The 144,179-nt window shown below is 35.4% G+C and overlaps 5 protein-coding genes and 1 long non-coding RNA gene across 12 annotated transcripts; 3 read left to right on the top strand and 3 right to left on the bottom strand.

Moving 5' to 3' along the window:
* Positions 1–24,814: 24,814 nt before the first annotated feature.
* Positions 24,815–28,110, bottom strand: LOC118647596. Its single transcript, XM_036292788.1, has 7 exons — positions 27,873–28,110; positions 27,026–27,262; positions 26,722–26,856; positions 26,500–26,640; positions 25,495–25,745; positions 25,190–25,349; positions 24,815–25,096 (listed from the first exon to the last, which is right to left on the bottom strand). The coding sequence occupies exons 1-7, from the start codon at positions 28,075–28,077 to the stop codon at positions 24,978–24,980; spliced, it is 1,248 nt and encodes a 415-aa protein (XP_036148681.1). The 5' UTR covers positions 28,078–28,110; the 3' UTR covers positions 24,815–24,977.
* Positions 28,111–28,547: 437 nt separating this feature from the next.
* LOC118647595 lies at positions 28,548–35,349 on the bottom strand. Of its 3 annotated transcripts, none has more exons than XM_036292786.1 (10): positions 34,751–35,349; positions 34,298–34,656; positions 34,097–34,208; positions 33,896–34,007; positions 33,695–33,806; positions 33,494–33,605; positions 33,293–33,404; positions 33,092–33,203; positions 32,891–33,002; positions 28,548–30,263 (listed from the first exon to the last, which is right to left on the bottom strand). In XM_036292786.1, exon 10 carries the CDS (start codon positions 30,252–30,254, stop codon positions 28,596–28,598), a length of 1,659 nt encoding a protein of 552 aa, XP_036148679.1. In that variant the 5' UTR covers positions 30,255–30,263; positions 32,891–33,002; positions 33,092–33,203; positions 33,293–33,404; positions 33,494–33,605; positions 33,695–33,806; positions 33,896–34,007; positions 34,097–34,208; positions 34,298–34,656; positions 34,751–35,349; the 3' UTR covers positions 28,548–28,595. The 3 variants fall into 3 exon arrangements, with proteins under 3 accessions (XP_036148679.1, XP_036148680.1, XP_036148678.1); XM_036292787.1 differs by having other exon boundaries at positions 34,298–34,653; XM_036292785.1 differs by lacking the exon at positions 34,751–35,349 and having other exon boundaries at positions 34,298–34,728.
* A 1,817-nt stretch (positions 35,350–37,166) lies between these two features.
* On the top strand, positions 37,167–42,608 carry LOC118647594. The gene is made up of 2 exons (XR_004964793.1): positions 37,167–37,748; positions 42,068–42,608. It is a non-coding gene; the product is annotated as an uncharacterized LOC118647594 (long non-coding RNA).
* Positions 41,794–94,116, bottom strand: LOC105833664 (fatty acid synthase). 4 transcript variants are annotated; one of them, XM_036292781.1, is made up of 21 exons: positions 94,044–94,116; positions 92,441–92,633; positions 67,704–67,954; positions 67,368–67,599; positions 66,668–67,086; positions 65,493–65,786; positions 65,191–65,395; positions 64,954–65,114; positions 63,379–63,696; positions 62,743–63,236; positions 62,370–62,671; positions 61,905–62,297; positions 60,748–61,769; positions 55,903–56,147; positions 55,135–55,828; positions 47,871–48,702; positions 47,264–47,742; positions 46,898–47,149; positions 46,472–46,726; positions 46,267–46,378; positions 41,794–44,086 (listed from the first exon to the last, which is right to left on the bottom strand). In XM_036292781.1, the coding sequence occupies exons 2-20, from the start codon at positions 92,610–92,612 to the stop codon at positions 46,268–46,270; spliced, it is 7,131 nt and encodes a 2,376-aa protein (XP_036148674.1). In that variant the 5' UTR covers positions 92,613–92,633; positions 94,044–94,116; the 3' UTR covers positions 41,794–44,086; position 46,267. The 4 variants fall into 4 exon arrangements, with proteins under 4 accessions (XP_036148674.1, XP_036148676.1, XP_036148677.1 ...); XM_036292783.1 differs by lacking the exons at positions 92,441–92,633; positions 94,044–94,116 and adding exons at positions 68,718–68,963; positions 69,037–69,125; XM_036292784.1 differs by lacking the exon at positions 94,044–94,116 and having other exon boundaries at positions 67,704–67,896; positions 92,441–92,514.
* A 13,370-nt stretch (positions 94,117–107,486) lies between these two features.
* LOC118647707 lies at positions 107,487–117,663 on the top strand. The gene is made up of 4 exons (XM_036293099.1): positions 107,487–113,937; positions 117,124–117,392; positions 117,462–117,507; positions 117,597–117,663. Exons 1-4 carry the CDS (start codon positions 113,895–113,897, stop codon positions 117,653–117,655), a joined length of 417 nt encoding a protein of 138 aa, XP_036148992.1. The 5' UTR covers positions 107,487–113,894; the 3' UTR covers positions 117,656–117,663.
* Positions 117,664–119,283: 1,620 nt separating this feature from the next.
* On the top strand, positions 119,284–125,702 carry LOC114254379. 2 transcript variants are annotated; one of them, XM_036293098.1, is made up of 4 exons: positions 119,284–119,347; positions 120,997–121,169; positions 122,534–122,781; positions 123,388–125,702. In XM_036293098.1, exons 1-3 carry the CDS (start codon positions 119,284–119,286, stop codon positions 122,576–122,578), a joined length of 282 nt encoding a protein of 93 aa, XP_036148991.1. In that variant the 3' UTR covers positions 122,579–122,781; positions 123,388–125,702. The 2 variants fall into 2 exon arrangements, with proteins under 2 accessions (XP_036148991.1, XP_028046278.1); XM_028190477.2 differs by lacking the exons at positions 119,284–119,347; positions 120,997–121,169 and having other exon boundaries at positions 122,628–122,781.
* The last annotated feature ends 18,477 nt before the right edge of the window (positions 125,703–144,179 follow it).

Here is a 144,179-nt window from a genome sequence, read left to right as displayed (position 1 = left end):
GTACGATCCTTGAAGTTAAGCAACGTTGACGGTGGCTGACAGTTGGATCGGTGATCGCTTTTCGGGCGCAGAAATTAAACATGTTCTAACAGATACGACTGTAGCTTGAAACATGTAGTCTTAGTAGTATAGGGGCAGCCATGGGGCGTCACAACAAACCCCCACTCCTCGCCCTCACAGCGGGGGGTGTCGCCCTCACAGCGGGGGGTGTCGCCCTCACAGCGGGGGGTGTCTGCCCCCCTTCCCCCTGTCTGGGGCAGCCATGATGCATCAAAACAAACCCGAACTTCTTCTTCCTCGGCCTGATGACAAACCTAACCCCACTCTTCCTCCGAGTGGTGTCAAACCTAACCCCCTTCCCCCGTCTGGGCCTGGTGGGGAAGACTAGACGCTGTGATGTCACGAGTTTGAATGGCGCGTTTTGATTGGATACCCCATGGCTGCCCCGAGCCTTGAATGGGTAGCCTGAGTTTGTGTCGTCACGATTTTGAACGGAGGGTTCTGATTGGATACCCCATGGCTGCCACGAGTCTTGATTGGACCTCCATGGCTGCCCCGAGCCTTGATTGGCTGTCCTGAGTATACTACTGGATTTTGAATAGGAAAAAGCAGATCTTAGTGCCGAGCGTTTTTACCCAGCGGGGGTGCGGCTCGGACAGGTGGGAGTTTTTGTAAAAATGGGTCAATAGGTTTATAGGTCAAGTATGCTTTGTAAGCGCGAGAGAGAGAACTTTTTGCTATTATGTAGTGATACCTAAGGTAAAAACAGGTGCGAGTATAATTTTGACTCGGATATAGGAAAGAGATATATATTATAGAGAGGGTGCGAGAAAGAAATAGACATTACTTAAAATTACAAATAAAATATTTATTAATATAGCTTACTTTCTAGGAATACAAAATTGTACATGACAGCACGCTTGATGTTTTACACATTTTTTTATTTCTTTACACGAAAAAATTTTATTAAATATTTTTACTATTCGTCTGTCGTTGAGCTCACAATCGGAAGAAAATAAATTGAGAAACCGATTAAGATTATAACCACGAGACATAAAATATAGAAAAACACAGCAGTATTGTCCGCAAGTTTGCGAGAGTAATCCTTGTAGAGGCACGGTGTTCCATCGGTACTTCGCTGAGTTTCGTCGCAGTCGTAGGAGGAATCTGGAGTCCAAGGGTGGTAATCCGTAGCTATCGAAATATGTTCCTGTTCCGCGTTCATCGACGTAAAATGCGACCCAGTGTTCGCCAGGTTGATTGTGATTGTCTGTGTTAGCGACGATTGCTGTCGATCTCGTCCACACCCTCGGTAGTCTGTCTGCAGGATAAACGCCGACATACTTGGCATTCAGTTGTCGCAACGCACGTAAAATTTCCAGTGAATTCATACGAAGGCGACGACCGGGAGAGTGGAATCGTTTGCGTAATTTCTGGGTTCTCTTTAGCCGTGCGTTCGTTTTCTTTCTCTTCGTCTGTTGTCGGATCTTCGACTTTTACTTCTACGTTTTGTACGATTTCTCCTTCTTCTTCCTTCTCTTTTTCTTCGTCGACGACGTCGTCGTTAGTCGAGAGACTGGCGTGACTCGAGTTTCGGCTGGATGGCACGTTTAACCAGTGTTTTAATTTGTGAGCGTTACGTAACGCACAATGAAATTTTGCGTTAGCTCGAAGTCCGTGATGAGTACAGCGGTGACCGTACTCGTCGACATCGGGTAAATATTTGTATGCCGGAGAATCTGCTTCCAGATTATATATGTTTCTGGAGAGAAGATCACGCAAGTAACTTGCTTTTTCATGACCTCTGGTAAAGATGCAGCGAGCCCAGCGGGTAATGTCACGTAGTTGGCTTACAAAAAACTTGGGATTAGCTTCACCGTCGAACCACTCGATATCGTGGTAATTCTGTGAAAGCCAATTGTTTTCACGTCTTGAACTTTCGGGTAATTCTTCAAACGAGCAAGGAGGCAGTGTAATCCAATGGCCGATGATTGCTGCGTCGAGTGCGACAACTGCGATCTCTTTAGGAATAAATTTTCCCTCGCTATCCCGAAAGCCTTGGATGTCAATAACTATGTCCATGGTTATAATCAACAGCTTGCTTGCTTCACTCTTTTAAATCGATGTGACTGTCTTCGTGTCTCGTAGAAAACTGATTTCTCTTCGTATGATTTTAAAAATATCAGCAAAAAAGTGCGTTGTTAGCGTTGGTGACGGTGGTGGGGTTAATTGATGTTAGTACTGCTGAAGGTAGTGGTGGTGGTTATAATTTTTTTTCACACGATTTTATCGTCTATCAGACATAAAGTCTAGCCGAAAAAGTCGACGATAATTTGACGAGAAGAGTCGATTTCTAGAACATTATCAAATTCTGCATAAACGATACAGTTAACAGACGTGGATAATGCCCTTGCGAATCGTACTTCTAATCGTAGACTGCCATGTTTCACGAGATTCCAATGTCCGGCACAATTTGCGGATAAATCGGGAGTGAGATCGAAAGCGAAAAGTGTATATCCATCGGCATAATCGTTTCTACTTATAGAATTACCCTCGTTCAAAAAGTGAATGCCAGTTCCGGAAAAGAGCGTATGATATGCTTCGACGTAGAGCGGTTCGTCTTTCGAGAAATTCGGCTGTAGCGGTCTACTAGGAATTTGTACACCGTCGACGTATAGCGAAAAGAAATTTATATCGTAGTTTTTGAAATTAAACGGATTTAATTTTCTATCTCCGTTAAACGCTCTGTTATCAACAAAACCGACAATTACGCGTTTCGGTAGTTGCCCGAGGATCACGTTATCTATCGATTCACGTACGAGCCCGGAGTGTATCGTGAACGTTTTAACCTCTACTCTCGTTAAAGAATACTTGGCAGTTGTCTTACTCAACATTTTAGCGTGAGCGAGTAATACACCGGGGCTTATTTTTGCTCTTCTTACGAGTAGACTAGCGTCTAAAATACGAATTTTTGACGTGGAACTAGATTCCATTAGACAGAAAGAATCTTTCGAGCGTACGAGCCTCATTCTAACTTCTACTCCGTTAATTAAAAATTTATCCTGATTAAAAACGTCGCAGTGAAGATGACCTAAGAGATCTAACTCCTGTCCTGCCTGAATATAACGCGCTCGTCTCACGAGAGCGTTATTTGGTGTCGAGGAATCTACGTGAGTGTCCATGAGACCGGGTGTATCCATGTCCCATAGACACGCTGTCAGATGAGAGGATTTTGCGGGAGAAGCATAGTTTAATAATGCTTCGATGTATGCACGATATGCGTAAGCGTTGTTTGGAGGTGACACGAGTTTCTGATTAAAATATACGTCAATTTGATTGAACATGGAATGTAACAAATGATTTACAGGGCCTACTTTGAGTATAAAGTCACTGGGCGTCGTATCTTTCTCCCCACCGGCGAGAGGAGTGGTTTCTACGCGTAGCCGAATACTTAACATGGTATGCGTGAGATCTAAGTAATCTTTCCCGTGACCGGGTATGACAAATTCTATAGGTGCATCGTCGGCGAGCGATGTCACAGGCTTGTAATAAATCCATTGCGAACTCTCTATGCTGGTTTGAGTGGGAGGTAACGAGAAGAGATCGAGTTCACTCTTTAAGCACTCACTGGAATGAGTGTGAAGAAAAGACATGCTTATTTCTCGCACAGAAACTTTTGACGTGAATTAAGAGAATATATCGGATACTCCACGCTTCTTACTAACACGACGACGACGATTCGTAGTGGAAGTCTTTTTATTTTTGCCTCTTACCGAACGAGACTTTTTCTTCGTCAATCTTTTAACCGTTTTTTTCTTCCGCCTACTGTTTTTTGATGTTTTCTTTTTGCTTGTCCGACGTTTACGCGATGCCGACTTTGTTGCCGCGAAGCGACCAGTGTGACTAACGAAGGGGAACTGAAGCGGCAGCTTTTTCGACGATATTTTATATCCCGATCCCTTCATTAGGTTTTTAATTTTTTCTTCTGCTTTTCTTTTGAGATTTCCTCGAGTTTCTTTGAATCGATTTCTGAGTGCCTCCTTCAAAGGAGTATTATTTTCAACGTCGTCTATCACGTTAATACCTGCACGTAAAGCTTCTTTACCGATCGCACGTACACCTCTACTCAAGTAAGGAAGTGCCTTTCTGAATAATCCACCGAGAAAACTCCCGATTTCGTGTCCGCGCTGATATGGCGAACCGACGAAAACTCGTGGTATCCCTCCCCCACGAGCGTCTGATGAATTATAATATTCTTCCTCATCTGGTATCATATTAATGACTTATTAATTTTTACTTTTATCGTTCAAGCTACTGATAACATCTAAAGTGTAACGTCACCGTTAACGTTCCGGATTGAAATGGTATACTTTTACCAAGTGCGTCTTTTATATCTATTTCGATCGTGCGGAAATTCGTTTTTCGTAAAGGTATGTAATGTGAAGGAGAAAAATATGACGTCTGATTCGCACCGTACGTGTAATTAAACGCGTTCAATGGTATCGGAACTATTCGAAGAAGAGGAGACTTGACATCACCGGTTATGTAAGGTTCGCAAATATCACAATAAACAAACATTTTATCGGGGATTCCTCGTATCAGACTATGAGGTTCTTTACCCCAGAAAGCCAAATCAGGTTTATTAATGATAAGAAATTTTGCTGTATAGAAATCTTTTGTGGAATTAGGTTTCAATGCCGTGAGCTCTGTGTAAAAATATCCTTTCTTGGAAAGCAGCATGTGACCGCAACCGATTATTTTCAAAAGATTGTCGGAAACGTTTAAATAATGATTTTTTCCACATTTGTTTGCACATGTGAGACTGATAAAAGTTTTAAATCCTTCCTCTGTACGAGCTTCAAAATGAAAATGCGAGCCGGCCTTTTTACACGCGGAATTAATTGTGGAATAAAGTTCGTTGATATCTTTGTAAATACCATTTGGTATTACAGCTTCAGTCGATGTTAACTTAATGTCTGTCTTGTCTTTGTCCTTCGAATCGATATCGACGAATTTGAGAGTGTTTTCCCCGTGATTTATGTGGAGGAAAGTATTAGGAAATTGAATCTCACTAAGCCCGACTTCCCATTCGCCGTGCAAAGATAAAGTCTGTGGTAATTGCGTGGTGAAAGATGACGTCTTATTATGCGGAAAATGACGCGTGCTGCTATTGCTCGGAAGAACGATGTAAAATTGGTCCTCACGCATCTTGAAGAGTGATTAAATTCGAAGCGGGTATCCAACTGTCGAACTTACTGGGATAACCACGCCAGTGGACCAGTACCTGTTTATTTTTACCGTAGCCTCTACTTTTTATTACTCGATCGACGATAAACTCGTCCTCCCGCAAATTCTTCTCGACTCGAGCTAATTCCTGTTCATAAAAAATACCGTCTATGACTTCACCCGCTAAATCACTCAGTTCGTATACGCGAGGTTTTCGCCACTCGAGAACACGGTGAATACGAAATATCTCTTCGCTCCAACCTGCCTCGTATCCTTTCTCGAAGGTAGCTTTTGCTCTACTGACGCGAACGAGATCACCAACGCGGTATTTAGCTTTACGACTTTTATTTTTAACGTTCCATCGACGAAATATATTTTCACGTGCGATTCGTGCGTTTTCTCTCGTCACGATCGTCGGTTGCATTTTGGTGGAAGAGTGACGGGTATGATTGTACGCACGAACGATATCTTGCAAAACGTCAATGTAACGTCGTGTATTTTTATGCGTAAAGTACCGCCATATTCTCTCCTTTAACGTCCTATTAAAACGTTCAACGATCGCGGCCTTGATATCGGGATTACGCGTTACTCGAAAACGAATATCGTTTTCTTTCAAAAACTTTTGCGCTGTTTGCGCGACAAATTCTTTGCCTTTGTCCGTTTGCAGGTACACGGGTGAGCGTCCGTCGCTTCTCGAGAGTACACGTTGAAAAGCTTTTATTACGCTATTGCTCGTTTTGTCCCGCAACGGCTCTACCCAGACAAATTTACTGAGCACATCGATAATCACGAGTAGATAAGAATATCCGTCATTGTAACTTTTGAGATTCCGCAGTTCGATCAAATCGGCTTCCCACACTTCGTCGATATTTGTTACATTGTAATGCAAGCGTGGAAACTTTCGCCGTAAAGGTCTGTGTAGCGTGTACGCGTCTTGTGATTGGAGCCAGCGCGTGACTTTGTTACGCGAAAAATCTGGTTTAACAGCATGTGTTAGATTATCTATAGCGGAATATTCCGCGTAATGCGTCGGATCGTAATAGATTTTTTCAAGTTCTGACATTATTGTTTCTTCACCGTACTCCAATTGAGTAAGCGCCTTTTTGGAGGCGAACGCGTTATATTAGGCGTGGAACTCGCCAAAGACTGAGGTCTCGCGTTTATTGAAGATCCGTAGACAGCCTTTAATAATTTTTTATTTCCCACCAGTGCCGTACGTGTATTTAAGCTACGCAGTAATCGGGCGAATTGATCTCTTCCCGTTGCTTTCACGGTTTTTCTTTCACGCACCGCGTCGTTTATCAGTTCGGTTATATCGGAATCTTTCACGACGTTGCCGTCTATAGTCACGATACCCTTCTCGTCCCAATTTAATCTGTCGGGTACCGCTTCGTCTTGCAAATGACGCATTAGCATACGAGCTTGTGAGCGATAAGTTTACGGGACCGTTTCCAATATTTTTTCGACACTTTTTAACTCATGAATATTACGAATTATTTTTCGGGTTTTTTCCTTTACAGTATCTATGTCACTAGTCCGAGGGTGTTTGCCGGAAATTGACGAAGTTTCGTGAAATACGATCGTTGAATCGTCGTCGTCGTCGTCGTCGTAGTCATTGTCGTCGTCGTTGTCGTCAGCGTCTCCTTCTTCAGCTCGCGTATCGTTGCTAGTGGTTTCGTCCGCACTCCGAACGGCTTTTCGCTTGCGCGCTACTCGAATAAGATGAAGATACCGCCAAAGTGCCTCCTTGTACATTTTCCATCTTTCATCCATGTTGCGTGGCCAAGACGAATTAAGCACGCGACTCATCTCCGCATCGAGCCGAGTCAACGGAGTTCCAGGGGTTCGTACAGAATTATTATCTCCGGTGATATTTCCTGAACTTTGCGACAGCGAATTCTCCATTGGTTCCACTGGCAGTTGCTGTTGCTGTTGTCGTTGCATTCTCTCGAGATTTTCCGTAGAAATCAAGACCATTTTTTTGGCTCTTTCCATCGCTCTGTGATTTTACCCTCCGATAAAATGAGATAATAAAGCTGATAATATGGGGACGATAATATAGGGTAAAAATCCTCCTCGTTGTAACAATAGCTTTCTTTTAGACTTCCAGTTACCGCGTTTTTTTGCGATACGTCGTAGGGTCGTTTTATACTTCGACAGTCGTTCTTTTTCGCGTTGTTCGAGTGGGACGTTACCGTTGAGAGTATTAAAAACGCATTCGTGGATACAGTGAATAAATTTTTCGTCCGCGGTTCGAAGAAAAGCTGCCCGTTGGTTTTTGTTCAGATGACACACGGCCTCGAGAAGACAGACGTTTCTCTTTCCGATCGAACGTCTGGCAATTTTCGCTGCACTATCTGTACAATCGTTACGTTTCTCCTTCATCGCGTGCGTGCGTGTGAGTTACGCGACTGACTCGCGCCAGCACCGTTACGCGGTTTTTATACGCTTCCGTTGGAAAACGTTCTACGCGATACGTATACGTATTGTCGCGTATCGTTGGGAAAGATACACGTCCGGAATCGATAACTGTCAGGAGTCGATTGTTTCAAGTCGAACAACAAATATCCATGTAGTTTTGACGTGGCGTCGTAGTATGCCTCTTCAACAAATTTTGGATCGTCGGGATAAACCTGTCGTGCTAAATGTCGAATTTGCGCGCGATCGCGAGGGTTTTTGAAAACCACGATGTAATTAGCGTTGAGAGATATGTCGCGTTGTCCGCGTCCCTGATGGAAGAGATTTTGCGAGATAAGAATGACGCTGAGATTTTTGTGATGACTGCCTTTGGTAAAAAGATCCACGATCACGTCACTCGACGACGATTCTCTCATAAGATCGTCGATTATGATCAGTTTCGGGATAAGCGGATCGTTCGAGTAATCCTCCGGGCGTGGTAATCCCTCGCGAAATTCGATTACATTTTTCTTCCTCGCTGCAACGTTGTTTAGCGTGTTCTCTTCTTCTTTTACACTCGCATCGTATTGTAATTGACGATAAGCCTCTTGCCACTCCGCGTAATAAAACAAAACTCGTTCGAAACGTACGTCGGACATGTGCGACAAATACCGGAGAAAAGTTTTCACAAAAATCGTTTTCCCACAGCCAGTGGGTCCACAAACGATCGATGTCCAAGGATGTTTCCAGCGCACGTCCATTTCGCGTAATGAGCGGTTTGATTTTCTTACGTGACTTTAAAAAGAAGAAAAATGAAATGTAGGAATAATAATTTTTGCTTTTTTTGAAACAAGTAAATTAAATTAAATTTTTTAAAGTTAGAGATAATTTCATCAGCGCGGGGGGCGGCGGCGGCGGCGGCGGCGGCGGCGGCGGCGGCGGCGGCGGCGGCGGCGGCGACACGCTCGTGTCAGCGTACCCCCGCGTATGCTAGCCGAAACAAAGGCACCGCGCCCGACGAAATTAGCTGATTCGGGCCGCGGTGCAGTGCGTACGTACATAAGCTTAACGACGCTAAAGTTCTTACACGTGAGCGGCATCGTGGCTAACAATCTGATTGACGATGACGCTAAAAAGGAACGGGAGATAAAGGTACGAAATTTTTGTTTTCAAGTAAAACTTTTTTCTTTTTCTAAAATTTAACTAAAATGAAAAATTAGAAATGTTTTAATTTCAACTTTTTTTATTTTATAACAAATGAACATTTTTATGTACAAATATAAAATTTTTATTATACAAAAATACTTAAAATCTAACATTGTACACTTTTACAAAAACTTATTTACACTATTTACATACTTGTTAGAAAAATTTTACAAAAATATATTTATTTACAATATTTACATTTTTCTCAAATTTTACAAAAGATATTTTTTGTACAATTTTCTTATAAAAACTTTACAAAAATTTACAAGATTTCTTATACACTAATGAGCGGAAAATTCTCGGATATCTTACATTTTAAAAATTAAAACAAAAAATAGAAGAAGAAGAAGAAGAAAGAAATTATATTTACAGTTAACAAAATCCATACGGGAACGAATAGCGCTTATCGATAAATCTGCGTTTTAGCAATACCGGCGCACAGGATTTTTTCTCGGTTCGTGTCACGATTTCGTGAAACGCTGTACGCCGAATTGCACTAAAATGCAGTTTTACCACGCCATCCCTTCCCGTTGTCTCTTCTTCCTCTTCTTCTTCTATCCCCGATATTAAGTTGCTTATAGTACGGAAATTTAAGAGCTTAGAATTATTGTAATTTAACGTTATACCCTTTACTTTACAGACCTCGTGGGTGTTTCCTTGCGGCGTACGAACCACATACGCATAAAATTTCGGTCCTCCTGATACGAACGATTCGATAAAGCTACCGCTGCCATAGCTTTCGAGTTCGTCCGTCATGTCACCTAAAAAGTTACCCGTACGCGGTTCGTACTCGTTCGGAACACCAGAACTTAAGTAAATACACGAGTCTGTATCGCAATATAAGGCTCTTTTATCTAATTTTTCTAAATAACTATATAATACAAGCCTCGCCTGTGCCGTCGTATAGGCAGCGATAACGACATTTGTTATCGGCGAGGCTACGACCGCTTCCTCGCGTAGCCGCCACGAAACGTACATTACCTCGTCGTTGACGGGTAATATACCGGTTATTTCGTGTTCAGGACTCGTGAGCAAAGTGGCAAAATGATGAAACGTTTTCACGATCTCGGTCTTAGGCAGATTAGCTCGTTGACCGAATTTTCCCCAAAAGGAATTTAAGCACAGCTTAGCGACCGAACGAAGGCCAGAATTTCGTGCAATATTATTTTTTTCAAGAACGATACCTTCGGTTTTCTCGTACTCCCGAAGGTAACGTTCTTTAGCCTCGTTGTCCTGGCATTCGCTCGGCCACCCGCTGGCTTCTTGCTTTAATTGCAGGAAAGTATTTATGTATTCGGCAAACAAGCCACCCTGCCGAGTACCGGGGTCGTACCTCGTGACATTATATTGCCAAATTTCGCTCACTTCTGTCACGAAATAACCCTTCTCGACAGCCTTGCGCAATTCGCAGGACACCCATGTACCCTCGAATTCACGATCGGAGGGAGAATCGTGAGTGCAGGGTAACGTCGAGAAGGTTTCGCAGCAACTACGGCATAGTCCGAATATTAATTTCCCGTTAACGCGATAGGGGAGCACCGGATGATATAGATCGCGCGGTGGGAGTACTTTACAGCGGACAAGACCCTCTACGTTATCAAAATTAAAATTCGGTGCTGTCCCGATTAATCTACCGCATTCTTCACCAATGTAAATATCGGGATGACCAATCGGGAAAGCACCAGTTTTCAATACGTAAGGGTACAAAGAACATACGTCGACGTAACGTATTTTCTCTGTACCCTTAACTTCGTAGTGGGTCGCGATGTTCTCGGTACGTCCGCCTCGCGTGGATTGAGAGGTGCGAGTTTCAATAACGCGTGATTTTCGAAATAAGTATGCATTTCCCGATTTTCTCGCACCTCTCGATCAAAGTCGCACTCCCACTTTTCGGTCACGCGATATCCTAGTCTTTGAAGACGCCATGTCCGCGCGAGAGTTCGCTCGTAACGCGTGTCGATGGTGTCTTCGGGATTCGCGGATAAAAGTGTACGATCACGATTAACGCGAAAGCAACTTGGGCACCCGTGCCAAAAACAACCGTGGAATTGTAAAACGTAACGTCGTGTCTCGTTAGCAGTCTCCGTCTCGTAATATCCGTCAACAGTCGCGCCTGCAATTACGTGCTCGCGTCCTCGGCCCGCGTGAATGACCGGATGACCGAGCTCGCGCTCCATCCACACAAGCCAGCGCAGAGCTTTCTGCGATTGCTTGTCTGCATTTCTGTATCCCTTCGACGGAATCACGCCTATTTCATCACTGCGTAGATAGTTTTTACGAAAAACTTTCATACACGTTGATGCGATAGTCGTGCATTCCTCGAAGGGACACACGTCACCGCGCTCCAGAAAAATTTTTCTGAATTCCATACACGCGCGCCGAAGAATGACGACGTCGTTACGGCAGTAGCGAACAATTTCGCGTTGGAAATCAAAGATGTAACCTTCGTTAGACAACTTTGAGTGCCAAGCTAAAAATTGTTCGCGTTCTTCCGATTTCATTTGATCGGGACAAAAATATCGAATGTCGGTAAAGGTCCGACATACGTCTGGTTTTCGATCGTATTGAAAAGATGAGGAAATACACCTTTATCCGACGTATCCCTCAGCCCGAAAGCCTTGGGTAATTCGGATAAACGCATGGGCATGTAATTTACGCTGTCTATAAAGTTAACATGCCCAAGCGTTATCGCGATTATTTTTGTCCCGTTCAAAATTAACTCGGGTTTTTCTGTCATTTCCGTCTTTTCTACTAAATATTTTAATATGAATTGTGCGTCAAATGCTTTTGCGTTATGCGCGATACAGATGATCTTTTTGAAACATTTCGTCGATCGAGAGTTACGAAATTCAACGATTGTTTCACAGGTTATCTCGAAACCAACTTCGCGTAGTATCCCCAACAAGCAGCGCGTTCGCGTCTTCCTCTAGCGCGGAGCATGACTTCGCAAACTTGATGCGCGACGCAGAGAGTTGGTACGGAAATGATAGGAGTCTGCCTACCCTTGTTTTTTATAGCAGCTCGTCTTGAGTGTTTCAAAGTAATAAAACACAAACGCGACGAGACCCTTGCCTACGGGAGTTCGTCAATTAGTCGTATCTTTGTTAGCCACAACCGTCTACCCGTTTACCCGTACTCTGTCCTCGCCAGGATCTTCGATCCGGTTTTGGCGCGAAGAGGTTGCTAACTATGATTACGGACGGGCATGTCTTGAATACGTCTCGTCGATTTGGCTGTACGGACTGTTCGGGCTAGCGCTAACGCGGGTTATCTCCGGGTTCACCCCATCGTGAATAGCGATTCTTGTACCCCCACAGCTATCATGTGGCCGATGCTTGAGGGATGTTTCCGCTACGCGGACGCAACGGGGTTCCATGTTGTTCCGTTCCCGATTTGACAATCGCCCACATCCGTCGCACCTTTAACATAATCACAACGGATGCGTGCGATTTGCTTTCATATGAGTTGACTTCGCGATGTCGATTATAACACGCTTGCCCGAAAAAGCTGCGTTTACATTTCCCGCATCTGACGAGCATCGCATCGTAATTTTCACAATGCGACGCTGCGTAACACCGCGGACATTTTTTCGCGCAACGGTGCCCCTTATTTGGACGATAGCCTACGTTACACGCGACACAGTACCCTCCGCGTGAACCGGCTGCGGCTTTTAAATTTAAAATCGGATTGTAGTGACGCGAACGCTCATAGTACATGATGTTAAGACAATACGAGGGTTCGCGTCCTAACGATCCTAGTAACGCGGAGCCGTCGTACAACGGTTTCTCACCACGCCCGAAAGTACTAAAGTTATAAACTAATATTGCAATATTTTCGGGTAGGAGAAACCGTTGGAAGCGTTCAATTTGTGGAATTCCGCATCCCTCTTCTGGGATTACGACACCTGCGTTACGCACTAATTCTAACGCTAATTCGCGCTGTAATGCAGATGTCCGACATCTAACTTGGTTCCACGTTCTATGTAATTCTCCCTCGCGCACGTTTCCCCGCTGACTATGTATCCGTGATACCACCAAAGCGCGAGGGAGACACAAATTATCGCTGTTATTAATTTGTAAAATTGAACGCTTCGAGACGTCTTCGCGTGATAATTTATTTGATGAGCGTCCGCGACCTAACGGAATTGCGACGTTGAAGACGCTTACCAAAAAATTTTGCACCACATCCATTCCGCCGGCACTTTGCGCTACTGAACTCACGAGGTGCCAAATGTCCTCGGGAGTTAAGTCTCGCGCCGGACGGAATGATAAGCCGGCCGGTCCATGCGTTAGCTCCGCCGAATAAAAAGTTAATCCGACGTAATCGGACGGAGCGCTCGAGCGTAAAATGTAGGCGTGTAACTCACGGAACGCGTTTTCTATCCATTGTATGGCATTCGCGCCATCAGGAATCGGCCGTATTGAAAATGACGCTTCCCTCCCAAGCGTCCTAAAATTTTTAAAGCGTCGAGAATTTTCCGCTCTTAGTACTATATACTTAAGTTCACTATTCTGCGTTTGTCGACGATGTTGTTGCTGCTGTTCTTGTTGCCGATGTTGCGCTTGCTCAGCATAATTTTCTTCCTCCTCCTCCTCCTCTGTTTCATTGCCACTCAAGGTAGCCTCCTCGTCGTTGACGTTAATAGTTTGCCCAACACCGGCACCGATTTGTACTAAATAATATAATTTTTTAGTGGCAAACGAGAAGGAAAATGTCAAAATTTTTAAATCAGTTACGTAATAAATTTATATAAAAAATTATAAGTTAAATTTGTCAGAATAATAATAATTTATAAAATTATTTTTCAATTTTTATCGTATTTAAAAATTTATTTCAAGTTTTAATGCAACACAATTATTTTAATTTAATATATTTAATAAAGTTTATACATTTTTTGTTCTTTTTTATAAAACTAGTTTATTATTATTTAAAAATTTAGATTTTTTCCCGTGATATTAAAATTGTTAAATCAATCAAATATAAATTTTTTAATGTAAAAAAGGGTTCTTACTTAGACTTTTTTATTTATATAAATTTACTTATTCCGTAAAATTAAATTTTATTTTAAGGTAAATAAAACATTTTCAAATAAATACATGTGCTGAATATAATATTTAATAAAATTTATAAAATACATTTTTTTAATTTTTTATTTTTTTTTATTAATTGTATAATATTATTAAATGAATTTTTATGTAATGGAAATAATCTCTACAATGTGAGTGAGTGTGTGTGTTTGTGTGTGTGTGTGTGTGTGTGTGAGTGCGTGTGTGATGTCGTAGTCCCCTGAACCTAATATTAAATAAGGATCTCCGGTACCTCCATTCCGTGTTCCCAAATAAATTCACGGATTTGGGAGAGAGTGATTTCTATTAAAATTAAAATTATATTTCTAAAATTATATTTAATTCTATATTTTAAAATAATATATTATACTAAAATATTACCTATAGCTTCTACGCCGACGGCGCCTCCTTCCTCTTCTCTCTCTATCACTTCTTCCTCCTCTTCTAACATATTTTCTCCCTCCTCTTCATTTGCCCCTTCTTCTTCTATACTTGACATGTTCACTGCCTTGATTTCTCCTACTAACAAATAACATAATATTATATTTTTCTGAAATTTATTATATTTTACCTACAATTTTATCTTAATTGTAAAAAACTTATTACAAAAACTTACTTTGTGAAAATAACACTTCTGAATCAAGTGTGGTCGGTATTTCTATTTCTTCCTCCTCTCTCTCCTCTTCATTTCCTTCTCTCTCTTCCTCTTCTTCGTTTTCTCCTTCCTCCGTCTCTTCATTTTCCTCGTTCTCGTCCTCTTCCTCCTCCTCCTCCTCCTCCTGCTGTTCCTCCTCCTCTTCCTCCTCTTCCTCCTCCTCAGACTCATCGCCATTATCATCATCCTCGTTATCATCATTCACGTTATCATCATCCTCATTATCATCATCCTCGTTATCTTCTTCCTCCTCCTCCTCCTCCTCCTCACCCCCATCTTCATCTTCCACTTCTTCTTCCTCCATCTCCCGTTCTTCTCTCTCTTCAAAATATCTCCGCATTGCCTGTTCCTCCCGCTCTGCCACCATTCTTTCGAAAGGGTCCTCTTCCACCGCTTCGTTTTCCCTTTCTTCTTCTCGTACTGAAAAATAACATTATTTTATTATTATTATTATTCTTATGAATTAATCTGAATTAAGTAGGAAATTTTAAAAAAATACTTACTCGGTGTAAATATCGCTGCTGAGTCCAACGAGCTCGGTATCACCTCATTCTGTGAGTCGTCATCTAAAATCATAATTTATTTATTTATTATTATTATTATTAAACCTATCATGGTAATATTAATTAATTTTTTGAGTAATATCTTGTATTTTGTTTTTAAATTATTGCTTACCAGAGTCCAATACCACAACGGGGATGACGCGAGGGGGTGCTGCTGCTGCTGGTACTGCTACCGCGTTTATATCGGCTTCGGGAACTTCGTCAATTCGTCGTCTTCCTAAAAATTAAAACTTTTAATATGAACTAAACTTTTAACTAAAATTTTAAGAAATATATTTTATTTTCAACTTACGCACTGGTACAGCTTCCTCATCTACCTCAGCCTCACGCCGTCGTCTCAAGCTGAGACGTCCGTATTGCGTACGGAAAGGGCTTACGCGCGCTACAGGTCTCTCTCCTACAAAAAAGTCGTAATTAAAATAAAAATATTAACTTTTTTCATGCCAACTTTATCGGAATTTAATATTTTTTCTTACCTGATTCTCTTCGACGATGTACAAAAGACTCGATGCACCCACTCGCGTCATTTTCGTAATAGCGCTTGGCAGTCATTCGCGCTTCGACGATACGAGCTATTATTTTTTCTATTCGGGCGTTTTCGCAAAAATAGCCGTGCTTGTATAGCATGCACAACAGAGTGTTGGAACACTCTTTTTTTGCGAAACGCTCGAATAGTGAATAATTGATCTCGTCGTCGACATGCGATAAATGTTTAAAATAATCCCCCTTTTTTATTTCTTTACACTGATTACATACTATGATAAAAAATCGCACTATAATGGCGCGCAGATCCATTTTCGACTTTTTTTAGGGGTCTTTTCTCGCACAAGCAAAAACTCACACTCACACAATTGTCTCTAGGAATATGCTAACTCGCACGAAAGCATAAGAACTAGCACTTGTACGTAACGAAACACGAAATTTATACCCTGTAAGTCCATCTTAGGCTGAAAATATTGGGTATAGTGGGTGTGATTTTCTACTTACCCTATTGGTAAACTAGTTTCCCACTTTTCTTCCTGTGCCTGTATCTTTTTCGAAAAATTCATTATTTTTTCTCATGAAAGAGAATTCTCATGCAACACGAAATTTTTACCCAATAAACTCATCTTGCGCTGAAAATATTGGAATAGTGGGCGTGATTTTCTACTTACCTTATTGGTAAACTAGTTTCCAACTTTTCTTCGTATACCTGAATCTTCTTGAAAAATTCGTTATTTTTCTCATAAAAGAGAAATCGCGCAAAAATTAGTTATTTCCATAGTATAACATTTATGTATATTTATATTTTTTTTTAAATAAAACCAAATGTGTAATATATTTTCTATAATTTTTGTTTCAGAAGTAATTTATTTATCTGAAAGATAAATCATACACAAACTACTTATCTGTAGCATGTAATTCACCTTCTAAATTTTGACTTTTTACTTAAATTTTTTAACCAACCATGCTTTAATTAATGTTAATTATTTTTTCTTAAATTTTATATCTAGAATTTTAAAAATTTTAGCTAAGTCGATGAAGAATCGCATTCTCATTTTTTTTATATTCTACGACCAACAGCAAACAATTAGATTCGAGAAGAAAGAATACATGTTCGTGCAAGTTTGATCTTGTCTCGTCTCTAACGGTTACTTCACATTCCGAATTCAAATTTTTACTCGTTACTTTTACATAAATTTTTAGTTCAAAATGTTTTATAAATAATACTTAATTTTTATAAATTTTACATTCAATCTTTGTGATTTGAATTTTTGTGTAGCTATCGTAGCGTAATTATTTAAAACTAAAAAATTTAAATAAAATTTTAGTTTATAAAAATTTTATTTACGTTTTCCCACCACTGTCTCATTTGCGCGCGCAACTTTTATTACGTCACAAACAGAGGTGAGGGCATTTTCCACGATGTAAACGCGAATTCATTCGATATTCTTCCTTCGAAGCGTCAACCTCGCGAACAAAAAGTTTTCCTCAACCCTCTCGAACTTTTGAATTGCGAGTGTGAGAGTTACGCGGCTTATTTCACTTACTGGTTTCATTCTGTGTCTTTATACAACGCTGAAAAAGAAGAAGAAGAAAGAACAATGGCCAACCAGCAACAAAGTGTTAATTATAACTCCTCGAACCAGGCAATTCACGATAATCTCGGAACGCGTAACTTCGACGAAGGAAGAAACGATAGGCTTCATATGCTGCTTACCACTACGTATGGGCTTAATAACTCGCATACGAAGAGAATACAAGTCGGATTACAATCAACGAAGGAGGGAGTCTTCGTTCCATTAATAAAATTAAGCGGTAACAACGCCGACGGTATTAATTTCGACGTCGACTCCTGGCTGCAATTTCAAGATCATACGGGTCTCACGAGTGAGTACTTGCGCGGTGCTGGCAAATTAAAGCCGAATCCCGTCGGTATAAAAAACATCAACATCAACTTCACCTCGGCCTATGGATCAAGATCCATTCTAATATCGTATAAGGAAACTGAAGAGGAACGCTCTTCGGAGGAAACCGTTGAAGATGCTGCAGATTCTTTACCAGTAACGAAGAAACGGAGACACTACTCCGTTGCAATAGTGATGCAGAAAACTACGTTCCAGGGATTGCTGAATGTAATCAAATGTGTCGACGCACATTTAGAACATTTAAAATCGTTAAGTGAAAGCGTCAATGTGTGTGCGCAACGCTTAATTCAAGAAATTGAACTTAAACTACCACTAAGTTATGTAGATTGCGAAATTATAAAATTAACAATAAAAGGTAATCAGGAGAATATTGAACGCAATGTGCGTACTCAAATTAACGATTTAACTTTCCTCGACGTTTATTTTAATATAATATTTTTGGAACTGATTACACTGACGAAATTACCAATATAATTTTGTCAAAACGTAAAGCATAATTTTTTGTATAATTTTGGTCAGTTACAATGTATTTTTGTACGAAAAGTTTGCGTATTAAAATAAAACTATTTTTTACTCGTAACTCTTCATATTTCTTTTAGTCCCTTCCATAATACATAGTTTTTGATTTTTATAAAACTCTAAACATACTAGTTTCTGTTTGTGTCTAAAGTATCTCTACATAATAGCAAAAAAAATTCTTTTACAAAAGTTAAACTTTCTTATATTTCTTTGTTCAGCTTTCATAGCAAAAAGCGATTGATTTTTATGACTCATGAAAATCACTCACTCCTGTTTGTTCCTTAAGTATCTCTACACAATAGCGAAAGATTTCTCTATCTTACAAAAGCACCTTTGTTCTGTAAGCCTGTTAACCTGTTACAAAACATACATCTGTCCAAAACGCAACCCCCCAGCCGAGCAAGATTCCCAGATCTAAGATCTGACTTCCATCATTTGTTACTTCTGACATTTTTCCGAGTCAAAACATACACGTTTTCTGTTTTTACCTTAGGTAACACTATATAATAGCAAAAAGTTCTCTCTCGCGCTTACAAAGCATACTTGACCTATAAACCTATTGACCCATTTTTACAAAAACTCCCACCTGTCCGAGCCGCACCCCCGCTGGGTAAAAACGCTCGGCACTAAGATCTGCTTTTTCCTATTCAAAATCCAGTAGTATACTCAGGACAGCCAATCAAGGCTCGGGGCAGCCATGGAGGTCCAATCAAGACTCGTGGCAGCCATGGGGTATCCAATCAGAACCCTCCGTTCAAAATCGTGACGACACAAACTCAGGCTACCCATTCAAGGCTCGGGGCAGCCATGGGGTATCCAATCAAAACGCGCCATTCAAACTCGTGACGTCACAGCGTCTAGTCTTCCCCACCAGGCCCAGACGGGGGAAGGGGGTTAGGTTTGACACCACTCGGAGGAAGAGTGGGGTTAGGTTTGTCATCAGGCGGAGGAAGAAGAAGTTCGGGTTTGTTTTAATGCACCATGGCTGCCCCAGACAGGGGGGAAGGGGGGCAGACACCCCCCGCTGTGAGGGCGACACCCCCCGCTGTGAGGGCGAGGAGTAGGGGTTTGTTGTGACGCCCCATGGCTGCCCCTATACTACTAGTCTTCTCTCCCTTACAAAATTATCGTAGAAATTAAATGATGCTAGATTGGTGAGATTACGTTGAATTTATCAAAATTATTTAATAATATAACAAACTTTTTGTTTTTTTGCAATAAAAATTTAATAATAAACTTAATATAAATCTGATAAGAATATTCGGATGAGTCGAAATGAGGATACCTTTACGTGCGCCGCGAATGTTGCGGCACGGCATAAAATTAATAAAGTGTCACAGCGAGAAACCGGAATTATTTGAGATAAATGTTTAAAAAACAGTTTTTTAAACATTAAAAGAGACATTTATTAAATTAAAAAAAGAACATATTTTTAAATTTTAAAGCAAATGTGTATTAAACATTAAAAAATTATTTGTCTAAAAATTAAAAAAACGTTTTTTTAATGGAAAAAAAGGGAACTTATTGCATTACTTTTTTAACGTTTTTAAAAATGTTGTTTTAAATAATTTTTAAATATTATTGCAAATATTTTTTAAATATTATTTTGCTGATTGGGATACAGAAAAAAAGAATTTTGATAATATGTTTCTTGACACATAACTCTTAAAATGAGATTATAGAAAGTTAAACGGATATAATTTACTTGCATAAATAAATTTTTATGTTGTTGTACCAACAAAAATATATTCTCATTATTGAAGAATAATTTTATGAAATAAAGTAAAAGAAAATATAAAATAACAGTACTTTGAAACAATTATTATTTTAAAAAAATAAGATTAAGTTATTTTTATTTGATAATATGTTATCCTTAAAAAGAATAGTTCATATGAATGTTAAATTAAATTATTGTAGGAGTATTTATTTACAATTTCTCTTTCTTGTTTTAAAAATTAAAATATCAATCGATTAATCAATTTAAGATTAATAATGTTTCACTAATCCTATCAAAAACTGTAAAAAAATTATATTTATTTATAAAAATATTATTTAACTGTACACTGAGAAAAAAAGTGGTTAACTTGACTAAATTTATCAATTTAATTAAATTTTTTTAAGTATTTTAAGTATTAATGCATTTAACTTAAATACATGAAATACTTAAATATATAAATACTTGAATTAAAAAAATGTAATCAAAATAAAAAATTTAATTAAATTAACAACTTTTACTTATCAGTGAACATGTGTCATCTTTCTGACAAGATTTATTAAATTGATCTATAACAAACATGTATTCATAAACATCAAATGTTCATGGATCATCACGAAGTGTTAGTTTAATTCGACAATTTTTGAAATCAAGCAATGTCAACGGTAGTTAGATGGATTTTTCTTCTTCGGATAGCACGCAACATTCAATGGATGTTCTATTTTGGTCTTTATTTTGTCCAACTGTTCATGGACGTAATACAAATGTTTTAAGAACATACATTATAGGACATTTAAAATACATTCATATTTGGATGTTTTAAAGATGTTTTTTACATATTTTTGAAAAAATTCTTGCCTAAAAAATTTTTTGTGTATAATAATTGTCAATTATTTTTGACATGTGATAGAAATAATATATATAGTTCAATCTTATATTTATTATATTGAAATTGTCTTAAGTTCTCTTCCATGCAATAAAATAATGCTGCGATTTTTTATTGGTTGAATTGTATCTAAAAATCTCTTAAATATAATATTCAACTAATATTGAATATATAAATACCGTCGAATAAATTTTACTACCCAAATAGCACAAAAATATACAATGTATATACACTATATATATGTTCATGGATATTGAATGTCCATTGGATATCCACATGTACTTAAATTAGCATTCATAGTATATCCATTGTATCAGCAAATGCACTTCATATGAGATCCATTGTTTATCCATAAAACATACAGCTGCACGTTCCATGTATATCATATATATATACCCAGTGAACAATATGTTGTCAAAAAGATCTCTGAAAGATATCCTGTTTCTGAAAATGATAACATAAAGAGACTTTTAAAAGATAACATAATGATGTCAGAATGTTAAGCAATGCGCTGTTTTTTGGGAACAGAAAGATATCATGAAACTGATATCTAAAAGATTTCTTAAATCGGATATCTTTAAACTGCAACTAGAGATTAAAAAATAAAATAAAAATTCCATTTTTTTAATAATTATTTTTATCAACAGTACATATTAAATTTAGGACAAATTTTTATTAATTAATTAAATTTAAATTATTTTATTTTATTCTTACTTGCGCTGGTTTTGAACCCGGGACCTTAGGATGACGAACCTTATACTTTATCTTCTACGCCAATTTGACTCATCGACATGGGTACTTGTTATTGTCTACATATACCTATATGTTATAAACTGACGCAATTATACTATTTTTTATAAAAGCAATTAAATTTTGCAAAACATTAAAAATAAATAGCATTAATTTATTTACTTATTAATTTTATTGTTAAATTTATCTTTTTCCATAACCTTAATAATTTGATGGAAATTGCGATCTATTTAGCACTAATACTTTGAAGCGTTCAAATGGTTAATTAGATGGTTAAGTATATAGATCATATATGTTCAGACTTCAAATGGGGTTTTTTGCAGCGCCAAGTTTCCAAACCCTCCAAACTGGCAGAAAAATAAATGATTGATCCACGAAAGTATATTCATCGAATGTACACAGACAGTACATTTGTATACATTTCGATAAGTACATATATGTGCAATGTACATTCGAAGTGCATCAGAAAATATCTTAGACGGATCCATGAAAGTATATTCATCCAATGTACGTGAAAATACATTTATGTTCATTTCGACCATACATACATGTATATACATACAATAGGTGTTTGATATACATCGGAAAATATCCTAGACAGATCCACAAAAGTATATTTATCCAATGTACATTTATGTTTATTTCGACAGGTACAGGCACGTATATACATACAATAAACATTCGACATGCATCGAAAAACATCCTAAACTGATCCATGAAAATATATTTGTCCGATGTACATGAAAGTACATCTATGTATATTTCAATACGTACCTGCATGTATGTAAATACAATATACATACAATATACATGGGGATGTATAAGTAATTAATCCATCGAAGTATATTTATATTATGTACATATGACGTACATACATTTATATCCATACATAAATATTCATTTTATATATGTATAATGTCCTGTATATACTTTATACTTTATGGATCAAGAATGGATATTCATAGAATATCGTGTGCTATTTGGGTAATAAGTTAACTAATTTGCATTAAAATTGAATAATATTTTATTTATACCTGCCTATTTTAAAACATTCTTTTAATGTTTAAAACAGGCTCAATTTTGGTCTGTTTTTCCTTAAAATGTACATTTTTCGAATGTCCAAAACGGTAACACTGGATGTTTTTAAAATGTGTTAAAAATGTCCACAGCTCTAATTTGAATTATTTAAATACGTCCGTAACGTCCAGTGTATATGTTTTTAGTACGTTTTTTAAACGTCACTGTGCTGTCTGTATTGATATGAAGACAAATATGTGTAAAAATGAATACGTATTGCAATGAAGATTAGAAAGTTCGTTTGAGAAATAAATATTCTGAAATGGATAGCATTAATTGTTGCACTAATTTTAAAGTACATTCTAGATAACCTTTTTATCATATGAACAAATTAATATTATTAAAAAAAGTTCAACATATATTTGGTACAAGAAAAATGCAAGTAATATTCATCTTTTCTTTAAATTTATGAAAAAATCGAAAGCAGATATTATTAAAATTGAAGTAAACATATTGTATCCTTTATATGAATATTATAATATTGAATTAAAATTATAATATGATTGATATATAATATTATACAATTATTCTTCGAAGATTGTATATTATTGCTTACATATGAAATGATCGCAATAATTTAAATACATAAGTTTCAATATGAGAGTAATTTTTTTTCTGTGCGGCAAACAGAGCTTGGGCCCGGTTCATGGGCGGGACGGAGCCGTTCTCATGTGATAATTCGGAAGCGTAGGGCGCGAGCGTACCCTAACGCTTTTGCGTGAAAGAATATTTAAATGAAAAACCGTGTAATTTTAGCTTAGAACATATTCGTCGATGTATAGACATCAAAAGGGAAACTTATTGTTTTCGGCAGAAGGCAACTAGACCTTCTTTCTCACTTCTTCCGGATGCATTTCAGTCCCATGTTCCCCTTTCATATCTATATTCTAAGAATTTTAGAATAGATATGAGGTCGGATGTGTCGGTTTTGAGCGCCTTGAGAATGATCGCTTTTCTTAAACAGTGGGATAAAGTTCCGAAAAGCGTAAACCTTCGATCGCGCTGAAATTTTAACCAAAGCTCACCCTTGATTAGAGAAAAAAGTCCCTAAAAGGATTTTTGACGACAAAGCCTCGTTTGCTTCTCAGCCCCCTTCAAAGTTTTTACAGTTCTTACTAAATATCTCCGAAAATATTGGTTTTAGAGAAAAAAGTTTGAAACAAAAAATAAAGCTCACAAATAACTCTACAAAAAAGATTATACACATTTTTTACGTAAACCTATTATTTTGGCTGTTATGACTCAAAATAACTCGGCGGGGGTCAAATTGATCCAGTCAAACATTTTTTTCAATTTTTGTTTTATTAAATATACGAAAATTTTTTCATTTAAAGGTTATATATATTTATTTAAAATAAACAAAAGTTTAATTGCAAATTAAAAAAAAATAATTTTTTTACAGTTTAACATAAAACAAAAAATTTTTTAATAATCTCGTTTTGCGAGAAATATATCTCGTTTCGCGTGTAAATTCGCAAAAGGTTGTGCAGAGAACGCGTGTGCGGGGGAGGAGCTTTGCCTCTTCGGATAGGCCTTCAAAGAAGCTTTAAGAAGTAAAATTATTGCGTCAAATATGTCTGAATTTTTAGATAGTAATTTTAATTTATCGAAAAATTAAGATAGCGGCTCAAAAATGGCTGCCAAAAGGTAATTTTTTTTCCTAACGCCCAGATAGCACAATATATTCTGAGAATATTTTGAGAATATTATGAAAATGTCACGTCAGATATACGTAAGATATACTCCACGTATACTATGAGATACTCAGAATATACTCAGGATATTCCTATGTCCGCAGTAACATTGTTCTCAGTATATTCTCAGAATATCTTCCATGATATTCTGAGAATATTCAAAGTATATTCTCAAAATATTATAAATGATATTTTGAGAATGTACTTTGAATATTTTCAGAATATCATAAAAAATATTCTGAGAATATACTGAGAACAATGTTACTGCGGACATAGGAATATCCTGAGTATATTCTGAGTATCTCATAGTATACGTGGAGTATATCCTACGTACCATATATCTGACGTAAAATTTTTATAATATTCTTAGAATATATTGGATTTTTTCCTAAGCATCCTGAAAACATTAAAAAATTCAATTAATTAGATTTGATTAATTTTTAGATGCAATTTTAAAATACTTATTTATTTTAGCGTATTATTTTTTACATAAACATGTTTTAAATAGATTTTATAAAAACATAAACGAAAAATAATTTTTAAGCATATTTTAAACTTAAAATATTTTATTTTTTATGAATATATTTTAAGATAAGTACTTTATACGTAAAAATGTGAATAAAATATAGAACTTAATAACGTTTAATAGTAAATTAATATAATCAAATATTTTATATAATTTATATAAAATATACGAGAAATTTTATTATTTTATATAACTTATATAAAATAATAAAATTCCCTGAGAATACAGTTTTCTCGGGAGTATACACTTTGGAAACAGCGTAACAAAAAAATTGCGAAAAAAAAACAAAATTAATTCTGCGTGTTAAGCGTAGCTTTTGAACATCGCTCTTTGGCGTGAGCGAGCCAAATTTTTATCGGAGCTGACAGTTCTTCCTCCGTGGAATTTTGATAATGTTTTCTCAACGCACCTAAAATAATGTTATTTTAATAATCTAGTCAATGTTTTAAATCAGATAATCTGCATATTTTTACACTTTATATATTATTATTTTATAACTTACTAAGTATAACTTTGCATATCATTAAGTCCACAAAAATATTTTTCTTTTTGCCTCCGACCCAGCTATATTGAACGGCGAGTTCGTTTGTAAATATTTTCCGCATTAGTTTTAAAGCTGAAGTTTTCACATTTTGGCCTCCTAAATTTGCAAACTCCTTAATCTGTTATAACATAATAAATGTTATATATATAAATAATCCGTTCATTAACACAATATTTATATAATTTTGTCAAAAAATTCCATATTTCTAAAAATTACAAATATTACAAAAATTATTTCACAATATGTTGGGGGTTTATATTTACCATTTTTTTCCTATAATTTTCGTCCTCCTTAAGCTTAATTTCTAATTCTTGTAGACTCCTTTCATCTTTCAGTGGAAGATTACACCAAATGTCAATAGTTTCAATTTCTTCGGAACTTTGAAATTGGCGAGTTTGTTGTTCCGAAAAGGACTCGAATTTTTGTAAAATTTTTTCTTGCCCTTCTCTTAAAGCTTTCACTTGTAAATGCAGAGAAATTAATTTCCGAACAATAAATCTTTGGTAATTATTTTCTGTAATGTATAGAAAATGTTAAATTTTAAAATAGCATATATTAGACATATAATAAATATACAAAAAAATCCAGGGGCTCGATTCTTGAATTCATTCGCAAGAAAACGTATACGCAAATACCCGCTCTAACAGAAAAGTTGCAGGTTTATTGGTTAAAAGCCATACGTTAGCCAATAAATTTTCAACTTTTCTGTAAGAACAGAATTTGCGAATACGTTTCTCTTGCAAATGAAGAATCGAGCCCCAGGTGCTGAAAATTTGTTCCTGGGTTTTTAAAAGACTGTATAGAGCCGCCATACAATAGTCCTTCGGACAAATTAAATTTATTAAATTAGAAACTGTTCATTACATATTTAATGGTTACTTCATCTTTATGGATATTAAAAGACAACAAAATAAAATGAAATTTTTTTAAAAACGTGATTTATTGTTCAAAATTTGAAATATTTAGAACTACAGGAATACGTATTTTGAAGTCCAATAAATCAAACGCGAAAAAATCCTAAAATCGCACTACGCCGAGGATAACTCTGATTGGGTTGAAATTGTGTATCAGTTCTTTATTTACATTTGTTATAACACTACGGCACAATGAGATTTGAGAACTTTTTTACAATTACTATTTACAACCGAATAAAGCGGTTAATTTGACTTTAAAATGCGTATCTTTGTAGTTTAAAACATCCGAAATCATAACGCAATAATTCTTTAAAAATTGCCTACTCCTTTAATAACTTTTATTGATATACGAACCTTTCTCTTTGCCGATGGCACTAGATTCCGTATGATTCAATGAGTTAACAAGTCCTTCGTCCTCTGAAAAGATCTCAAGAAAACCGCTCATCTCAGAATCAGATTTTAGTGTACTTGGCACATTTTTCACAACCTTTTTCACTGCAATTCGACGTAATTATCAAACACAACAAAGAAACAATAAATTTATGTAAAGATAATTCCTTTTTACGATATACTTACCTACTTCTACAAGTTTTCTTCCATTTTCATTTTCTACCACCTCGCCGCCCTTTTGAATTTTAGAAGACAACTTAGCACTAGATGTACGCATTAATATGTTTTCCTTACACAGTTTAAGAGAAGCTACTTCATTTCCTGAAATAATCATTAGTGAAAACATGAACAGTTCTTCTACAATATCTATGTTACTTTTTTACTGTCTATGATTGTCACGTTTGGTAGATTCAATATATCTTTTTTCATCAACGCTAACAACTTGTATTAAATTCTAACAACTTGTACCTTTTATCATTATTACAATTACCTTTCTTTATTTCATTAGTTTTTATATTTTTGGTCAAATTCTTTTCCGGAAATTTAGGAAACTGTGGAGTCTTTATTATTCGTTCGTCTTCTGATTCGGTTTCTTCGTTGGTGCTTCGAACATACTTGGCCCTTGTTTTCCTCGAACGTTTTAAAATTTCGTCTCTGTCAGAACCCGAAGGTATGTCTGAGAAAATTTCAGCATCTCTCAGTTTTTGCCGAGCTTTCTCGTACGATGCTGAAAGTCATTAAAATAATATATATTTTAATATATACAGATTCGTAGCTTAATCTTGCGAGCAGAGATGGGCAAAATTATAATTGACTGAGCTCAAATTGATAATTATAATTTTAATGTCTTTGGCGGTCATATTAAAAATTACTATTAACATTTGTAATTCATTACTGACCTAGTAACAATTACATTTTTAATTAAAACGGAAATAATTTGGATTACATTATTTGCTTAATTAAAAAGTAATTGGTTTTCATCAATTACTTATTAAAAATGCAATTATTAATTGGTCGGCCAAAGATGACATGTTAAAAAAGTAATTGATAATTAGCGTAACTAAATCGATATTAACCATTCCTGCTTTGAATCATCTCGTAAGATAAAGTTTAGAACGTTCGGCGAATTTCATAATTAAATTCTTTTAAGTATTATGAGTTCCTTCAATAAGCTATTCAATTAATACTGTATATTTATTGTATTTTACTTGTCAAAAATGACCAAAACTTATTTACTTGCGCCACTTAACTTAAAATATTCAATCTATTTTTTATAAAACGTGAAAATTTATTGTTAGAATGTTCTAAACTTTAATCGGACAAAAATAGTGACTTACACGTGCTTCCTATAATTCCCTTTAATGGAAATTCAGGCCATGACTCTTGCCACTTTTCCATTTCTTTGACTGCTTTGTCAAATCGTTTTTGTGAAGAAAATAATGGCCAACGAACTTTTGTTACATCATCATTGATCCACGATTTAGGAATTATTTGTATACCGTCGTGAAACTCGGCAATAACATAAGCTTGTAAAGTAGTCATTATCTCCTGTTACAAAATATTTTAAATAATTTAATTTGTATGCAATAGTGGAAATACTGCAAATTTGTTTAAAACCGGCAATTTCACGTATTTCTTTATAACATTTGTCAATGGCCACGCTTTCAGATCAGACAATTCGTGTACTAAAAAGATACCAATATTTGAAGAATTACACGGTGCGGAAAAGAGGTTTTCCTTTTTTAAAAACTCGTTGCCAATAATTACTAAAATTTGTCGTCTTGGACAGTAAGCAATATTTCGCAACGAGACAATAGCTCCATTGCTTAAACCACAACAACTATCAGCACGGGAGCCAGCACGTAATTTCATAGTTGCTGATGTTATTACTTTGTATTGTGGATCAGTATAGCCAATCATAAGCGGACCATCTTCGTGTGCAGATTCGATGTGCGGGCAAAATTTGAGAACTGTCGATACCAGTGGTCTCAATACTGATGTATTTTTTTCCATTTCAGCACATCTTCGTATGATTTGCTGCAGTGATTGATTTGGCTTCCTCAGCATTCTTTTAAACGTTTGCATGTGGTTTTCGTATATATACGCACTAAATGCTGAATAGGGCCATATTTCTTTACAAAGAAAATGAGGTGCACAGCTTGGTGAACGTTTGCTGAAATATTATGAGCTCCGTACAGTAATTCAAATGATAAAATAAAATGTTCTACGAGTTCTTGTGCATAATCCAATAATTCGTGGTATTTTGCGTTGCTCATTATCCTTACTGCCACATGCAAAGTCAAAAAATGGTTATAGATATCGCTGCGCAATGATCGTAATACTACTGGCCCCGTGTATAGAAGAAATTGTCTAAATTCAGTGGCTTTCCACAACTTTATAAATTTTAGCGATCTTGGTTTTCTTACAAAATCAATTGGAATGTACGGTTCAATCTCATTTATTAATCGAGAAGATATCCGCTCTACTTCTATATCCGGAAGCCGATATTTTAAGTCACCATCTAATAACAGATTTAGCATTCTACGCATGATACCTAAATCCAGTAAATGCATGGGATCAATCGGAACATTCGTGACTGGACCAAAACCTGGAATTTCTACTAAACAACTAGTAATCCCTCGGTTATGATATTCTTCGTCGGTTTTATTTCGAAAATCGTCATCGGTTCTTGCAAGCGCATGGATTTGTGGAAAACACATCCTTCTGTTGATTAAATCGCCTTCGACAGTGCAAGTAGGACAACTGGAATATCCCGAATGTCCTTTTGTGCATAATACAAATGACTTGGCGGGCATGTCACAAATTAAGGAGTCGATGGCACATTGCATACGAATACCGTTCACAAGTATTCCTTCCGAGCATAACTGTTTCGCTTCAGTCACGAAATCTTGTAAAAAATCGTTGACATTCGTAGGTTTTTTATCCCCACAGTACATACCAATTACAAATACATTTTTGTATGGCTTTACTGATCCCAATATGGGCCATAACTGTTTTGACGATGATTTTGATAATGGTAGACCGTCGATATTGATTGATATTTTGATCACGTCTTCCGGAACAGTCGACATACGCTTTATAATGGATTCGACTCCCTTTGACAGGCCCACATGGCAATATTCTCCAGGAAGAACAATTCTTGTTTCTATATTTCTCGGCGTACTTAATAATGACCGCGGATCCAAAGGCAGATTTGTGTGAACAGGGTATTGTTTCAATTTTTGCAGCAATGGTCGCAACGCTACGTGTGGTATGTTATACTGAACGGACCAATTAGAAAGAAATTCTTTCAAATTATCTTCTTCAAGAATATTGTTATCACTTTCAGACTCATCTGTTGTATTTTGCGCACTTTCATCGTTTTCTGTATTTATTTCCTGATTGTCATCAACCGCTATCCTTTCTTGCTCCCATTCTTCCTCTTGAAAATCCTGCTTTGCTTCCTCCTCTGCTTCCCCTTCAATTTCTTGAGCATTTTGATGCACTTCAATCCCATCTATCTCCTGACGATCATCTACCTCCATATCAGGTAGTTTTTGCACGCGTACTTTTAGTCTCTCATTGTTTGTTGCAATAGACCTAGTTTGTGATACATCCCGTGGAGAAGATTCAAAAAATGAATCCACTATTGCGTTAGCATCTTGTTTCGCAAGTCTACGGATGTGTCGCTCGGAAATATTCGAAACGCTTTTCCACATTTTACAATTCTATACAATAAAAATAATTTTATAAAAAATATAATATAATAATTCATAATTAAAATTAATATCTTATATTCCGTCCCCGGAATATGTAATTTAAATTCGTGATTTAATACGGATGATGACAGATCGAAACGTCTATTTATTCATATTCATTGTAATCAAATAGAAAGATTTATATACCAAGATCCTGTATTGGCTCATTAGCCTCCTACCAAAGAAACTTGATTTTTAATCATTGGAGCCTAAGGTATAGAAATTAAAATTAATATCGTTAATATCTCACAAATCACACTTTCTTTAAAATAAACTTATTAAATTATATTGATATTTGATTCTTAAAATAATAAAATTCAAATGTCAAATTATTAACAAATATTTATTAACAAAATTTCATTAATTTTTATAATTTAAAAAACTTCCATGTTGAGTTTTTTTATATAAATTGACTCTATGAATTGCACTTAAAAATATAATAAATATAATTTAAAAAATTAAATCAAATGACTGCATTTCCTTATTTTACTAAACAAATTGAAATTATTACTTATCTTAAAATATTAATTGACGGAGGAATTAATCAAAGTCAAGATATTCTTATCTTTGGTATAAATATTAATATTCTTTTATTATTTAATAAAACTTAAACTTTTAATTCGTTTATAAGTAAACTTTATTAAATATTGTTGATGAACATAATTACCATGACCATATATTAAGTATTACACTTTATATCTTCATGGGTTTAATGATATTAATCCTATTAATATTCTTGATATATGAACTAAATATACAACTAATTTTTTTTTAAGTTATTTTAAATAAAATATACTATTCTTATTAAAACACCTCCTCGTAATCTAATTATTATAACAATATAATTATAATTAGTTAAAATAGATATTATTAAATTTGAAATAAATAATTCTATATCTTTCTAATTTAAATATAATTGAGACGGGTCTTAAATACCCGTTTATTTTTCTACTGATTATTTACCCACCGTTAAAATGCGAAAAATAAATATTAGAAGTTTAATTATAAATACTAAATTTATTTAAAAAATATATAATATTATTAATATCATAATTTACCCAATATCGTAAATTTTTAATTCAGTAAAACTAATAAAATCATATGGTTTTCTTAGTATGCAAGTGCGACTAGATAAGCAATAACATAGAAACAATATAAATTTAGAATGTACTATAATAGCAAGAGTAGAGATAAAATTTAAATTATAATAGGATAACGCATTCTCGAGCAATCAGGTATTTTAAGTTATACACTATTGTCTTAATTAATTTAAATAGTGGTACGTTATAGTAATAATCTGAAAGGACTAGAAAAATTTAAATTACTCAATATACTCTGTTCCCTATAATCCTCATAAATTTATTATTTTTTTTTATTATTTTTTTTAATTCTTGAAAATATCACTTTTAAATTCAGACTGAAAAATAAACTTGATAATTACTGACTAAAAATGTGGGGCTTCCGCGGGAATATATAAATTTATGAAAGAAAATTCAATTCAATACGTTTGAAGATTGAGAATAAATATATCGTCAATATAAATAAACGCCAAAAAATATAAATATAATACATATGCATAAAACATAGAAATAAGACAATAGCAAAAATTGTATATTATCACAAGTATGATATAGCAAGTTAGCAATTTGTATTAGTATAATATGATAGTCGACTTCAAAGGTTAAATCAATAGATGAGAGTTTGACATACATCTCTACTATGTTCGATATATACATGAAATTATTGCTTGTATGTTACTATAAGTATACATGTATATATTTTTAACAAAATAGAATTAACTGTTTATTTAATTATTGGTTTGAATAGATTGATTCTCACAGCCTTTATTATTATATTTTTTTATAACTATAGTGGAAATATTAAACAATCAACCATAAACAACTATGTTAAAATATTAATAGTTAATGCTTTTTACAAAATATATTTATATAGTTACTTATATATTAATTAACTACTTTTTTTTTTAAGATTGAAATACAAATTGCTAGTAAAATATAAGAACATATAAAGAGTAAAAATCAGCTAGGATTACGAAACAATTAATTAAGAAATGTATAAGCACGGCTGACTAGCATATAAATAATCCCTGTGTACAATTCAAAGGATCTTTGGAATTTGGCCTTGGGGCATGTTTGTTATTTTCGAGTAGAGATCAGTAAATATTGAAGCCTGCTTTACACTTTGAATATAGTTTATAATAATATAAAATAATTTTACTTTTAGGCGATATTCTTTATAATAAAGTACAGAAATAGAAATCATAAGGTGCCTTAACATTCATATTTTCAAATTATATAAAGTGTAATAATAAAAGAAATTTATTAATTATCAATTTTAGAGAGACTGGTAAACTGATATTCAAAATTACAATGATAAAATATATAACATAATTTTTATAATAAAAGCAATTATCATTATAATCCCAACAATAAGCTTGATCTCGAAGCCCTATATGATAATTAGAAAGATCAAACCAACATCGCAGGAAAAATCAGTATATCCAAATATAAGAAGATTAATATTATTAAAATAAAGGACAGATAACTTGTTGAGCTACGTTACCGTGGGGAACTCACCTCCTTTGTTATATGGGCAACTCAATTGGAATTTTCTTTGGTATTGTTGAAAATAATCTCTTTTCATAGGCCAACAGTTTATTGAATAGCGATCCTCGTGGTATACAAGTAACTACGCAATATATCCGAATATAAGAAGATTAATATTATTAAAATAAAGGACAGATAACTTGTTGAGCTACGTTACCGTGGGAAACTCACCTCTTTGGTTATATGGGCAACTCAATTGGAATTTTCTTTGGTATTGTTGAAAATAATCTCTTTTCATAGGCCAACAGTTTATTGAATAGCGATCCTCGTGGTATACAAGTAACTACGCAATATATCCAAATATAAGAAGATTAATATTATTAAAATAAAGGACAGATAACTTGTTGAGCTACGTTACCGTGGGAAACTCACCTCTTTGGTTATATGGGCAACTCAATTGGAATTTTCTTTGGTATTGTTGAAAATAATCTCTTTTCATAGGCCAACAGTTTATTGAATAGCGATCCTCGTGGTATACAAGTAACTACGCAATATATCCGAATATAAGAAGATTAATATTATTAAAATAAAGGACAGATAACTTGTTGAGCTACGTTACCGTGGGAAACTCACCTCTTTGGTTATATGGGCAACTCAATTGGAATTTTCTTTGGTATTGTTGAAAATAATCTCTTTTCATAGGCCAACAGTTTATTGAATAGCGATCCTCGTGGTATACATGTAACTACGCAATATATCCGAATATAAGAAGATTAATATTATTAAAATAAAGGACAGATAACTTGTTGAGCTACGTTACCGTGGGAAACTCACCTCTTTGGTTATATGGGCAACTCAATTGGAGTTTTCTTTGGTATTGTTGAAAATAATCTCTTTTCATAGGCCAACAGTTTATTGAATAGCGATCCTCGTGGTATACAAGTAACTACGCAATATATCCGAATATAAGAAGATTAATATTATTAAAATAAAGGACAGATAACTTGTTGAGCTACGTTACCGTGGGGAACTCACCTCTTTGTTTATATGGGCAACTCAATTGGAATTTTCTTTGGTATTGTTGAAAATAATCTCTTTTCATAGGCCAACAGTTTATTGAATAGCGATCCTCGTGGTATACAAGTAACTACGCAATATATCCGAATATAAGAAGATTAATATTATTAAAATAAAGGACAGATAACTTGTTGAGCTACGTTACCGTGGGGAACTCACCTCTTTGGTTATATGGGCAACTCAATTGGAATTTTCTTTGGTATTGTTGAAAATAATCTCTTTTCATAGGCCAACAGTTTATTGAATAGCGATCCTCGTGGTATACAAGTAACTACGCAATATATCCGAATATAAGAAGATTAATATTATTAAAATAAAGGACAGATAACTTGTTGAGCTACGTTACCGTGGAAAACTCACCTCTCAGGTTATATGGGCGCGATTCAATTAGGATTTTCTTCGATATTGTTACAAGTAACTACGCAATAAGCACACAGCAAACTCCTCTAATATGGCTGTACCGTGACGGGCGAAATTGTAACGCCTATCTCTCTTTACCAGGTGCCGGAATAACCCCACAAGTTTCTGATAATGAGGAATCTTTGACTTATTCAGAAATACGTACTGGCGCCGAAGAATGCCAAGTATTTGTAGACGATTATGTCTTCACTCGATGATTAAACGATATTGAATTATAGTAATGTATATTAGGAGAGAGGAGTCGGATCACGTCGACTGCCCAGAACGAAGTCCAAGGTTTGTTTTTTATTCTTACACTGCTGCACTGGTGTAATAAGTTAGAATAAGACAAATATATTTTTTCTTATTCTAACTTATTGCACTAGTACAGCAGTGCAGGAATAAAAAATAAACCTCATAAACATGCACGTCTTACTACACTCGGTTCACAGTTAACACTGATCGTCGCATTCGTCGCACGTGGCACGCACGCGACACGCCAATGTTACAGCCGTGCGCCTGCGCGTGCCGCGGCAGCGTGCTAGATCCGTTAGGAAGCGTTCCTACCGAGCGCGTCATGCGTCGCGTCGTCCTTCGCGTTCATTCAAAACATGTATTATATTTTATCATAATAAAATGAGACGTTTTGATTGGACACGAAAAACGATGCGACGTGTTACGCGCTCGGTGGGAACGCTCTCTTATTTTTAATTGAACTTGTTGCACAGTTGAACTTTTTTCTTTATCTCTCCAATGAACAGAAAAAGAAGACTGCTGAATCGTGCAAGAAGTTCAACTAAAAAACAGACCTATTGCTTTTGGATTGGAGCGCATTCTAAAACAAAACATCCAAGATAATGGAAATATATTACTAAAATATTTTACTAAAAATCTCTCTCAATTGACCCTTTTCATTAAAAGTTATTAAGATTTATTAAAATTTATTACAATTTATTAAAATTTATTAAGATTCTTTAAGATTCATTAAAATTCATCAAATTTCTTTTTCTGTTAAATAACGATTTAAAAAATTAATAAATTTTAATAAATTTTAATGAATTAAATTAGTTTTAATAAATTTAAATGAAATGAGTTAATTGAGAGAGATTTTCAATAAAATATTTTCATCAGGGGTGATAGTCTATGAAATAAGCTTTAAACCATAGAAAATTGATCAATCACAGTCGATTGTTATTAAAATACTCAATTGTGATTGATCTATTTCTTACGGCTTAAAGCTTAAATGTTTTGTTGTAGACAAGGTTTGAAAAAGAGATAATGGATCGCTAATATTTTGTATATTCTGAGGATATATTGGGTACAGAATATCATGTATGGAGTATGAGATATCCTCAGAATATTACGTATATACATGAAACGTTCGGAACAAATTTCGAATATACGAATAATCTACGATATACATATGGTATATAATATTCTGTACCCGATATACTCAGAATATCCTCAGAATGTACGAAATATTAGCGATCAATTATTTACTGTTTACGATATCCTTAGTATATTCTTAGAATGTTATGTATATATATGGGATATTCCGTATGAATTCAGAATATACGGACGATATCATGTGCTATCTGGGCGTAATAAAGCGGCAGAAACGTTTTCAAATACTTACTAGACTGATCTTTTGCACATTTAAGCGTCGGATTATGCATTTTTGGACCATGTGATTAATAGAAAATTAAAAATCTAATATGGCGACTTGGTCTTGTCGCATGACTTTAATTTATGGAAATTTAAAATTTCTCCAAAACTTACGTGTAAAAACAGACTACTGGTGACAGTGTGACATTTTTATTTATTTATTTTAATATTTTTGCAAAATATTATTGCAAAAAATGCTTTTTTCCAAAATTCACTAGAACTGAATAATTAAGTTTCTGAATATTTTGATGTAAAAATTTTGATATTAGTGAAAAATACAACACCCCCAAAAATGAAAAAAATTGAAAAAAAACTTAAATTAAAAAATAAAAAGAATAAATACAAAGAAGGCTCCTTATCTCTCGCCCACCGCCTCGCGATGAGAGTCGGAAAATGACAAATTTTATTCCTAACTTTGTCGGCTAAAAGACGTGATTTTTTAACACTTGATCAAATCTACATTGCTCAACTGTAGAATTGGTCAAATTCAATGTTTATTTAATTTCTCATCCTGGGATTAGTATGCCCATTTTATAATTGTATTTGATATGCATGTAATATGTGAGTGTGACGTTTACACACATATCACAATCTTGTCGATCTTTGTCGATTGTCGATTTCCGCTCTGCACAATTTTGTGACGTTCTCTGCACATGGGTGTATCGCACCCCCGTGCGATACATTCCCCAATCGAAACTTCGTTCACGTTCTTGCAAGCACTAAGTGAGTATACTGACCGGATCAAACACGCATAAGGTAGAAGGAACCTCTAACTTTTTCCCCATGTTCCATTTTCCCAGTACTGCTTGTTCTAAAATAGCGTACGTCTGAAAATTAGTCTGACGTTGCAAACCCGAAAATTCTGAAAAATTATATGCAAGTAAAGCAGTTCGTTCCTAATAAGAAACTATATTTCATTTCCGCTAACTTCCACTTTACGGGGGTAAAACACCTCTTAAAAAAAAAAAAGGTTTTTTTCTTTCCAGGTAAATATTTTCAAAACTATAAAAGATAGAAACAGATTTTTCAAACAAAAATCGAACGGTTTTAAGAGTATTTTAAAGTTATCAACAAAAAAACTTTTATTTGCATTTGTTTAACAAAATTCCCTCTCCTCTCTATTTTTTAATTTTTAAATTTTTGTTTACATTAAATTACAGATTTTTTTTTTTAATTTAACCGTATATGATTGATTTATGTTTCAATAAATCATTTTCGAGAAATAATTACAAACGTTTCCGCATATCGGTGTGTCACACTGTCACCAGTAGTCTGTTTTTACACGTAAGTTTTGGAGAAATTTTAAATTTCCATAAATTAAAGTCACGCCATCCTTATATAAACTATTCGTATGCTATTTGTATAAGCACTCAATTCTTGACAAACACAACGACAATACTACAATAAAAAAAAAAATTACCTTGTAAAAAATATAGACTTTGTATTTGCGGAATAAATGTCAAAAAGTAAGATATTGTTATGGAAAGCACTTAGACATATTAAATCTTAAATCCCTGTATTGTACACTACTGCTTCCTGTGGCGTTGTGGTCTATAGGAAATAGAAAGTGCTCGAGTTGGCAGTCCTGAAAATCTACCGCGCTTTTGGCCTGATCGTGACTCGCTCGTCTCGCTGTGTACACGTTTTTTTTTAATCTTGTAACCTTAACTTTCATTTCATGTTCATTAACGCAATAAACTCTTTATAACCCAGAGTTGTGAATAGATTATCTTTCTCTGCTCTTCAGGTTATGGGCCCAGAGTTGTGAGACTTGCTACAGAGAGTGAGAGTTTTAGGTTATTCGTCACGTAATTCTCTTTGTGCTGAGTTCTGTTCAAGATGACTTCAAACGAAGAATTCAAGCTTCCTCTGTTGTCGAAAGCGACCTATTTACGATGGCGCTACGAAGTAGAGTTGGCACTTCAGGCAATTGGGGCTCTCGAAGTGATCGACGGTACGGAAATGTGCCCAACAGACGACGAGAAGAAGAAGAAGGAATGGCGTAAACTCGATGCCCGCGCACGACGTGTATTAACCACGGGTTTATCTGATGACGATCACACAGCGATACGTGATAGCAAGACGGCTAAGGAAGTACTTGTGAAGATAGTATCTCTCTACGAGTTGACGGCCGGTGAAAACAAGTATTTGTTGTCACAAAAATTACAATTACAATTAAAATTTGAAGATGGTCAAACAGTGGCGAGTTATTGTTCTCAACTAACCGTACTTATACAGCGCCTCAAAACGGCTGGAGAAGAGGTCTCAGACACAGCTATAGTCTCGAAACTGATTACCGATCTGCCAGCAAAATTTGACAACTTCCGACAAGCCTATTTAATTCAGGCAGCAAGTGGCATGACAATAACTTTCGAAAGATTACGAAATCAATTGCAACTTTTGGAAGCAAGTTTTGGCGAAAAAGCAAACGACACAGACTCAGGAGACGCGCTTGTTGCTAACCGTTCAAAAGGTGATGCTGGCGGCAGTAAGCAGAAGAAAGAAACTAGGAGGTGTCATCACTGCAAGAAAATTGGTCATCTTAAACGAGATTGTCGTAAGTTAAAATTTGAACAAACCGCTCAAGCTCAACAAGCAACATCAACGAGCAGTGCAAGCAACTCCTTTCTATATGCGGCTGGTCATTGCATGGCTGCCAATACAAGTGATGCATGGCTCGCTGACAGTGGCGCCAGTCACCACATGACTGCGCGCAAGGATTGGTTCAAGACGCTTGAGCCAATTACAGACAACTCTATGGCCATCGTTGTCGGCAATGAAGAAGTAGTATATGCTAGAGGACGCGGAACAGTTGTGGTCAAGGCTACTGTTGGCAACAAAGAATTAACGCATACGTTAACAAATGTGTTATTTGTTCCAGAAATTGCAAAAAATTTATTCAGTCTTGGTGCAGCAGCAAATATAGGTGTAAGTATAAAAATGGACAAAAATAATTTGCAACTAATTAGAAATGGTCAAATAATTGCAACCGGCATTAAAATTATTAATCAACTTTACAAAATGAATTTTGAAACTGAAACAGCAACTGCAAATTATGCGTCAAACGAAGCCTCAATACACACCTGGCATGCTCGTCTTGGTCACGCTAACTACAAAACCATAAAACAAAAGGCAAAAGGATCAGCGGTTACAGGCATGAAATTGATATCGACTGATACTCAAGATGATACTCGTGTGCAAATCAAACGTGAGGGCTGCATTTTTGGGAAGATGTCGCGGCAACCTTTCAAGCCGTGCATGTCGCGTGCAACACGCCCTGGTGAACTTGTGCATTTTGACATATGCGGTTCAATGAGTGTGTCATCCTATGGTAATGCAAGATATCTGGTAATTTTTACAGATGACTGCAGCGGTTGTGTGTTTGCATCACCAATAAAAACGAAAGATGAAGTTTACGAGAAACTGCAAGATTTAATTACAGAAGCCAATGCAGTTGGTCACAAAATTGTTCGCGTACGTTCAGACAACGCAAAAGAATTTAATAGTGAGCAAATGAAGAAGTTACTGCGAAAACATTCAATCACGCATGAATTCTCAACCCCATATGCACCTCAACAAAATGGACGTGCCGAACGTCAAAATAGAACAATAGTTGAAATGACTCGGTCAATGCTTGCAGCGGAAGATCTTCCTCTTGAACTCTGGGGTGAAGCAACAAGAGCTGCTGGTCATATACGCAATCGCATACCACTTGAACGTCTTGATGGAAGAACACCATATGAAGCATGGACAGGCCATAAACCAAGTGTTGAACATCTACGTGTGTATGGAAGTCGTGCATTCATGTTACTTGATGAATCCAAGAGAACAAAAATGGCCAAGAAATGTCAAGAAATGGTACTTGTTGGCTACGAACCTGGAAGTCACGCCTATTTATGGGAAAGAGGCACTAGAAGAGTGGTTGTGTCTCGTGACGTTCGAATAATCGAACCAACAGTAAAGTTAGTCTCAAGCATTAAGACACCGAGTGAAGAAAAAGAAGACAATGAAGATCTTGAAGAAGCAAAAGGCAACACTAAGCTGATGAAGATGGAGGATAAAAAATCATTGACCAAAGAAAATATAAAGAATACAAATGACGATTCGATTGTGACACGTACCAAACAACATGTACAAATAAAATCAAATGATAACATCGCAAATCGTACTCGGTCACATACAAATCTAATTGCAATCGGATGTGCTTATATTGCTGAAACGGAATTACCAAACACTGTCGACGAAGCAAGATCTACACCTGATGCTAAACAATGGGAGAATGCAATGGCAGAAGAACTTAAATCACTCGCAGTTAACAACACGTGGACGTTAGTCAAGTGTCCACCAGATCGAAAACCAATAGCGAATAGATGGGTATTTCGAATAAAAACACACCCTGACGGATCTGTGGAACGCTATAAAGCCCGACTAGTCATAAAAGGATGTTCGCAAAAACCTGGTATTGACTACAAAGAGACTTTTGCTCCAGTGGCCAGATTTGATTCTGTGCGTATATTAATTTCAATTGCTGCAGAAAATAATTATGAAATTGTACAACTGGATGTAAAGACGGCATACCTCAACGGAAACCTAAATGAAGAGATTTTCATGGAACAACCCAAAGGCTTCAACGACGGCAGTGGATGTGTGTGTCGACTAAATAAAAGTCTTTACGGTCTCAAACAGGCACCTAAACAATGGCACATGAAAATTGACAATTTCATGAAGAACTTTGGATTGTTTTCAACAACAGCTGATCCATGTGTTTATTCAACAGAAGATAGTGCTCTTATGGTGGCTCTCTACGTTGATGACGGCCTGGTCATTGGTCAATCAAAGAAGAGAATCAACAAATTACTTACTGCAATGGCTAAGAGATTCGAAATTAAAAGTTCTGATGCTAATTGTTACTTGGGCATAGAAATCAAGAGGAATCGTGATTCAAGAAAAATACAACTGTTACAGTCAGCCTACACGCGTGCAGTTCTAGAAAAATTCCAACACTTGGATTGCAATGTGGTCTCAGTACCAGCAGATATACACACAAAACTAGTTCGGAGTTCAGAAGAAAATTCAAACAAGTTTCCTTACCGTGAACTGATTGGCTCATTAATGTATCTCTCTATTGGCACCAGACCTGACATCTCATATATAGTCAGTAAACTGAGTCAATTTCTGGACAACCCGTCAGATGTGCATTGGAATGCAGCTAAGCGCATATTGAAATATTTGAAAGGCACCATTGATATTGGCATCAACTACAAGTCTACTGGCGAGAAGAATCAACTTGTGGCTTACTCCGACGCAGATTATGCATCATGTTCTGATACACGCAAGAGTATAAGCGGTGCAATCATCATGCTCAACAAAGGTCCTGTCATATGGCTCAGTCGAAAACAGAGTATAGTGGCTGACTCAACTACACATGCTGAATATGTGGCAATTTACAATGCTGCTCGAGAAGTAATCTGGGCTCGACAACTAATGGCTGATATTGGAATTAAACAGGAACAACCGACTATATTATACTGTGACAACATGGCAGCCGAAAAACTGATCACTAACCCTGACTATCATCGCCGGACAAAACATATAGACATAAAATTCCATTTCACCCGTGAACAAGTTAAACTTGGCAAACTTGTCATTAAACATGTATCAACAGCTGATCAAGCAGCTGATATCCTTACAAAACCTTTGTCACATGAAAAATTTGTTTTTAATCGGAAACTTTTGAATATGTTCTAATCTTTTTTAATTTCAGATTTGAATGATGTACTTAGCGAGTGGGAGTGTTATGGAAAGCACTTAGACATATTAAATCTTAAATCCCTGTATTGTACACTACTGCTTCCTGTGGCGTTGTGGTCTATAGGAAATAGAAAATGCTCGAGTTGGCAGTCCTGAAAATCTACCGCGCTTTTGGCCTGATCGTGACTCGCTCGTCTCGCTGTGTACACGTTTTTTTTTTAATCTTGTAACCTTAACCTTCATTTCATGTTCATTAACGCAATAAACTCTTTATAACCCAGAGTTGTGAATAGATTATCTTTCTCTGCTCTTCAGATATCAAAAAAATTGTATCTAAAGTAATTTTTTAAAAATTGTTAGCACTTTTAATTAAAAAATGGTTTTGTAAAGCAATATTTAAATTATTTATATTATTATTGACATTTCAGATAGCTAAATCGATCAGTATATACTTACAACTATAAGAAAAACAAATTAAAACAAATTAATACTAATCAGTGACATGTATAAATCATAATAACAATAAACGTTATTTATTATTTTATTGTAATAATAACATTTATATATTCATTCTTTTAGTGTATAATTTTGCAAATCAATAAACAAGATATTAAAACTCTATTTTAATATTAAATGACGCAAAATTACATAATGCACTGATAACTTTCTGATTTACAGAATGCGGATATAGTTAACTATTTTGTAAATTACAGATTATAATTTGTACAATAATGATATTCTTCATTTGAATGTTTAAAACAGAAACCATGCACAGCGCATAAAAGCGGCTATCCCACAAACACTGCTGTTCACGACCGTGGCGTGTGCGGGAACAAGGATGGCGCGGAGTGGCGGGAAAATAAAAAAAACTCAAGGACGTTAGCACTTCACGTATAATTAAAAAATATATATAAAAAAAATATAATAAATCTTAACTCAATTGGAGACGCGCTTGCTGCACAATTCGCCCGAGCGAGAGTAGGCTCAGCGCCGGAATTTTCGCGGGCGCGTGGATCTTGCGCGAGCACGCGGGATATGAGAAAATAATGCAAGCGTACGAACTCGGAGGGCGACAGCGATCCGATCGCGGTACTGACTCGGCGATTTCTGGTGGCAGGGCGCGAAAAACGCTCGCAAAACGCCCCGAGAAAGCGGAGGCACCCCCTTTCCATGGATCGCTATCGCCCCTCCGAACGTGAAAATGGCGAAGAAATGCCCATATAAGGCAATGTTATTGCCATCGGATTAGCGCCATCGGTTTTCGCGCCACAATCTTGTTTTGCGCGTAACAAGCAAAGGCCTCCCGCTCGACGGAGAGAATCCGGTACGCTCGATCCTCAACAACTACATTTGGGTATATGCTTTTTATTTTGTAAATAGAAATAGAACTCTACAATATTTTGAAATTCGTCGGGATGTATTTTTACATATCCGCTTTTAAACCAAGCATGTTGGAAAAGATTTTTATATCTAGGCGAAGAAAGCTAATTATGTTAATGATTGCAATTTAATTATTTCGTTACGGGAGTGCAAATTGACATCTCTCTCTTGAAGAATTATATTATCTGAAAATGTTCGCACAAAATTTTTCCAAATCCGGAATCCGAACACATCTAAAGGCTGAATGAGGCTCATCGTCTTTCTTGGAATAGTTAAAAATTGTACGTCTTTGTCTTGTGAAATCAACTGCTGCAAGTTTTGAAATCTTCAGATGTAAGTTTTTCTAATTTTGAAGCTTGAATGTAAATATTAACTGGACGAAGAAGAGTTTCTTGCATTCTTGGATCAAATGTTCCTGTGGATTTCTTTAAAACCATGTACAGTGATGAAAAAAGACGTCCACTTGTCAAAATAATCGGCATTATAGTGTAATTATGTATCGTAAAAGATACCGATTGAACCGTTGCTTCAACTATTTTTGCACCCAATTGCGTCAATGTTCGTCCAGAATATATTTCAAGGTTGAAAAGCTACTCTCATCTGCAACTTCAACTCTGATGGTTGGGATGTTAGATCTTACGTTTGAAACAAACGATTTTGCGATATCTTGTAGATTATTAATATTTTCAAGCATAAATGGCATTCTGAATGTCGTTATTTTGCGGAAAACAATTCCATGCACATTCTTGAATTTCCAAATCCAATATTTACTTGCCTTAAATTCAGGTAGATCTATTTCCAGGGCCCTTGAATTCATGTCATGAATAATAGATCTTCTTTCACGAGCTTCTTCGAATTTTTGCAGTACGTATTTCGTAATAAAAGCAACTTTATCTGCATTTGTTCCACCTTTTTCTTCGCTTTCTTTATATTCGCTTTCCACCAGTATAGATGCTGTAAGGATTAGCCTTTTGTATTATAAAGGACATAATATTGAGCTGGCAAATAAGTATTTTAATACAAATAAATTATAAATATTACAAATAAACATTTTAATACAAATAAATATTTTACTACAAAAATTTGGCGCCGCTAAACCGAATAATTTGCCAGCTCTCTTTCTTATTCTTTTGTGCTTGCATCTGGATGTGTGTGTGTGTGTGTGTGTGTGTGTTTAGTATATGTATAACTTGCAAGGGAACCTCACGAACTCGAAAATTCAGATTTTAATGAAACTTGACATAAATGCAGAGGGGGTAAATACATAAATTTTTAGTAGCGGCTCAAAAACGGTTTAAAGGAGTGAAACCATTATTAAAAGGTTGAGACATTTTTGCGTTTTCTCGAGATATCTCGTAAACTAAACAAAATTTAAAAAAATGTTTTATACAAAAGTTTTACAATAAAAGTACTTCTATCTAATTACAGTAATAAAATTTTGAAAAAAAAATTTTACAAAATTGTTTTTAATTTTTGAAAAAACATTTTTTTAAATTTTATTAATGTAGTTAGATAGAGATATTTTTGCTATAAAACTTTTGTATAAAACATTCTTTTATATCTCCACTACTTTTCGAGATTATCGAAAAAAGCAAAAATCTGCTCTATACATCAGTAGTTTCATCCTTTAGATCGCTTTTGATCGGAACTTGAAAATTTATAAATTTATCTGTTTACCTAATTACATGTTTTTTTCGTGAATAGGAAAAATGCATTGTGTATCTCCCATGGTCGGTCCATGGGAGTATGTGAGATCCATTAATAAACCCACCACTTGGATGAATATAAACACAAAAGGACAACATACTGTCACCGTAAACAACTAGGACTATTTCGGGGACCTAATTACGTGTGTGTTTCATCTAAAATTATATAAAAAAAACATTTTTATTTAATCACGTTATATAGGAGTATGATTTCCATCTCTAAAATGTCCGCGGTGTACTTTCAGCATGCTCGGGAAAGACTTTGGATATATTGCATAATATTCTGGGAAAATTCTTTCCATTCGTCGTTCCATCTTACGATTTATACATAGAGTTTGTCTATAATGTATAAGAAAACATTTAAATTATTATAAACGCTACTAATAAATATTATAATTATCTAAATAAGAAATTTGTTACTTACGAACAATTCTTATATTTCGTAGTGTTTACAATTATGGCATTCCTCAAAAAAATAATTACACCACATTTTAGGAATGGAAATCATACTCCTATCAGGAATCGACAATGTCTGAAAATTTTTCCGTGTGTCACCCAATCCCCGTGTGTCAGTTCATCCCAAAAAATTCTTTTATATGGGAAATACTAAAAAGAAGTTTATTTCTTGTAATTTTATTAACGTGATTAAATAAAAATGGTTTTTTTTATACAACTTTAGATGAATCACACATGTAATTAGGTCGCCAAAATAGTCCTAGTTGTTTCCGGTGACAGTATGTTGTCCCTTCGTGTTTTTGTCTAAGCGGTAGATTTTTTAATGGATCTCATATATCCCCATGGATCGACCATGAGAAATACACAATGCATTTTTCACGAAAAAAAAACATGTAATTAGATAAACAGATAAATTTATAAATTTTCAAGTGCCGATCAAAAGCGATCTAAAGGATGAAACTGCTTCTGATGTAGAACAGATTTTTGCTTTTTTCGATATATCTCGAAAAGTATTGGAGATATCAAAAAATGTTTTATACAAAAAGTTTGTGGCAAAAATATCTCTATCTAACTACATTAATAAAATTTTAAAAAACAATTTTTTTTGAAAATTGTATTGCTTAAAAAAAATTTTTTTTTTAGTTTTTTTCAAAATTTTATTACTATAGTTAGATAGAAGTATTTTTATTGTAAAAGATTTGTACAAAACATTTTTTAATATTTTGTTTAGTTTATGTAATATATCAAGAAAACGCAAAAATATCTTAACCTTTGAAGGGTGGTTTCACCCCTTTAAACCGTTTTTGGGCTACTAAAAATTTCTAAATTCATGTATTTTCCCTCTATATTTATGCTAAGTTTCATTAAAATCTGAATTTTCGAGTTCGCGAGGTTCCCTTGTTAGTTTATAAGGAAGCGATTTTTAATATCTTAGGCTTTTATGCGTGCGTACGTTCAAATGTAAATTATAACCTTAAATGATAAAGGGTGGTTTCCCGTTAATTGCAGTTGACACCTTTTCATTTCTCAATATTGTCACATGAGTACCGTTGACGTAATGTACTTGAACTGTGTTTTGAGTTATCTTAAACAATTATATTCTTTATTAATTCCAAAAGTTTGGATAAATTTAACTTACTACAACAAAATATAAATTAGTGCAATTTTTTAAACATACCTTATGCAAACCATAATCTTCATCCGTCATTAGTGTATGTAACGGCTGTGTAGGTTTTAACAAGATTATAGGAGATTTAATTGGTGGTAGTGTAGAAGGATCGTAGTGCCGCAAAGCGGATGAATGTTTGTATACTGTAGTACATAGCGTTTTTAAATTTACTGGGGACAGTGACGTATTCATAACTAAAAACGATTTTGCGAAAATATTGTATCGTTCCTCCCAGGTATTACATTTCTGCAGTTCCATTATAATCTATCAAATTAAACATTTTTTTATAATATAAGAATTTGCATTAAAACAAAAACCTATAAATTACAAAATTATAAAATAGGAAATAATATTGATAATTTCCACAAACAATACAAAAAAATATTATAAATGTACACTAAATTTTAACTTGTAAAATTGAGAAAACGATTATACCTCTTTACTAGTTCCTGAGTACATTTCCATAATATTGATTAAAACAGCAAACTGAAGATCCGCATCATTAAAATTTGATGTAACATGTTTGTACATTATTCGCATTTGTTCAGGAGCGCCGTCGATTAGAACCAAACGACCTTTAACATTTAAGGCTTCTAATCTTCTTGTTATCTCAATTGCAATAATAGAACCAAAGGAGTATCCTACCATTACAAAATCTTTTCCGCCTCTTAATTTTGGTAATATATGCTGTAAAAGTAATAAAATAAATAGTAAAATACTTCTTAAATCTTACATCTCATATAATAAAATAATAAAAACTATACATAAATAAAATATAAAATTATTAGTGCATTTGCATACGTTGAGAAAACGATCAGTTGTTTCCAATATGACGTCTGTTGCATTAGTATTATTTATGCTATAATGTAAAGATGTTGCTGAAAATTTAATATCTGCTGCTAAATTATCAAATATTGTCCCACACCCGTCGATTCCCGGTATAAGAAAAACTTCAGTCGTAGCATTTTGTTTTTCAGTCAAGAGATCAAAATAGAGCTCTGAAATAAAATCTTTGTCTTCTAAAATACCAACTGGCAATTTTATCTCATAGGTCCCTTTATCTGCATTAAGATTATTCTCATGCTGCTTATCATAATTATTGACGTTTGTATTGGACATCTTATCAAGTTTCGCAAATGTGAGATTAGATATCTCTTGTGTAGTAAGAAAAATATCAAATTCTCGTTCCAAAGTTTGTCTGATTTCCACAGCCATCATGGAGTCCATTCCAAGTTCGGCCAGTGATGTATTTTGACTAACAACTTTCATGTCTTTTATATCTGTAATATAAATAGAAAATTATTTTGACTGAAACTATAATAAACTTGAACTACTGACAGTTAAGTTTAATAAAACTGAATAAATGGTATAATAAGTATGTAAAAGAAAAAAGTAAGTATTCATCTACCTAAAATACCGGCAACAGCTTTTATCGGACTGTCATGTTCACCAGATCCAGATTTCTTTTCAGCTACGACCATACTGCTCACGACTGGTCGGGTTTGAAGTAAAAATTTATCGAGTTCATCTAGACAACAGGATATTTTTTGTTGTAAGGTACCACCAATAATCAATTCCTTATCGTTTTCTTGCATGTCAGCGACGAGACCCACGTCACCAACAGCCCCCCATTGAATTGCCAATCCGGGTAATCCTTCCTCTGCCCTCTTTTCGCATACTCTCTCCATAACAGAATTAGCCATGCCATAATTACTCTGTCCAGCATTGCCTCTACCGCAGGAAACGGAAGAGAACACTACGAAATTCCTCAGTTTAGGGCAAAATTTTCTGGATAGTTTATCCAAAGTTTGCGTCGCACGGGCCTTTGACTGAAAAGACTCTGCAAATGTCTCTGTTGTTTGATTTTTTAGAATGTTATCTTTTAGCACCACACCGAGGTTAAATATCGCGTCCACTGATGCTTCGCTTTCTGCAGTTCGTAAGAGGTATTCACAATCTTTAGGATCGGTGACATCAATATCCTTGATAATGTGCACATTTACACCATACGATTTCCATAGTTGAATCTTCATGAGTTGATAACCATTTTTTATTCCAGTTCGCGAGATTAACACTACGTTTCTAGCACCACGAAATATCAGCCAATCGGTTAATTCTAAACCAAATCCACCCAGACCTCCTAGTACAATATAATTTTTGTGGTTAAGACAATAATAGCGACGATATGCAGGAATGGGCTTGTCTAAAGGTGTATCTTTTTCCTGGATATTTATAATTATCTATAAATAAAAATACATTAAATATATTAATTATACTTGAAATAGACTCTATTACTCTTTCATAAAAATTTATTTTATTCTGTAAATCAAAATCAGTGTATTTTGGACTGATTAACAGTAAACAACAGTCGAATATTAATGTTGTAAATATTTATAGAAAAAGATTGTCAATATATTGGCATAGCCTTTTAAAGCAGCATCCTTTTATTTCTCCGGGCTTACAATTGTTTAAACTAGTAACATTGCACAAAAAACAAAATATATATTGCACTGTATTAATATTAATAAAATACAATCTGCTTACAAGGAAAGCATTTACTTTCTCTCGTCCTGATTAAACCGAGACTATAAAATTATAATATTTAGATGTATTTCATTTATGTGTAGCCATACACGCTTTCGGTTCAATAAAAATGTGGAAAGATAGAAAGATAGAAGGTCTACTTGTTAAATAATTTAAAAAATGTAAACCCATAGTGCATTTATTCGTGACTTTTTTTATATAATTTGCTAGAAACAAATTCTTCAAAATGAGAATAAAATCAGAATAATTTTTTTTTAGAGATGTTTCACATTTAGTTACAGAGAAATGGTCTTAATTTATAATCGGATATTGAATATCTGTATTTCTTATCTTACTCTGTTCCTACAAAACAATTTGATATACAGTGTATACATTATGTATATACATTTATGTATACTGTACATACTATGTATATGGTTTTGTATTACACCGTACATCCATTGCATATGAAATATATATGCAAATGTTACAAGGAAAATATCCATTGCAGATCAGAAGTATATACACATGTATATGATTTGTATGTTACATGTATAAACATCAGGGTCCAGTACACTTGACTGACCGACAATCATTTGACCGACAGTTCATTTGATCGACACCGTTTGGCCGACAGTACACTTGACCGACAGTATCACTTAATCGACAATTACATGACCGACGAGTACACTTAACCCTCTGCCTACACATCTTGTTTTTCTCCCGATTCCTACACACAGGAGTTACGCTAACCCCAAAATTTTGTTGACTTATATCTCCAAATGTAATTGATCAATTTTAACTTCTTTTTTTTTCAATCAGAAGGAAAAAAATCTCAGAATTATGATGATCTTGGCTGAAAAGTCAAAGATATTAAAAAAAAGATTTTTTTAAAGAATGAGAAAGGAATGAAAAATTTTGGTAAAAATTTGACTTTTTTTCAAACGCCCGTATTTATTAGAAAAAATAGATAAAATAATTAAAATAGTGATCAATGGAAAGGGGAAAAGTTGTACTTTAAGAATCTATTGTCAGTTTTTTTATTCTGTTCAAAAAATATATTTAATTTGTAATGTGAATTTAGTAAAAAATGAATGCAGTTTAAACACGATAGTAAAAGAAAATAGTAATATTTATTTAAAAAACATAATTATTAATACACAAAAACATAATTATTAATACAAAAAATATTTATTACAAGAGATTTTATTTGTTATAAAAAAAAATTTTTAATTTGTAATGCTACAATTGCAGCATATTTTCGAAAAGTGATCGCGACATTGGTAATATATTTAAGTACTGTATGCGCAAATGATACGTAATGAACAAAAAATTACTTTTACTTACTCTTTAAATTTGGAAATTTTCCATTTTTTATTGCGTTCCCTACACACGGGGTAACTGTAACCCCAACACACACTTTCAATGCTCCTACCTTTGTTGTTTTCAGAACATTGACAACGCCTAAAGAGGAATAAGTAGAGCATAGTTCAAACTCCCCTCCCCCCCAGTCTCAGCGTTCCCTTGCTAAATACTTTTAAGTAGCGGGCATTTCAAAATCGACTGGGGTTACCGTAACCCCATGTGTAGGCAGAGGGTTAACCGACACGATCATTTGACCGACAGTTCACTTAACCGACACCACTTGGCCGATACATTTTCCCTCCTATCACCCACAAAGAAAAAAAGATTTTATGAATTAATACCAAAAGAGGCAAAGTTCTCTTTGTTTTCTGTATTTCTGCACTTGAAAACACATGGGCGGGTGAGGGGCTTTGCCCCTTCCCCTGCATCCCATGCCCTTATTTTTTCTAACCTAACCTAACCTAACCTAACCTAACCTAACCTAACCTAACCTAACCCAAATAATTTAAAGTCATTATTTGACCACAATTTCAAATCTAAAGTCGCAAACCCATGTGGTACAATACAAGCGTGGACATCGTTTCGCTCTGTAAGCGGGAAGGGGAGAGTGTGGATAGACCACGCTACGCGTAGAAAGTCGCAAATTCATGTGGTACAGTACAATGCGGAGACACATTTTTGCTGTGGCTACACACACACACACGCGCGCGCGTCTTCGCCCCTCCCCCCGCACTTACCCGTTAGTAGGGGTGGTAGAGAGCAAATGTAATGTCTGCCAAGTGGTGTCTGTTAGGTGAACTGTCGGTCAAATAATCGTGTTGGTTAAGTGTACTTGTCGGTCATGTAATTGTCGATTAAGTGATACTATCGGTCAAGTGTACTGTCGATCAAGTGAACTGTCGGTCAAGTGATTGTCGGTCAAATAAATGCGACCTATGGTATATAATACGTTTATCCATTAATGTATTTGAAATGTATATACAGCGTACAATGTTACATGTATATACATCTCATATACATGATTCGAATATACATTATGATATTGTTACGCGCGCTGCCTAGTATACTCTCCGGCCGCGAGTCAGCTGTCAAATTGGCGATGTCGATCGGCGGCGGCGGTCAGCTGTCTGGAGCCGGGCAACGGAATTGACAGGAATCAACAACGCGTTGTTAAGAGGCATCGAGCCAGTTTGGTCGTTAGTTGTAAATGCTTCTAATAAAGTCGTTTGTTTTGAGAGTTAAAAGAGTGTTTCTTCATTTCCGCGAGCGCGCGCGTAATATTTTGGGGGCTCGTCCGGGATCCGTTCGTCGGATCCTGCGTAACGCGCGCGAGTTTTTGGTGACTCCTAGTGCAGGAGTGAAAGATAACAACCACACATTCTTTGTGGAAGATTCAGTCTCAGACACCGACGGGTGCGACGATGGAGGCCGATTCGCTTCGCGCGGAGCTGCGGGAGTTGCAATAATTGAGGGAGGAGCGGCATGAGGACGTCAGGGACTGCTTCGATACCAGAAGGATCCGTTCTCAGTTCGTGGCGATATCCGCGAAGGGACATGAAAAAGAATTTAAACCAGCTAAGTTGTTCCCATAATATTTCCACGGACGGGGCTTCGTCAGGCGCGCCGGTAATTTTCCATGCGCGAGTGTAAACGCGGGCGTAGGACGGCGCCGCACGGCTTTAAAGTAAAGTCTGTCACGTTTGTCAGGTCGGTGCCTCTGCGTGAATTTCCCACGCAATTTTCTTTCTTTTCGCGCGCGGTCGGTTGGGATGAGACCGCGGAAACGATAGCTCTCTAGCGCCATGCTAAAAAGAAAGAATGTGGATTGACTGGGGCATTTCCGCGGGGAATGCCCGTCGTTTTGGGGGACGAAATGAATTTTGCCAAGCTTCACGGGGCTGATTCGGCGGGGAGAATTCTGGTCCCGGAGTGCGGCGATTCGTTAGGGGAGAGCGGGTCCGTTTCTTAAAAGTTTAAGCGCGTCAGCTTGAGGACGTTACTGTTTCAAATTTATGTTCGTTTGAGGTTGTTCGTTTGTTTCGAATTTCAATGATTTTTCGGAAGGCGGAATTGCTATGAAAAGCAAACGGCAGTAGAATTCTTCAAAGGGAGAGAGGAAGAGAGAATGAATTTGTTATTAAGAAGACTGCCTTGGCCACGATTTTTGACCGTGGTTTTCCCGTGGGACTTAGGGCAAATGCCGAGGTAGGGGACAGGGAGCTCTGTGAGCGTAGGATCCATGGAAGTAAATTCCCCCCACCCCCCCACCCCGATCCCGAAGGAAGAAGAAAGAAGCGCTCAAGACCCAGCGCAAGGAAGCAAGAAGTGCTCAAGGCTCAAGATGGAAGGGGAACACGGGCAGCGGAGTACTGGAAACGTGCGAGGGTCTCCGCGAAAGAGCCTGGCCAGCTCTACGGGGAAGGACGCACGAGGAGGTCCAGTGAAGAGGAGGCATGCTAGGGTGGTCGTGGTTCGGTCACCCGTTGCAGCAGCACGGGGAGAGCAGGAAATCGTCCTGGAACCCTAAGAAGCCAACTCTAAAGAGCGCGTCGAACTGTCTTGCGGATTGTCGGGACGACAATTTTGAAGAGGGAGGGCAGCGCGCGTAACAATATATAATATGTATCTCCATTAATGTATTTGGAGTGTATATACAGCGTACAATGTTAAATGTATATACATCTTATATACATGATCCGAATATACATTATGGTATATAATATGTATATCCATTAATGTATATTCAAATCATGTATGTAATATGTATATACATTTAACATTGTACGCTGCATATACATTTCAAATACATTAATGGATATACACGTTATATACCATAATGTATATTCGAATCGTGTATATGAGATGTATTTAACATTGTACGCTGTATATACATACCAAATACATCAATGGATATACACGTTACATACCATAATGTATATTCGAATCATGTATATGAGATGTATATATATTTAACATACAAGATATTTTTTTCACATTATGGAAAAAATGCATATACATAGAATGTCCAATATTATGTGGGAAAGCAAATTTAATCTCTTCTGCCTTCTCTCTCTTACTAAATTTAATTGTTATCTTTTACTTATTTATTATTATTTATTTTTTCTTATTATCATAATATTGTTTTCTCTATTTTTAATTACCTGACATTTTTAATTTACCTCGTTATTCACATATCATTATTAATTATTTTATTTATTTATTAATTCACTTTACTTAAAGTTTTATTTTTTAAATCTGTTTTTTATTAATTCACTTTACTAAAAGTTTTATTTTTTAAATCTGTTTTATGACTTCTGTATTTTATATAACCGTTGATACGTATCCACCCTTTCGTATACTTTGACTCACATCTATTTGTTTTGTACATTTTATGTTACTGGTTATGCTTGAACGAACACGTTCTCGATCCATCCCTCTATCGACAAGAATGTCATCCGACACTAACACCGACTCTTACAATTTACATCTTAACGGTTTTTCTGAATTTTATCCAAAGTTTTCACTTTTTCTAATCTGGTTAGTGAATCTTTTTTCTTTTTTTATAAATATGTAAAGTTTATTTTATCTATTGCGTTGAAGTGACAAGAGGTACTTGATTACTTTTTCAAACTATTCTTTTTTTTTACATTTATTTACACGGTTACTCCGAGATTTTGCTATAAGGGACTCACGGATTCAGAAAAACCGATTATTTAGATGCGCTGAAGATGAATCAAAAAGAATTGAAACGTTTGCGTACTTATACATGAATTTTGCGTAATTATACATGAATTTTGTTATTTAATAAATTAATGTATGTTAATTTGCGCATAATTATCCGCGCGGTCCACTCTCACTAGCCTTCTTTGTATTGTTTTTCATTTTTTTGCAAGTTACATAGTTTAAACAATAGTCAGAATAGTATTAAGGTAATATTAAATTATTATAAATATTTGTAGTGTTATAAAATTGTTTTGTTTATATTTTTCTCTTTTGTTTTTTTCTTATGGTGTTCAATAAAATAAAAAATTATTATAAACCATAAATCAATTTATCTCTCTGTTCTCACTAAGAACAAATCATAAATATATGGGCTGACATTTTGATAACATAATTTTATGTCAATAAAAATTGTCTAATTTATTAAATATATTTTTTGTTTTTTTAGTCCTTAAATTTGTTTATTTTATTTTTTTAGCTTTTTAACCATTTAATTCTAGACTTTTTATGTAAACTTTGTTGTTTATGCGTAATAAAAGTGTACTTCATAATTTTTAACATTGTCAACTTATTTTTATTTTATTTATAATTTATGGTAGTATACATATATTTTAATGAATTTTTTAAAATTTATTTAATTTGATTAAAATACATAATACACCGTGTGTAAATTTTGTCTACTATACTGGTTGTAAGAACTATTTGTAATTTTTCAGATGTTTATTTGATTACATTGAAAAAACATTAAGTATATTTCCTAATGTACATTTACATTTTCAAATTTTGTTTAAATTTTTATTTAAGAAATTTTTTAAAACAAAGTTATATGCCAATATTGGCCCTTTATATAACTATAATATGTAAACCAAATAATACGCACTTTTTAAAAATAATAATATATATATTGATTTCTTTTTTAATAAGCGTTGTCTCCTCATAACTAGAATTACCGAATAGTGCCTAATAATTACATAAATATATAAGTATAGCACTACAAATTTCAGTAAAATTTTACTGATTTAAATTTACAGAGTATCCTATTATATTAAAAAGTTCAAACATACCTTTCCCATGTGTTTTCCACTCGCCATGTATCTAAAAACTTCTTCAATGTTTGTTTTCGGGAAACTTTTTACTTGAATAGGTTTGATGGTTTCGTTCTTAAGACCATCGATTATCATTTTGCGTAATATGAATTTATACTTGTGATCACCAATAAATATATTATCTAATAAAATTCCATGAAAGCTAATACCTTTCTGAAAGGCAGAAATACAAAGAGAATTGTTAGAAACAAGATCAAATTTCCCGATTTCCAAAAAACGACCGTTTTGAGCCAAACAACGAACGGAAGCGATTAATTTCTCTTCTGCTAATGAATTCAACACGATATCAACTCCGCGACCGTTCGTTTGCCGCATTATCATTTGTTCAAAGCTGATATCTCGAGAATTTCCAATATGTTCATCCAAAATTGAAGGAAACACTCTTTTAATAAAATTTCGTTTGTCACTCGTGCCTACGGTAGTGAACACTTCGCATCCTTCTTTGAGAGCGAGATGAATAGCTGCCTGTCCAATGCCGCCAGTACCAGAGTGTATAAGTATTTTATCGCCTTTCCTCATTTTCCCATAAATATATAAGGCGAAGTAAACTGTACTGTAAACGCATGGAACCGTCGCAGCTTCTTCAAATGTCCATGCGTCCGGTACTTTCCAACATAAATCTTTATTCTTTACAACAACGTTTGCTATGCAACTGAAAAAAATTATTTCAAGTTAAATTTAATTTTTTTATTAAAAAAGATAATTACTTTTTAATACATTATTTACTCGGTATCATTAACTCCCATTACTCGTTGACCGTTGACATCGAATCCAACGTATTCCAATCCAAGAGGAATGTATTCAAATAACCGTCCTCGAGAAAGTGCCATATTATGTATTAATTTACCAGTAGCAAGCATTACATCTTTAAAATTAAGAGATGAATATACAACATGTACTAGGTCCTCACGACAATATCGAATGGATAAATCATTTTCTATCCAACAAAATGTATTTAAATCACCACAAATCTGTCGAAAAAGAGTCAATTATTATACGATCGAAAATTCAAGTGTCATACCCGATACGCGTCTGCATGCGCATACATTGGCATATATGCCCGACACGTGACTTAGATCTAATGGCTCTCACTCACTAAACGCGATAAGCGACGAGCGATATCCAATGAGAGATTTGCATTTTTGAACGTTTCATCGCCATGTTGAAAAAGCAGAAGTCTCATTGGATATCGCTCATCGCTCGTCACTTATCGCGTCTATAGTGTGCGAGAGCCATGAGAACCTAAAGCGTTAATTGTCACGCGGCGACACGGGATACCTCCCGAGCCGTCTAACAACAAAAATCAATATCATCCTTCAATAACAACGGCCGTAGGATAAGTTAGGGTATAATATCCATACGGAAAAGATGGCCAATGGTTATAATTTCTCCAATAATTGCTAAATAATGTGTTCTCGTAATTATTTTCAAAGATAATCTATATTTATTTTAATTTATATGCGTATACTATTCGAAATAATGATATTGTGGATGTCATATCACGTTTTTATTTTTGACTGCCTGCAAAGTTTTTCACATGTTCATTAGAAATTGCCACAATGTCGAATAAATTGCTGTTGCAATGAACGTTACCCACGTAACAAAAATATGTAAATTGTAATGTGCAATTATATTTTTTATTTCCTTTTCTACTTTTTAAATAAATACTATCTCTACTTTTTAAATAAGTATTATCATTCTCTCGCAGTTTGGGTGAGATAGCTCATGACATTTCGGGGTAAGTGTTTATGTATATATTTTATTAAAAAAGACGAAAATTAAGTTATGCACCTAATATTTTAATTTCACATATCATATATTTTTTTTTTTAGTAATGACGATGAATTAAATTGATTCTAACTTGTGTGAACATTTAATATGAAAAATGTTTAAAAATAAAATTAAATATGTGATAATATGTGGCAATAAAACTAAATATGTAAAATTATAAGTTTTTTTATTATTCTATAAACGTTAAGTACATAAAAAATGTATAGCCAACTGTTCTATAATACTATGGACATCTTTTTCATAAAAGTTGTAAAAGATGGCCAATGTTCATATTTCAATATTTTGATAATAAAAAAATTTTATTAAGTATTTTCTCTTTAATGTCGATAGTCTTACATACTTAAAGCTTCAGTGAAGTAATGTACTAAACGCTATTAAAAAATAATGAAAATAAATGTTTTTACCATTAAAAAAACTATGGCTATCTTACCCGAGTTTACCCTAAATTAGGCGACCTAGTTATAACGCCTAAGGGCCGAAGATCTCGTCGGCAATAACAATCGTACTTTTACTCTACACGGAGAGAATTTTTTACCGAAAATTGGTATGGTTACATACAGCGAGGTAACAGACCGTCATTGTTGCAAAAATCAGTATGTTTATAACAAAAACTGGCTGTGTATATATTATTTTATGGATTGAAACTATATCAACTTTTAATAACTAATATTCTAATTGGTAAATATACCGATTAGGGGAGCCCGCCCCAATAACCTTGGCCTTGACATATGTTGAGTGACCTTGAAAAGATTTTAGTCGTCGCTCGTGATTTGTTAAAAAGTTATTAACAAAAAAAGTTTTATAATTACGACATAAATTATTCAGTATAGGAGTATATCAGAAGAGTTTGCAACTTTCCATGTGTAGCGAGGTTTACCCTCCCCCCTGCTTACAGAGCGAAACGACGTTCACGCTTGTACTTTACCACAAGGGTTTGCGACATTAGATTTGAAATTATGACTAAATAGCGAATTTAAAATGTTTGGGTTAGGTTAGGAAAAAATCCGGGGAGGGGGTGCAGGCGCCTGTAGTCCGCCCACGCGTTTTTTAGGACTTATTCTTTCAAAAAAAAAAAGTAACGCATTTTTTTAAATAAGCAAAATTTATCGATAAGCAAAATTACCGATTAATAATAATGTTATTGAATAAAGTATTTATGTACTGGATCATATAGGTTTTTGACTTTCTACGCCAAGCGAGGGCCACCAACATCTTCCCCCTACTTACAACACGTGAAAGTCGCTGTTTTACCAAAATACAATTAAAATATACATTTCTACAAAAAATTCACGTTGTTTGTTTTTAATATTTTCGCATTATCCAAATAGCGACATAAAATTGGTTGGGTTATTCTTAGAAAACGCATGAGCGGAGAGGGGCGGAGCCTCTGCACCCTCTCCCCGGATTTTTTCCTAACTTAACCCAAACATTTTAAATTCACTACTTGGCCACAATTACAAATCTAATACAACAATTTGAAATTCATATTTATCACTAGCACACATTCATCACATTTACGTGCTGTACTACTTCGATCATTGTGAACTTTTTTATCCTATCAATTATTTCACTTAAACGAGCAAGTGCATTGTTTTAAAAATCTAACAGTACTTTTCTGGGCAGCTAAGCTGTATCGTTGTAATGTTTCACTAACATTTGTTCATTACTTCTACGTTTAATACGGCGATAAAAACCAAAAAATCATGAAAATTTATTGATTCCCATATGAGCCCATGTAAATAAAATATTCAATATCTAAATAACTAACAAGTTCAGCTTTCTGAAATTTTGAAAAATTAATTTATACCACTAATTTGAACATCTCTACAAAGTAAAATAAAAACTATTTTAAATTAGCATAGAAACTCCCTTAACAGATGGTAGACAGATGCTTCATCGGCCCATACGGCACGCAAACCCTTGTGGTAAAGTACAAGCGCAAACTTCGTTTCGCTCTGTAAGCAGGCGGGGGGGTGAACCTCGCTACACGTGGAAAGTTGCAAACTTATCTGATATACTTCTATACTGAATAATTATATGTCGTAATTATAAACTTTTTTTGTTAATAATTTTTTAACGAATCACGAGCGACGGCTAAAATCTTTTCAAGGTCACTCAGGAGGGTGACCTTGACAACATATGTCAAGGCCAAGGTTATCGGGGCGGGCTTCCCTAATCGGTATATTTACCGTTACCATGCCAATTAATGTAAACAATCGTTATTTTATTAAAAAAAACATGGATATAAGAAGTATGTATATGTTTAAAAATGTTTTTAAAAATAAATGTTTTAAGTATAGTTTTTTTAAAATCATGGTTGTTTTATTATTTTATGATTTTTGAGTAATACTATTTAGATTTAGAAGAGAGAGAAAAGAGGAATAAGCGAAATAGCAATGTGATGAAAGAAAGAGACATTACTGATTTTTGGTATTGTGATTTCTAGAAATCGGTGAAATGTATAATTGTTCCCTAAGTGATATTTACCATACTAATAAATTATTAAAATTCTCTTCTAAAAAGTAGTAGAATATTCTCTCCGTCTACGCGATGCCGCTGCGTGCCGTATGGGCCGATGAAGCATCTGTCTACCATCTGTTAAGGGAGTTTCTATGCTAATTTAAAATAGTTTTTATTTTACTTTGTAGAGATGTTCAAATTAGTGGTATAAATTAATTTTTCAAAATTTCAGAAAGCTGAACTTGTTAGTTATTTAGATATTGAATATTTTATTTACATGGGCTCATATGGGAATCAATAAATTTTCATGATTTTTTGGTTTTTATCGCCGTATTAAACGTAGAAGTAATGAACAAATGTTAGTGAAACATTACAACGATACAGCTTAGCTGCCCAGAAAAGTACTGTTAGATTTTTAAAACAATGCACTTGCTCGTTTAAGTGAAATAATTGATAGGATAAAAAAGTTCACAATGATCGAAGTAGTACAGCACGTAAATGTGATGAATGTGTGCTAGTGATAAATATGAATTTCAAATTGTTGTATTTAGTTATCTAAGGTGGTATAATAGTGAAGAATATTTATTTTTAATTAAAAAAGAATTATTTTAGTAATAAAGGTAGTAATATGCAAATTTTTTTTCATATTCACTATCATTAACTTTAAATCAGCAAAAAAGAGGCAACAAAATGGTTATTTGAGTTTTTTTTTATATTTGAGCTGTGCCACTTATTATGCTGGGCCTGAGCAGAAAAACTTCCTTACAGAGAAAATTTGCGGCAAAAAGAACTATATAGAAAAGGATTCGCTATGGAATCGATATGGAAATCTCGGCGATCACCGCATGTGTTCAATTTGTTGCGTTACTTGAGTACGGACGTGAAGTTATCTCGACATCGAGTATTAACGCAGAACAATTTCATATATCGGTGACTCAGAAATTGAGTCCTCCTAGGCGTTGTCACCGCGCGAATATAACAGATTCGATCCAAATAACGATTAATAGATACTAAGCGCATACGGACGGCACATAATTTGAGTTAAATATAAGTGATATACGAACGGTATATAAATATGTATGAGAGTGATTTAAATAAATTTTTATTCAAAAACGAAATTACGGTGTATAAATCAAACCTTATACATCCGCAACAATTATTTTACATTATATTACGTCATACATATCGTATATACCTCGTACGTACCTACAGTGTTAATAAAAAAATTGCAAATAAAAATCAGAAAACTTAAAATATAAAAGTACATAATGTTATTGTGTATTATCACATCACTATGCTTTAAAAAGATTTCGTACGTACCATTTGGCTAACGTGAGCGGTAGGAACAAGTTCGGCTTCCTGTGATAATCGTAAATGTCTGTACGATCCCCAGATTTTATTAGACCGTAATACATTAATAGTCAGGTCTTTTTCCAATTGTTGTAAATAGAAGGGGTCTTGAAGAGAAAATTTAGGAGCTTCTTTATCTTGAATAAGTACACCCCTAACAAGTTCTCCACCTGGTTCTTTTCTCAAGCAGTTAACAAAACCCAACAGACCACACTCAGAGTCTCCCTCTCCAACAACTATGATTCTATTATCCTCCTCGAGTTTGCTTTCGTCGCTTACAAGGGACTTTAAATCATCTAACCAGTTAAAGTTATTATTACTAATATGAACAACAATTTGTTTCGTTACAAAAACTTTTTTCTTCATAAGAACAACCTTTTCTTTATCAGTGCGCTTTTCAAGAATAACGTTTAATTCGTATTTTTGCTGATGCATGTTATAATCACACATGTCGCACTTTTCACGCGTCAACAGATAGCCACCTTCTTTTAGAAATGGCAAAAGTCGTTCTAAAGAAGTTTGCTGTTTAGACAGAAGATTGTATCCGGCAACTATTAAGACTTTATCGTTTACAGTTGGTTTGTTTATATCGGCGATTAAAATATTTTGTGATAAGTTTTCTGAACTGAAACGATTGGGCGATGTTAATAGAGTGACATTCGTTTGTATCAATGGTATATCCTCAAAAGCTTCAATCAACAATGAAGACGAAAGATATTCTAATGTAACATTATCGACCTCTTCCAGCAACTCAATAGCTTTCACTTTAGTGATTTGATGATCTTCCAGCGCGAGTTGCGCGGATATTCGAATCGCCTCTTTTAAAGAAATTTCAACGCTATCTTGATGAGCTATAAATATGTGGTGTTCAATAACGGCCTCTTGGGTTAATTTCCGTCGAGAAATCTGAGTAGCATTAAGACCTTGTATCTCTATTCCACCTGCTATAATCGAATCTATCTCTCTGTATATTTGTACGGGTAATATAGTATCTAAAATGTATACGTATATGATATCATACAGATTTTTTGCAACTTATTGTATGTTAAAAGCTATGTTTCTATTCTATTATAAAACAAAACAGCACTTACTAATTAACGTTTACGTTTTATTCATATCTGACGTACCTGTCACATAATCTGCATAATGTCTTAGCGTTGAAATATGAAGTTCAGGATTAATCACCACTTTTTGAATACTCGTAGGAACATACAAACCTTTAGTATCGTATCCGATAAGACGCATTTGTAGCATATTATCCATAAACGTAACCCAATTTTTCCAAACGATATGTCCTTTATTACCTGAAACGGATGCACTCTTTAATTCACGAAACCAGCCGCTATACTGATAACCGCGGAGTTTCAATTCCTTGTAGATATCTCGAGCAGTCATTTCTTCTTCATCGTCAATCTCTGATAATAAGTCTGTCGAAGTCATTTCTTGTTTTGGATTCGATGTATCGTACGCTACGCCTGTTACCACAATGCCATCACCTTCGGTTATTTCAAAACTCCCATCTAGAATATTTTTATCTTTGATATATATGCATTTCCTACGATTATGGTTTAAAATTACTTATTCATGAATACCTTTCTGTATCGCAATCCTTAATGTTACAGTATTATTTGTTGTCAAATGAGTAGCACGAATAAATTTTACATCTCGAAATATTATCGGTACTGTTGAGAACATTAATCCTTTCATCATGCCAATGGTTTGCCAAACAAGTACAAGATAACCTGTTGCGGGCAACAAAATTCTCCCATCTATTACGTGTCCGGCGAAATAGTCATAATCTACATCTTTAAGGGAAATTTCGATGTATCTTTCTCTTTTCAAATACTTATGTGTTTTACAGTCCGGTATAAACCAATCTTCAGAATGATTCCATCTGAAATCAAATTAATAGCTTTGTTTATATGTTATAAAATTGTATGTACATTACCGTAATATATTATGTACCTGATCGATGGAGAGATCATAGGAGTTCCTCGGCTAACCGGAAATTCCACTGGCGGGTATAGATTGGCGACCTGCGGCTGTAAACCATAGTTATAAAGCCTCCCAATTCCTTGCAAAAATACTTCAACATTTTGTTCGGTGCGTCTATTCAGTACAATGTTTATTATTTTTGGATGCAAATATTCTTTTAAAATGTTTTGCAAAACGCTGTCTGGTGTGATTTCAATAATCACAGCATTACTTGGAATTAAATGCCTTGTTTGTTCAAAGAAAACGGTGTTTAATATACTGTGGGTATGATAGTCCGCCGATGAGAAACTTGAAGTAAACCATTCAGTACGAGGTATTAAAGTACTGATCCACTTTGGACTCCGTTTCTTCGGCCGTGGTATTACATTGTTCAAATTTAACAGAAGTTCAGTTTTTACGGATGCGAGATAAGAACTGTGATAAGGTACGTTGCAATAGATCTCCTTCACGTAAATATTATTAAGCTAATAATACAAAAATAGAAAATTTATTATATGTAGATGAGATAAACTGTAGCTTTAAATTGAGAATTTAATATTTCGAAAATTATTGACTTTTAGTTTTTTATTTATTTATTTATGAAATACAAGAGCTATTTAATTCTACCTGCAATTTTTTAATAAATTTTTGTATAAATTCTGTCGGTCCACACACAACACTGCTATTCTCGCTATTGCGGCAAATTATTTCAATTTCCTTTGAAATTAGATTTTTTAAGTTTTTGTAATTAAGATTGACAAGTGCCATAGAGCTACGAATTACTTTTCCTTCTACGCATGCCAAACCTATAAAATATGCTGACAAAATGGTTTGTTCAATAGTGAGACATTTGTCCGCGTAGGCACAACCGAGTTCACCAGCGGAATGACTAACCATGTAATCCGGAATAATCCCTAAGGATGTCAAGAGGTCTACTAAGCCAATCTACAAATATGTACAAATTATTTTACAATCGGGCATTACATGTGTTTAAAAATATTAATTAAATATAAAATAACAAAATGTAATTTAAGATACATCTTTATAAGTAACATATACCTCTAAAAATGGAATATACCCCGATAGGAAAAGATTTATAAAATTGTATGACAAAAGAATTGCAAAAGATTTATAATCCGTCATTATGAGGGCATAGTTGAGAAAATAGATGTAGAAACATTATCCTTTTATAAAACATTAATAAATGTTTGCGCAATTAAATTTTGAAATGATATGTGGCATGACAATGATATTGGCATAACAATAGCGATATGGCGAATCATCTTAACAGCACATTTGCAAAATTAAATTTAGAAATAAATTGTGCAATAATTAAGAAAAATATTTCAGTCGTAACATATATATTTAAAACATTTATAAATATAATTGTGCACAAAAGACTCAAATTATTCCTCAATTATTCCTAAATTATGATGCACAAATATTGAAACATGAAATGTGTAATATTGCATGTTTTAATATTTGTGCATTATAATGTAGGAATGATTTAAGAGTTTCTGACCGCTATTACTATCAATGAGATACTTAACTCTCCAACGGACGCAACTAATCTGTCAGACAAATTGCTTCTTTTTTCATCTTTATTAAATGTCTAATAAATAAATAATATTTGTTAAATTCATTATAATACCTTTTGATATTAATTTTGAATTAAATATTGAAGATTAAATGATGTAAATATTGCACATTATTATTGTTGCATTATTGCTGCATTATATTGTGAAAATATTGAAGATTATAATGTGATAATTTTAAATGCTGAAATAATTGCAAAATATTTATGTTTCAATATTTGTCTCATGTTTAACAAATATTATTTAAGAATTATATTCTGACAAAACTGTTGAGTTCTGACGAATCAGAGCACAATCTTTAATGTTAATTATATTATAATTATTGTTTAAACAAAAATATAAACTTTCTGTGATATTTTATTTTACTTGAACTATATATATTATCTTATTATCTTATTATATCATTACTGTGCAATGTTTGCAAAATCTTCCTATCGAGAAATTTAACACATCTTAATTAATAAGATAATGTATATAGTTAATAAGATAATATATACAGTTAATTAATAAGATAATATATATAGTTCAAGTAAAATAAAATATCACAGAAAGTTCATATTTTTGTTTAAACAATAATTATAATATAATTAACATTTATTCATAATACCTGAATAGCGATGATACCAAGAAAGGCATATAAAGCGTTTTCGAACACTTTTTCATCTGTCCTTGTTAAAATATCCGTGACACTTATATCATATGGTTTTAAAATAGTATCGCACATTCTTATTGTATTTGCAAAAACTTGCAATTTTAATAAGTTTTGTCCTAATTTTAATTTAAAAGTTGTATGTATTATTCTATTAGTTAAATACATAAAACGTATGAAATATAAAGTATATACCCATTCCTGGCCATTGTGTGCCTAGAGCAGAAAATATAAAACAAACAGGTCTTTTTACGCTTTCACAATGTTGAATTTCCTTTATTGATTCTTGTTTCTGATTATGAAGTATAATAAATCCTCTCCATGTGTGTCCTTCTATATTGTCTGTATGGATGTCGTGTAATAAACGAATGTATTCTTTATCTATTGGATGATTAACAACCTAAAGTAAAATATTTTTTAATACAAAAATTATAATGCAAAAGATAAAATTTATTTATTCAAAATAACGTTAAAATTGTTTTCAAAATATTACTAACGTCATTTAGAAACAACTTAACAGATTTTTCAGTACTTCCAGATAATATCACAAGTCTTGGCAAGTCATTATTCGGTAAACCATTGTAATTTTTCTGTTTGTGATTCCACTTTAATAATGCATGAACATTAGCTCCTCCGAAACCAAAAGAACTGATACCTATGTAACCGTTTTTAAGTGGCATCGGTTCTTGGACGACACAAACAGATCCATTCATTAAGGCGTCTATATCATTCCGTGGTGTTGTATAATTTATATTTGAAGGAATAAAACCGCTTTCAAATGATATTATTACCTTTAAATTTTATAACAGTTTTATATTAAAAAATTGAATTAATTTACTAAAGTTATGTAGAAGAGAGAAAGGTGTTTACAACACTATTTTATTTTATTTAAATAACATAGTAAACATTTATGTGACACAATTCTTGTTGATACAGGTTTTTACTTATAGAGGTTACCTATAGAGTTCTGTCAATCATATTATAGGCAAAAGTTCTTCGGATATAATAATTAATAATTTATGGAAGAGTAAAGAAAAATTGAGATTATGGAATCTGTAAAGGTACTCACTTACATTACAAGAAACATTAATTCAATCACATTATTTGAAGCCATATTCAAGTCTTTCATTGGGTATACTAAATAGTTAAATCATAATACTCGACACATTTCTCAAAATAAAATAAAGAATAGATATTACAAAACTATGAAGCTTTTGACTACTTGCAATACTGAAATGCAACTTTTATGACAACAAAACAAACACTAGTGACCAGTAGCCATGTTATAATATTTAAATAATATATAAAAAAGTAATATGGATAGTTATCTTCAGAACTTAACACAAAGTATATGAAATATCGTGAATTCTATAACTTTACATCTAGTTCATAATTGCTTTCTCTTTTCTATTTAATCGTATATTATTAATGTTCTATATTATATTAATTGTAACCAAAATTTAATTACATAAATGTTTTTCGCAATTTTTAAATAAATCTTTATGTTTCAATAGAATAAAGTAACTGGTCAAATTATTTTTATATGAAATAATTTTTGTATGTGTATATATAAATGTGTGTGCAACATATGTGCAATATTAGTAATATATAAATGCATAAAGTAAATATTATTTAAAAAATAATACATAAAAATGAAAACCATTTGTTTTACCTTAGCAATCTGAGTGATGCCACTTGCTGGTTCAGTATGACCCAGATTAGATTTTACGGACCCGATCATTAATGGAGTTCCTCTATTTTTACACAAAACGTTCTGAATTGCACCGACTTCCTGAGGATCGCCGACTTTGGTTCCGGTACCGTGTGCTTCAATGTAATCTAAGCAAGATGTTGGTATTCCGCACTCATTGTAAAATTCCGCTAGTAGATTAGTTTGTCCTAATTGCGATGGGTATGTTATTCCTTCTGATTTGTATCCATCGCTGTTTAATTTAATATGTGGACATATAGCATAAATTCTTTTTGCATTTTTTGCTTTTTGTAAATATATCACTGCCACTGTTTCACTTCGGACGAAGCCATTTGCAGCGGAATCAAAAGGTCTGCAGTAACCATTAGGTGACAAAACACCTGTAAGACGAGAAATATATGAAAAAGACTATTTTACTTTATATTGGATAGATTTATTTGTCAAAAGCATTATATAGTACTACTCGTTTTGTTTATCAAAAATCTTATCCAACTTCGTTAAGAATCTTATTATATTTTTTATATACTTCAAGTATATTGAAGTTATTTAATTAGTCAAATTATATATTTTTTTAATAAATGGAGAAGTACTTCTTTTAATTCTTATGCGTAAAGTAGTTTTTATGCATAATTCATAATAGTAATATATTTTTCAAAAATACCAAGATTAGTGAATAATAGATTAATAATTGGACTAAAACATAGATTTGCAGTCCCAATTATCGCATCTTCGCATACTCCTGACATAATATAATTGTAACCAATTGCCATAGCAGAAAGGCTAGAACTACACGCTGTATCGGTTGTATGCGATGGTCCCTTTAAATCCAAGTAGTATGAAATCATGTTTGCTGTAGCAGTTTTGCTACATCCAATAACATTCAGGCCACCGAACTAATTATAAAATAATGCATTTCAAAATACTAGCACACACATAATAATATATTTAATTATTTTTCTCAGTATATTTATATATTAATCACAATTTTTTTCTTTACCTGCTCTTCTTTATATAGAAAATCTTTTTGCGATTCAAGAAAATATGTTCCTATAATTACAGCAGTATTTTTTCCTCGTAATTGCTTCGGATTGATTCCCGCATCAATAATTGCTTCGTAAGAATGTTCCATTAATAGTCTCGTTTCAGGCGAAAGTGTGTGAGTTTGATCCAAAGATAATTCAAAAAAATTGCTGTCAAATTTTTTAATATTAGTAACTGTTCCCATACGGTTTGAAATATCCGGGATATCTAATAAAAAATAGTTTCATAAAGATGTTATATCCTCTTTTACAATTTTAATTTAAAATATGCTTTTTTGATATACAAGCTGGCTGAAAATTTTTAGGGGTCCCGTTTGCCTACAATCCTGATTGCCTACAGCTTCGTGTGAACACACGAAAGTAATTAAGGTACAAAAATAGGATTGCGCACATGCACATTGCACACATGATATTATTACGTTCATGCACATTGCACACATGATATTATTACACTCATACACATTGCACACATGATATTAACACGCTTATACACATTGCACACATGACATTATTACACATATGATATTAATACGCTCATATACATTGCACACATGACATTACTGCGCACATACACATTGCACACATGACAATATTGCGCACATGACATTATTGCACACACGCACGCTGCACACATGATATCATTGCATTCATACATTCTATAAGCAAGAGGAGGGAATCCCAGATGCGCACAGTGTAAAACGGACGTCACCAATCAAATTCTAGAAATTTAACCTAACATTAACTAAACCAGTAATCTGATTGGAACGATGTTCACGCTTGTACTGTATCACATGAGTTTGCGACTTTCCAGGACACTCCTATCGACAGGGTGGATGCGAGAGGGGTGAGCGAAGCCCTTCCCTTGCACTCTTCCCCACCGTATGTGTGTGTGGCCATAGCGAAGAAGTGTCCACGCTTCGTACTGTTCCATATAAGTTTGCGACTTTCCATGCAAGGCAAGGTCTACCTACTTTTAACTCGATTTTATATCGAGCGATTTATATCGAGCTAAAGCAATGATCGGATCTGATGAGATCGAAGTATAGTTTAACATATCTGGCTGGATTTGATCAGATCTGGCTGTGCAGACCTGACGACATAAAATTGTATCCAATCAAATCTGAGTCTACTTGAATTTCAGATCTGTATCTCATTTTATCAAAGCAGACATAGTCAGATCTCCTCCATTTTTCCCAGGTTATTTTGGTGTAAAATTTCTAGCAATAATAAGATTATTTCTATTTCAAGTGCAACTGTCATATAAAAAAATTCGAGTGATAAAACACTTACATAAACACTACTTTGAAAAAATTTATATCAAAAGATGTGGCATTAATATTTGCAGCACAAAAAAAGTTGATAGAAGAAACATATTTAAAGAAACATCTATTTCGGAGTATTTGCTAGGTAAAAAATAATATAAAATGAACAATTTATCCATGAAAACTCAAAACTATATTTAAGTTAAATTCTTTTTTTACATTTTCAACTGTAATATATATTTAAATGTAATAATATATATAATACAAGTATAATAATACAAATATATACAAGAAGAATGTTTTTGAATTAAATAAAAATGTATTTTTTCATTTATTTCCTGCCGTTTAATAACTAAGAAAAAAATAAGAATAAAATTTTAAGCATGTCTAGACTTAAAAAGTGACTAGGAAATAGTGAGAAATACTAGCTGGTTTCTGGATAGATTATATATTTAGAGGCTAGAATACAGAAAGTTACATATACAGCTCGGTACTAATCATTTTTTCTAGACAGGTCCTAGACAGAAACTAGAAAAACTATCCAGAAACCTAGCTATATGTTAGGCGAAATTTCCACACTGAAATGTACTACAAGCTTCCTTAGTCCAGTCATTTTAGACCAAAAAATACCTTCAATGCAAAAAAATGGGGGCTTTAATTTTTTTTAATTATTTTATTTTGTTCTTTTAAACAACATATTGAAAATAGCAATAAAATATGTTGCTTACATTGAGGATATTTGTCAAAGCTTGAAGAATGATAAAATTGAGTCTTGACCTTTCTTTTGCCTGGTTTCATAAAAAATAATTGTTGGTGTAAATGACTACATGGAAAAAATTTTCTCTTAAAAATTACCCTGAAAATCGTGATAATTGTAAGACAACGTAAACCTTGAAGAATTTAACTTTTGACAAAATTTACTAAAATTTGGCAAAATTTTGTAAATGTTATTATACTTCTAATAAAATTTTCTAAAATTTTGTCAAATTTTATTAAAATTTTACTAAATTTTAGTAAATTTTATTAAAAGTATGGTAAAATTCTTCCAAGTTTACGTTGTCTCACAATTACCATGATTTTCAGGTTAATTTTTAAGAGAAAATTCTCTCCGTGTACGTCCTATGAAAAGAACCAAAAGATCAATGTCCTCGCCTACTACGACAGTAGTGTTAACGATTGATCCTTCCATTGCAGTTTCAATAATTAACACATCTGCATCATTACGGGCTTGTTTTGTTGCAATATTAAGGTCTTTAAACGTGTCCATGACCATTAAAATTAATTTTTGCTTATTAGAGCAGTTTGATAGAAACTTATCTTGAGAAATTGCGGCGGTTCACCGTGCCTGTTCCATTGTCTTGACGTTTTTATTAATGTCATTATATCCGTCAAACACAACAATAACGTTAGCTCCAAAATGTTGTTGAATGTAAGTAACATATCTGTTAATAATACAGAGAAATGTATTATGTTGCTGCCATATAACTCGATGAAGGAGAAATACACTGTCAATGACATATGTAATGTCAAGAACTGTCTCAATATCAACAGGTTGAAGGCATTAATATAGTACTAACTTTTTTGTTTTGCGCATACAACAGGTTTCTGTCTAGTACCTATCTAGCAAAAATGATTAGTACCGAGCTGTATATGTAACTTTTTGTATTCTAGCCTCTAAATATATAATCTATCGAGAAACCAGCTAGTATTCCTCATTATTTCCTACTCACTTTTTAAGGCTAGACATGCTTAAAATTTTATTTTTATTTTTTTCTTAGTTATTAAACGGCAGGAAATAAATAAAAAAAAATACATTTTTATTTAATTTAAGAACATTCTACTTGTATATATTTGTATTATTATATTTGTATTATATACACTGAGCAACAAAATTAACGCAACAAAAATTTTTACCAAAATTTCACTTAACTTCAAATAATCGTAACTTCGCGAAAACTTATCGTATTGAAAAGTTCTTTTTTTCATTTTAAAGCTTGAAGTCTCTACTTTAAAGAGCATTTGTCAGATTTTGATCCTCTCCTTTTCCCTTTTCGGCATCTCTTTAAAAGTAAAAACGTGTTTTGTCTTCAGAAATTTTTATACTTTGACGCTCTCCATGGGGTGCAGTGAATTTTTCTCGTAAATTTTATATAAATTATTGTAAAATATGAACTTTTCCCTACAAATTGAAACAAAATTGAAGTTTGTACGATTTTTTTTGGCAGAGTTATTAAGATTTTAAGAAAAAATAGTCATTTTGATTTTCATCTTATTACTTGTGAATAGATCAACATATTGCGCTCCGCAAAAAAACAATGGAAAATTGAAAATTTGCACTTCCAAATATTAATTGATAAGTTGGGAAAAGCACTTAAGCAAATTTCGCACAAAATTCCGTAGCAATTATTGAGAGGTGCATAAACATATGAGAACGTTTATAAGCAGTAATTAATCAAAGAACGTTAGTGTTTATTATTGGGGAGTAATCGTATTATAAAACTTTGCTTTAGCGACGTGATTGGATCTTTCTTCACGACAATACATTGAAATAAATGAAAACCGTAAAATATGCGATTTTTTACGTAATCTTTAAAAATGCGATTTGTTGTTAGAAAAAATAAATCTATGAAAAAATTAATAATAGCATTTGAAAGTGCAAACTTTCAGCTTTTCAATGCTTTTTTGCTGAGCGCTGTACGTTGATCTGTTCACGTAACAAGCGATAAAAGTCAAAATAAACATTTTTTCTTAAAATTTTAATAACTTTGCCAAAAAAAATCGTATAAACTTCAATTTTTTTTCAATTTGTAGGGAAAAGTTCACGTTTTACGATAATTTTTATAAAATTTACGAGAAAAATTCACTGCACCCCATGGAGCGCGTCAAAGTATAAAAATTTTTGAAGACAAAACACGTTCTTATTTTTAAAGGGATGCCGAAAAGGAAAAAGGAGAGGATCAAAATCTAACAAATGCTCTTTAAAGTAGAGACTTCAAGCTTTAAAATGAAAAAAAGAACTTTCCAATAGAATAAGTTTTCACGAAGTTACGATTATTTAAATTTGAGTGAAATTTTGGTAAAAATTTTTAAAATATATATTACAGTTGAAAATGAAAAGAAAAGAATTTAACTTAAATATAGTTTTGAGTTTTCATGGATAAATTGTTCATTTTATACTATTTTTTACCTAGCAAATACTCCGAAATAGACGTTTCTTTAAATAACTCTTCTATCAATTTTTTTGTGCTGCAAATATTAATGCCACATCTTTTGATATAAATTTTTTCAAAGTAGTATTTATGTGTTTTATCACTCGAATTTTTTGATATAACAGTTGCACTTGAAATAGAAATAATCTTATTATTGTTAGAAATTTTATACCAAAATAACCCAGGAAAAAATGGAGAAAATCTAACTATGTCTGCTTTGATAAAATGAGATTCAACCAGATCTGAAATTCAAGTAGACCCAGATTTGATTGGATACAATTTTATCTCGTCAGGTCTGCACAGCCAGATCTGATCAGATCCAGCCAGATATATTAAACTATATTTCGATCTCACCAGATCTGATAATTGCTTTAGCTCGATATAAATCGCTTGATATAAAATCGCAGATTCAATCGGATCTCTTCCGATCTAATCGTACAATATCCGATCACTCCAGATTTCCTGAGGTATAAGCAAACATTGCGCGCCAGATCTCGCGAAGTCTGATCAGATCTAGCCAGATATGAGTTTATCTCACCAGATTTGATAATTTTTGGCCTACGAAGTTGAGCAGCTGGTCGAATCAAATTTCGTCGGATCTAATCTGACACTATTAAGTAAGGTCTCCCAAGAGCTGAGTGGACATTGTGTGTCAAATCTTATCGGATCTGAGCATATCTCATCGGGAGTGGTTCACTTGGACACAGTACAATTGGACACAGTGCAAATGGACACGGTGCAAATGGACACAAAATAATGTACACGTTTCAAATGGACACGGTTTATTTTGACACAGTAATTTTGTACACAGGAAAAATAAATTCTGGACAAATTACAATTTGGACACGATAAAAATGTACACCGTGCAATTGGACACGTAAAATTTGTACACCGCAAACTTGTACACCGCCCACATAGAAATTGACATCCAGTGGATGTCCAATGGACGTCCATTAGACCTCCATAGATCCATGGGACGTCTATGTCCATAGTGGAAGTCAGATGGATGTCCATTAGAGGTTTAGTATTAAACTTCCTTAGCTCCATTGGAGGTTTACCTCCATTGCGGAAGTTAGATAAACGTCCATTAGGGATCCAGTAAACTTCCATGGCTCCATTGAAGGTTTACCTCCATGGCGGAAGTTACATAAATGTCCATTAAAGATCCAGTAAACTTCCATGGCTCCATTAGAGGTTTACCTCCATGGTGGAAGTTAAATAGACATTTATTAAAGATCCAGTAAACTTCCATGGTTCCATTGGAGGTTTATCTTCATGGTGGAAGGTAGATAGACATCCATTAGGGATCCATTAAACTTTTATAGCTCTATGAAACATTTATTTCCATGATGGAGTTAGATAGACGTCCATTAGAGATCTATTAAATTTCCATAGCTGTATGGAACATTTACTTCCATGGTAGAAGTCAAATAAACGTTTAGGGATTCACTAAACTTTCATAGTTCTATGGAAATAAATGTTTCATAGAGCTATAGAAGTTTAATGGATCCCTAATGGATTTCTATCTACCTTCCACCATGAAGATAAACCTTCAATGGAACCATGGAAGTTTACTAGGTCTTTAATGGATGTCTATTTAACTTCCACCATGAAGGTAAACCTCTAATGGAGCCATGAAAGTTTACTGGATCTTTAATGGACATTTATGTAACTTCCGCCATGGAGGTAAACCTTCAATGAAGCCATGGAAGTTTACTGGATCCCTAATGGACGTTTATCTAACTTCCGCAATGGAGGTAAACCTCCAATGGAGCTAAGGAAGTTTAATACTAAACCTCTAATGGACATCCATCTGACTTCCACTATGGACATAGACGTCCCATGGATCTATGGAGGTTTAATGGACGTCCATTGGACATTCACTGGATGTCAATTTCTATGTGGGCGGTGTGCAAGTTTGCGGTGTACAAATTTTACGTGTCCAATTGCACGGTGTACATTTTTATCGTGTCCAAATTGTAATTTGTCCAGAATTTATTTTTCCTGTGTACAAAATTACTGTGTCAAAATAAACCGTGTCCATTTGAAACGTGTACATTATTTTGTATCCATTTGCACCGTGTCCATTTGCACTGTGCCCAATTGTACTGTGTTCAAGTGAAGGCCACTCATCTCATCAGTTAGAACTTATAACAATTTGTTTTTATCATTATTATTAAATTTTACACCTAATGTTGGACATTATATCAAATAACTCCTGTGAAGGAGGAGCTTAAATGATTTTTAGACAAAAAATTGATTTTTTATATTAAAAATAGTTGTCTCAATTTTTGAAAAATTAACACACAGACACACACACACACATATATAAATTTCTATCAATTTTACAATAATTGTCAATTTGAAACCATATTTAGAATTACATTATAATTCGATTAAGAAAGTATCATATAACCACAATATAAACAATTATGAAGGGCTCGTTAGTGCTGAGCAAAAATAATACAATAAACAGGTCAATATATTGAGCCAAAATAAAATTTACCTAATACGTTATAATTTATTAAATAAACATTATATAATTATAAACGCGACTAATAATACTTGTGTTAGAAAATGTTCAATTTTGACTTAAATAGTCATATAGAGTTATACAATGTATGATCAGATCACAACATGATGCCTCAAAATATAAACTTATTTGAATATACAGGTCATTCAGAACAACATTAAGTTTGTAAAATGACGCATTCCTGACGCAAATCTAAAACGATTTTTCCTTTACCAAAATTTTATTTGAAGCGTAGTTTTTGAGTTATAAGCCAAAATAGTTAACGAATTACGCGTCGAGTACAGAAGGAAGGCAGGGGCGGCGCGCCACGAACGTAACACGGGCGCGTCAGCTGACGGGTGTTTACCACCGCGTAAGTCGCTAACTATTTTATCTTATAACGTAAAATTATGCTTTAAATAAAATTTTGGTAAAAAAAAAGATTGTCTTGGAATTATGTTAGGAATACGCGTTTCTTAAAATCACTGTAACAACCAAAAGTTATTCCGGATCGCCGGCCGTCGGACACTGGAACCAGTTGATTGCTACACGCGATGTGTCTGTATGCCATGTTTGTGTAAAAGGGAGAGAGACAGAGAGAGAGAAAGAGAGAGAGAGAGAGAGAGAGAGAGAGAGAGAGAGAGAGAGAGAGAGGGGGGGGGAGAGAGAGAGAGAGAGAGTGGGGGTGGGGTGGAAAAGACGTTCATACACACGCACGCATACACACACGTCGCGTGTAGCAATCAGCTGGTTCCAGTGTCCGACGGCCGGCGATCCGGAACAACTCTCAAATGTAATTTATTAATTACATTATTCTTGTGATTGACTGACACTTTTGTATCGTAATTGCAATAGTTTCGAAAACGTAATAACGTATAATACATGCTTTTCAAAATAATAATTACTTATTATAATTAGAAATAGTTACTAATTATAATAAATAACTAATTTTTTTAAGTACGTCATACGTTTCATGTTTTTTACCGCATTTGTAATGCAAAGGTTTTAGCCGATCGTTTTTCTTATCTCGCCGCTCGCGTCAATCACGCGCCACGCAGCCAAGGATGAGGCGCCGCAGATGGCAACAGTCGCGACAGCGACTTCTACCACGGCACCGGCATTTTTGGTCCCAGTCGCTGTACGTTGTAAACATAACCCTCGTGGTCGTCATCGTACAGTCTTTGCGGTCCGTTGCTTCGCATCGAGTCCTGTGCTATTCGCATTCGCGTTTCTTTTAAAGTAATTTTTGGAAACGGTGAGTAAAGTAATTTTTGGGAATCGATAGTGAGTGAATAAACAGTAAACCCGTAATTTGTATTGTATCAATTGAGTAATTAGCAAAAACGAGAAAGTTGGATGTGTCACACATCTTTAACAACCATCTCTAGATTGTTCATAAGCATGAAGATTGGCTACGCTGCTACAAGGTGAGTGAGTGATCAAATGAGAGAATGTGTGAGTGTTTGTGCGTCAGACGCTGCAACCAGCTGATTGCTACACGTGACGTGTGTATGCGTGCGTGTGTATGAACGTCTTTATGAACGTCTCTTCCCATACGAGAGAAAATGGGAGAGATGATGAGGAAGAGGCTGGTAGGAGAGAGAGAGAGAGGAGATATTAGCGAAGAGAGAGAGAACGGCATGGCGAGAGGCAGAGAGACGAGAGAGAGTAGGGACGAGGATAGAGGAGAGAGAGAGACGTAGAGAGAGATGAGAAGAGAGAGTAAAGGATGAGGAGAGTAGAGAGAGAGAGAGAGAGAGAGAGATAGAGAACTCGATGACGCAGAGAGAGCCGTAGGGAAGACAGATATAGGAGAGAGTGAATGAGAGGAGAGTGGGAGGCGTGTGTGCCGTAGTAGCGCAGGAGAGAGCAAGAGAGAGAAGGAGAGAGAGCGAGAGAGAGGAGGAGAGACAGAGAAAACTGAGCAGATATGAAGTAGGAAGAAAGACGCAACGGGGGGGAGATGAAGATGAGTAGAGAGGAGAGAGAGAGAGTGAAGATAGAGAGCAGAGAGAGATGACGAGAGGAGAGAGAGCACGACGAGAGTAGGAGACGAGCGCATATGGACGAGAGAGAGGAGGAGATGAGCGAGGGGGAGCGAGAGCGAGCCGAGGAGAGCGAGATCCGGAGCGAGAGACGAGGGCAAGAGCGTAGAAGTTAGGCTGGATCCGCAGCGAGAGAAGAGAGAGAGAGAGAGAGAGAGTAGAGAGCAGAAGAGAGAGAGGAGAGAGAGAGAGAGACGAGAGAGGAGAGAAGAGAGAAGAGAGAGAGAGGAGAGAGATAGAGAGAGTAGGAGACAGAGAGAGAGATGAACGAGAGCATAGAGCGCGAGAGAGCAGAGAGGAGCAGGGGAGACGGAGAGGAGGAGAGGAGATAGAGAGAGCGAGAGAGAGATTAGAGTAGAGAGAGAGAGAGAGAGTAGAGAGATAGATGAGACGAGTATAGGAGAGAGGAGAGCGAGAGAGAGAGAGAGAGCAGAGCGAGAGAGATAAGGAGCGACGAGGAGTAGAGAGAGAGAGAGATAGAGCGAGAAAGAGGAGAGAGAGCGAGGAGGAGAGAGGAGAAAGAGAGATATAGAGAGAGAGAGAGAGAGAGCAAGAGAGATTCGGGATAGAGCTGAAGCGAGACGCGTCTCTCTCTCGCTCTCTCTCTCTCTATAGCTCTACTATTCGTCTCCTCTGCGTCTATATCGCTCTCTCTCTCTCTCTCTCTCTCTCGCTCTCATCTCTCTCTCTCCTCTCTCTCTCTCTCTTACACAAACATCGGCATTACACACACATCGGCGTGTAGCAATCAGCTCATTCCAGCGTCCGGCGGCCGGCGATCCTGAACAACTTTTGGTTATTACAGTGATTTTAAGAAGTAACGCGTATTCCTAACATAATTCCAAGACAATCTTTTCTTTACCAAAATTTTATTTAAAGCATAATTTTATGTTATGTAGGAAGGTGAGCGTATGTGTGTGCGTGTGCATGTGCATTTGTGCGTGCGTGCGCGCGCGCGCGCGCGCGCGCGTGTGTGTGTGTGTGTGTGTGTGTGGTGTGTGTGCGTGCGTGCGTGCGTGCGGGAGTTTCGAGCAAAAGGCGGAAGCGATTGATGTAAGCGGTGTGATTGTCGGCGCGGCGATTTTGCGGAAAACAAAGGTTGCCGAAAAGTCCTGCGTGTGCGTACGTGTGTGAAGAAGAGTGGAAGAGTGTCTATGTGTGTGTGCGGCGGCGTCGGGTAGAAGTCGCGACGTTCGTTGGCGACGCGGCGTCGGAGCGAAAGGAAAGCGCGGCGGGCAAAATGCTTTTTCCAAAAAGGAAATCGGCGGCCGCGAGATCAAAAGAATTGGAGGATATAAGGCAGAAAACCGGAGAGTAAAGGGCAGAATCGTCCGAGAGCTCGTCGAGTACGCGTCGTGTCCCGTGCTGTATCGCATTTCCCACAGTTATAAGATAAAATAGTTAGCGACTTACGCGGTGGTAATCACCCGTCAGCTGACACGGATAGTCAGCCGCGCCGCGTTACGCTCGTGGCGCGCCGCCCCTGCCTGCCTTCTGTACTCGACGCGTAATTCGTTAACTATTTTGGCTTATAACTCAAAAATTACGCTTCAAATAAAATTTTGGTAAAGGAAAAATCGTTTTAGAATTGCATCAGGAATACGTCATTTTACGGACCTAATATTGTTCTGAATGACCCTGTATACAACCGCGAATAGTTCGCAAGATCTCTGCTAGGCGAGGACGCGGCGTTTCTCTTTCTCGTGAGAAAATTTACTCCAAAAAGCCTATAAAACAAGACTATCCAGTTACCTAGCACTAGTAGGAAACTGTAGTGTATATTATTTGTGTTATGTTATTCAAAAAGAATTCGTGGATTTCCACAATTCGGAGAGAGCTTCCGAGAATGGAGAAAATATAAAAATAAAATTTTATATTTTATATTATTTATATCATATACAAACTTATATAGTTGTATAGAGTCATATATGATTAGATTACATTTTTCGTAAAGGTAACCATGTCCGCTAAAATTGGATCAGGTATACTCATGTCTGATTGGATCTGATTAGATAGGGCCAAATTGATTGATCAAACCAGATCTGAGTGATCAGATCTGATAAGATCCATTTAGATCTTTTTCATTTTTTCTCGGAAAGTTTATACCAAAATAATTATTTACAAAATGTTTTCGATACTTTTTATTTATTTTCAACATTTTATTAATTTTTTAAAGTTCTTGTAATGTTTTTAACGGTAACGTTAAATTGTATTGAGTTATAAAGGAAGGGACAATTGCCTGAATTGTCCAGGTGCAGTGGCCAAAAATCGGTCTAACTTATCTATTTCATAAATGGTATTTTATACTTTTATTTTATAGGTACTTTATCTAGAAAAGTTTTAGCTTGCGTATATTTGCTAGGTACATTTTGTCTACTAATAACTGTTTACATTAACTTGCAAAAAACATATAGAATATTTTAACTAGTACCTGCCTAGCGTTTAGTTAAATTTCCGTAAATTTTATATAGTTCTATATATCGATCGTCACTAAAGTTAGCGCCACTAGAGTTCTATTAATAACCTTGATAACAAAGCTCAATATTATCATCTTAGTATTATAATTTTTTATAACATATGTTATCGAAAGATACCGATATATAATAATTAATATTTTTTTAGTAGCATTACGATATTTTTTTGTAATTACAGATTTAAAATTAATTGATAAAAATTACGGTCTATTCGATCCGAACAAAATTACCTTTTTTAAAAAAAAGGTAAAAAAAGGCGCCAAGTGTGTACGCCCCTAAGAAAAAAACTATTATATTAGGTAAATTGTCTTACTGTCCTATTGTTTTATTGTCTTCTCTACACAAATAATGATATAAAATAAATGCGCCAATTATAAAAATATTTATACAAAATTTATTTCTTATAATTTTTTATTAAAATATTTAATAATAAACGGGCTTGATAATCAAATAATTGAATGATTAAAATCAACTAACGGGATTATAGTGAATGTAGAGTCATTTAGGCACGTCATTAACAAAATTTTGTATGTATTTCTTTTAAAGATTTAGAAATCCTTTTCCAGAATTAAAGTTTATGTATTCCGCACACTGTTATCGTTTATACTTTAATTGTAGAGAAGAATTTTGGAACAAATTGTACAATTCTGTCGATAAAACAGATAGGATTCCCTTAAACACGGAAAACTTTTTTTCTAAAGTTCCTATCCTAAATCTTCATTCTAAAATCACAGTATTGTTCTTTGTTGAAATGCCAAGTGCGCCTCATGCTTATTTTATACGTACAAAGTCTAAAACTTTTATACGCAGCAAATGTTTTCACGAGTCGACTACAGAAGTCGATAACAAAATTATAATTTTCTAACTTTTTTCGTTTTTCGTATGAAATTGATCGCAGCGCACCGCGTTACTATCTGTACTTTAATTTTGGAGAAGAATTTTTAATTCCACGCAATCAATAAAAAGATTTCGGTGTCCAAAAAATTAGTGATAAAACGGAGCAGTTGAGTATCTCCAAAAATTTACATTTTGGACTTTGTGTCGCTATAGAGCACGCAGAAAAAAATGAAAACAATTTTTTTTATAAATCAAACTCAAGCTTTTGATTGAATCTAGTTAAAACTCGATCGGTTAAATCGTTATTGAGATCTAATAATCTCAGGTGCTCGCAAGTCGCGTACTCGCGTAATAAATGTATGTATGTACGGTGGTCTTGCACTGCGCGTTCACTTGGCGCGAGACACTACCGCGTCTCTTGATATATTACGATCTGTTCGATATGACGAAGAGCGTGAATTAACAATTAAATACCATTTATAAAATAGATAAGTTAAACCGATTTTTTGCCACATCTGGACAAATTCAGAAAATTGTCTCTTTATTTGTAATTTACAATCAGAGAGAGCTTCCGAAAATTAAAAAAATATAAAAATAAAATTTTATATAATTATATACAAACTTATAAAGTTATATATGATCAGATCACAATACTATACTTCCAAATATAAACTTATTTAAACACCCGAGAAAAAATGGACATTAATATGATCAGATGTAAATATGCATAGTTAGATATAAAAAAATCTAATAATATATGATCATATATAATCAAATCCGAAAATTGGCGCAATATGATCATATATAATCATAAAAATACATAATTAGATATGAAAAGATCTGATAATATATGTATTTTATATGATTATATATAATACCTCTATTATATAATCATATAAAAAACATATTCTCGGGAAAAAATACCTCTTATTTGTTCATATTAACAAATTAATGTTTATATATATTCATATATCGTCATATAAGAAATAAAAGTGCAATTATAAACGATCTTATACAGCTATATACAAGAATGTGATTAAATTATTTTTGTAAATCCTATTTAAGTATGGTCTTATTTAGCCATATATGATCTAACATTATCATATATAATCATGTGAAAGTATTTATATGATCAAATATAATCATATATGAATATATACAGGGAGTCGCAGAGCATACTGGTCAATGTTCGTAAAAGAGTAGATGGGATCGAGATGAACATAAAAGTCCAATATTGTTATGGGTTTGGTTTGCTAATAATCGAGATAAAAATTTTTTTAATTATGCGAATGAGAGCGCGCCTTGCGCGCCGAAGGAAGGGCTCAAGCCGCTCGAGCCATAGCACGGCTTACTGTCTCAAGCATTGGCTGCCGGTGGCGGCGGCGGCGGCGGGGGGAAGAAGGAGAAGCGTGACGTCGTCGCCGTTCCTATGTCTCGCCGCACCGCGCCTAAGCTTGCGTCAATGGCTACACTCGCAATTACATGACGAGATTATGAATTATTAATAAAAATAGGACAAATTTAAATCGTAATTAACTTCTGTAAATAAGAAAGTCGAAAGAGAGAAAGCGATGGAAACGTATGGATGCAAATAATATAATATTTGCCGCATCAAATTCTCTCATCGTTTTTCATGGAATATTAAATTAACGAAGATTTATCACGATTGATTCTTTATACATTCTTCTTTCGTAAACATCTTATTAGAAAATTACGAAATGCACGAAATACTATACCTAATATACACTCTTTGTAAAATAACGATAGAAAAATATTCACGTTTGATCTAAGGACTTCAGGATAAATTATTCAATGCGATTTCTATGGTAATTATAGGTAAATAAAGATCAATGTTATGTCAAGTATCGTTAGTATGGTTAACCACAAAGGATTTTCTCTTGTATACGATAGAGAACTTCGAGTTTCTTCTATCGTTAATACATTATAAGTCACTGAAAATCTGTCGTAATTAATAATGCAATTAAAGGTAGAAGAAACTGTAAGTTTTCTATAGTTATGAAAGAAAATCCTTCGTTGTGTTAACAATACATGATATTGAACATTAATTTTTAAGCATGATTATCGTAGCATCGCGCCTAAGCTATTGTGAAGGGTCTGGTCCCCTCTACATCGCTGCCGCGAGGATCACGCGGTGAGTGCGTTGTCAAAACAAGCCGTGTTATCTTGTCAGGCGCCTGAAAGTCGGACCAACTGCTATACGATCGATCCGCGGAATGACACTTTCTTGCGCGCACTGTAAAAAATTTATTTCGCCAACATACGCTCTGTCTGGCGCTTGCGACATCAATCATGTCTTTCATGCCGACTGTATCCAACTCATCGCTGACCCGCGAATCTTAAAGAGCGCCGAGAACGGCACCGGCTTCTCCTGCCCCGTTTGCGCGGCTTGTGCTTCCCGCTCGGGTGCTGGCTCCGGACTTTCGATGATGGGGGAACCTACCGTATCATCCCACGACGGGACTCGCAGCCTCAAGGATACCATCTCCTCGCTGCTCCAAAAGATGACAAATATCGAGAACCAGCTTCAGGGCCTTACGGCGATCAACGCCAAATTATCAACGCTGGAACTCAACATCTCACGCTGCATCGCCACGTACAGTGAATTTACATCGAGGACGGACGCGCTCACCGCAACTATGGATAAATTGAACGAACGGGTTGACGCACTCGAGCGTCCCGTGCAGCTACCGACCACCGCTGGCACCTCCTCTTCTTGTGCGGAGGACCGGCTTGAAGCTCGACTCGACGCGATCGAGCGGGATAGGCTCAACTCTGAGCTCATCATATTTGGAGCGAAAAAATTCTCCCCTAAAAATCCTCTCGAGCTAGTAAGGAACATTGCCTCCGTGCTTGGCGTGGTGGTCTGCTCCGGCGACATTCAGTCTTGCTACCGCATACCTGCCTCAAATGGTCGCCACCGCCCGCTGGTCCGACTGGTCATCCGCCTTACTTCCAACGAGGTCTGCAATCAATGGATTCGCTGCAAGCGTGCGAAGGGTGCCCTCGAGGGCGCTGAGGTATCCGACTCTCTATCCGGCTCGCGTATCGATGTCACCGAGAGGCTTTCTGCTTCTACGCGTCGCGCCTTTGCCCGGGTTAGGAGAGCTGTTGCGAGCGGTTTACTGTACCGAGCGTGGACGCGGAATGGTTACATTCACGTGATGCCCCACTCTAACTCCACGCTTATTAAAATTCGCGATGCTGCACACCTAAATTCCACCCTCGCTGCTGCTCCTCAGCCCCCCGCTACACCCTCCGTCACCATGACCGTCCGGCGGCCTGCGGCCATCCCTAATATCGTGGTGGTTAGCCCTGGCTCGGGTGACGACGGACCGTTTATTCTTGCGCCCCCCGTGCCCCCGCAAATCTTCGGCGCTATGCCCAAGCCGATGCCACTATCCGGGAGCGGCGTGACGGGGAGGGGGGGGCTACCGGTGCGATTCCAAAGAAACCCTCACAACGGAGAACCTGACGCGCTTCTACTTCTACTATCTCTGTCACAAACCTCAACCCACTTCGACTGTGCCACGTAAACTGTCAATCCCTCCTCCCCCACTTCCAAGAATTTCGCGACCACTTTCTGCAGGCTCCTTTTCGCACTGGGGCCCTATCCTAACGGGAGTCCCTCAGGGCTCGGTTCTCGGACCCTTTCTCTTCGCCATATTTATAAATGACCTCAGGCACTCCCTAAATAATTGCAAACATGTTCTATACGCGGATGACCTCCAAATTTATATACACTCCCACCCCTCTAATCTTGACTCAGCCCTAGAGAGGATGAGCGAGGACATTGCCGCCATCGAGCGCTGGGCGGACCTTAATGGTCTTAAACTGAATGCGAGTAAAACCAAGGCCATGCTCCTTGGTAACTCAAGATATGTTAACATCATTTCAGAGGCCATAACCTCGATCATAAACTCACCGTCAACGGTTCGCCCATCGCCTTTGTCGACCGAGCTATCAATCTAGGGATTGCGCTTACTAGTACCCTTAATTGGTCCGAGCACATCAAACTCTGTTTCAACAAAATAAACGGATCCCTTTGGCGACTAAAACTGTATAAAAATTGCCTAGCTACACCGCTGCGAATTCGCCTAGTGTCCTCGCTCATTCTCCCCTTTTTCGACTACTGCGCGGCTGTCTTCACCGACCTAACAGGCCAACAGAGACTCAGGTTGAGGAGGCTGATGAATGCGTGCGTGCGATTTATTTTTGATCTCCGCAGGACGATCACGTCACGCCCTACTATAAAAGGCTGACCTGGTTGTCTGCGGATGATCGAAGGGCTCATCTCATCGGCTGTTTTATCTACACAATCCTAACTTTACGCATCCCCGAATATCTAACCTCCATGTTTCACTATCATGTACCCCTCCGCTCCACATCACGCACCATCCCTCTTAATTTCACCACCCCCACCTGTAGAACCACCACCACCTACCAGTGATCTTTCCATTACGTCAGCACTACACTCTGGAATTCGCTCCCTACAGCCATGCAACAATCACCCTCATACGCAGCCTTTAAGCGTGGGCTCTTCGACCATCTATGGCGAACTGCGTCCTATAACTTAGGCTCTCAGTAGTCTCTAATATCGCCCACACTATCTATGGACTTAAATTTGCTCTCATACTTATTGTACTGCAAATATTGTTACTCTGCTTCTATTTACCCACTTTTCGTACTCCGCTCTGCGCTCGTTGTCTACAATTCGCATACTGTATAATCTATGCTTTTATATACTCGCTTTAATTTGCATATTTTGCTTATCACAGCTCAGCCTCACATATCATAATGTACTACTTATTTTATTGCACATTGTACGTTCTTAGAGGGCTCGCCCTAGAATGTTTAAATAAACGCTTTTCTCTCTCTCTCTCTCTCTCTCTTTCTCTCTCTCTTTCTCTTTTTCCCTCTCAAGTACTACGTAGTACACAAATACAATAAATATTACCACGTTTAACAACATCTTTAATGATCTAATGACAGAGTAGGGAGGTAGAGGAGAGTTAAGGCGGATTCAGTAGTCGCGACAAACATGACGGATAGAGGCAGAAGCGACAGCTGCACTTTGATTGATAGTATTAGGGGAAGTAAGAGAGTAGCTAGATCGTCGGCGGGAGAGGACAGAGATGAATGACGGGGATAGAAAACTAAGAGATTGGAAAGAGGGAATTGTAGGTAGTTTAAAGATTGTTAAATTAGAGATGAAGGAGGAGTTGAAGGAGATTATGGAGGAGCAGGGAAGAAAGATGAGGGAAGAATTAGATGCGTTGAAAAAAAAATTAAGGAATTTAAGGAGAGAGAATTTCTGGAAAGAATAGATGGGAAAGAGAAAAAAAAGAATTATTGGAGGCGCAGAAAGAGTTAAGGAGAAAGATATAAAAAATAGAAATAGGAGGGAATAGCGCAGTTAAAAAAAAGGTAAAAAAGATAGAGAGGAGAATAGAGATGAAGGAAAGAGAGGATAGAAGGAAGAATTTATTAATTAAAGGTGTAGAGGTTAAGGAAGGGAATAGGAAGAAGGTGGTAGAGATGGTGTTCAAGGAGATAGGAGCAGAGGTGACTGTGAAGGGAGTTAGGAGAATAGGAGAGGGGAGCAAAACAGGGAAAGAGATGGTATGGGTGAAGTTAGAGAGTGAGGAACAGAGGAAAGAGGTGTGCAGTAAGAAGAAGATTCTGAAAGGGAGGGAAGAAAGAATTATGGAAGATTGGACTTGGAAGGACAGGAAAATGAGATGGAGGTTAGAAAAAATAGCAAGAGTAGAAAAAGAGAAGGGAAAGAGGGTATGGTTAGGATATGGGAGGATCAGGATAGGAGATTGTTGGTGGAAGTGGAATGAAGAGGAGGAAGTCTTGAGGAATGAGAAAGGAGAGTTGAGGATAGAGGATGGGGGGGGGGGAGAGAACGTAGGATGATTGTGAGGGTAAGTCAGGAGAGGAAAGGTCGTGGGAAGGGAGGGAATTGAAAATAGTTTTTTGGAATGTGGCAGGGCTGGGGAATAAAGATAAAGATTTTTGGGATAATTTAAAAAATGAGATGTAATGTTTTTATCAGAGACATGGGCGGACGTAAGAGATTGGGAAAAGATAAAAGACAAAGTGCCAAAGGGTTATGAGTGGGGGGTGCAAAAGGCTAGTAGAAGAAATATAAAAGGTAGGGTAGGGTAGGTTGATGGGGAGAGGGTTGTAGGAGTAAGAAAGGAGTTAAGTGATAGAGGAAATAAAATCGTAGAATTAGGCGAAGGGTTATTGTCGGCTGGAATTAAGATAGGAAGGGAAAGTTGAAGAGTAGTAGAGGTCTATATAAAGGAAACAGGTAGGGAAGGAGCAATGCAAGTATTGAGATAGGTTATGGAATCAAAGGAGGCAGAAACGAAGGTGATTATTGGGGGCGATTTTAATGCTAAAACCGGTTCGGGAGCGTCCCATTTGCCCACGTCAATATTGACCACGTTATTATTGCCCACGCGTCAATATTGGTTACGTCACTATCGGCCACGCGTCAATATTGCCCATGTGTCATTATTGCTCACGCGTCATTATTGCTTATGTCATTATTGCCCACGTCAATATTAATCAATTTTTTTTTTGTTTAGCGTGGAAAGTCGCAAACCCATGTGGTGCAGAGAAATGCTTTGCACACACACACACACACACACGCACGCACACACACAAACACACACACATACACAGGGGGTGCAAGGTAGCCTTCGCCTCCCCCCCCGCACCCACCCCGGCCAAGTTGCAAACCCATATACAGCAATGACGTGGTCAATAGTGACGCGTGGGCAATAATGACGCGTGGGCAATAATGACGCGTGGGCAATAATGACGTGACCAATATTGACGCGTGGCCAATATTTACGTGGTCAATATTGATGTGGCCAACAATGACGCGTGGTCAATATTGACGTGGCCAATATTGACGTGGCCAATATTGACACGTGGCCAATAATGACGTGGCCATTATTGACGCGGGCAATATTGACGTGGTCAATATTGACGCGTGGCCAATAATGACGTGGCCAATAATGACGCGTAACCAATATTAACGCGTGGCCAATAATGACGTGACCAATATTGACGCGTGGGCAATAATGACCTGGTTAATATTGACGCGTGGCCAATATTGACGTGGCCATTATTGACGTGGCCAATATTGACGTGGCCAATATTGACGTGGTCAATATTGACGCATGGCCAATAATGACGTGGCCATTAATGACGCGTGGCCAATATTGACACGTGGCTAATAATCACATGGCTATTATTGACGTGGGCAATATTGACGTGGTCAATATTGACGCGTGGCCAATAATGACGTGGCCAATAATGACGTCGCCAATATTGACACGTGGCCAATAATGACGTGGCCATTATTGACGTGGCCAATATTGACACGTGGGCAATAATGACGTGGCCATTATTGACGTGGCCATTATTGACGTGGGCAATATTGACGTGGCCAATATTGACGCGTGGCCAATCCACCACGTGGTCATTCGGGATCGTGGTCAATATTGACGTGGCCAATATTGACATGGCCAATCGGGACCGTGGCCAATATTGACGTAGGCAAATGGAACGCTCCCGAACCGGTAGGGAAGAACAAGGTTGGGGAGAGGATTCGGATGGAGAGAGTGGAGATGGAGAAGAGCAGGCTAGGAGAAAGTCCAAACGTAAGGTAGATAAAGAAGGAAGAAAGCTGATAGAATTGATAGGAGAATGTGGATGGGAAATGTTAAATAGAAGGATGATGGGAGATGAGGAAGGTGAGTGTACGCATGTTGGAGGTAGGGGGAGCACGGTGATCGATTATATTTTAGTAGATGGAGAGGCGAAGGAAAGAATAGAGAAAATGAGGGTAATAGATAAAGTAGATTCGGATCATTTTCCAGTAGTGGCAGAGGTGAGAAGTGAGGAGAGAGGGGTAAATGAAAAAAAGAGAGGTAGGTAGATAAGGGTCTGGGATGAAGAGGGTAGGAAAATGTTCAGGGGAATTTTGGAGGGAGGGACAGAGGAAGAATATAAGCAGGAGGTAAATGAGGAGTGGGATAGAATGCTGAGTAAAATCAACGACGCAATGGGAAAGACGGAGAGAGAGAGAAGGAAAGGTAAGAAGGTAGGAAGAGACTGATAGGATGAAGAGTGTAGGGAGTTGAAAAGACAGGTGAGGAGGGAATTAAAGAGGTGGAGGAAAGGATTAGAGGATAGGAGTAAATATATAGGGCTGAAAAGAGAATTCAAAGTTATATGTGAGAGGAAGAAAGAGGAGGAAAATGGGAAGTGGGAAAAAAAGCAGAGGAAGCCAGGAACGAGAGTGAAGTTTGGGAGATAGTAAATAAAGACAGGAAAAAGAAAAGGATGGTGAACGAAGGCATAAGAATGGAGGAATGGAAAGAGTATTTTATGTGTTTGTTAGGTGAAGTAGAGACAAGAGTGGTTAGAAGAGAGGTGTGAAAGGATAGAGAAGATAGTAGGAGGGAGGAAGAATAGGTTATTAGCAAGGAAAAAGTAAGAAAAGTGTTGAGTAAATTAAAATTAGGAAAAGCGGGTAGATTAGATGGAATTTCGAATAAGGTATGGAGATGGGGGGAGCAAAGTTAGAGGAGTGGATAGAGGAATTTTTGAATAGGATATAAAAGAGAGAAGAATGCCCAAAAAATGGAAGGAGGGAGTAGTGGTACCGATTGTAAAAAAAGGAAAGGGGAAGCAGGTAAAGGAGTATAGGGGAATAACGTTAATGCCCACGTTGTACAAGGTGTATGCAAAAATTTTAGCAGAGAGGTTGAATGAAGAGATTGAGGAGAAGGGAATAATCCAAGAAAATCAAGCAGGCTTTAGGAATAAAAGAGGGACAATAGATAATATTTTTGTATTAAGCTACTTAGTAAATAGAAGTGTAGGCAAAAAAGACGGGAAATTAGTAGCGTTATTCGTAGATTTGAAGGCGGCATTTGATTTGGTGGATAGAGGTATTTTGATAAAGACGATGAGAGAGAGGAGGATTAGAGAATGTTTAATAGAGAGAGTGGAAACTTTATTAAGAGAATCGAAAAGTAGAGTTAGGTTTGGGGAAGAGACGGGGAAGGAGTTTTGGACGGCGAGGGGGGTAAGACAGGGGTGTCCAGTGAGTCCGTTGCTTTTTAATCTATTGATCTCAGACTTAGAAGAAGTAATGGGGAGGGTCAAGTGGGAAGGGGTGAAGGTGAAAGGAGAGAGGGTGTGTACGTTATATGCGGATGACTTGGTGGTGATAGCGGAAGACGAAGACCAGATGAGAAGTATGTTAGAAAGATTAGAAAGGTACTTGGATAAAAAGAATTTAGTTTTAAATGCGGAGAAATCGAAAATATTGAGGTTCAAGAAGGGAGGAGATAGAAAGAGTAGGAAAAGTTGGTGGAAAGGGAATAGGATAGAGGAGGTGAAGGAGTTTTGCTATGTCTAGGGTATGTGTTTCAAAAAAATGGGGGGCAAGAAGCGCAGATAAAGGATAGGGTGAGAAGGGCGGCGGCAGTGATGGGTCAAGTTCGGGGATTGGGAAGAGAAGGTACGGGGGTGATTGGGGAAGGAAGGTATGATTATTTGACAGGTTAGTATGGACGGTTATGGGGTACGGGGTTGAAATATGGGGATGAAAGAAGAGAGACAGTATGGAGAGGTTAGAGGAGAGGTACCTGAGATGAATGCTGGGCTTGAATTGGCACACGCCGGGCTATATGGTAAGAGAAGAGATACTGAGGGATAAATTGAGAGGGAAAGCGGGAAGAAGGGCGTGGAAATATGAAAAGAGGTTAGAGGAGAAAGGAGGTAGCGAACTAGCAAGAAAGTGTTTAGAAGAAATAAAGTTGAGGTGTAGGTCAGAAAAGGTAGATAATGGCTGGGAAGGGGAAAAAAGCAGTTTTTGGGAGGACAGAGGAGGGAATTTGGAAGAGCTAGATGAGGAAAGAGGGGAAGATAGAGTAGAAGCGGTATTTATTAAGGATGAAAAGATGCAGAAAGAGGAAAGATGGGACAGAATGCTAGGATCAGAATATAATAGGTGGTATAAAATGGTGAAGGAGGAGGGCGTACCGGAATACCTGATAAAAGGGTGGGGAGAGAATAGGTGGAGGAGAATTATAAGGTGTAGATTGGGTAACGAGATGAGAGGCAATAGATATTGAGAAGATGAGGAAAAGAAAAGGTGTAGATTATGTGGAGGTAGCGTAGAGAGAGGCCTTCATTGGCGCACAGTACAATTAGACACGTTACAATTGCCCACTGTGCTATTTAACACAAAACGTTGCGCACCGTTCAATTGCGCACAGTTCGTTTCGAAACAGTTCGATTGGACACAGTTCGATTGAACACCGTTCGATTGGAAACCGTTCGATTGGACACAGTTTGATTGGACACAGTTCGATTGCGCACCGTTTAATTGCGTACCGTTCAATTGCACACCATTTAAGTCGCAAACCCATGTAATGCAGTGAATGCTTTACACACACACACACACACACACAGGGTGGAGGCCCCCCTCCCGCACCCACCCCGTCCAAGTCGCTAACCTATGTACACATTGCAAACGCAGCCATAATGTATGAATATTTAATATGCGTTTGATTGAACGGTGTGCAATTGAACTGTGCGCAATTGAATGGTGTGCAATTGAACAGTGTGCAATTGAACGGTGCGCCACTGAACGGTGCGCAATTGAACGGTGCGCAATCGAACTGTGCCCAATCGAACAAAATATATACGTGTGAATATAATTAGGTAGTCATATATGACCAAATATTAGTTTTTGCGGACAAAATCCATATATGAGCGTATAAAATTACTTCTTATATGAGCATATAAGAAATATTTTTTCCCGGGTTATTAAATCCTTTCATATCTAATTATATATTTTTATGATTATATATGATCATATCGCGCCAAATTTTGGATTAGATTATATATGATTATATATTATTAGATCTTTTTGTATCTAATTAAAAATTTTATTTACATCTGATCATACTAATATCCATTTTTTCTCGGGTATACATGCTCGAATATGATCTTAGATAGTCATATATGATCATACATGGATTTATGCGATCAAAATTCATATATGAGCATATAAGAGTATATAAGAGGTTTTTTTGTGGACCTCAAAAAATAATTGCTAAAATTTTTTTTCGCACTTTTCGCAAACTATAATCTTGATGACTGAAACTGTTAGAGATAAAGAGTATCCTTAAATTTTTGGTTTGCTGAATTTAATGCTTACATTAGATTTACCCCATTTGACATTTAACAGAAATCAATCATCATGTTTATAAAATTTAAACCAAGACAGTAAATTTCCAAACCCACATAACTCAAGAGAAGAAGGAAAGGAGATAAAAGATCTACTCATGGCCTAAATCAAAACAGCATAAAAAGATTAGAAATCTTTTATTAGATTAAATTTATTTTTTTCTGTGATAATGTACGTTTAAGAGTTTACTGTCTTGGTTTACATTTTGTAAACATGATGGCTGATTTCTGTTGAATGTTGAACTTCATGGGGTACTGTAAGAACGAAATTTATCAATCCAAAAATATAAGAATATTCTTTTCTATAAATAGTTTTAGTCGGCAAGATTACAATTTAGTCCAAAAAGTGTCAGTTTTAGCAGTTATTTTTTGAGATTACTGAAGAACCCTAACCTGATAGTTCAAAATAAGGATTCAGATTTAGTGACCCCAAAAATATAAGAATATCGTGGTCTGGTCTACCGGACACAAATTTTTTTGTGTGCCTAATGTAATCAATCAAAGGTTGCACTACCCTGTTCAAAAGATCGATAGAATCAGATAAGGAAAAATTCTATCTAATTGGTGTGTTTTCGGTTCGTAAATATTAGATTGTTTATCTGAAATATATGATAGACTTTCTATATTTCTATATATTTCTATATCGTATTATATTCTTTAAATATGTCATATTATATACACAACGATAGAAAACGAATTTTTCTATTACATATTATTGATAGAAACGTATAGGGACACTTGCAAATTAATTTATATAGTCTTACAGTTTTTGAATCGTAACTATTATATTCTGCAGTAAAATGACTAGATAAGATCACAAAGGAGTCATGTATATTCAGATAAAATTTTAGTCGCTTGATTCAGATACGATAAAGAACGATAAAATTTTATAACTTTTCTATCTGGCATGAAATCTAGTGTCATGTTAAATTTCTATCAAATATTTATATCTTTCTATCAATTTCTATCAAATTTTTTGAGCAGGATAAGTTTCTACAAGGGCAACGTAAAACTATAATAAAATTATTAATAATAAAGTTATCACCTTTTTCCCAACGATCATGATTTTCTTTAACAAGATCAACTTTATTAAACAGATTCTCTCGTAATTGATTCATATTGTCCGAATCTGGAAATCTGCCAGCAATACCAGAAATAACAATTTCTTCACCGGAGTTAATATCGTTCCACGATCTACGTACTTTTTTATCATCCATGGTTTTAATTATTGTTTTGATCTAAAAAAAAGTTATGCATGTATATATATATATATATATATATATATATATATATATATACACTGGCGCAAAAACAAACGAAACAAAATTTTTGACCGATTTTTAGGCAATTTTCAAAGTGATGCAACTTTGCGAAAAATCATCCAAATTATATGTACTTTTTTTAATTTAAAGGGCAAAGACTTTACTTTCAGAATCCCTAGGCGAAAGTTTGATTTGTTAAGTGCGAACCTTTTGTATTGCATGAAAACCAAACATGTGTTTTTTAATTGAAAAAAGTAAAAGTTTGTTATCATTTTGCACAAATTTCTCGTTAAAATCTTGCTAATATTAATTCAGATTCTGAAAGTTCATTCTTTTCTAAGCAATTTAAAAACAAAATACATGTCGATACGATGTTTTTTGTTGATTGCACACGAGTTTGAAATTTGCACTGCATTTTAGGGTATTTTAGCAAATATACGGTATTTTTGAATATCATGAATTTTGGGTATCAATATGATATTGCACATTGATTTTATTCGTGTTGAACTCAATCATACCGCTGTCATCAAAGTGACCCGATCTGCACCACGTGGAGAATGACGATCGGATTTTGTACATCATGTGGCTCTGAAATTCATCGGTGGAAATTTGTACTTTCTGATCTGAATATAACGGATAGCTGATGCACCAATTTTACTGAAGTCAACAGAAGATCACATTTATCTATACTCATAAACCCACACATACACGTAACATACATATACACATACTCATACATAAAAAGTAAAAGTTCAAATTGTATTTAAAAAAATCAGCCTTTTCAGGGCCACATGATGTACAAAATCTGATCGTCATTTTCCACGTGGTGCAGATCGGGTCACTTTGATGACGGCGGTATGATTGAGTTAAACACGAATAAAATTAATGTGCAATATCATATTGATACTCAAAATTCATGATATTTAAAAAATACCATATTTATTCGCTAAAATACCTTAAAATGCAGTGCAAATTTCAAACTAGCGTGCAATCAACAAAAAACATCGTATCGACATGTTTTTTTTTTTGAAATTGTTTAGAAAAGAATGAACTTTCAGAATCTGAATTAATATTAGCAAGATTTTAACGAGAAACTTGTGCAAAATGATAACAAACTTTTACTTTTTTCAATTAAAAAACACATGTTTGGTTTTTATGGGATACAAAAGGTTCGCGCTTAACAAATCAAACTTTCGCGTAGGGATTCTCAAAGTAGAGTCTTTGCCCTTTAATTGAAAAAAAAGTACATGTAATTTGGATGATTTTTCGCAAAGTTGCATCACTTTGATTATTGCCTAAAAATCGGTCAAAAATTTTGTTTCGTTTTTTTTTGCGCCAGTGTATATATATATATATATATATATATATATATATATACATACATACTTTCAAACTGTATCTAGTTTTGACAGTATCACTGTGATAGTGTTTAAGTCGTAAGCAAGAAACTTTAATGTCATTTTCTCAGGCTCCTATTTATATGAACATCAAATTAAATGATTATTGTAATGTATGTTAATGTAATACATCTAAACAGTATAAGTTGTAGATTTTATAACTAATCTTATAAATATGTAACTTTCCACAGCACTAAGTGGATTATTAATTGATTGCCAGTAAGCAAATAAGGTCTAAAGTCTAAATGTCGACTTATATTCGATGGAAATCTGATAAATGTCTCGACTAAAGTCGACTACAGTCTGCCAATAAGTCAATTTTAAAATCTCACTTTACGGCGACTAATTTGAAGTCATTTATAATAAATTTTTCTTCTAATAATGACATTTGTCAAAATTGGGCTCAAATTTATTTAAATTGACGAAATCTATTAAAATGTTAAACTCAAATAATAATCTATTATATACATAAATAAATAATAATAAAACAGTACAATATATTAATTTTCCTTAATGTCTGTCTTCAGTCTTTTTTAAAGCGTTTTAATCTTTCTTAAAATCTTTTTCAATAACTTTTTTGTCATTTTTGAAATATTAAAAGTAAAATAGTACTAAAAGTATATAACATGTATGTATGTAACAAATGTAATCTGTTAACTGAATTCTAAGGTCATTTAATCTTGTCCAAGCAAATGTAAAATGACAGTTTTTTTACACAAAATAACCAAGAATTAAATATTATAAATAAATTCGTACAATCAACGATTGAGACATTTAGTTTTTATTTTATTGAACATTTATGTTTTTTTTCAAAATTTTCTGAGTCCATTAAAATGGTTTAATGAAATGTAAACATAGGTAAATAATTTAAGGATTCTGTTTATATTGACGGAAAGTTAAGTTTAAGCTCAAATTAATTTTGTTTTATATCCATCCTCTAAACTGATTCATACAAACGATCCGATTAATCAACACAATTAAATGGTTAAACTTTTAGATTCTTTTCTTTAGGTTGATAACGATAATTCATATAATAAGTTTAAGATGTAAAAACCTGTATAATGCCTGCAAGTATAAGCAAAGATGGCAACAAAATATGAGATTTTTTGCTTTCTTTCAGTTCTTCCTTTTATCACTCGCAGTTCATCAACAAGCAAACATTCGGACAAGCAAACTTCTTAAAACCGAAAAGATGTTACATATGGTGTCTTTACACATAAAAACGTCAAGCGTCAAAACATGCGCAATAATATTTAATAATTTTACTAGGCGCGTTCAATAGACAGAGAGTGCGTTTCATTCAAGGGGATGTTGGAGATGGATCTGTTTTATTGATTAAATGTGATTATTGTTCCAATGAAAAATCTATTTGTTGACTACACAGAATTAAAAATCTTTCTCTAGAATTATAATATAGACAATAACGGAGTGCGGTGAAAACAAGTTTATACGAAAAACGATCAAAAATTAAAAAATTTTAAGTTTTGTAATCGATTTCTGCGGTCGAACACTCGTGAAAACATTTGCTGCTTATAAAAGTTTTAGCCTCTGTATGTACAAAACAAGCATACCTCGCACATTGCCTTATAAAAAAGAACAATTCTGTGCTTTTAGAAATGAGCCTAGACGCTTCAGTATAATAGATTTCCGTCTTTGAAAATCTTGTATGTATATATGATTCGGATTCGGAAGAAGTCGATAAGTAGAGTAATATGAAAATAATTTTTTTGGTTCTTGATATAAAATCCAATTCACAGATTGATATTAATATGTGTACTTTAATTTTGGAAAAGAATTTCCAAATCTATAAAAGAAATATATATAAAATCTCATTAATGGTGTTGTTACGTCCAGTCTTATGGGATTTTACTCTTTATTCGATAGGAAGGATATTTTAGGGAGAACAGGTAAGGCAGGGAAGAACATAACAAAACGTGTAGAATTCCCGTAGGCACACAGTTTAAGAGAGGGTAGGTGCCTCGGGTCGAACGTACTTTTTATGACTCAAAAATATAGGTCAACGTGCCGATAGGCCCGCTATAACCCCTTTCGAGTCGTACGTCCGTCGGTCCAAGTTTCGAGTCAACGAATTGAATCGCTTTAACTCGCGATCGGACCAGGTGCAGTCTTTGTTCGGGATAGGCGAGGTCGTTATTAATTAAAATAAATGATAAAGTTTCACATAAAATTAACAAAAGTATTTATTCTAATAACAAATAAAAATAATAAAAAAAAAAAAATACAAATAAGCGCTGAAGTCGTGGTTTTTTTTTATTTCTATAGTATTAACGGTAAACGCGGAGCAAAGAAATAGACGAAGGGTTTATTAAATTGTTACATGGAAAAAACAGAGATGCTTGAAATTGTAAGAGGATAAAGAATAACGTAGGAGAGAGTAAGGGTGGAACATCTTCGAGTTTTAGAGAACTGATCTAGGAATAAGTAAGAGAAACAAGAGGAGCGGGGACGTTTCGAGGATCACACGGGGGTTCCTCGAGATTGTGGCATGGTGTCGGAATATCTGAGGATCACACAAGGGTTCCTCAGGGTCGTGGTATGGTGACGGGATAACTGAGGATCACACAAGGGTTCCTCAGGGTTGTGGTATGGTGACGGGATATTCTGAGATTCGCACACGGGAGCCTCAGGTTTGTGTGAGTGTGAGGGAATTATTTATAAATAATAGGAGGGTGTCTTAAAGAATTAAAACGGAAGGGAGCAGATGAGTAACGTAAAAACAAAAGAAATTATGATTGTGGAACTTACTCATTGTTGGTTCTTGAGCAAATCTGTCGGAATCAAAGGGATTTCTTGACCGGATGGAACGGCACTAAAGTTTACTTGCGCACTGATTCTACATGATTACTAACTAACTAACTAACTCTAAAAACGTAACTCTAAAACTTTAAACGTAACTGAACTCACAACTAACTACTCTTAACTGACTATTACTCTCCATTACTATTATTGACTATTATTACTACTGTAACGACCGTTTTCGCGCGGAGACGTTAGCTCGTCGGGAAAAGGTCAGGGCGAAAAGGGCTCAGAGACAGAAGAAATGCAATAGGTAGCTGGACGATATACTTTATTCTTTTTATCTTACAATAGAGACAAGTTCGCGGATATTTACAGCGGAGCGGGGAAACTATGTACAAATGTGTTAGACGCGATGGGATTTCGGCGATCAGTACCCGTGCGCGTGACAGCCAGCTGATCGGCTGTCTGGTATGATGGTGTGTCCGCGGTGCACGGTGCGGCGGGCGGCGCGCGGTAACGAGCCCGACGTTCGGGCTTGGTAGCCAGCGGGCGCGCGGTGTGGAAGCGGGTGTCTCGCGTCCCGAAGTTTTCTTGTAAATTGTTGCGGCAATTCTGTGAATTTTGGTTCGTTTTCGAGGAACGGCGTCGGCCCCGAGTACGCTCGGGGGGAGACGGAGAACACTCCGTGCCAGTTACCGGGCCAAGAGGATGTGGCTGGTGTGGATTCGGGCTAGCTGCCGAGAGCTCTCGGCGGAGACAGAGCACGCTCTACCCCCGTTGTTTGCTAGCGCGGATGGGAATGAAACGAGCTAGGCCGAGAACTCTCGGCAATGACGGAGAACACTCCACCGTTTTCTGGCTCGTGAGGTTTTCTCTTCTCGTCGGAGCGAGTCGGACGGGATACGAGAAGTGATCGCTGCGCGTCATCTCGGCGGCGTGGAGGGCTTATTACAGGCACGCTTCGCCCGTTTCTTGGCCCGGCGGATGGCCGGCCGGGCCTCGCGGTCGCTGTTAGCCGCTGAAGAACGTGGTTTGTTACACTACTATTACTGACTATATTACTATTATTACTGACTCTTACTGACTCTTACTGACTATTCTTTAAGATTTGGTATTATATATACAGAGTCTTACAAGGGGAGGATCCAGATGTAGGTGGTTCAAATATTCTAATTGCTAGGATTCTTTTTCAGGATTGTGTGGTGGGTGAATTCTACGTTTTCTTATTGGAAAAATAGTTTTTCCTTTTTGACCAATCATACGTTGAGTACTCTGTCGAAAGTTTCTCTGTTTCCTCCCACATTCTTTCAATTTTATCGAAGGGATCCGACCTATCGCGTAGGTTATCTTCCCTTTGGGTTTAAGAGATAAATAATTTTTTCTATCGTGCTAGACGTGCTACGATATGGTTTGCAGATGGAGGAAACGGTTATTTATTTTTTGCTTATGTTTAGATACTTTATTGCTCATTTTTTGTGAGGAAACGTGAAACTTTGCTTAGATCCCATGTTTGTTTTTGAATTTCTATCTTCAAAATTTATTATTTGTTGACTCAATATTCAAAAAGAGTCGGAATTATCTACTTGGTCGTTTCGTCCATCTATGTTTGTCATTACGTTTCTAACAGACTAATCCTAGACGCATAAAAAATTATCGGAGACCGTTGAAACGGAATTTCTTTAGTAAATTATTTGTTTTTCTGACGAAGGGAAATCGTGGAGTCTGTCGGACGTAACAGTGTGCATGAATGAGTCTACATTATCCCTACGACCCCAATCAAATTTGAGGGGCAGTTCAACATTTTGTTAAGGGGATGCTAAACTGCTAGTCAAACTTGATCGAGGTCGATAATGTAGAGTCATTCGTGCACATCATTAACAAAATTTTGTATGTATTTTTTTTATAGATTTATAAATTCTTTTCCAAAATTAAAGTTTATGTATTAACATCAGCTTATGAATTAAATTTCATACCAAAAATTGAAAAGAATATTCAGATTGCTCTTTTGAGACATGAAATGTTTATCAATGTATATCTTTTTTATTACGACGCCTACGCGACACAATCTGAAAGCATAGTATTGTTCCTTAATGTTCACTCGTGTAAGGACCTGACCTGATTTATACAACCTAATTACACAACTTTTATATCAAGCACATTTTATTACGAGTTCACGCCAGATGCCGACAATTAAAAAATTTTTTTTGGTTTTTTGTATAAAATTGTTACGTCCGTACATACACTGTTATCGTCTATACTTTAATTGTGGAGACAGATTTTTAATTTTGTAAATGCAATAAAAAGATAGGCATTGGTAAAAATTGTCGGTAAAACAGACGATTTTAGGATCCCCTTAACGTCATTTAACAATACCGCATGTCACTTTATTAATGTTAAACCTTTTCTTATTTACGAAACCTTATTTGACGCAATACGTGTCAATGTTATTGCAAAACTTATAAAATTTTTTTGTGAAAGAATTTACTGATAATTTATTAATACATTATATGCCAAATTATCTACATATAATTAAACTCAATGACAAAAAAGACATAACTCATAGAAAAAAATTAAACATATATGTTTTCTCATTTATTATATGTATTAGACGTAAAAAGAAGAATATAATAATAACAAAACACGCTACATCTTCACCCACATACCAGATATTATTGTAATATTATGTACTATGTAAATAAAAATTACTTTGTACTTTATGACCCGTATTAATGCTGGACTGCCTCTCAAACTTGATCGGGATCGATAATGTAGAGTCATTTGTGCACATTAATGAGATTTTGTATATATTTCTTTTATAGATTTGAAAATTCTTTTCTAGAATTAAAGTACACATATTAATATCTATCTGTGAATTGGATTTTATATCGAGAACAAAAAATACTTTTTGTTGTTGCTCTACTTATCGACTTTTTACGCGTGTATAACCTAAATTTTTGTTTCGCAATTTCGTTTCAATTAAGCACTAAAATCTAACTTTCGATACTCGACACTGTTTGTTCTCGTCGACACTGTTTACTAGTCTATGAATACGAATTTCATAAGTATACAAACTGTAGATTTTATATTAAGCAAACATTGTTATGATGTGACAGCAAATTAAAATTTTTTTCCCGTTTTTGATAGAAACTCCACTCCACAAACTGGTAGCAATGCGTATTCTTTTATTCTGAAGAAGGATTTCCAAATCTATAAAAGGAATAAAAAGATATTGCAAAACAGTAATTAATATCTTTTTGTCAGTAAGACAGACAACTTCAGCATCCCCTTATTAACGCGTTATGAATACGGATCACAAAGTACAAAGCCATTATTTTATTAAGTCAATAATTTTTTTAAATTAATTTACACTAAAATTTTTGTATTCTAATAAATTTGTAAATACATGTAAAAAATTATGTAACAACGAAAGAGCAAAGAATAATGGCGTACTATTGAATGTTCCAACATGTTTAACGTTATTTAACAATTCTACATGTCATTTTATGAATGTTTAACCTTTTCTTATTTACGAAACCTTTTTTGACGCAATACGTTTCAATGTTATTGAAAAATTCATAAATTATTTTTGTAAAGAGAATTGCATTTTACTTATAATTTATTAATACATTATATGCCAAATCATCTACATAATTAACTCAATGACAAAAAAATTCATAGAAGAAAATTAACATATTTTTTTCTCATTATTTATTATAAGTATTATATGTAAAAAAATAATATAACAATAAAACACGCAACATCTTTACCCACATAGGACGTAATATTACTGTGATATTATTGTGATATTACGTGCTATGTGAGTAGAAACGCGTTCTGGATACGGGTCATAAAGTACAAAACTATTATTTTATTAAGTCAATAATTTTTTAAAATTAATTTACACTTAAATTTCTGTATTCTAATAAATTTGCAAATATGTGTAAAGAATTATGTGAAAACGGAAAAGCAAAGTATAATAGCGTACTATTGAATATTCTATTATGTTTAACGTTATTTTACAATTCCGCATGTCACTTTATTAATGTTTAACCTTTCCTTCTTCACGAAACCTTCTTTGACGCAGTACGTGTTAATGTTATTGGAAAATTTATAATTCTTTTTTTGTAAAGAAAATTGCATTTTACTAATAATTTATTAATACATTATATGTCAAATTATCTACATATAATTAAACTCAATGACAGAAAAATTCATAGAAAAAAATTAAAATATATGTTTTCTTATTACTTATTATGAGTATTAAACGTAAAAAATAATAAAATAGTAAGAAAATATGCAACATCTTTATTCACATAGGATGTAATATTATTGTGATATTACTGTAATATTATGTGCTATGTGAGTAGAAACGCATTCTGAATACGGGTCATAAGTATAAAACCATTATTTTATTAAGTCAATAATTTCTTTTAATTAATTTATACTTAAATTGTTGTATTCTAATAAATTTGTAAATATGTGTAAAGAATTATGTGAAACCGGAAAAGCAAAGTATAATAGCGTACTATTGAATATTCTATTATGTTTAACGTTATTTTACAATTCCGCATGTCACTTTATTAATGTTTAACCTTTCCTTCTTCACGAAACCTTCTTTGACGCAGTACGTGTTAATGTTATTGGAAAATTTATAATTCTTTTTTTATAAAGAAAATTGCATTTTACTAATAATTTATTAATACATTATATGTCAAATTATCTACATATAATTAAACTCAATGACAGAAAAATTCATAGAAAAAAATTAAAATATATGTTTTCTTATTACTTATTATGAGTATTAAACGTAAAAAATAATAAAATAGTAAGAAAATATGCAACATCTTTATTCACATAGGATGTAATATTATTGTAATATTACTGTAATATTACGTGCTATGTGAGTAGAAACGCATTCTGAATACGGGTCATAAGTATAAAACCATTATTTTATTAAGTCAATAATTTCTTTTAATTAATTTATACTTAAATTGTTGTATTCTAATAAATTTGTAAATATATGTAAAGAATTATGTAAAACCGGAAAAGCAAAGTATAATAGCGTACTATTAAATATTCCAACATGTTTAAGGGGATCCTAAAGTCGTCTGTTTTACCGACAGAATTGTACAATCTGTTCCAATGTCCAACTTTTTATTGCATTTACAGAATTAAAAATCCTTCTCCACAATTAAAGTATAGACAATAACAAAGACAAGTCGTAACAATTTTGTAGGAAAAATGACAAAAAATTTTATAATTGTCTGCTTCTAGCATCGACTTGTAACAAAATGTGCTTGATGTAAAAATTTTAGACCTTGTACGCATAAATCAAGCTTGGGCCCAATACGAGTGAATATTTAGAAACAATCCTATGTTTTCAGATTGAGCGTATGCGTATTCTAATAAAAAAGATTGTCTAGCCAGAAAATTTTGTGTTCAAAAAGAGCAATCTGAAAAATTTTTTTTAATTTTTGGTATGAAATTCAATTCATAAACTGATATTAATACATAAACTCCAATTCTGAAAAAGGATTTCCAAATATATAAAAAAAGTACGTACAAAATTTTGTTAATAATGTGTACAAATGTCTCTACATTATCGACTTCGATCAAATTTTACGAGCAGTTTAGCATCCTTTTAACGTTATTTTACAATTCCGCATGTCACTTAATGTTTAACCTTTTTTTATTTACGAAACCTTCCCTATAAGCGCATAATATTATTTAATATTTTAAGTATATTCTTAGAATATTAAATAATATTATGCGCTTATAGGGAAGGTTTCGTAAATAAAAAGAGGTTAAACATTAAGTGACATGCGGAATTGTAAAATAACGTTAAGAGGATGCTAAACTGCTCGTAAAATTTGATCGAAGTCGATAATGTAGAGACATTTGTACACATTATTAACAAAATTTTGTACGTACTTTTTTTATTAATACATTATATGTCAAATTATCTACATATAATTAAACTCAATGACAGAAAAATTCATAGAAAAAAATTAAAATATATGTTTTCTTATTACTTATTATGAGTATTAAACGTAAAAAATAATAAAATAGTAAGAAAATATGCAACATCTTTATTCACATAGGATGTAATATTACTGTGATATTACTGTAATACAAATGTACACTTAATATTCTAAGAATATATATATTTAAAATATTACTTAATATTAAATAATATTATGTGCTTATAGGGTTCTTTGACGCAATACGTATCAATGTTATTAAAATTTTTATAAATTTTTAAGTTTGTGCAAAAAATTACGTTTCAAAGGTAATTCATTAATACATTTTATATGCCAACTCATCTACTTATGATTAAACTCAATAATATAAAAAGCTTAAGAAAAGTCAAACGTATATGTTTTCTTCTTATTTATTATATACACAGAAAAAAGTAATATAGCCAATAACATATGTAATTGCCAGATTGCCAACTACATATAATACTCAATACAATAATATTTGCTGTTGATGCAAGTATAACGTTGATACTGCAATAGTATGTATTATTGTATTGAGTATATCTGTTAGTTGGCAGCACGCAACTACATATCTTATTGGATATATTATTATTTTTTAGTTTACAATTGATATTTAAAACACCAATTTATTCTATTAAAATTTTATTATTTATATTTGAATGCAGAAACGCTTTCGGAATAAAGTTTTTATTATTTATGTACAAATGATATATTGCATGTATCACAGTAAACAATTTTATAATTATCTGTCAACAAAATAGGTTACTATTTGCCGTTAAGCAAATAAATTGCATACATTGTTTGCAGAAAATGTAAAAGTTGTCCTAAAACATGTCTTAATAAGTCTATAAACTTTTAATAACAAACATAAGTATAAAGTAGTGCATTAAACTGCAAGTAGTGCAAAAAACTGTTATAATTGAAAAAGGGCTGTTTTCAAAACTTTTCGAAACCTTCAAATATTTGAAGCTTCGAAGGATTCAAAGTGACGAAGGGATTATTGAATTATTATAGATCCTACTGCTAAGCAGAGATTCTACAATGAAACGCAAACGCAAAACGCAAGCCTCACCCAGTGAGACATTACTAGTTAAAAAGACGTTGAATCAACGTTTTGTTCACCAAAGAGACCAGGTGATAGACGTTTATATTTTAGTTAATTAGACGTTTTTTGGTCCTTCAATTCAAACCTCTCTTAGACGTTTATTTAAACGTTTATTAGTCGTTTATAAGACGCTAATAAGACGTTTTATTAGTGGCTTATTAGACGTTTATTTTGTTAATCTATTATAATATTTTTATCGTTTAATTTGATAAATTAGACGATTGTCACACGGAGAAGTATAATATATAGTACTTTGAATTTTAGATATATATATATATCTTTAGATATATGTTTGGGTTTGTATAATGACAATATTTCATATATTTATTGTAATTTATATATTTATATAATAGTAAATATATAAATTATAACAATTTTATAAAATATTCATTACACAAACCAAAATATATCTAAAAATATCTGTTTCTAAAGTTCTTCGAAGTACTATATATATAATCTGATATACTTCTCCATGTGACAATAACACAGATCTGCGAGGTTTTGTTGTTGGGCAGCTGAGGGTCATTTCCGAAGTAATTTTTTGCGTAGAATCCGAATCCGAGCTTAGAATTGGCCCGTCACATCAGGATTTTGAGATATTTGAGGTTATATACGCGAAAAATGGCTATTTTGGCTGTCTTTGAGGTTAGATACAGGCTGTACAAAATTTTTTGAATTTTTTCTACCAATTCCATCATTTTGAAGGGGAAGGATAGTACTAAATGACGGAATTGGTAGAAAAAATTCAAAAAATTTTGTACACCCTGTATCTAACCTTAAAAACAGCCAAAATAGCTATTTTTCGTGTATATAACCTCAAATATCTCAAAATCCTGACGTGACAGGCCAATTCTGAGCTCGGATTCGGATTCTACACGAAAAATTACTTCGGAAATGACCCTTAGCTTCCCAACAACAATCACAACTCCATTATTCGCAAATCTGTGTAATTTATCAAATTAAACAATATTTTAGATTTTTACACAACTGTGATGAACATCAGATAATAAAATCAATTTAATATTGCAATTCAAAAATCATTTTATCGCAATTTTAAAATAGTCAAAAAGTGATTTAATTAGATAGATGACATAATCGTCTAATAGTCGTCTAAAAATCATCTTTCCAACCTTTTATATTTAAGGATTATATTTGTTTTTAAATGTTGTATATTATCATATACAACATATATATTACAAATATCATATATATTACAGAAAAGACATCCCTATACAGTCAATAAAATAAAATTTTTGATTAGTTAAAAATTGGTTTAACTTAATACTAATTTCAACCATAGACGATATATATAGACGTTTCCCAGTGAACACATTTTATAGCGGCAACATAACATGGAAGTCACATTTAATTTAACATTGTTATTCTTGTGATATGTAGGTGCTATATGACATGGAAATAACCTGTTACGTAATATTTGTTATACGCAAGTGATATAGCTGTATAAATCGTTTTGGCGTTACAGTTATTCAACAAAAATTGTATAATCGTAACATAACACGTTCGTATCAATGTTATTACGGAACGATGCGTCGTAGTTGACTCAGAAATCAGACAACATTATAACATCCTGAATGACAGATCTATTTGATGATAAAAAAAATTATTATAAAGATAATGTTTTCAAAATAAACGATTTGTCTACAATTACTGCGCACAAAAAATGCACAAAATCTAAATTCATCATGTGCTGAACAAAAACAGAATAATAAATGTATTCAATTTTTCTTAGAATTGTGATTTATATAGTTAACCATCTAAATTAATCATTTGAACGCTTCAAAGATTAGTGATAAATAGATCGCAATTTCCATCCAATTATTAAGGTTATGGAAAAAGATAAATTTAACAATGAAATTAATAAGTAAATAAATTAATGCTATTTATTTTTAATGTTTTGCAAAATTTAATTGCTTTTATAAAAAATAATATAGTTGCGTCAGTTTATAACATATAGGTATATGTAGACAATAACAAGTACCTATATCGATGAGTTAAATTGGCGTAGCAGGTAGAGTACAAGGTTCGTCATCCTAAGGTCCCGGGTTCAAACCTAGCAGCGGCAAGTAAGAATAAAATAAAAAATAACATAATTTAAATTTAATTAATTAATAAAAAATTATCCTAAATTTAGTATGTGCTGTTGATAAGAATAATTTAAAAAAAATGAAATTTTTATTTTATTTTTCTTTGTAACTGTTGTGTGACGGTTAGATAACATGTAATTATAACATGTTATATTGCTGAGTCGGAAATTGTAACTTACATGTAATTTACGTGTAATTTCAGAGTAACGTAACCTGTTATATTCGGTTACATTGCTGTTACACTGCTACTATATTACTGTGTTCACTGGGTTAATAACCGTCTTTCTGACCTGTCACTTCTCACTGGGCAACGTGAGAAATTTCCGATCACAAAGGCTACGCAGATCACAAAACACACACGTAAATTAGTCAATTCCAGCTTTTTGCATTTCGTCGATATAGTGTCTTCTGCGATAGCCAATCAAAACAAAAAGTAAATCGGATTGTCACTCTGATAGCATAAAGAGTTTCAGTTATGTTGCAGAGACGTTTCAATTGTGTATCATCACATTTGTAATATTTCTGAGACTACCTTTTTTGTAAACATTACATTTGCAACATTTCTACAATCATCTTGATTGAAACTTTACATTTGAAATGTACCTGCAATGTAGTATTTTGTAATATTACAAATACAAATTTTCTGAAACCTTTCATATGATATGTTTGGCGCACATTCTCGGCAACGCGGGTACAGCGCCAAAAAGCATTATGCAAGTTACGTCTCATGTCATGGCCTTCTCATGTATATGCATGTGAGTTATAGATGTGTTTATAGTAAATAAATATATAATTATATATAATTTATTTATGGTAAATAAAAAATAAAGATTTGTACAAGTAATTGTACAAAAAATTTTGTAAATATTTATAAATATTTCATAAATTTTTTTATAATATTTATAATAAATTTTTATGATCTGTCAAATCTAAGACCACAAAAATATTTATAAAATATTTGGATAAATATTTATAAAATATTCAAATAAATTATAAATCATTATAAATATTTTGTAAATATTTTATAAATATTGTGTGCTGTCTGGAATATAATTTAGTTTTATTAAAAGAACAGAACGAAAACATTTTTATAAGTTATAAGTTATTCCACATGTTATTTCGCATGTAAAAATCAGAAAAAAACTGTATATTTATACATACATATTTATATTTATTTATAAATATTATTTAACTATACGTTTTATGTTTCTGACATCTATTGAACTGATCTATAACAAATATGTATTCATGAGCATCAAGTGTTCATGGATCATCGCGAAGTGCTAGGTTGCGTACGATCTTCGAAGTCAAGCAGTGTCGACGGCGGTTCAGAGTTGGATGGGTGAAAGTTAGTCAATGCCAGATGTGACAACGATGCTTGTTGAGAAGTAACATAAATTTATTTTTTTTTCTTACATTATAATTATGTTATTTCAATATTTTCATAATGGCTGCATATATAGGACATGTACCTAAAATATTTTCTAAAACATCAAAATAACGGCGACTTTTACTATCTGGGATAGTTATGTTCCCGTAATATTTCAGAAACGTTCTTGCGGACCAAAGCGGACGTTTTGACATTGCTGCAATCTTACAGAAACATTGCAGAGACGTAACGTAACGTTACTGTAACAATTTCAACATTTCAGTGTTATGTCTCTGCAATATTGCAGATACTTTTGTGTACTATCAGGTCATTGTTCTTTTGTGTAATATCACCGAACCATTATCCAATCCTTCTTCCTGTCGATCAATCTTGAATTTGCGAGACTTATGTCCGTATTGATAGTCAGGCCTTATACTTAAGGCCTTTTTAAATTCATCTTTAGATACTTTGTAACCATCAATGAAATGATCCGTAGAGCATCTAAAGATAAACTTAAGGAGACCTTAAATATAAGGTTTGACTATGAATACGGGCATAAATCTCCGTTCTCTGAGTAAAGTGTTTAGATTGACCCAAATTAACCCAAAAATAGGAGCGTTACCATCAAGAATACGACGTAACACATCATATTTTCCATGGTAGTAGAATATTTCATGTTTACGTAATTTGTAGTCTGTTTTTTGTCGCAAACTAATTTCTCGTCAGATGTTCGAATTAGATCCGAAAACTTGTCAAAAGGACAGAGAATTTCGCAATCTGAGATTGTTTATCGATAATGGACGAAATGTCTCGATAATATAAAATAAAATTACGTCGCATATAGAATTAAATTTGTAATATATTTTTGTTACTTATAAAAAATTTAAATTTTTTTATAGGGGAAGTGCGCCGGTTGTGGGCACGCTCTAGTTGTGGGCACCCATACATAAATTTGAACAGCAAGCATACGCTACTGATCTGAGTACTGAAAACGTGTGTATTGACGGTACGCAGTTTTCGTGTTGATACCGAAATGAATACACGCATTTGCGTAGTAGCTGTGAGCATAGTAAAAATTATTTGCAATAAATAAACAGAAAAGTGATTTTCTACTCTTTTCGAAGTGCGATAAATCGGTGTGAATTCTTTCAAAAAGGTAAGTGTTTCATTGTGTTTGCAGTATTGTTATTGTATTTTGTGATTTTATTTCGTATTCAACCAAAATTTTTGCACCACATAATTTGTTAGTCTTTTGGAAAAATAGCTGCCATTCCCGGTTATGAGCACCTTCATGTTACCGGTTGTGGGCACCCTTGTTTTTTTTCATTTAATGCGTGTGTTTGGTTGAGAAACTGCGTAATATCGTTTTTTATGTTGACGTAACGTATTTTATCACTGTTTTTATGCATTTCACGCATTTTTAGCCACGTCAACCTCGGAAAAATTATTTGATAAAAAAAAGGATTTTAATGCGCTGTTGCAAGCCATTAAGTGTTGCTTATACGGACAATAAACCTGTCAAAGGAACTGCTAAAGCATATGGCATTCCTCGGAGCAGTCTGCAACGCTATTTGAAGAAAGTGGCAGCCCAATTTGACGATATTTCATCCGTAGAAGATGGTGTTTTGTTGGAATTTGTCTGGACCTACTGCCACGGAAATTGACCGCCGCAAACTCCATTAAATGCAATGAATGCAGTCGTCCGGTGCACTGATATGCACATGATTTAAAGTGCACTGATATGCGTGCCAGCTACTTCACATGCAAGCATTGTGCTTTTGATTTCGAAGATGAAGAAGGCGATGAGTAATGTGAAAACGTGTCATCTTTTTTTGTTCTTTTTGCCAATGAAGGCTTCTAAAATAAATAAATTTTTATTTTTCCTTTATTTGTGGGGGTTTTCCTTCATATTTTTCCATTTTTAGCGAATTTTTTAAGGGTGCCCACAACCGGGTACAAATTTTTTTTGTCCAAAAATTGTCACTTTACTAAATTTTTAATAAAATTTTTCTAGTTGAAGAAATCAATTTAGTTCCTTCACTGACAGTTAGCTAAGGCCTCTAGCTTTCCACTGGTACACATATGTCTGCATAATATGCATTTAGTCAAAAGTTATGAGCTAAAAACAAAATGGTGCCCACAACCGGCGCACTTCCCTTACATGCTAACATTTAAAAAAAATAATTTCAAGAATTAAATTTAAAAAAAAATATAATATATTTTATGATATATTTTATAATATATATTATAATATACGTTTTTATATATTTTTATGTCTGAACAGATTTTATTCTACATTTTCTTTTTATTTAATAAGAAATTACTTCTTTCTAGATTTCCGAAAAAATGGTCCTTATATGTAATTATATATATTTATGTGGTTTATTTTTTCTCGAATGTATTAACATTTATGTATTTACAGACATATACTATTTGATAACTTACTCACTTTTACATAATACTGACTGTTTTGCTGTAACAATTCTAGAATAACTGCGCTAAAATATTCAGGTACATGAGGTTTGTATACTTTGAACGCATACAACAATGCCGCGATGTTAAGGTAACCACTTGTTACGGGCCGGATTTCCCCATCCGACTTCGTAACCGACATATGTAGATCGCGACTAAGCATTCGGCGAAATATCAATGTAGCAAAAGAAAAGATCGCGCAACTCCAAGCGCGACAATGAGAAAATAGCGCAACGGCCCAATTAGAGCCGAATACCCGAAATTCAGACGCAGCAGCCTTGCCGAGTAGCAGGAACGCTGATCGGCAAGGATGCAACGTAACCTAGAAAACTGGAATAAAAAAGGGAAAGCCCAACGCCAAGTCGGGCTCAGTCATAATCAATCTGTCGCGTTATAATTATTCTGTCACGTAACCCTGCTGTAAAAGTAATCCATCGAGTGAAGTTAAGTAGTGAAATAAAGTGTACATATTATCCACGTTGGAAGTGCCTTATTTAAACCCCAATTCCCGGGAGCGCACTCTCGAGCAAGCAGAGTGCAGCCAATAATAAGTGACCAGCGGTGCGAAGGGCCTCTAACGGAGGACGGACCCCGACGTGCACGGAACGGCACGACACACTGTATAAATAAATTTTCGTATTTGACTTTGTACAGTTTGCTTCTTATACAGCTAGCATATTTACTGACATGACATAAATTATCGGACCTATAAATTTTCACTCACGGTAAACATGCAACCATAATAATAAAATTCTGAATATGCTCTTACCAGCATACAGCCTCCTTAATAAAGGAGAATAATTTCCAATATTGTATGCAAATAATGGACCATCCGGGAAATAATTATATACCCATTCAGAAAGAGTCAGATTCATAAATGATTCCGCTACGAAAGTTTATATAAATAAAGCATCCTCAGAAGTGTCTCGATCTTCTTGCCGGTTAACTTTGTTAATTCATTTATCGTGCCTCTGAATTGGGAAAATTTTTTTTTAATTTCGGGCAAACTTAGTACTCGATTATGTTCATTGAGATACCTAAAAATAATCTGAAATATAGATTATATTCCTCGTAAATTTTTGAGCTTCAGAATATAAATCTTAAAACTATTATATTTTATTTAACAATCATTGTTTCACATATAAACACAAAATTACATGTTTCTTAAAAAATTTAAGAAAAATATGTTGTAATGTTAAATTTTAAGAAAATATTATATTAAAATTATAATAATCATCTAATACACAATATGATTATAATTTTGATAAACAAACTTTGCTCTAATTCTTTTGTAGGATTTTAATCCTAGTTCTAATTGTACAATATTGTTTACATAGGTTGTCTCTAGGAGAGCATGGTCTTATTTTGTACAAATATCATAAATTTTATGTGTCAATCAAATATCATTGTAAAGTGACAGCAATTATCGACCGTAATGTTAAAAAACTAATTTTTTTTATATGAACTCGATCATTCTTCTTTACATTTTTGTACGTATTATAATTCTATAAAAGTACAATTTTATAAAGCTAATTAAAAGTTTAAAATTAGTTTAAAACAGGGAATGTTGGTAAAATAGACGACTATAGAATTTCTTTAAAACAAAAAAGGTTCTTTCTTCTGTGTGTTTAAGGTAAAGCTAAAGTGCCTGTTAAACTCAATCGGCGACAGTAATGTAGTCATTCGTACATATCATATGTATTTTTTTTTTATAGATTTGGAAATCCTTTTCTAGAATTAAAGTACATGTATTAATATTAGTGTACGAATTGGACTTTATACCGAGAATAAAAAATTGTTTTTAGATTGTTTTTAAATTTTTATTACCTTGTACTTGCAATTATAAAAAGTTGAAATAAAAAAACTTTCTTTCTAGGCTTAATCTTATTGTTAGTTTGAATTGCATGTTTGTATATGTTATCTCTAAAAGAATATGGTTTCATTTTGTACATCGTAGACTTTGTATATTAAGTAAATATTAAGTAAATATTGTTATTAAGTTCTACGTATGAAAAATAAAATTTTTTTTGTTTTTTTATATATATTTGGTCGTTTTTCTTTAGATTTTTGTGCGTACTTTAATTCTGTAAAAGACTTGCAATTCTATAAAACCACTGAAAACTTAATTTATTTATAATACGTAAAACAGACGGTTTTAGAATTTTCTTAGATATAGTAATTGTTTGATCGTCACTTTCGTTACTAAAACTGCATTCCGTTTCACGCATAATGCGCATAATGCATCATTCATCTTTATTGTTTGTCTGACGTTAAACAAAGATGAACAATGTATTATGCGCATCATGCGTAAAACGGAACGCAACCTAAGTCATGCTTACTGTGGGCATTCGATAGACGCAAAAAATTATCATCAGCACGTGGTAAGCACGTGATCGGAATCGGTTGTCAATTTAAAAGGTTCCACTGTTATAGTTTATTCTTTGGCAGAAACAGAAGGTGAAAACCAATTGCAGAGACATTTTTGTTCTATCAAAATCGGAACTATGAGCTACGACGAATTCTGGCTGATACAGATCTCTAAGTTTATATCTGCTGTACAAAATTTGTCCTAATTTATATTCACGCCTTTTGCCCCGCTAGCAAATTACATTAATTAATTAATTATAAAACTGCATTAATTAATCTCAAATTAAGTTATAATGCACGGTATTTTACTAAAATAAATTTAATTAGTATAAATAAGCTTGCTAAATCATAAAAATAATTATAAAAAACACTTAAGCTTGTTAGAGATCGCGAGATTGACAAAAGTTAAGTTTTGTCAATCTGGCGAGATCAGTTTGAGTATCCTACACTGAGAAAAAAAATCAGTTGATTTTGCCAATTAGTTCAATAGATTCTACTGAGCAACTCAAGTGGGGCGTTGTTACTATTTGAGCACCGCGGTAGTTTTTACTTGGTAAACGGCAGCGTAAGTTTGTGACTGCGTACTAGGAGTTTTACTGTAGTCTGCGAAGTTTAATAAACAATTATTAAATCTGTATTAAAGTGATCACGGTAAGGCAGTTTTTAGTTACTATTACTATGTCACAATTCGCAGATACATTTGAGCGTAATTGTAGAAAAAAATAACCTATAACCTATATAAATAGATGTGTATAATATTTCAACAAAATTATTTTCTATAGATCTTTATGTATATACAGGGTGATTCTTAATGGATGTTTTTGCTTTTTACCATCAGAGACTTACCGACGATAACTTATTGACTGTATTTCTAAAGACTGCATCTTAGTGACAGTTCCTTAGGTCGACGGCAAGTTAAAAAGTATTTAAACATTTTTTGTTAAGGAAAACTAATTTCCAGACAACATTATGACGTCTTAAAGATGTCTTAAAGACGTCTCAAAATTTCTAAGACGTCTTACAAAATTGTCAGAAAGACGTCTTTAAGACGTTATATATTGAGACATCTTATGTCCCGATTTCCGACGTCTTTAAGGGGTTACACCAACCTAGCGGGTTAAAAAAATCGATTTTTTTATTACATTTTTTTGAAGCTTCAAGTTTCGAGAATATATCCTGAAAGTTTTATGTTGATATCTGCAAAAATGTCGGAATTACAAAGAGTTGAGTAAAACGGGATCGAGCGTTTAAGTGCTTGATTTGGAGCAATATCAACATAAATCGCCACTGGACGATGATGTGATTAAAGCCATTCGTCTAATATTTGAACAACTTTCTAGTGATAATTTACTGGAGAGATTTACGTCGATAGATTTACGCAAAACGTTAACAAAAGTTTGAACAATCTGACTTGGCGCATAGCGCCAAAAGTGCAGCGCAACGATGTACACGTTGTGCAAATTGTTGCCAATATTGCTGCATGCACATTTAATGAAGGTGCTGCCGCATATTTATTAATGATAATAAAAGAATTGTGCTGCATATTGCGAAAATCAAGACCGAGCGCGCATCGATGTGGCCGAAGTACTACCGCAGAAGGTGACGCGCGAAGGAAGGATTGCTCGCCGTCAACAGAGGTTTTCACAGAGCGCTGCTGCTATTGATGTGGAAGGAATCTCATATGGCCCCGAAATTGCAGATTAGAGGTAAAGTGCAAAATTCAGCTGTTAACAATAGTAGAACTAAAATTGAAACTTTAAACGCATTTTTCTCGAAACATGGTTTTCAAAGACGGTGACCACTAGATCTCAAAAACTAATCGATGGATCGTTTTCAAATTTTTACACAATACTCTCAAAAACATTCTTTTGTCAGTGACGATCTATTTTTTTTAATCGATCTTCATTAAAAATTAAAAAAAATGTAAAGGACAAAAATTTTTCGTTATTTTTAAATTTTAACTTTAACTCATCGCCATTTTGTAACAAACGATAAAATCGACAATCGGCGATCGTCACCGACAAACCATTACTGTTAGCTTAAAAACACCATTTTGTTTTTTTGTTTTAGACGGGACAGTGGTCACCGCAAAATGCGTTTTTCAAACCTCGATGTGTGTCGACGGCCATATTTCTGCTTTCCATCGCCATTGTTTAATAAAAAATTTTTTTTATATTGTTGAAACATAAGTCAATAATCACACAAAATTTTATTTAATTCCTATTACCCGTTTAGCAGGAATAAAATATCAAAGTTGGTGTAACCTCTTAAGACACATCCTAAAGACGTCTTTGAGATACATTTTAAGTGATCGGGAGTCGATAATGTAGTCATTCGTGCACATCATTAATGAGATTTCGTATATATTTCTTTTATAGATTTGGAAATTCTTTTCCAGAATTAAAGTACACATATTAATATCCATCTGTGAATTGGACTTTATATCGAGAACAAACAATTTTTTTGGTTGCTCTACATATCGACTTTTTACGCGTATGTAACCTAAATTTTCGTTTCGCAATTTCGTCTCAATTAGGCAATAAAATCTAATTTTCGATACTCAACACTGTTTGTTCCACTGAAATATAATATATCTGGAACGAGTGCGAGCGCTAGTGTCGCGATCCGACAAAGAGGGTCTAACAAGGGAACTCAAAAATTCTGATTTTAATAAAACTTGGCATAAATGTAGAGGGGGTAAATACATGAATTTAGAAATTTATCGTAGCTGCCCATAAACGGTTTAAAGGGGTGAAACCACCCTTCAAAGATTGAGACATTTTTCGTTTTCTCGATATATCTCGTAAACTAAACAAAATATTAAAAGATGTTTTATACAAAAGTTTTACAATAAAAGTACTTCTATCTAACTACAGTAATTAAATTTAAAAAAAAATTTTTTTTAACAATTGTTTTTTAATTAAAAAAAAATTTTTTTTTTAATTTTATTAATGTAGTTAAATAAAGATATTGTTACCATAAAACTTTTGTATAAAACATTTTTTGATATTTTGTTTAATTTATGAGATATATCGGAAAAAGCAAAAATCTGCTCTACACTATGCACTGAAAAAAGTATGAGAGAATGCGATAGCACCGCGACGGAGAGCGTTAAAAAATATTTTAAAGAAATTTTTTATTAAGGTTTATTTATAATATTGAATATAATATAAGATATTAAAAATATAATAAAGTAATATAATAAAAATAATAATATTTTGTATAATATAATAATATGTAATAATATAATATAATAATGTCGCACGTGAATGCATGCTGATGTGAGTGAGAGAGAAAGAGTAAATAATATTAATCTAATATAGTAATATAATAATATAATATAATATAAAATATTTATATCCAGACTTCTTTGTCCGGATCCATTAAAGATTTCTGGGACATTCCTAAAAGCCTATTAAAGAAGCTTAAAAAACTTCGATTCCTACTCCTACCAAATTGTCAAGTAAAAAAAAGAAACGATCTTCGATCTAGATCAAAATTAATGTAATCTATGATCTGGATCAAATGTATGAAAAATGATCTGTGATCTGATCTAAATTTAATATTTTGATAAAGATCTTGATCTGATCTAGATTATTTATTTAATGATATATTACAACACTGGAAATAAGTAATGCAATATTTTTCATTGCGCATTACTTTTGAAATAAGTAATGCGATTTTTTTCATTACGCATTACTTTTGTAATAAGTAATGCGATTTTTTTTATTACGCATTACTTTTGAAATAATTAATGCGAGTTTTTTCATTACGCATTATTGTTTTAATAATTAATGAGTAAAGAAATAATTACTTATTAAAAAATTAATAAGTAATGCATTATTTTTTAATTTGCATTTTCATTACCCTGATTCAAAGTATATTGTTGTTCAATGTATAATGCCACACTAAAATATGTTAATTTTGTATCTAGACATGGATATATCTCTATAACATCCACATACATGGATTTATCAATATAAGAAAAAGATTTTGGACGTGATACTTTTGCAAGATCGACAGAGAGCGAAATAATGCCTTAATTGACAAATCATATGGCCGATTTGGATTGGCAGATGTCGTCGATCTGCGTCGACTCTTTGGCATGTCACCGCTAATGGATCCGGACCAAGAAGTCTGGATATAAATATTTTACATTATATTATATTATTATATTACTATATTATATTAATATTATTTACTCTTTCTCTCTCACTCACATCAGCATGCATTCACGTGCGACATTATTATATTATATTATTACATATTATATTATACAAAATATTATTATTTTACATTACTTTATTATATTTTTAGTATCTTATATTATATTCAATATCATAAATAAACCTTAATAAAAAATTTCTTTAAAATATTTTTTAACGCTCTCCGTCGCGGTGCTATCTCATTCTCTCATGCTTTTTTCAGTAGTGTAGAGCAGATTTTTGCTTTTTCCGATATATCTCGTAAACTAAACAAAATATCAAAAAATGTTTTATACAAAAGTTTTATGATAACAATATCTCTATCTAACTACATTAATAAAATTTTGAAAAAAAAATTTCATATTTTAGTCAAAGACATCTTTTAGTCAGAGCGTATAGTTGACAAAAAGACGACTAAAAGTCGGCTCATGACCCGCTTTAAGTCGACTTTTAAGCCTTATCCAAAAGATGACTTTAAGGTGACTAATTTTAAACATCTTTTAGTCATCTTTAAGACAACTGAAAGATGTCTAAAATTAGTCACCTTAAGTCATCTTTTAGTAAGTGTTTTTAGACAGGTTTTTATTTGTAAATTAGGTTAGGTTGTAACCGGTTAATCGATCTACGAGAAATCTACGACCTACTCGTAAACGAACTCACGTACCTTTTCTCGTGTCTTGTCCACAGTCGCCAGCTCCTTTCACCTTCAAGAAGCAAAGTTCGGATGCTCCCCTGTGCTGGATCTCGTCCGGAACACCCGCTTCGACGTCAGGAAACAGCACCGTGCTGAGATCAGTATCCCGCTTATAGGTTATGTGCTCCCGCGTTGCGTCGGTTTTCCCTCGACGCTCGTGGTCCTATTCCTTACACTAATCCCTTCTCTTTTATTTTCAGGTGCCTCCCGTAGCTGCTCAGGATTCGTCTGGATCGCCGCAATCTCTCCGGAACATCACCAGGTAAGTAAAACGCTTTTAGGTTATGTATCACCGATACGCCAGATTTTAATGAGATTGTCTTATTTGTAGATCGCCCAGGACTTCCCCTCAGGAAAGGACACTCACATCCGGATAGGTAAGTAAGAACACTTATTATTTTTGTGTAACAAAACAAATATCAATGTGACGTTTATTATTCACTTAAACTTATGTTTGAGTTTACAGGTGCCCGTCCGCGTCGCTTTTTCACACTCGGGTCATCGGATGGAAAATATCTCGCTTAATCACAACGCATGTGTACATGTGCCCGACCGCGACGCTTATTCACACTTGCGTAAACGCCTGTGTCTTTGCAATACTAACTGAGCCTACTAGCATTCGGCTCTGATCCCTTGAACGGAATCCGCAATGATTTAACGTGTCACCCACGGAACTCCCGCTCGCATGCGCAATCGATTTTACCGAGGATCTAATCCCCTCGACGCGTTTGGCGCGAAAACTTTTTGTTAATCTCGTGAGGTTATTCCCTCATGAAGACCGAGACGCGAAAGCTCTCGATTGCTTCCGGTTTCTCTTCTTATACTCGACGTCGTATCCCCTTCGCCGGCTCATCCGCCAATCGGCGATAGCGTTAGTCTGGTTCGCGTCGGGTGCGATGCGTCTCTCCACTCCAGCTCGCTCGTCCAATCGTCCTTTGCGCATTGGTGTTATTGCGCGGACACCGCTGGGCTTCCCCCACCATCACGGTATTGACCAATCCCGTCAGAACGTATTCCGGGCTGGCAGAGAGCGTTGAGGATTGTCCCCTTGGCGTTGCGAATGGCTTCCCGCGTTTCCTAGGGATTGCACTCGAAAATACATACGGATTGCACCGAGTCTAATCTTCTTAAATGCTAAGAATCTATTCTAAAAACTATTAACCTAATTTTATGCAATGTTTATGCAAAGATAGGTTATATTTAGAACTAAAGGATAACATTTTATTGTTTTTTTAACATTAAATAAATTTATGCGTCCTAAGACTTATGCTATGATATATAACTCATAATAATACTTAATGCTACGCGCATGGGCTATGGTAAAGAATAATACGTTTATTTGGTTATAGGTTATAGATCCTTTAACTTATATGTTACACATATAACGGGCACCTGTAACTTAACCTAAAACTTTAGTGTAATTGTAATAAAGGATAAAAAATAAATATTAATAATGATATAGAGAAAAAATTGACGCGACGTTAAATAAACTAAAAGACTTGAACGAATGTGTATAATGTGTGTGTGTTGTTTCAAGCCAAGTGTAGTGGGGACGCGTCTTTGTGCTGTCGACGGATCGCTGAAGCGTCACGCTAAGTACGCTTTTCCCCCTGATGATCTTTCTCTCAGTCTTGGCGGTTTCGTATTTCCTCGCCTCGCCTCCTGTCTTCTGTGTGCCAGATGTTGACGGTGTGGCCTCAAACCTGGTCCCTAGGGTCGGTCGCAAGGTTAGGTTAGGTTGTGACCGGATCACGGTATGCGAAAGTTTTTAGTGAGTTTCGGATAATTGAACTCACGTACTTTATTCTGCCGTTGTCACAGTCGCTAGATTCTTTCACCAACCCAGGAGCAAGGATCGAGTGTTCCGGACTAGTTGTCTCGGATGGAACACCGCTGCTGTACAGAAGATCTCCGCAACGTGGCAGGAATAATCCGCTTTTAGGTTATGTATCCGGATAACTACCACATGCACTAGTCTCTGTTCTTTACACTACGCGTTATACACATTGTTTAATCTTTAATTTATTCCTTTTATGTTTCAGGTGCCGTCGTCACCCGTCGGGACTCTTCAGGATCGCCGTCGTCCCTCAGGAACGTCTCCAGGTAAGTATTTTTAGGTTAAGTGTCTGTATTACGCTTCGGTGATTAATAGGATGCTTTTCTTTCAGGTTTTCAAGGACTCGCCAATAGGACATGGATCGGACTTTTCGCACAAAGGTAAGTTAATACACATGTGTTTTGTAATAAAAACTAATAACAAAATAGTTTATTCAATTCTTTCAGAAAAGAAATGTCACAATCACTTCCCGTACGCATCGCTTCAATTTACACTCGTTTTGGAATGTCTTTGTGTTCAAAGAGAGATGTTAACATCACCCGTACGCGACGCTTCTTCACAATCGGGTTATCGAATTGCTTCGCGATTATTTCGCAATGTGGGCTTACTCGCCCGGCACAATTTATTATGCGGAACTGTTCGTTAGTCGCACTTCCGCGGAACTCACTCGCGCACGCACGTACTCGCCTTCAGCGTGAATATATATCTATACGAACTCGTATCTCCCTTTATTACGACGTGGGATGCTTATCGTTCAATGTTCTGCGCGCGAAAAGCTCACGAGAGCTCCTCGCATCGGTATTTATACTCGGGGAGTCGCGTTCCCTCACTCTGTGTCGCTCCACCAATCCTCGTGTCGCTCCACCAAACAGCAGCGATGTCGGGAGAGCAAGTTTTCCCCTCCAGATATCGTTGGTCCAATCGAGAGGCCTTCATTGGCGCACAGTACAATTGGACACGTTGCGATTGTCCACTGTGCTATTAGACACGAAACATTGCACACCGTTCAATTGCGCACAGTTCGTTTGGACACAGTTCGATTGGACACAGTTCGATTGGACACCGTTCGATTGGACACAGTTCGACTGAACACAGTTCGATTGGACACAGTTCGATTGCACACCGTTCGATTGCGCACCGTTCAGTGGCGCACCGTTCAGTTGCACATTGTCCAATTGCATTTAAGTCGCAAACCCATGTGGTACAGTGAATGCTTTACACACACACACACACACACACACACACACACACACACACACACACACACACACACACGGGAGGGGTGCAAGGGGGGTCTTAGGCCCTCCTCCCGCACCCACCCCGTCCAAGTCGCTAACTTATGTACACATTGCAAACGCAGTCATAATGTATGAATATTTAATATGCGTTTGATTGAACGGTGTGCAATTGAACTGTGCGCAATTGAACGGCGTGCAATTGAACGGTGTGCCACTGAACGGTGCGCAATTAAACGGTGCGCAATCGAACTGTGTCCAATCGAACGATGCGCAATCGAACTGTGTCCAATCGAACTGTGTCCAATCGAACGGTGTCCAATCGAACTGTGTCCAATTGAATGGTGCGCAATGTTTCGTATCTAATAGCACGGTGGGCAATTACAACGTGTCCAATTGTACTGTGCGCCATTGAACCTCTCCCGTTCTAATTTACATGAATATTTTTCAAACTTCTTTCGTTAATAACTCTTTAAAGAACAATGACCGACGATTAAGTTATAAGGAAGTTACTCAAGGTTATGTCCCTGATAACATATGTGAAAGACATTGAAATCGGAGGTGGCTCCGTATAGGTCAATAATTACACTAAACTCTTTCAACTAAATCAAATATTACGCCTAAATCAAGTATTACGGCTAAAATAATAGCAGTTTATATTTTACACATGATTAATTATAATAGTTTTTAGCTACGTCAGCTACTTTTCTTCCGTAAAGGATTACTATATAATATTTACTTTAAGTTATCATATTATTTACATAATATCTTTATATTATTTATGTATGTTTTAGAAAGACGAGTTGTTTTACGAAGGGACGGAAATGAAATGAAGCTGCTGCAAGAGCAGATGTTACAACTGCAACATCAAATAAATCAGCTCTTGCAACAGCAACAGCAAATGATACAGCCGTTTTACAGCAGCAGCAGCAGAACCAGCAGCATCAACAGTAGCAGGAAATTAATGGTATAATTTACTGACATATTTATAAATATTATATATTAATACTTGTAAAAACAGTATTGATTCTATTTTATTATAACAGATAGATCATTATCTTTCACATACACATACATACACTCTCTAAATTTCATACAGTGAAAAATACTGTCACTATAATTTTCCAATTTTACTTCATACTCACTTTTTGCTCTATAAAATTTCGAGAAGACTTACATATGTGTACGTATTAATGATGTAACGAATATTCGCATTCGCGAATATTCGCTGATTTTAAAGTATTCGCATTTGCATTCGCATTCACAGAAAATATGCGAATGTTTTGCGAATATTACTTTAGTAAAAGTTGGTCTCTTTAGAGTAGGCATGTCAAACACGCAGCCCGCGGGCCGCATGCGGCCCGCCAATACATAGATTGCAGCCCGCCGAGAGTTTTTAAAAATTTTTTGAAAAAAAAATTAACTATTTTAAAGTAAATTTTATTTTTATTTGTATGCAGTTTAGTTTAACGCAGTTGCAGTATGCAGTTTAAATTTTGCGTTTCAATAACTTTTAATTTAGTGATTGAAAAAAAAAGAAAATATAGGATTAAATTAAATCGAACATACATAAATCTCATTTATGTGCATTTACGATTGGGCAAACACTTTGCGGGGACGATGGTGCGGAGGAAAGTGCGAAGATATCTTTTCATTTGATGCTTGACACTGGCGTTTCGAGAGATTGCGTTGCCATACGTGACGCCAGCGTCAACAAGAAAAAAGTTCAAATTTCTCAACTTTAAGTGTCAAAACTTGATATTAATTGGATAAATATGGGTTATTAATTAAATAACCTTTTAAAATGGATTCTGGAAATGAATTAAAAAATTCTGAAAATGTAAATTAGTTTAATTGCAAGTTATTAAATTACTCTATTTTGTATAATACGAGTAAATTTTTTTGTGTAGGATTTTATGTGATGATTTATGTTTTATTATGATTATGTTTGATATAAAATATTTATAGTTTAAGTTTAAAAAATAACATGAAATATAAAATGACTATGTATGTATATTGTATAATATACAATAAAATGTAAAATATTTTTAGTTCAAAAAATGACATGAAATATGGAACGACTATGTATGTATAATATACAACACATTGAGCTTGACATTGAGTCTAATAAACACATAATACATAATATAATCATTCTAAAAATCGTATTTTATTAATTTTTTGAACATTGAAAACATGCGGCCTTTAACTTAATACAAAATAGATCATGTAGGCCGTAATATCATATGAGTTTGACATGCTTGCTTTAGAGGAAAAAAAAAAAAGTAATGTAAAAACACTAAACAATTCAATAATTTGTTTTTATTAAAGTTGGCCATTTTTAAGGATTTACATTGTAAACGACGTAAACAATGACTGCGTTCCGGCAAGACACTGCTACTGTAGCGCTACAGTCTTATGCGCGGGCTGCACCGAACCGACAGGTCGAATACATGGCAGATCCCGTGCCGGTTGGTATCGCCAACGAGCATGGTTAACAAAATACAGTTGGAGAGGAGGAAAAAAGAGAGGGAGTACAGTATGAGAGAGGAAGAGGACAAGGGGAAGACCTTCCAAAGGTTATAAATATTAAGATGTAACATTTAAAATTATATAGTCAATTATAATAAAAAAATTATATAATCAAAAAAATATTTTATTATTTAAAATATTAAAACTAATTTTTATCATATTTTAGAAAAAAAATTTTATGTAAGAACATAGAAATATATAAAATTTGTCCATATATTTTTATATTAGTTCCTTTTTTTTTGTAAAATTTTTGCTTGGTATAAAAAAATAAGCTATACTGGAAAGACAAAAACTAGTTAAAATTAATTTTTGCATTGCTTTTTTAACAAAAAATTAGATATAATAAATTAAAAAAGTTATTCATATATAATTATATATATTGCATGAGTCAAAATTATACATTATTATAGGAGCAATTTTTCTTATTTCTTCAAACGTAACCTTTTGTAAAAAAAAAACAATGCAAATTTTTTTAAATTGGTTTCTGTCTTTTTAGTATTACTATTATTTATTTTATGTCAAACAGAAATTTTACGAAAAAAATTACTATAAACATATATAAACATTTCATATAATAATAATAATAATAATAATAATAATAATAATAATAATAATAATAATAATAATAATAACTTTATTGCTTTCCTTTTCAGGAATTACAAGGCGCTTTTTCTCTACGGAGCGTTCCCGAACGGTTTACATTTAATTCTCCTCTTAACTTCCGAACCTGGCCATGTGTGACCCTTTACATACTATTTCCCCCATTCCTTCTCGCATGCCCTCAATCCTCCCTTTCCCCATCCTCAATCTCTACTTCCTTTTATTCCGGCCCTCCTCTCCGACTTTTCCTCCTCCAGTCTCCTCTGCCATTTTCATCCACCTCTTCTCCTCTAGTTTCCTCTTTCAGTTCTTGTCTCGGTGGGCCTCTTCTCCTCTCCTTTTTTCTCTTTGTCTCCATTCGCTCTCTCTCTACCGTTCAGTCTCCATTCCACTCAAACCTTCTCTCTTCTCTGCGTCTCCTCCCTCAGCATCCCTCTGTCCCCTCCTAAGAATACAAATCATTATTTTCCTCCTCCAATCGTCTTCCCCATTCCTCCCCCACCTTAGCTCCTTCCCCCTTTTACCTCTCCCGCTCCTATTTCTCACTTCTTTTTTTTTCTTGTTCCACACTCATTCCAACCCGTCCACCCACATACTTTTATTTCCCACAAATACCTTCTTTCCCCTACTTCTCTCCTCACTTGCCCTTTCCAGCATTCTTCAGCTGATCTTTCTTTCCTCCATTGACAAATCTTCGTCTATCCTCACTTCCCAACGCCTCTTAATATCCGCCTTCCTTTCCAACAACCATTTTTTATCGTTCTCCCGCATCATCTCCGTTATCACCACTATCCCTCCTTCCCCCACTCTTTCTATTATCCTCTACCTCCATTTCCCTCCCTAACTCCCTTTTCATAATACCCTTAATTACCGCTCTTCTCTCTATCACCCTATTCCCTTCCACGCCCCTCCATATTATGTTTCTCCTCATTACCTCCCTCATCCTTCTTTCCCTCTCCGCCAATCTCACCCTTTCCCAACCTTCTTTCTCTGCACTCTCCTTCATTCTCTTCTCCATTTCCCTTTCTACCCTCCTCCATGCTTCCAGTCCCGTCCCCCCTTTTCTCCGTTATCCCTTTTCCCGTCTCCATCCTCCTCCGCTGCTTCCCTCGTGCTCCTCCTTTCCTCCTTGCCGTCTCCTCCTGCCTGTCGTTCCTCTTCCCCCCTCCTTCTTGGTTGCTTCTTTTCTTCTCGCTCCTCGCCTCTTCCTCCCGCTTCTTTTCCTCCTCCATCTTTCCACCCTCCTCCTCACTTCCCTTCACTTCCTGCCACCAATCTACCTCGCTTTTGCCTTTCCGTCTCTTCTCTTCTTCACCCCTCTCCACTCTTCCCTTCTTGTCTTTGTTACCCCCATCTTCCCTTCTCCCTTGTCTCCCTTCGGTTTCTCATCTCCTTTCCCTCTGCACCCTTCTCGGTCGTTCTGCCAGCTCCTCTTCTCCTTCGACTCTCTCTCTTTCTCCTCTTCCCGTCTCACTTCTTCTTCCTTTAGTGCTTGCAGCCTCACTTTCAAACACCTCAATCTCTCCCTAACTTCCTTTAGCCCTCTCCTCATCTTCGCCCTCAATCTCCTCATCTCTCTTCCAATTTCTTCCATCTTCTCTCCCCACACTTCCTTCCCTCTTCTCTCCATTATTTTCTCTCACTCTGTTCCAAATACTTTTTCTCCCTCTTTATTTTCACTCAGATTCCTTCCTTGCTTCAATTACTTTCTTTTCACCACTGCCTCTTTGTCTACTATCACATATCTCCGACGGACCACATGTTGCGGGACTCAGCATTCCCAAACTCGCTACCGTCTTGTCCTATCACTCCTGCCAACCTTGTTTATATCTTCCTAAGCGTCCTGCCAGGTGCTCCACCAAACCTCTGCTGCCCCACTCTTCCTCTAGATGGTGCCACTCCTTAACCGCGTCATCTCACCATGCTCTCCAACCACTTTCCTTCTTTCTCCATCTCCCTTCTATCCACATTCTCATTTTTCCTCCTGGCGCCCTCTCCCTGTCCTCTTCCCATCCATCATCTCCGGACTCCATTCTCTCTCTTGCTTCCGAAACTCTCCAACGCTTCCTCTCTTATTTTTTTCCTCCTCTGTCCTCTTTTAATTTCCCTCCAATTGTCCGGTCACTCTCCGACCTCCTCTTCCCGAATTTCCATCTAACACCTTTCACTTTCCTCTCCTTCACCAAATCACCACCTATCACTCCGGAGCATTCCAAATCACAAACACTCCTATCCATGTCATCTCTATTTTTTTTTATAAACATTATATATACAGGGTGTTACAAAAGCATCGGATTCGCTTAGCACCATGCGATAGAGAATGAAAATCTAAGAAGAAATGTCTAATACTATTTTTCAATACGGTAAATAGTTTCGCCTTAATTCATCATTGTAATAAGTCAATAAGCGCGGAGGTACAAGAGAAAGTCAGTGACGGAGAATGCGTGAAGTTGACTCTTTGTTATTAAAAATTGAAAAATTCTTCTAATGCTAATAATTATCGATAAAATTCTTTGGAAGGCTATCAAAATTTTTAATGGAACTGTCGGTTATCGAGAAAATTTCCATTTTGACGGGACTTAGAAAATTTTCGAATTTGTATCTTTAACTAAAGAAATTTTTTATTCCGTAGCTTACAGCTTCGAGTGCTAATAATCATCGATAGAATTCTTCAGGCGGCTACCAGAACTGTCGATTACCGAAAAAAATTTTACCGCTGTAGGTCTTACAAAGATTTGTTTATCAGACAAAGTCAGAAAAAATTCAATGGCAATTAAATTTATTTATTATAAAACGATAAAACATTATAACAAGTGCTTTTTATAACAAGTGCTCAAAGTGTCTACCATTAGTTTCTAAATATTTATTTGCTCTATTTATGACACTTTCCAATGGAAAATGGTCAAAATGGAAATATTTCTCGGTAACCGACAGTTCTATTGAAAATTTTGGTAGCCTTTTAAAGAATTTTATCGACAATTATTAGCATTAGAAGCATTTTTCAATTTTTAATATCAAGGAGTCAACTTCACGCATTCTCCGTCACTGACTTTCTCTTGTACTTCCGCGCTTATTGACTTATTGCAATGATAAATTAAGGCGAAACTATTTACCGTATCGAAAAATAGTATTAGACATTTCTTCTTAGATTTTTATTCTCTATCGCATCGTGTTAAGCAAATCCGATGATTTTGTAACACCCTGTATATATATTTGTTTTTTTATTTAAAAAAATTTGCGGGATGACATACTTTTTAAATAAGAAACGTACATGTTGGCCAAGAGTGGATCACATTTAAAGAACTTTAATTTTTATATTTATTTCGTACTTGTAAAAAATCTTCGCGTGTATAATAATAGTACAAATTCATAAAAAGCTTGCTGGAAAATTTATTATTACGTGGCGCGTCGTATTGCCAAGGCAATCGGAAATCATACGGGTATAGCTGTAAGAGAAAAGAAGAGTTGAGAACAGCTCCAGATAAAAGAAGACGGTTCGAATGCGAAAGAGACGGAGCTAAGAACAAATGAGATGGCAGATGCTTCCACCGCGCGACGCGGTCCGAAGAGTGGGGGTCCCCTCCACGGGCGTTGCGTGCAAGCGATGCAAGCAGGCTTGCTGGCAAAAGCTTCTCAACTGGCATCGTTGTAGTGAACTCAAGGTCGAGTCGTACTCTTTTTGGGAAGGAGGACATTGGAATAATTAAAGCGTTGGGTTTACAATGTTCGCGGAAACTAAGGACCCAAATTCGAACGGCCAACGGGCAGATCGTTACCATGCGGAAATTGTGGAGGTGCCACTGAGACTGAATAAAATTACGCATACGATTTCAGTTGGTTTGCTGCCTGATTTGGTCGTACCATGTATAATTGGAAGTGGCTCACAGTGCAGATGGACACCTTACAAATGGACACAATTAATGTACACGGTTCAAATGGACACGGTTTATTTAGACACAGGAATTTTGTACACCGTAAAGTTGTACACAGCAAAGTTGTACACCGCAAATTGTACACCGTAAAGTTGTACATCATACATTTCAATACCCTTCTGTTTAGGGCATCCCTACCGCGGGAGGGGGGGGTCGAAGATCCCCATCTTGTACCCTCCGCGAGCGCGCGCGCGCGCGCGTGTGTGTGTGTGTGATTGTGATGTAACGAATGTGCGATTTTAGATATTTGCGAATGCGAATGCAAATGCGAATATCTGTTACCAACATTCGCGAATGCAAATGCGAATGCGAATATTGATTTGCATGAACCTGTCGGTTCGGTGCAGCCCGCGCATAAGACTGTAGCGCTCCAGTAGCAGTGTCTTGCCGGAACGCAGTCATTGTTTACGTCATTTACAATGTAAATCCTTAAAAATGGCCAACTTTAATAAAAACAAATTATTGAATTGTCTAGTTTTTTTACATTATTTTATTTTTTTTCCTCTAAAGCAGGCATGTCAAACTCATATGATATTACGGCCCACATGATCTATTTTGTATTAAGTTGGAGGCCGCATGTTTTCAATGTTCAAAAAATTAATAAAATACGATTTTTAGAATGATTATACTATGTATTATGTGTTTATTATACTCTCAATGTCAAGCTCAATGTGTTGTATATTATACATACATAGTCGTTCCATATTTCATGTCATTTTTTGAACTGAAAATATTTTACATTTTATTGTATATTATACAATATACATACATAGTCATTTTATATTTCATGTTATTTTTTAAACTTAAACTATAAATATTTTATATCAAACATAATCATAATAAAACATAAATCATCACATAAAATCCTACACAAAAAAATTCACTCGTATTATACAAAATAGAGTAATTTAATAACTTGCAATTAAACTAATTTACATTTTCAGAATTTTTTAATTCATTTCCAGAATCCATTTTAAAAGGTTATTTAGCTAATAACCCATATTTATCCAATTAATATCAAGCTTTGACACTTAAAGTTGAGAAATTTGAACTTTTTTCTGGTTGACGCTGGCGTCACGTGTGGCCACGCAATCTCTCGAAACGCTAGTGTCAAGCATCAAATGAAAAGATATCTTCGCACTTTCCTCCGCACCATCGTCCCCGCAAAGTGTTTGTCCAATCGTAAATGCACATAAATGAGATTTATGTATGCTCGATTTAATTTAATCCTATATTTTCTTTCTTTTGCAATCACTAAATTAAAAATTATTGAAACGCAAAATTTAAACTGCATACTGCAACTGCGTTAAACTAAACTGCAGACAAATAAAAATAAAATTTACATTAAAATAATTAATTTTTTTTTTTTCAAAACATTTTTAAAAACTCGGCGGGCTGCAACCTATGTATTGGCGGGCCGCATGCGGCCCGCGGGCTGCGTGTTTGACATGCCTACTCTAAAGAGACCAACTTTTACTAAAGTAATATTCGCAAAACATTCCCATATTTTCTGTGAATGCGAATGCAAATGCGAATACTTTGAAATCAGTGAATATTCGCGAATGCGAATGCGAATGCGAATATTCGTTACATCACTAATACGTTGTAAACATCATTTAGACAAGTTTAAAAAAATTTTAAATAATTTTTGTCATAAAAAAAAACCAGAAAAAAATTTTTGAATTCTTTATAAATTTTTTGGGAGATGATAGTTCTGAGATGCCACTTTTATATTTTCACAAAAACATCTCTAGATTTTCTTCTTTAACACATATTTTTTTCAAATCAATCGGAGTGGTGGAAGATAGTTAAAAATAATAATTCACACCGCGCCGCCATGCCATGCCGCGCCGGCTGGGCGACCGCGCCGCGGCGCACGGCGATTGTTGTTATGTTGAACTTACATACTAGTTGCAGTGTTGCAACGTTTAGTTGACAAGAAAAAGTATGATATAATAATATAAAATATAATAGTGCATATAATCCTGGAAATATAATATTTCCAGGACGTCTGCAGTTAGCCTATAAAATTTATCGTTTCGGCAGTATATCACGAGGAGTTTGCAGTACGTTTTTAAATTCCATATGTTCGGGGTGCTTCTTTAATGTGAGTCCCCTTGCCTCTCACATTATTTATCATCGGTGTGCTTTTTTAATGTGAGTTCCCTCGCCTTTCACATTATCTATCATCGAGGTGCTTTTTTAAAGTGAGTCCCCTCGCCTCTCACATTATCTATCATTGGAGTGCTTTTTTAATGTGAGTACCCTCGTTACTCACATTATCTATAATTGGGGTGCTTTTTTAATGTGAGTCCACTTGCCAAAAAGATAATGTGAGAGGCGAAGGGACTTACATTAAAACAGCACCCTGATGATAAATAATATGAGAGGCGAGGGGACTCACTTTAAAAAAGCACCTCGATAATAGATAATGTGAGAGGCGAGGGAACTCACATTAAAAAAGCATGTAACGAGCCGTTTCTCCGCCACCGTTAAGGCATATAGATACGAGGCCGTTACCCTCTTACCTTGTGTAGTCCCCTCCGCTTATCTCTGTCTTCCCGTACATTTCCGCTCCTCTTGTCACCAAACGGGGGCTATAAAAGCCCTCCGCTGATGATAAGATCTCCCCGGTCTCCCGTACTGAGCCGACCGATCCATCTCAGCGTACTGAACTGAGACTCCTGGTGCACGCATTGAGTGCCAACATAACCTGACACCGGCTTCCTTTGTCAGCGCGCACTGAGCGTTTCCTCGAGCCACATATTGAGTGGCGAATCACCGCCCCGCTCGTTACCCGGATCCCGGTACGCGCACTGAGCTACCGATCCCGACCGCACACGGGGACCCCGTAGTGAGGGGAAACCGTCGACGCGGAGGATCATCCATGCGGGATGATTCTCGCCGACAACAACAGCTGATCGTCGAACAGCTGATCGCCGTGGCTACCGAGCCGAGCCGAGCTCCGCGCCGCACCGCGCAGCCGCGACCGTAGCACCGCAGCCAATCCGGCTACCGCCGCAGCCAATACGAGCGCCGCCTCGCACCGCACCGCCGAAATTACACCGCCATGAGCGCCGTAGTTTTCGAGACCGGGCGCTACCGCAATCGACGCACCGACCGACCGGTACACGGGCCGTACGCCCGCCGCAGCCAAACCGGCAACAAGACTTTGCGCGCACATGCGCACCGCGACACACGTCGCCACAGCGAATCGTCCACGCCTCGCACAGCGAGATCTTAGGCTAAGTTGTAATAGAGTAGGGACTCTACATATTAAATAGTAGTATTGAATCATAGTTGTTAAACATATATCACGTGCCTCCGTCATTCACTTAATCAGCCTGCCGTCCAAACCCTGAATTGCCCGCGGCTATCCGTAAACAATAGTATTCGAAAATTCACGGTTACAAGCACACCGATGATAAATAATGTGAGAGGCAAGGGGACTCACATTAAAAGCACCCCGAACATATGGAATTTAAAAACATACTGCAAACTCCTCGTGATAAACTGCCGAAACGATAAACTTTATAGGCTAACTGCAGACGTCCTGGAAATATTATATGTACTATTATATTTTATATTATATTATAATTTTTCTTGGCAATTAAACATTGCAACACTGCAACTAGTATGTAAGTTCAACATGACAAGAATCGCCGCGGCGCGGTCGCCCAGCCGGTGCGGCGTGGCACGGCGGCGCGGTGTGAATTATTATTTTTAACTATGTTCCACCACTCCGATTGATTTAAAAAAAAAAGTTAAAAAAGAAAATTTAGAGATGTTTTTGTGAAAATATAAAAGTGGTATCTTAGAACTATCACCCCTCCAAAAATTCATAAAGAATTCAAAAATTTTTTTTCTGGTTTTTTTATCACAAAAATTATTTAAAATTTTCTTAAACTTGTCTAAACGGTGTTTACAACATATATTTTTTTCATTAAAATCGGTCCGACTATGTTAAAAAGAAAAACCACTTTTTTAATTTTTCTTTTCCCCTCCATAACTCCCCAAAAAATGTAATTTTGTAGCTAATTTTTGGGCAAGTTTTACATCTCAAGGGTGCCAACTAATGATATCAATTTGAGCTTGATTAGTGCGGGGGCAGATTTCACCTGCTTATTCCGCTTTGCCCTTTCTGCTCATAAAAGCGGTACCGAGTTCGTAAATAAGATGATGAGGAATTTTGCAAACGAACATAAAATAACCCATACGACCGTACCGCTGTACCACTCTCAAGCGAACCTAGTCGAGCGAATAAATAGAATCCTAAAAACGATGATAGTAGCATATATCAATAAAGATTATCGAGAATCGAATAAACATATTACTGAGTTCCGTTTCGCGTACAACACGGCACCACACTCATCGTTGGGCACGTCACCGGCCTTCTTGAATATGGGCCGCGAATTATTACCGAGACAGTCATTGCGGGGAGAGAGGAATGAAGTTGCGGAGATCGAAGAGCGAAAAATCGCAGAATGGTTCAAGCGCATGCAACAATTGCAGGCGATTCGAACGGGATGGCACTCACTTGGACACGGTTCAAATGGACACGGTGCATTTGGACACGGTGCTTTTGGACACGATATCTTGCGCACGGTTCAAATGACCACGGTGCATTTGCACACTGTGCATTTAGACACAAAAGAAATTTTATTAAACATGTACACCAGTTATATGCACACGTAAAATTTGACCACCGGATATTTGCACACGAAAAAATAACCACCGTTTATTTGTACACGTAAAAGTTGCACACCATTCATTTGCATACCGCTCACTTGCACACCATTCACTTGTACACCGTTCACTTGCCCACTACTCATTTGCACACCAAGAAATACGCACCGATCATTTGCACACCAAAAGATGCACACCAATCATTTGCACACCGTTCATTTGGACATGCTTTTGGACACCGTTTATTTGCACACCGCTCAGTTGCACACCGTTCAATTGCACAACGTTCAATCAAACGCGTGTGTATCTTTTCGTGTGCAAATGATCAGTGCGCATCTTTCCGTGTGCAAATAATTAGTGCGCATCGTTCCGTGTGCAAATGATCGGTGTGCATCTTTCCGCGTGCAAATAATCAGTGCGCATCTTTCCGTGTGCAAATGATCGATGTGCATCTTTCCGTGTGCAAATAATCGGTGCGCATTCCTTGGTGTGCAAATGAATGAGTAGTGGGCAAGTGAACGGTGCGCAAGTGAATGGTGTGCAAGTGAGTGGTGTGCAAATGAATGATGTACAACCTTTACGTGTCCAAGTGAACGATGGGCATTTTTTTGTGTGCAAATATCCGGTGGTCAAATTTTACGTGTGCATATAACTGGTGTACATTTTAATTAAAATTTCTTTTGTGTCCGAATGCACAGTGTGCAGATGCACCGTGTCCATGTGAACCGTGTGCAAGTTCACCGCTCCCATTCGAACGTGGGTTATCGAGAATTTCGAGAAGACCTATGATAAGCAAGCGTCCCACTATAATCTGCGCCGCCGATCGCGTCTTTGGACGGGGGGAGTTAGTGTTGAAGCGGCAACACACTTTGTCGTCGGCTGCACAGAATTTCGTGGCGAAACTGGCATCCAAGTTCCACGGGCCGTACAGAATAGAAAAAAGATTATCCTCAGTAATATATGAAGTAACCCGTTTAAGCGGATCAGCCGCGGGAAAAATACATGTCCAAGATCTAAAGCCATACCATACTCCTGTTTCAATATAGAACCCACCAAACCTACTGAGAGAGAGAGAAAGCAGAATGGAAGAGTGGCAGGCTTCCGCTACAAAAATTTAGTGCAGCACATCGACGAATGCTACGCCGGGTTCTGGAAAGACATCGCAAACGTGCAGAGGATGGTGAGCGCGGCCTACGTTACGACACGGGGAGCTGTCGTCCACGAGTGGCCCGAGACGATGGAGGTCGGAGCGCAGACGAGCCCCCAGGGGCAAGACGAACACACCCCGACCGACAACACCCGGTCACAGACCGACATATGGGGCCACCAATTGAGAGTTCGTGGACCAACAAGGGACATTGGAACCGATTCCCGACCCCAGATATTGGGGAGCGAGGAGGGTTTGTGAGCGGCCGTGCCGGACCTCTTACCGAGAGAGCGAAGGCTAGGCAGGGAGCGTACCCGGGGAGAGACAGACTTCGCCGAGCTACCACTGCTATTCGGCCTATCTGAAGCCGATACGAGACTCCTTCTGCTTCGGATGTGAACAGGCAGGAGTGACGGTAAGATCGTGCCCGCGATGCGGACCGACCTACCAAAAAAGGGCCGCTCTGCAAGAGGATCGTGGACCGCGGAGCCGCAACAGTTGCTGAGCCGCCGAGGCCGCGAAAGCGCGGAGCGTGGGAACAGGGGCTACCAGAGGCGTCGCTAGGGGGTCAGCCGTGACCATGCTTCCGCGTCCCCATCCTTTTCCTGGCTAAGGAGCCGTGTCTTCTCTCGTCGAGACGTTGTACATGTATATATATTTTTTGGTATTTGTTACCAAGACTGAAATTATGTATTTTCTTTTTTGTTGTTGTCGGTTACTTTAGTTATTTTTTTTTTTTTGTATATGTACCGAGCCGAGAGCTCGAGGGAGAGGGAGGGGAGGACGATGAATTATATAGTGTTCACTAAGAGTATGAGTTTAATTATTCACGAGAATATCCCTACCTTATTAGATGAGTAAGGCTCGCGCGTGCTGGTCCTCGGGAGTACGCCCTGGTTGGTCGATGCGTTTTTTTTTTACTCTGGTGAGGAGTAGGGAGTTAGCTTGTCAGGCGAAGGAGGGGAGAACCGAGTTTAGAACGGGTTGTAGAGATACCGCAGCGTTGTATTGAAATTATTTCGTGTGAACAGTTCGGTGCTTATTTAGTGAAATTTTGTGTTGAATTGGTGGTCATCGACGTCCGTCGATACACGGCGATCGAGCACGGCGGCCCTACGAATGGAGCGTTCTCAGTGCGAGGAGCGCCATCAGGCAACGAGATCCGGAAGGACTAGCGAAAGGATGCCCTAATGACAATAGAATCCTGGCGCTCGAGTCAATGCGCAGATCCATGTGCGAATCGATGCGCGGATCGCTCCCGGCGCCTGCGGGTTTCCAGGCGACTCATTATTCGACAAGCCGGTGACGAGTGCGGTTCAGCAGCAATCGACAACGTCTCTTGTATTTTGTAAGACCACCACTTCGACCGTGCGGTAAGGACGGAGACGAGACGGCTCCCGCGACTGTTAATTGACCGCGTAATGTCGAAATCAGCGATACGCTACCGTAAATGTCGAGTAAATACCAAGACTAATCGGTGCATAACGCGGTGCCGTGTCGATCTCCGTCACTAAGATTAAGTATTTTTACGCCTATCTCTCCCACAGGAATCGCCAAGCCAACAGTCATTGTATCGCGGAGATCAGACGACTTTATTTGGAAATTGAGACCTTATCGCCTGAGGGCGAGCTCGTCCGGAACTCGCCCGTCGCGAGGGCAGACCGCGCGTGTCGGAGATCAATTGAGCTGTACCGCGATTCGCTATTGTAGAAGTACCGAGCTCGGCTCGCACTTATAATGTACGTTATCCGCCATAGGCGAATACCGCTACACATGTTCTAATATATTATAGTTTATTTTAATTAAAAGCCGAGTCATTAGTGCTCATACGAATCTCCTCTTCCTCTCCCATGAGTATTAAAATCTAAAGAACTCCGCTCTTCTATCACTTCGTGTAGGGACGGGTTAGCGGGGACTGCGCCGTGAGTGGAGTCACGTCTCGAATTTTTGTGCGGCGCGAGAAATCGTGCCTGGCGCCCAACTATAATTAAGCTACTAATTACCGTTAATACACAACGAGGTTGCAGACATAGAAGGTAGTAACGTCGCACTCTTGATTGTTTTAGCATTTCAATAGCTTTAAGTTTAATATTGCTTTTATGACTCTCGAGACTTTTTAATTTTTCTAGAGCCTCTTCCAGAAAATCTGGTATTTCCATATAAACTTCTTCCTTGATAACACTATTTAGGTAAGCTGTTGTAATATCGCATGGATGAATATCATTTTGTAATGCGCTGCAATCGCCATTACTAATCGAATTGAACTCAATCTGGCAACAGAGGCAAAAGTCTCGTCAAAATCTATACCTGGTCGGTGACTGAATCCACGAGCTACAATCCTTGCTTTTTTTTCTGTAGACATCCGTCAGATTGATATTTATTTGTCAGCATTATACGACTTTTAATAATATTTTTATTATCTGATCGATCGACCAATTTCCACACGTCGTTCTTTATGGATCTTAATTCCGTTGCCATAGCATTATACCATTCGTTCATTCCTAGTTCCTGAAAATAGCTTTCCTTACTGAGACTTCGGCAAACATACTAACTTCTGGAGTCGTAAACTTTGACGCATGGTATTCTTTTTTCGATCGACCTTTTGATCCTATACTAAACATTTTGGGACGATCGGGACCTCTTTTTTCAGGTATATCATTAAAAATTTCTTTGCCCATGACCTCCACTTCATCGTCATAAAAATGATCCGTTACCTGAGGCTCTTGTTGAATCGTATCTGATTCTGTTTCAATCATGTGTGGTTCTTTTTTATTTGTATTTCGAGAAACAACTTGATGTCAAATTGATTAGCTTGGATTGTTGTGTCGGTATCTTTTGTAATTTCTTCCTGAATACAATCGTATTTATTTAAAAACTTGACATCTCTGCTAGTTATTATTTTATCTTTAGACGGGTCCAGTAGGCGATAACCTTTTGCATCCTCAACCAAACACATGAATTTAAATTCTCTTGCTTTAATATCTACCTTTGTTCTTAATTCTTTTGGAACGTGTGCATACACTCTAGATCCAAATATTCTTCAAGTTTGGTATAGTATTACTCCATTTCTGTATTGGCGTGGCATCTGTTGCGTTAGTTATCAAATGATTTTGCAAATTGTTTGCTGTATTGACGGCTTTACCTCAATAATTGTTGGGCAACCCAGCATTTATTAATAAACATCTGGCCATCTCAAGTAAGGATCGGTTTTTACGTTTTGCTATACCGTTTTGCTCGGGAGCGTAAGTGACAATATATTGAGCCTCAATACCTTTCTACTTGAACAATGCTTGAAGTCGATGATTGACGTATTCTTTTCCTTTATCCGACCTGATAACCTTTGGTACGACGTTAAACTTGGTTTTTGCTGAACGTATGTATTCTTGAATCTTGTCAGGAACTTCAGATTTGTTCGCCATCAAATACACAATCGTGTACCGACTGTAATCATCAATTATTGTCAGTAAATATCTTCTCTTACCTGGTGTAATTGTTTGCACAGGACCGCAAACGTCTGTGTGAACTAAATCCAGAATTGCTTTAGATTTTTTTATCGATTTCTTTGAAACGTATTCCTGGTCATCTTTTTTTTTTAAATAAGTTTTGCAGACTTCCTTGATTCCATAATCTTTGATACGAATGCCTTCGACAGTTCCTTTATTTGCCATTTCCTTTATTGCTTCAACATCCCTGCGACCTAATTTTCGATGCCATTGATGTTGACAGTCTTCATTGTGTTCCTTAGTGACAGCTAAAACTTTATTATCATTCTTTAATTTATATAGATTTCCATTTAGCTCAGCTACAGCAATGACGGTATTTGCATTTACAATATAACATTTGTCCTGTTTAAAATTGACTTGCATTTGTCTTTCTGTTAATCTCTTTACTGATATTAAGCTCTCTTCTAGACTAGGAACAAAAAGTACATCTTTGACAGTAACATTCGTACATTTTTCTTTATTATCCTGACAAATTATATCTCCTTCACTAATACTATGAATTTCAACATAATCGCCATTAGCTAACTTTAAATTTTTATTACTGTAACTGCGAAAGCTTGTAAAAAAACTCTTATCACTGGTCATGTGACTGGTTGCGCCAGAATCAATATACCAAGCTTTATGATTTATTGCATTGTCATTGTTTATACTAAAACAAATATCAGAACCTTTATTTTCTTTTGAAACCGCATTTGTCTTTTTTTTATTGCTTTCCCATTTCTTGTATTTAATGCAGTCTGTCTTCATATGGCCTCGTTTTTTTACAAAAGAAACAACTAACCTCTTGAGATATTTGTTGTACCTCTTTTTGTTGCATCGTTGACTTCTTATTAATTAAAGTGTACTTATCTTGAGTGCTTTATTCTCAGATTTTTCTTTATGATGCCTTACATCCTTGCGCCCGTCTCCCTTATCTATAAGTTTTCCTTTTACCAATTGCAGCGCAAGTTCATCTTCTGATCTGGTTTCCAATGCTGTAACAAGTATACGAATCAGGTAAACTACTCAATAGCATTGCAATTATTAAATTATACTTAAACATGTCTCCCAAAGCAGCTAACTCATCCACTACGTTCAACATATGATTAATGTGAGTTTCCATATCACCATCTTCTGCGAGCTTCATGCTGCACAATTTTTTAAATAAATAAACCTGATTTGTGAGTGAAGCTTTCTGGTGATAATCCTGTAACGCTTTCCACGTTTCCTTAGCTGACACAGCATCTTTTATGTCTCTTAACTGATCGTCTTCGATTAACAAACCGACGGTGGCTCTTGCTTGTCTATCATTCTTTAACCATGCTGCATCAGAACTTGCAGGTCTGGACTCGCTAACTGTGTACCATATGTTTCTTATTAATAGCAATTCCATTTTATGTTTCCATACCTGATAATTTCTGTTATTTAATTTCGTAATCGAAAAACGTGTTTCTGCCATTGTTATGGGTTGTCTGGGCCCATAACCTGTTAAAAAACAGAGACGTCATGTATCTGATATTCGGCCATATTCGCAAGATAGGAAGGGATAAGTTGCATCGACATACAGAATGGACGAGAAATAAATCGATACAATCGATAGATCGGTGCGTTGCGATAGGAGCACAAGTATGCCATTTTAGCCGCGAAATATAAATTTTTACATTATATCCAACAGACGACACTGGAAAAATTAATAATTTCTGAAGTCTATTTATATGAAACTAAAAAAAATATTTAAACAAAATGCATCTATTTAGACAGCACTAGAAAAATTAATGATTTCTGCAGCGTCTATTTAGATGGAACTGGAAAAGAATATTTAAACTAGATGCATTTATTTAAAAGGTATTGATAAAATTATTATCTGAAGCATCTATTTAGACGGTATTGATGAAATTTTTAATATCTGAAGCGTCTATTTAGACGGTACTGATGAAGTTATTCATATCTGAAGTGTCTATTTAAACAGTACCAATAATTATTAATATCTGAAGCGTCTATTTATACGGCACTGGTAAAATCACTACACGTTGCTATGTATGTGTACATGTTCTTCCAATGCATGTATGTAAGTTCTGAGTTAATGGTAATGTGACACAAAATTAAAAATATTGGTAAGTTACCGACGGAGTCGATTATCGATATTGTTCTTTGCTATTTTAAAGTATATTATACTAAAAAATATATGCCAAATAATATATTTAAAAATCTAATACAAAAAATATAACAAATGTTATAAACCAAATACGATTTATATAATAAACATAAATGATTAACAAATTATATACATTATTTTTTTAGCATACCTTTATGTACGACTGTTAATAAAATGAGAAATGATAATAAATTTTTAATTTTGATAACGCATTGGATTTATTTATGTCTTTTATTAATACGTAAAAAAACAAAAAAGATGGTTAAATAGGTGATGGCTTGTAAGTCCGATTAATAAAAAGGGGATTCAATGTGGAGATTATGACAATTTTTTTCAAAAAATAAAAGATGATTCTGAATTGTTATATTGTTACACCAGAATGACATTAGTACATTTTGAACAATTAGTACAAAAAGTAAAATCATATTTAACAAAAAAAATTCCTCGTGCTTTAGTTTCAGAACTACGACTTTTAATAACTTTAAGGTATATATACATAAAATTACGTATTTCATTAGATTACTTGTGTGTGTGTGTGTGTGTGTGTGTGTGTTTGTGTGTGTGTGTAATTATTATTATTATTGTTATTATTATTATTATTATTTTTATATGTATAATTATATCTACAATTTTACAGATATCTTGCGATAACTTAACATTTACCATAGCTATGGCATTTAGAATTGGTGAATCTACAGTAAAAGAAGTTGTAAAGGAAGTGTGTTTTGTTTTAATTAAAGTTTTAGAACCATTGTATCTTTCTTCACCTACAGAAAAAGATTGGAGATAATACACAAATACATATTGGAAAGATGGAACATTCCAAATTGTGTGGGTGCTGTTGATGGCAAACACGTCAGATTACGATGTCCTCCACATTCTTGAAGCTTATATTATAACTATAAAAAATTTAATAATATAGTATTAATGGCAATGGCTAATCATTTATATAGGTTTACATTGGTTGATATTGGAGCATATGGAAGTAAGAATGAATAAAAAGTTTAATCTTACATATGTCTCACATATTTTACATATAATGACTTATTTATTTACAGGTAATAGTGACGGAAGCATTTTTCATGAATGTGATATAGGAATAAATTTAAATAATAAAACCGATTATATTTTCTAAAAAAACAGATAAACCTTCCTGATAGCAATTTAAAAACATACATTGATGATGCTTTTAAATTATCAAAAAGAATAATGAAACCTTATTCCAACAGAAATTTAACATATAAACAAAATATTTTTAATTATCGACTTTCAAGAGAACGGAGAACAGTGGAAAGAGCATTTGGAATTTTTTCGAGTAAATGGAGAATATTTCAAACTGTTATCAGTATGCTACCAGAAACTGCCGATTTAATTATAACAGCTTCCGTATGTCTATATAATTACGTACTAAAAGAGGAGCAACGTAGTGAATGTAAAATGTACAGCCAAGAACCAATTGCTAATAATAATGCTAATCAGGTAAAAATAAAAATAATACAATTTTTTAAAATAATAATGTTTAATCTTATAGGATTCTTCACCATGGACCATTTGTGTGTGCACCAAGTTGTCTTGAAAAAGACAATAACGTAAGATATGCCAACACTCAAAGGAATACTTTAAGTGATTATTTTGTCTCTAAAGCTGGTGAAATAAAATGGCAGCATAATTATGTTCAAAGAGGTGTATACGGAGACGAATAAATATAATTGTGTGTTTGTATGTATACATATAACACGTTTTGATCACTAAGTTTAGACATATAACATGTTTTGATTACTAAGTTTTGTTTAACAAGTTATGTATATAAAATAAAAACTTATATGTAAAAATGTTAAAATAAATTGTATTTATTAACAGTTAGTTAAAATTGTAATGCATGTATTAATACTTTTTTTAAGTTTTTAGTTATTATAAAAACATTTCATATTTTTATAAAAATTTATATTATAAGAATATTTAAATATTAATTAATATGCAATTTGTATTTTTTTATACATTCTTATAATATTATATAATTATTTGCATAAAATAAAAATTACTTAATGTGTTCGAAATTGAACGATCGGTACAATAGCGCCGAGAATAGCTTTATTAGATATTCGGGTCTTGCGATGACAGCACTTACCGGACCAAACGCGTATCGCAAAAACACGCGATGGGCTCCCCGATCACCCCGAAAATCGAAGTAATCGAGAGTTAGAAGCAACGCGAGAAGGATCGGGTGAGAGAACGAACACGATAAGAACAATGTACGCTCCACTACGCAAACCAGACTCAACGCCCTTCGCAATTGGCAAAGCGTTTGTTTTTCGTACGCTGCCTACGGTGAACGAACTATACGAGACTGATATCTCATTAAACTTCAAAAGTGAACGATCAGCTAATGTAACACGTGCTATATTCTGGACCTTTCTTACTCTTGCGATTTCACTCTCGCGGGTGAAAACTTACGCGAGGAAACAAGCCAAATAAAAGCGCTTCCAAATGAAAACGCCAAAAATTCATACAAATTATTGGTCCTTCGAGTCGAATCTCAAAGCCGGTAGCTTTGATATAATGAATAGCGCAACTTAAAATCAAGACACTTAACAGGCTCGATACAAGCACGCGAGCAGTGCGTGATAGGTGAGACTTAAAGGCGGTGTGTATATTCCGAGCAGCGGCACCACAATTCCTTCTCTCTCTCTTTCAAAACTTGCTTCATACAACTAGCGAATATTCGCAAAAAGAAACTCTCGATGGATCTCAATCCTAAATTTTCGACGTCTCGTAACCAAACTGAGCTAAAGGACAACAGTTTCTATTTGGCAAATGAATACAACGAGACTTTTGCTTCAACAAAGGGAGTTCTCTCGTCAAATTGAACGCACCTTGGAGAACTTCCAAAAACTCGGTCAAGTGAACTTAACAGCGAACATTCGAAAGCAGACCCTTCTCAAGAAGAGGTAAGGAAAATGTCAGTCTCTTCACTCGGAGCCATGTCTTCACATGTCGACCGCCACGGCTAAAAAACGAGACACTCAGCCCTATTTTTTAGACGACGAAACCACGATCATAGAGAAGTGCTATCTGGAGGGCATGGACTTCTTTACGAATTTATTGGATAAGTTTGTAAAACTTGTAGCAGGTTCGGAGATAAATGCAAATTCTATGACGATTAGCGAGAACAACACGCTCGCTATCCCATTACCTAAGGTTCAAATACCGAAATTTACAGGACTATACTCCGAGTGGTGCAATTTTCGCGATCTCTTTAACACAATAGTTGATTCAAACGAAAGCCTCTCAAATGTGCAGCATCTGCAGTATTTAAGAACTCATATTTCGGGTCAGGCCGCTTTGGCCCTCAGAGAGATTACGATTACGAATGCTAATTATCAAGTCGCATGCTCTGAATTAAAAAGGCGGTACAAATGTAAATGTATGGTGGTAACATATAGTCTCTGCGCATTTGAAGACTATGCTCGATTTACCTCCGATGAAGACCAAATCGGCTCCAGAACTGAACCGCGTTTACGGTAAATGGTTCGCTCCATGCGTTGCGAAATTTTGAATGGAAAGTGGACGATGATTTTGTGGATGCAATTACGGAGCGCAAATTAGATGCTCATACTTGCAAAAGTGGAATCTACATCTTGGGGGCAAACTCGAACCCCCTCTTTTCACAGAATTGAGTGAATTTCTCCTTAATCGCGTACGCGCTCTCGAATCCACTCAACAAATTCACGAAAACACAAACAAAAGCGTCCCGGAACCACAAAATCGCTCGTTTCCTCAGTCAATAAAAACAAGTAAATTTCTTGTAACAAACATCATGCGCTCTATCACTGTAGTAACTTCCAATCGCTTTCTGCAGGAAAACGAAAAAAATTTTTAACCACACATCGCTGTTGCTACAATTGCTTCAAAAAAGGACACACGGAATTGTCCCTCTCAACGGAGATGTGCTCGCTGCCACGGCAAGCATCATACGCTGTTGCACATAAACAATGCGAACAGCAGCTCTGACGAAACTTCGACGACAGCCGCAGTGAGTGAGTCAACATCCACACACGCTCTGAAAACTCAGGTTCATCAAGGGTCATCTCCAATAGGTAATTTCCTTTTGGACACGTAACGATTGGACACGGCACAAATGGACACCGCACGATTAAACACCGCATTATTAAACACCGTACAGTCTTCTAGTGAGAAAAACATTAATATATCATATGACAGATTATCTAGAAACATCTGGTAGAAAAAAAGCATCGCTCTGCCAGAAAAGAAATGTGAATTTCAAAAGTCTATATACGAGTATCTCGTTTTGCGTGGAAAGTCGCAAACCCATGTGGCGCAGAGAATGCTTCACACACACACGCACGCACGCACGCACGCACGCACGCGCGCGCGCACACACATACACACACACACACACACACACACACACGGAAGGTGCAAGGGGGGTTTCAATTGTGAATGTGTTTACAGATTTTCAATAAAATTACACAATGTGTGTGTGCGTGTGTGTATCCCCAATCGTGCGGTGTCCAATCGTGCGGTGTCCAATCGTGCGGTGTCCAATCGTGCGGTGTCCAATAATGCGGTGTTTAATAATGCGATGTCCAATAATGCGGTGTCCAATAATGCGGTGACCAATAATGCGGTGTCCAATCATGCAGCGTCCAATCAAGTCGTGTCCAATGGTTACGTGTCCAAACGGGATACTCCCATTTCCAATTCCCGCCCATGCTTACTACCGCGAGAGTGTTGGTGCACACCACACAAGGTCGGTTTTTACAACTGCGCGTTTTAATCGACACGGACTTGGAAGCCACCTTTATCTCTGAACGAGCTGCCCAAGCTCTGCATGTACGAAGGCATAAAACTAAAGTTCGAGTGTCCGGAATAGAAGAGTATTGCAATTCTAATTATTTCACCAGATTTAAGTTAAGTCTAATCGGCAAACCCGACGTGTCTGTCAACGCCAACGCTCCCATACTTCCGCACCTCACTTCATATAGAAGTGTTTCTGATTTCATCCTTAATTTGTTTAATCACCTAAAAGGCTTGTCTCTAGCGGATCCGAATTCATCCGAGCGCGATTGAATAAATTTATTATTCGGTGCTGACGTCTACGGTACCATTCTACTGGACGGGTTGCGAAAAGATTCCAAAAATGACCCCATAGCCCAACGTACTATATTTGGGTGGATCCAGTGTCTGGACCTTGGAATTCGAAGGACCCTGGACCACAAGGTTGCTCAAAGATCAATGAAGGAACCTCCTCCTGCCTGCTACATTCTATATCAACAAGCTCTGTGAACTCTACTCTATGGAGATTCTGGGAGCTCGAAGAAGTGCCATCTTCCGCGTCTCTTTCCCAGGACGACCAATTTTGCGAGTCTATTTTCGCATCCACTCATTACCGTCAATCAGACGGTCGATACGTCATCCGATT

This window comes from Monomorium pharaonis, chromosome 10 (assembly GCF_013373865.1).
Source record: "Monomorium pharaonis isolate MP-MQ-018 chromosome 10, ASM1337386v2, whole genome shotgun sequence".
NCBI classification, from domain to species: domain Eukaryota; kingdom Metazoa; phylum Arthropoda; class Insecta; order Hymenoptera; family Formicidae; genus Monomorium; species Monomorium pharaonis.
Note: the sequence above shows the minus strand (reverse complement) of the source record. Positions and strands in the feature narration are given on the sequence as shown.

Excerpts from the sequence above, each read along its gene's own strand:
- LOC118647596 (XM_036292788.1), bottom strand. The coding sequence starts at position 28,077 with ATGACTACTTTACAAGCTTATGTTATTGCCGAGTTTCACGACGGTATA. Across the intron at positions 26,641-26,721 it reads AAGAAAACTTGTAGAAGTAG|TGAAAAAGGTTGTGAAAAAT; the intron begins GTAAGTATATCG and ends GTCGAATTGCAG. Across the intron at positions 25,350-25,494 it reads AAAATTATAGGAAAAAAATG|ATTAAGGAGTTTGCAAATTT; the intron begins GTAAATATAAAC and ends ATGTTATAACAG.
- LOC118647595 (XM_036292786.1), bottom strand. The coding sequence starts at position 30,254 with ATGTGGAAAAGCGTTTCGAATATTTCCGAGCGACACATCCGTAGACTT.
- LOC105833664 (XM_036292781.1), bottom strand. The coding sequence starts at position 92,612 with ATGGATGATAAAAAAGTACGTAGATCGTGGAACGATATTAACTCCGGT. Across the intron at positions 65,396-65,492 it reads TTAAGTTGTTTCTAAATGAC|GTTGTTAATCATCCAATAGA; the intron begins GTTAGTAATATT and ends ATTTTACTTTAG. Across the intron at positions 62,672-62,742 it reads ATGATCTCTCCATCGATCAG|ATGGAATCATTCTGAAGATT; the intron begins GTACATAATATA and ends ATTTGATTTCAG.
- LOC118647707 (XM_036293099.1), top strand. The coding sequence starts at position 113,895 with ATGTGGAAGGAATCTCATATGGCCCCGAAATTGCAGATTAGAG. Across the intron at positions 113,938-117,123 it reads CCCGAAATTGCAGATTAGAG|TCGCCAGCTCCTTTCACCTT; the intron begins GTAAAGTGCAAA and ends TCTTGTCCACAG. Across the intron at positions 117,393-117,461 it reads TCTCTCCGGAACATCACCAG|ATCGCCCAGGACTTCCCCTC; the intron begins GTAAGTAAAACG and ends TCTTATTTGTAG.
- LOC114254379 (XM_028190477.2), top strand. The coding sequence starts at position 124,252 with ATGTTTCTCCTCATTACCTCCCTCATCCTTCTTTCCCTCTCCGCCAAT.